The sequence below is a fragment of the Sciurus vulgaris genome (genome assembly GCF_902686455.1).
Source record: "Sciurus vulgaris genome assembly, chromosome: 9".
Lineage (NCBI taxonomy): Eukaryota > Metazoa > Chordata > Mammalia > Rodentia > Sciuridae > Sciurus > Sciurus vulgaris.
In genome coordinates this window covers 88,476,615-88,620,793 of record NC_136469.1, presented here as the reverse complement: position 1 = coordinate 88,620,793, position 144,179 = coordinate 88,476,615, and the positions used below count along the sequence as shown (strand labels likewise).

The 144,179-nt window shown below is 36.0% G+C and overlaps 3 protein-coding genes, 1 long non-coding RNA gene and 1 pseudogene across 10 annotated transcripts in view; 2 read left to right on the top strand and 3 right to left on the bottom strand.

Annotated features, from left to right (window-relative positions):
• Positions 1–10,789, bottom strand: part of GRSF1 (G-rich RNA sequence binding factor 1) — a 21,713-nt gene extending 10,924 nt beyond the window's left edge. The window contains exons 1-8 of one of the 3 annotated variants that reach the window (XM_079153017.1): positions 10,327–10,789; positions 8,094–8,247; positions 6,940–7,095; positions 6,415–6,558; positions 5,481–5,616; positions 3,072–3,256; positions 2,166–2,287; positions 113–248 (exon numbers count right to left, since the gene is read on the bottom strand). In XM_079153017.1, coding sequence (XP_079009143.1) covers positions 113–248; positions 2,166–2,287; positions 3,072–3,256; positions 5,481–5,616; positions 6,415–6,558; positions 6,940–7,095; positions 8,094–8,247; positions 10,327–10,680 — 1,387 coding nt within the window. In that variant the 5' untranslated portion in view covers positions 10,681–10,789. Of the gene's footprint in view, positions 1–112; positions 249–2,165; positions 2,288–3,071; positions 3,257–5,480; positions 5,617–6,414; positions 6,559–6,939; positions 7,096–8,093; positions 8,251–10,039; positions 10,307–10,326 lie in introns of those variants that run through there. The other 2 variants (XM_079153015.1, XM_079153016.1) reach the window with 2 other exon arrangements.
• Positions 10,790–55,940: 45,151 nt separating this feature from the next.
• Positions 55,941–113,030, top strand: MOB1B (MOB kinase activator 1B). Of its 4 annotated transcripts, XM_079153032.1 has the most exons (8): positions 55,942–56,862; positions 93,698–93,864; positions 97,988–98,023; positions 98,378–98,471; positions 103,645–103,778; positions 106,878–107,041; positions 108,619–108,678; positions 109,966–113,030. In XM_079153032.1, exons 1-7 carry the CDS (start codon positions 56,849–56,851, stop codon positions 108,649–108,651), a joined length of 642 nt encoding a protein of 213 aa, XP_079009158.1. In that variant the 5' UTR covers positions 55,942–56,848; the 3' UTR covers positions 108,652–108,678; positions 109,966–113,030. The 4 variants fall into 4 exon arrangements, with proteins under 4 accessions (XP_079009156.1, XP_079009158.1, XP_079009155.1 ...); XM_079153030.1 differs by having other exon boundaries at positions 55,941–56,862; positions 108,398–113,030; XM_079153029.1 differs by lacking the exon at positions 108,619–108,678 and having other exon boundaries at positions 55,948–56,862.
• Positions 73,577–75,812, bottom strand: LOC306669159. The gene is made up of 2 exons (XR_013766043.1): positions 74,761–75,812; positions 73,577–74,284 (listed from the first exon to the last, which is right to left on the bottom strand). It is a non-coding gene; the product is annotated as an uncharacterized lncRNA (long non-coding RNA).
• LOC306669150 (small ribosomal subunit protein eS26-like) lies at positions 74,334–74,751 on the bottom strand (annotated as a pseudogene). Its single transcript has one exon. The product of its transcript is annotated as a small ribosomal subunit protein eS26-like (transcript).
• Positions 113,031–119,829: 6,799 nt separating the features above from the next.
• On the top strand, positions 119,830–143,052 carry DCK (deoxycytidine kinase). The gene is made up of 7 exons (XM_079154030.1): positions 119,830–120,160; positions 125,340–125,455; positions 132,674–132,867; positions 133,884–134,031; positions 136,052–136,167; positions 138,915–139,005; positions 140,642–143,052. The coding sequence occupies exons 1-7, from the start codon at positions 120,070–120,072 to the stop codon at positions 140,666–140,668; spliced, it is 783 nt and encodes a 260-aa protein (XP_079010156.1). The 5' UTR covers positions 119,830–120,069; the 3' UTR covers positions 140,669–143,052.
• The last annotated feature ends 1,127 nt before the right edge of the window (positions 143,053–144,179 follow it).

Genomic DNA, 144,179 nt, shown 5'->3' with positions numbered 1-144,179 from the left:
CATTTAAGTGCAATTTTCCCTAGGAAAAATTCTACACCAATCCCTAAATATAGAAAGATATTTGTAAGCAAAGACAAGCATTGAAAACAAGGAAACCAGGAGCAATACTTACGAACATGGGACCGATCCTTGAGCATAGCTGCAACAGCATCCTCATGGGTATCGAAGTGCACATCAGCTTCTCCAGTAGCCTTTCCACTGGAACTGTATTCCATGGTGATTCTCACAGGCTTCAGTGGAGCAAAAAACTAAACAAAGGCAAACAAAAAGAACATAATTGAACTAGGCCCAAGGTTTAGAAGTACGGTGGCTCTACCTTTTTTTTTTTTTTTTTTTTTTTTTCTTGCTGCACTAGGGATCAAACCCAGGGCCTCATGTGTGCCAGACCTTGGCACTATACCCATGAGCCACATCCCCAGCCCAGGTAGTGGTGGCTGTGCTTTTGCTTTCAGACACTTAATTCACACACCTGACATACTGGTTTTAAGAAAATCTTTTAGTTAAAAATCTACCATCTGTCTTCTGGTCTTTCTGAGTTTTCTCAGACTCAAAGTTGCATTTCAAATATCTGTTATTGAAAAATCAAAAAATACAAATCCTTATACAAACTGTTCTCACATAATTTTTTAAACCAATAAGGATCATTTTTATATTACTTCTCCAACACACATCTGTATTTCTAATGAATATCAAATACACTTCATTCCTTAATAATACATTTAATCAGATATTTACTTGATTATCAGATTTTTTTCAGAAATACATAAACAGGGCTACCACACTAAGTGGTTATCATTCCAAACCAAAGCAACAACATGTTTCACTGAAAACATGCAACCTTCAATTGGGTAAAGATATGATTCTTAGTATGCTTTTGTTCTGTACTGGAGACTGAACCCAGGGGTGCTTTATCACTAAGTTACAACTTCAGTTCTTTATTTTTTGAGATAAGGTCTCACTAAGTTGCTTAGGACCTCGCTAAATTGCTGAGACTGGCCTTGAACTTGTGATTCTCCTGCATCGGCCTTCCAAGTCACTGGGATTACAGACGAGTTACTGCATCCAGTTCTTAGTATGCTTTTTTAAATAATGACAACTTTGAGGCTTCACTAGCAACCAAAGACTCCAGTTCAGATCTATCTTTCATACATGTTCTTAAGTTCATAAGGTAGAGAGTTTTGTTGTTTTATGTTTTCATTTCATATGGTATATATTACAAAATTAAAAAGTGTATTTTAAATTCATTTTCTCAAAAATTAGGGAGTCCCATTGCATGAAGGCTACATGTGTCTAATAAAAACTCAAGTCCTGGATTTTTGTCTAGAACAGAAGGTACCTGACTTTATAATGGTTGGATGGTTCCAGTTACGATTTTTCAACTTCAAAATGGTGTAAAAGCAATCCAAATTAAGTAGAAACCATACTCTGAATTTTTAAACTTTCCCTAGCTAGCAATACACACTAAGATACTCTGTTGAGAGGCTGGGCAGTGGCATCAAACATCTCCCAGTCAACCACAAGTTCACATAGATAAACCACCACACCCTACAATGTGCTGTGTTGCTATATTTAGTAGGTTAGGCATACTAAATGCATTTTCAAATTATGATAGTTTGAATTTATGTTGAGATACTGGAATATCTATATACAACTGCTGTTCAAAAAAAAAAAAAAAAAAAATCCTCTGTAACTACATGCCTTAGTGTCAGTTTCCCAAAGTGAAAAATGAATAAGTTGAAGTCATTTATTCTAAAACCAAATTTTCCTACTTTATTACTAAATCTACACTATATTACTGTGTATTTATAAAATCCTCTTATCTGATTTTCATTTTAAATGTAATAAAAAGCCACCACCCCTTTTTTAAGAGATCTATTCCACCTACAACCTACAAGTTGATCTCAAACTCCTAGATTCAAGGCAATTCTCCTGCCTCATCCTTGAAGTAACTGAGACTATAGGCACAGACAACCACACCCAGCTATCCTACACTTTTCAGCTACAAAAAAATTAAACAAGTCTCTACAACAAGAGACCTTATCTAACTGTCCAAAGATACTCCAGAAATACAGCAGTTTCCTCTGTACCTTCCCCAAATTAATACAAATTCAATTTCAGAGCATCACTTCAAACCTATTGAGAATGGATATCTTAGTGGCACACACATTTATAATGTCCTGGGCATTAGCTTGAAAAGGTAATCCTCTCATGTGGACAAAATGCAATGAAGGCGTGGTTCCAAAATCAACAGCCTCTGGAAGCTTTTCTGAGATCTCCTTAGGCAGTTCTGAAGGTGGAACAAAAAACATTGTCAAGGACATAAAGCATCAAGAGCTATTAACAGATTATAATTAGATATGACCTTTATATCAAAATCCTCAATTCAATCTGAACCAATAAGGAAGGGGTTTAAAAGCTAAAATGATTTGAATTTCTGCTACTTAACAAATATCACCTGAACACCCACAAGCATCTAATACCTCAAACCATTACTAAATTAAGAACTTAATTTTCTGTTAAAACAGAAAGAAGGTAAAACAGTCATAAATTAAACTGTAAAGGAAGAGAAACTTTCTGGGTTCCAGAAGGAAAGGAAAGGAAAGGAAGATAGAAAAATATGGTGACAGGATAACTCCAAGGCACCAGTTGGAAAATACTTGACAAATTTCAAAGACTCCAAAATGTTGCTTTGAGGTTAGGAATCAAAGAAATAATTAAATCCAGAGGCAAACAAAAATCCTTACTTTGCTCAATATCCCTGCTTTCTATACAAATCTTTCCCTTAGTTTAAATGCTGACATTTTACTTCCTTTCCTTACATTTTTAGTGCCCAGTTTTTAACAGACTACAAAATTATTAAGTTAAAAAACATAATCAAATAACCAAGCCCTTTGGTATATGTTCAAAGTACATACAAAAGAGACAATAAATTTTAACTCAATTTCCTTGTCCTGCAATCTCACAATACAATTAAGAAAAATATTTTCTTAAGTTATTAAGAAAAATATTTTAACAAAAACCAAAACATACAAGATAGACCCAATGAGTCTCAAGAGGAGACAGGACCTTACCTATCTCCTTCTCACTTTCAAAACCTGTCATGGGTCGAATGTCCTCATTTACTTCATGTTCTTCAAAGACCACTTCTGGTTCAGTTATATACTTAGCAGTAGGCGAAGATACCATTTTCTTTCCCTTATGAGAGCCAACATGGGTTCGAACTTCATTCCTTCTGCTTGGAAATATCTCTATATACCTAAGTCAAAACAAAAATGAATAGGTACAAATGATGCAAAGTAAATTTACACTGAACTCATTTATAATAGGTTTTAAGATATTTCCAACAGCTTATGAAATACATGTATCCAAAGATAACAGGTAGGGGGAAATTTAACAGTGAATATAGATATTAGTCCATGGAAAAATACTCTGAACAGATCAGGAATTTAATCATTTTACCTCAAAATTTGTGCCTCTAAATAGTTTTCCTCATACACATTTTAATAATATTTTTTACTGTTTTGCTTCATGTGAATAACTATCCTACATGTAATTGTGGGTACAGAAAAGAAAGTTGTTTTTTTTTTTTTGTAATGCAAAAGGTTTGACAGATTTTTCTTTCTCTTTTTTTAAAGAATCTTTATAAGAAGGTTACTGTGGCTTGGATATCTTTCCCCCAAAGTTTCCTTTTAGGAACCCAGTAACTGGGGTGATAGTACTGGGAGATGCTGTGGAACCTTTAGAAGATGGGACCTAGTACAAGGTTCTCTGGTCATTTGGGGCACTGCCCTAGGAAGGGAACACTGGTCTTGTGAAGCCAATTCTCAGAAGAGTAAGTTGTTATAAAAGCCTGAGTTTAGCCCTGCAGTCACTCTCTAACTTGTGAGAGATGCAGTATCTTCTTCCCACAGGTGAGCACTCACACTACTCACAGCAGGGGGAACCTCAACAACGTACCACACTGTGTGGACTTTCACCATCTAAAACTGTAGGCTAAATAAACTTCTTTTTGTTATAAAGTTTATTGTGCCTCAAGTATTTCATTCTAGTAATGAAAAACAAACCAAAACAAAGGGGTTTTTTGGTTTTCTTTCCACAGTTGCTTATCAACCTGTCAAAGTCCTGCAATTTAATTCTGTGAAAACTAGACACATCTGTACAAGACAGTCCCAGTGTAGCCAGATGCAGTAGCACACACCTATAATCCCAGCAACTCAGAAGGCTGAGGCAGAAGGATCACAACTTCAAGGCCAGCCTCATCAACTAAGGGAAACCCTCAGCAATTTAGCGAAACTGTCTCAAAATAAAAAATAAAAAGGACTGGAGAGATAGTTCAGTGGTAAAGTACTCAAGTTCAAATAAAAAAGTACGTCACAGTGTAAGAAGAGCTAACTTCTCCAGGATTTCAATAGAAGATAAATGAGAAGTCAAGAATTCTGACTTGCCATTATAGTGACAGTGGACTATTTATTAAATTCAAGCTGTTTTTTTCTCAATACTGTTTCTCCAAACTAGCTTATTAAATGTGAGCTATAAAAATTATTTGTATTTACAGACATACAACAATTACATGAGGGACTAGGGGTATAGCTCAGTGGTACAGTATTTTGCCTAGTATAAATGAGGCCCTGGGTTTGATTCCCAAATCCCTAAGAGGGGAAAAAAATAATTAAATGAAAACACTTTTTTGAGACAAGTCTTGCTACGTTGCCTAACTTGGCCTCAAACTCGCATCCTCCTGCTATAGCATCTCAGGCACGTCACTGTGCCCAACTCAAGAACCTTTTTTTTTTAAAAAGACCTATGAATCCATTCTATAAGTAGATTCTGAAATATATGGCTATGGAATGGCACTTTCTTTTTTTAAGCTTCAAAAGAACTGAATAAAAAGGCCAGAAAACAGCAAAACAGAGATTTAAAATTTGACAATTTACTATGCCTCCAAAATTGAATTTAAACACAAATCACCTATATCATCATGTGCATCCTGATAATGCACAGAAGACACTGTACAACTGACCCAATTTCTTCAAAAGTCAACTACATTTTTAAAAGGGGAAAAGAATAAAAAATAAAAGAGGAGGGATTTACTCTATTTTAAGAGAATCAGAGATGTATCAAAAGCAAGGTATGGATTTTTCTGGATTCTGGTTCAAACAAACCAACTACAAAAAGGTATTTTGGATTTAACTATGAAAATGTCATCATGGGCTATTACTGGATAATAAATTATTGCTAATTTTGTTGGATGTGACAATACTGTGACTATGTAAGAAAATGTCTTCTTTAAAAGACAAATAATGAAAATAAACAGATGAAATGCCAATAATTTGTTAATTGAAAACAATGGATATCTGGTAGCTCCTCATACTATCCTACTTTTCTGTATCTGGAAACCGTTTCGGAGTCATATTAGAACACATTCATCAAAATGACTTGAAATGTGATGCTGCTGCATCACTAGTATCTGGCTCACTCACCGGTTACCAATTTCTTCCCTGTGTTTCAACAGGGCTTGGTTGGCCATTTCAGGTTCTTCAAACTGCACATACGCTTCCCCTGTTTTTCTTCTCCCTCGATAGTCCATCACAAAAGTAATGTCCACTATATTCAGTCCTAGGATACCAAAATATTATTGCAAATTAGTGTTGCTACCAGGAGCTTTTTATAATCTTTATAGTTTACAAATGCACTAATAAAACTTGTATGTGGTTTGCCAATCCCAAAGCTGGATACATGCTTAATGGGTAGAAATTATTATGCAGCCAGAAGTTATTAATAAATATATACTTTATTTTCAGAATGTTCGTGGTCCAAATAACCAATCTTTTTGCAATACTAGAGACTGAACTAAGTAGCACTCTACTACAGAGTACATTCCCAGCCCCAACCCCATCCCCCACCTTTTTTTTTTTTTTTTTTAATTTTGAGACAAGATCTTAATAAGTTGTCCAAGCTGGCCTTGAACTTGAGATCCTCATTCCTCAGTCTCCCAGGTACCTGGGAATATGTGTGCAAGACCATGCTCAGGTCCAAGTAGCCTATCTTAAACACACCTCTCCATCAAGGTTTTTTATCTGTCTCTTTTTTTCTTTTTTTGTCATTAATTATATTTTAAGAGACAACAGAGATTTAGACTAACATTATTACTAATGGCACATATTTTATAGCTAAGAATTAGGTAATGTTTTGAAATCACATGAATTGTTATTGTCTTAGACAAACATAGCCACTATTTAGAGCAGATATTTTCTTCTACAGTAAGACAAACCCTCATGAAATTCTGAAATGTGATATCACCCAAAGATCTGCCTGTTAGATCAAAACACATCTAAGGTACAGAACAAGACAAGCAGATGGAGTGTGAGGGGAGAAAAGATACAAGGACCCAAACGTGATATAACTACACAGCACCTGCAAAGAAGTCTACGATGTCTTTCTCATTGCAACTATAAGGAAGTCCTCTTAAACGAACCACACCATCATTCACCACAGGTGAAGACTTGACCTGCAGGCTCTTCATTAAGGCATCCACATCTTCATTATTTATCTCATATACTACAAAGAAAAAGCACAAAATGGATGCACAATTTACATAACAAAGGATCCCATTTTAAAAAAAATAAATCAAATACACTAACACTTGGTGGATTACCCAAGAATTAAAACACCAATAGCTTTAATCTTTATGCACTTCTCTCAAGAACACTTATTGAATATCTACTATGTGCCAGTCATAACCTATTTAATACTCACAACTTTAAACTTGGTCAACATTTTCATTTTATGAAACACTGAGATGATCTCTCTAATGCTCCATTTTTACAAGTTGTAAAATAATGCATTCACAATATTTAACTACTGCACTATTGTTAAAGAGTCTTGCAAAATTTAAAATCTAAAGCAAGATCATAAAAAACCAGAATCTGATGAACATACCTTCCACATATCGCTGACCCATGTACATGCGGTGCTTTTCTAAGGCTTTCTGCACATCCTGCTCTGACTCCATTTCAATTAAGGCATCACCCCTTCGTTTCCCATCTCTATTTAAAAGGAAATGTATTCCATTCTCACTATTGCGGATTCTGCAGTCTAAAAGTATATGAGTAAAGTCAATTAAAAATAGAAATCAAACTTCAAGCTCAATTAGACAAGTCATTAGAATGCAATTTTCCTACAACAAAGGAGGAACCAAAATGCCTATCAGGTTCTTTACACAAATCCCCATCACTGAAGTCGTCCAAACACTAATGAGGTAGTAGTGTCTAAAATGTTCCAAGTAGAAAAGATAAGCAAATCTTGGCTCAGAAGCTTAATATGTTCTAAACATTAAATGGCAAGTCGGGCTGGGTGCAACTCAAAATGCATTATGTCCATTCCAAAGTTTATATAATCGGTTTCAAATCACTTAAGCAATTAAAATATGGTTAGGTTTAATTCCTATGAATAAAATATCTCCTATAAAAGTAATTCTGCTATGATAATTTAACTTTCCCCACTTTTCTTTACTAAGGAAAGGCATCTATAGTGCGTATTTCCTACAATGCAAGTCAAAGAAATAAGTGGCAATTGGCTTTATAAAATGCATGACTCACACAATGTTAACATTAATACATTCAGTCACATCCTTTTACCACATTTTAAAGAGAAATCTACTAAAAGCCTCTTGAAAGGAAAATTTTAAACTACAGTCAGATACAGAAACTAAAAAACTAACTGAAGATTAGTAAATCTTCCAAACATGTTATTAAAGGAACTTTATGCAAGTGATCTTGTATTCGAAATGCATTTACTACATAAGCAGTTACTTTCAATCCCACATTTCCACTAATAGGTTTGGCTTTTTGTTATATACATATTAAAACTTGAGAAAACTGGCTTTACATCATGTCATTTTAAAATTATTTTTGTTGAATTCAATCTTTAACCATGTTATATTCCAAACAGTACCATGATGTCACTTAATGAGTGTGTAACCAGCCACAATTCCCAATCATCAGAGGATGTCTCCAGCATAGCTAGACTGGGATTCTGTAGGTCTACCTTTTACTCAGACAATAATCACGTATTTAAATACACATAAGATATACCTGAGAAAAAGTTAAGCACATCTTCCACAGTGCACGACCAAGGCAATCCTTGAGCTCGAATGAGATAAACATCATCCACTTCCTCTCCTAACTTGGATGGGGCCAATTCATACTCAGGGAGTTGTGGAAGGTCCTCCAGGTAGGTAGTTTTGGACTCCTTTCAAGAGAAATGAAGAAATGACAACCTATTTAGAAAGCGCTTATTTCTTCGAACAGATGCTCTAGATGTTAGACTATTTCAGAGGTGAGAAGTAAATTTCACAAATCTAACTCATCCTGTTTTGGCTTATTGTACATCCACAAGCAATAAGCAAATACATCTTAGTCATTTAGCAAGGCACAAATTTTATTTTTAAATTCATCAACTGCAAATTATAACTAATAATAATGTTTTAATTAAGACAGTACAAAAATGATTCCTTCACTGTGACAAATATTTGGGAGTCCCCTACACAGAATGCACCATATTAGACCCTCTCCAAATAAGACAAATACAGAAGATGATTCAAGTGCTATAATTAAGATACAAAATACTATAGAAATTCAAAAGAGTCTAACAGAAAAAGAATCAGGACATGATAAGAGATGGGCCTTGCAGGAAATATAAAAAGATGGGGCATTCCAGTTTGAGAGGTGAGGGGAAGCAGCAGTCCAAAGGTGCATTTGAAAAATAGCAATTAATCTCATTTGTCTTGCAAGGTAAAAATAGAGCCAAAGAAGATGAGCTGGCAAAAGAAACTTGGTAATATACAGCAGAAGGCCTTCAGAGTTGGGCTCAACGTGTGTCCTTCACTTGGTGAAGTTAATAAAAGACACTGAGGAGTGGGTAAAACAAGACAGCAGACCTTGGAAAGATTAATCTATCAGACCAACTGAATAAGAGAAAGATCTTAAAAGGCAACAGCACAAGTGTGAGGTAACAGGAGCCTCAGAAATACCTGAAGTAGACTGTAACACTGAGCCCAAACTGAAATGAGAATCCAACAAAGCACTATACCCATAAACTGAGAACGTAAGTCGGGCTTTAAGACTTGCAATTTACTAAGCGAAGGACAGATATCTGTGTTTCTGTCACGTTTTCATGAACACTTAATGTCCAATTTTAAGGAGTCAATAATAAATGTAAGCACAATGTCTAACACATAACAGATTTTACAAGAAACCAGCTCACAACGCTATTTTTTTAAGACAACTTTTTTCCATTTTCCCAGAATTCCATAAGCATCATAAGCTTTTACAGAAAAAAGCAGGATAAAGTATTGGGCCAGCATTCAAATAAATTGGCTCAGCCACGGGCAGACAGCAGCTTCCCAAATTCCATAAATTCAAGGAGAAGCACAAATTGAATTATGATAGATAAGACCCAAAGCATTAGCGCGGAAGGTAGTGAAAAAGTGAGCAGGCTCTTCTCGGAGACCACGTAATAAGCAGAAGAAAAAGCTCCATATACAATGCATAGAATATTTGCAATCTGGGTTCTTCAAATACACACTTTAAGAGATAAGAATGGGAAAAAAGTAAAGGAAAACATTCCCAACTGGCCCCCAAATCGTAGCCCCCTAGACGCTCCTACTCTACTCATCCCCTCCCCCAACATCCGACTGTTCTCCCAGTGGACGGCGACCCACAGTCCTAAAGGACCTTCTGTCAAAGGAACTAGAGTTGCAGAGGTGACCTTCAGTAAAGTGGGGCAGCCCGCCTTTCCCCAGGGACACGAGAGGGGCGCGCTGGGGATGCGGCTCTTTCCCAAGCCAGCTCACGCAGCTGTGTCGCGAACCTTCGTATCGGTGGCTACCGTGAGGCGCCGAGGGCCGCCCGGGCCTAGTGCTCTGGCTGCACTGAAACTCCCAACCCTCCGCGGGGACCGGCCTCCCAACTTCACGACCAGCGGGCGGAGAGCTAGAGGGATGCGGGGTTGGGGGCGTCAGCAGCCTCACAAAACCTACCATGGGCCCGGCGGGAAACAAGGCCTCAACATTCACCCCAGCCACACTTACACTGCCCAACCGACCAGAGACTCGAGGGGAGAACAAAACAAGGAGAAAACCCAAGGCCTGGGAGAGCGTCCCTTGTTCCCGTGCCCAATAGGAGGACGGAGCGGGAGGGGGGCGGGTGTGCGGCGCCTGCCGCGGATACCCGGGCGCGCACGCGAGGCGCACGCGGAGAGGCGCGGGGACGCGTGCGCGCGTCCGGTGAGGGGTCCTGCGCGCAGCCCCTCGAGGCATCCACATACCTGGCTGTAGCCCCGCGCGGAGCCCGCGGCCGCCGCCAGCGACTGCGGCAACAGAGGAGCGCGCAGAGCCGGGTAGGAGGCGGCGGCCGCGGCCGCCGCGGAGGTGGCCGCAGGGGGAAGGCCCGCCAGCCTCCCGGCGGGCGCAGGCCCGATCTGGAGGCCCCGCGTCTGGGAGGCGGCGGCCGCAGCGGCCCCGAGTAACAGGAGCAAGCGGCGGCGGCCTGAAACGCCCGAGGGGAAGGAGCCAGGGGCGGAATAAAATGGCAAACAGGCGGCGCCGGTGCGCCGGCAGCTGCTGCAGTTACAGCCGCAGCCCCGGAGCAGCGCCCCGAGTACCCAGCGCGTCCCGGCCATGGACTCCGGAGGCGGCGCGGGGCCTGGAGGCGGCTGCCGCTGCAGCTCGAGCGGAGGGGAAGTGGAATCCAGGGCCGGGGAGGGGGCGCCGGGCACATGCGCCGCGGGCGCCGGGGGCAGTGGTGAGTCGGGAGGAGGCGGAGGAGAGCGCGCCGCTCCGCCCGGTCTCCGCCCTCGGGGCGGGGCAGCCCGCAGGCGGGTGTGAGCCACGGGACGCGCAGCCAGACGCGGGTAAGACCTCCGCGCTGCTGGGTCCCGAAGAGACCCAGTGAGGGCCTTCCAGCTCTGGATTGGGCCCTGACCTCGCCGCCCCACATTGTGCCTCCGAGGCGTGTGACGTGAGCAGCGAAAGAACAATTTCTGGAAAGAATTGTGATTCTTGATTATAAAAAGATTCTGATATAATATCAGAGGCTTGTTACTTCTACACTTGAGATATGCAGGAAGCCAACTTTCTTTGTTTTAATGTGAAATACTTATTATATGCTGAGAACGTACATTACAAAGATAAAGCCTCCCCTAATGAAACAGTGTAGTCGTCACAAGTGACTTGCAGAGATTTGCAAATAAAAAATAATCGGTTGTGTAGTGTTCCTCCTGTGTCCAGTATTTGTCAAAGAAGATAAGGATAAATGGGAATTCTTAGAGTTAAAAATAGAACAAAGCTAATATCTCAAAACTTTAAAGCATGGAGATGTGGCTAAGTGGTAAAGTGCTTGCCTAGCATGTAGGAGACCCAAGGGTCAATCCCCAGTACCATGAAGGGGGGGGGGGGGTATTGTTGTTGTTGTTGTTATTATTATTATTATTATTATTGAAAATCTCAAACTTAGAAGAATATAGTGAGCTTCAGAACTAAAGAAATTATCAACATTTTTAGATATTTCATCCATCCCTGCTGCCATCCCAAGTTTGGTTTGGTTTTAAGACAGGGCCTGCCTAAGTTGCCCAAGCTTACCTGTATCCTCCTGCCTGAGCCTCCCAAGAGGCTGAAATCATAGGCATTTGCCATCACTCCCAGCCTAACATTTTTTTTTTTAATATTTTTTACTTGTCAGCCAAACATTTTCTTTTAAAGCAAAGTGTGATCTTGTCAGTCACCCTTTCAGATAAGATTCATATCCTAAACTGGTAAGTTTAAGATAAGATTCGTATCTTAAACTGGTAAGGACTTTTTTGTTTTACTGACATTCTAGTCAGTTATTTTCTAGATACTTAAGATTTTTGTCTGAAGTTTGACTTGCTTATCCTAAACTACTTTTAGGTAAGGAAAGCTCAGTACTTCCCAGAAAATTCCCTGCCCCAAAAACAAAGAACAGGGAAAAAAGTCTTTGTAGCTTGGCTCTATAAACCTAAACATCAAAAACAGGGGTTTTGTTCTTCATTTATAGTACTTGAAAATCCTACAGGCAGGTTTTGCTTTTTTTTTTTTTTTTTTTTTTTGGTTTTGGGGATTGAACCCAGGGGCCTTCTACCACTGTGCTACATCACCAGCCGTCTTACATTTTAATTTTGAAACAGGGTCTCCTTAAGTTGCCAAAGAAGTCCTGGAACTTGCCCTACTCCTGCCTCAGTCTCCAGAGTCACTGGGATTATAGGTAGGTGCCACTGCACTCAACTCTTTATTCCTTTTTTTCTTTTTTCTTTTCCTCAGCTCTTATTTTCTTAAACTTCTCTTTCAAGGAAAAAAAAATGTGTTAGCCCTTCATAACAGATTATCAAAATAAAATACAAATTGGCCAGGCACAGTGGTACACCCCTGTAATTCTAGCAACTCTGGAGGCTGAGGCAAGAGGATCACAAGTTTGAGGTCAGTCTCAGTAATTTAGTGAGACCTTCACAATTTAGCAAGACCTATCTCAAATCAAAAAGTAAAGAGCACTGGGCATGTAGCTTAGTGGTGAAGAGCCCCTGGGTTCAATTCCCAGTACCAAAATAAAGCACAATTTATATGCCGGAGACTTACAGCATATGTATGTTGGAGACTTACACATATTTATTCCTGCCTTGATTTCCTTAATAGGAGCAGCCATCATCAATATAGTATAAATCTGAATGGATTAGAAACCTAAATAGGTAAAAGGAAGAAACCTTGTAGTTTATAATCAGGAATAACATAAGTGTTCAAATGGAAAACTTTAATCTTTACCTAAAAGAAGCTGAGACTATAAGAAATATAAGAAACTGGAGCTGGGACTGTAGCTCAGTGGTAGAGCACTTGCCTGGAAGTGTGAAGCAGTGGGTTGGATTCTCAGCACCACATAGAAGTAAATAAATAAAGGTCCATCAAAAACTAAAAGAAATACAAGAAACTGAATAAGTATTCATCTAACAAATATGCATTAAATGCTTTTTCTGTTCCAGGTACTGTGCTCTGTACCCTGTACATTTGGGGATATAATAGGCTTACAGCTTAAATATAGAAATGATTTGTAAGTATATGTATATCTGGATATAAAGAGAGAATAGCAAATAAAACTAATCATTTGTGGAACATCTGGCTTTAAAAGTTGAAGTGTTGGGAGACACAATACCAAAAGGAAAATCATCATTTGGAAAACATGGCAATAAGATGAACAGTGCCACTACTGTAGTTCTGTGGTCTACCACCTGCAGTTAACCCATGGCAAATGTGGTGCCCTGCCAAGCAAAAGCAGAAATATAACTATAGTGCCAAGGTTAAAAGATGAAATACTACCAGGACTGGTTGAATGAGGTACCTAAAAATTGTACAATGCACCGGAGATTCAAGAATGGATTCCATGAAGAAACAATATCTAAACACAAGGAAGGCAGCTATTACAGGGTCCATCCAGTTCATCTTAAGAATTTCAATGCTTTATTCTCATTTTAAAAAAATAAAATCATAGGCCTATAATCCCAGCAGCTCGGGAGACTGAAATAGGAGGATCACAAGTTCAAAGCCACCCTCAGCAAAAACAAGGCACTAAGTAACTCAGTCTCTAAATAAAACACAAAATAGGGCTGGGGATGTAAGCTCAGTAATCAAGTGCTCCTGAGTTCAACCCCCAGTACCCCCCCAAAAAATAAATAAAATTATAGTATTAATAAGTAGTATTCTAAACCTAAATAACTATATTTAGATTTCTTAAATTCTAGTTATTTAACTTTTTATTATGGAAGTACAAAGATACATTGAGTCTGTTTTTGACTAGGATGATATCAATGGAGATAAAGAAAAAAGGGAAAGTTTAAGAGATTTTCTTCAGAGGTAGAATCAACAGGACTTGAGGCCTGATTGAGGGAGTAGTGTTTTCTGTTTGGAATTGAGTGGAAAGAGCTGATTTTTCACCCCTGAAAAGGTTTAAATTGAATATAGCTATATTAGACATAAACAAGTGTTAAATCCACTTTGTGTTAAGGCAGTGGAATTTGACCTCAAACTATTAATTTGAGAGTTGTCTGTATAAATGAAGTTGCTAATTTGGTTGAGATTGCCTAGGAACAAATTTAGAGTGAGAAGAGAAGAAAATTGAGAAACCAGATTTGAGGTGTTTGAACGTGTAATGCTCTATAGAGAAAAATGTACCTGAAGGAAGAGAAGAGAAAAATTAAAAGGCACCAACACAGTGTTATTGGAAGATCACAGTGTTTCTAGAAGGGGGAGCATTCACAAGTGTCACGTCCTTATCAAGATCAATACTTACTCACCAAGTGAAATGAGGACAAGAAAATAATGTCTTGGATTTAGTGATGTGGAAGGCTGTCTAACATTATCCACATTGTTTGGGTTCCTAATAGCAGAGACCAGAACAAAGCAGAGGTAAAGAAATAGAGATGTAAGTGCAAAACAACTGATTTTGTAGGTGAAGAAAAGAATAAAGCAGTTAAGGAAGTATAGGTCAAAATGGTTTTGTTTTCTTTGCATTAAATTTGTTGGGATTAAAGCATGTTGAAGTGATATTGGGAAGGATTTAGTTGCTCAGGACTAAGTAACCAGGAGAAGATGGGCACAGTTGATGTGTGGAAAGAAAGTGGAAGAGAAAGCTAGAAAAGGATAGGTATCAAAGCTCAAGTGCAAAGATTGACTTGGTTTGTTTTTTTTTTTTCACCAAGAATTTAAACCAAAGGTGTGCTGTCACTAAACTATATCTTCAGCCCCTTTTTAAATTTTATTTTGAAACAGGGTCTCCCTAAATTGCAGAGGCTCTCCTCAGACTTGCCATCCTCCTGCCTCAGCCTCCCGAGTAGCTAGGATTGCCCATGTGCACTACCACACCAGCTCAGAGATTAGCTTTAAGTGGAGAGAGTTCCACCCACTTTTCTATAAATTGGTCTTAAATTGTTCTAGTATGGTCATTTAGCTTGTATTATAGTCTTACATACAGTAAGACTGTACTGACAAGTTGTCAGCTGACTTCTTTGACAGTTTCTGAGATAGAGCTAGTCTAAATTGGTTTAAAAAAAAAAAAAGCACTCTAGGGAAGAGTAAGGAGAAGGAAGGAGAAAGCCAATCACCTCCCATTCCTAGTGAAGAATGTTAAAAGAAGTCCTCATAGTTCTAAAGAACACATTGTTGTGAGTTAGGAGAGGAACTGGAATTGGATCCCTGTTCTGATCACTAATGAATAAGCGAAGGCACTTGTTTTATTGTCCGTGCTCTTCAACTCTTACAGTTGAACATACTTCTGATATGCAATGAAGCTGGGTTATTCTCAAAGGATCCCACCCCACAGCCTTTTTTGCATTTGAAAGAAACTAAAAATCATGAGTCATCGATGTAAACAAGCCGAGGGTGGCAAAAGGAAAAGGAATTGAAATCAAGTACCATAAAGAAATGGTGCCCATTTGTGTAACCTGTGAATAAGGTGCTATTCATCATCCAAGATTAAAGGAAGAAGTTTATTAGGTTGAGTAGATGCAGGAGAGCTGCAGGAATTGAGGCTACCAGTTATTTCCAAGGAAAGACAAAGAAACGCATTTTATCACCACTATCACTGCCTCCTTCTTTTATCTGACAAGAAAAACTGAACCATGGGCTGGGGTTGTGACTCAGTGGTAAAGCACTTGCTTAGCATGTGTCGGGCACTGGCTTTGATTCTCAGCACCACATAAAAAAATGAATAAATAAAATAAAGGTATTGTGTCCGTCTACAACTAAAAAAGAATTTTTTTGGGGGGGTGCTGGGGATCGAACCCAGGGCCTTGTGCTTACAAGGCAAGCACTCTACCAACTGAGCTATCTCCCCAGCCCCTAAAAAAATTTTTTAAAAGAAGGAAAAAAAGAAAAACTGATCCACTACTGTCACAAACTCAAAGATTGTTTTTGCTTCGGAGATGTATTTCTTCAGTTAGCTTTGTCAGTTGGCCTATATTCACTATTAAGTGCATGCTAAATAGTTTTTATGTCTCTAACATAGATTCCTCCTGTGAAGGAATAAAATGTATCTGTATGATTGACACATGACAGAACAATATAGTTCCAAATACTGTAGCTTCTTGTTAAAATTAAAATAGATCTCTGGAAAAGAGAGTAGCTGATTAGTTATTTAAATTAAATGTTTAGCCAAGAAATAGTAATTTTAAGGCCAGTTGTGGTGTCACACACCTGTAATCCCAGTGACTCAGTAGTCCTGAGGCAGTAGTATCACAAATTTGAGGCCAGCCTTGGGCAATTTAGCAACATCCTATCTCAAAATAGAATTTAGAAAGAACTGGGGATGTAACTCAGTGGTAGAGCACTTGCCTAGCATGTGCACGGCCCTGGGTTCAATCTCCACTACCATAAAAAAATGAAAGAAAAATGAAATAGTAATTTCAATAAAAATTAAAAGAATCTCGTATGAGGAGAGTTTGTTTCTTCTTGAGACAGGGTCGTGTTATGTTGCGCAGGCTGACCTTGAACTCCTGGGCTCAAGCAACCCTCCTTCCTCAGCTTCCTGAGTAACTGGGACTGCAAACAAATGCCACCATGTCCTGCTAAAGATTTATATTAATAGTACATTTGCCTCCCTCCCCCCACACAAAATGATGATTTAAAGATGAACAAGATGAGAAAGAAGAGAGGTGGGAAAGAGGAAGTACTGGGTCCTGAAATGGAGCAAATTATATTCTGTGCATTAGAACCCACCCCAGTGTTATGTATAACTATAATGGGCTAATAAAAATAGTTTTAAAATGAACAAGACTGAAAATGTAAACTGCATTCCTGAGGGATTTCTCAGAATACAATGTCAACGTGATTATTCTAAGGAAATAGTTTACTCAAGATACATGAAGCAAACAGAAAATTGAATTATCTATGAATGATGAGTCAGAACTACTATGTGAAACTCAGTCTGAGGATATTTAGAAAGTGGAATGATGGAGTATGGCATCTTCTAGCCATATTTACAAAGGTAAGGTGGTAGTTTGTTCATTTGTTTTGCTATCCAGCTACTGAAGAGTTATATCAATCAACTAGTTTTGTGTAGAAAGACAAAAGCTAAGGTGCAATCAGAACCCAATGCTCAGAGCATCAACTGACACAAGGTACAAAATAGTCATAATTCTTGTTAATAGACATCATTCTCAACAAGCATTTCTTTACAATAAGTAATACATAAACATAGTGCTAAAAAGGTCAAGCCATGCAAAATTATATCTAAACACATGTACGCAGATGCCAGTGAGTTCCCACACAAAGTAGCATTTGCCTTTAAACACTGTATTCTAGTCATTCCATTCTCCATGTAATTGTTACCTGTTTCTTCTTCATCAATGCAGAGATGGTCCATGTAGTGTTTTATCACTTTTAATTTTGATAATTCTGCTGTAACTTGGAATTTTGACAAGTTTTCCACCTGCTCTGGAAGGATATTCTGATGCTAGTGGGTTCCTAAATTGAAAGGAAAAGGGAAAGGAAGAAAATTAGACATAAGAAGTCCTGTGTCATAAGAAAGAAAAAAAAAAAAAAAAGACATGAAAAGGTAAATCCGTGAAAATATTTTGAAGACTCTGATTCCCTCTCCGTTTTAATAACATAGCTAAGTTAAAGTTGGACTGTAAGCTTGGTACTCTTTTTTTTTTTTTTTTTTTTTTTTTTTTTTTTTAAGAAACTTCCTAAATTCCCTTTAGAGCCAAGATAGATTATAAACAAATGAATATTGAAATGGAATTGGAGAGAAGAAACATATAAATACAATAAAAGACTTCATAAAGTCCTGGCTGTGTCATGACAAGCTGTGTGATCTTTGTCCACATTATTTATCTCTGAACTTTATTTCCCTAAATTATAAAAATGGAGATAATATTAACTACCACATAGGGTTGTGAGATATCTGGCAATACCTGCCACATAAAAAGAACTTAGTAAGTGTTGATTATTATTATTTTCTTAGCTATTGTTTAAAGGGGTAAATGGTAATTGCTGCATTTATATCTGTTTCTTTCCCCTAATTTCACCTTAATACTTAATTTTTATGATCTGTTTTGATCCTAAAAAGATATATGGCAGTTTCCTCCCCAAGGAAAATAAGTTCCTTGGAAGCAGATTCTATGGAAAAGAAAGAAAATCAAGTTTAACTTAAGCTCTAAAAGGCCTTTTAAGCATATCGCAGGGTCTAGGGCAGGAATATATCCTGCTGGTATGAAAGACATCAAAGGAATGCTGGATTGTAACTAATCCCTCTATTTAGCCAAAAAGCAATAAAAAGAAAAAAAAAAAAAAGCCAGTGGCAAATTAGACATTGGATAAGAGTATTCTAGTGAATATCAAAATCTATAATTTTAATCTGCATATATGTTTTTAATTTTATTTGTAGGCTCCATTTATAACAAACACTTCTTAGAGGCTGCTAAAGTACAAAAATGACATCTAATTTACATTGAGTTCATTTAACTAAGAACAATCCATTATCATTTATAGGATAGCTTTGGAATTGATTCAACTGATATATAATTCCATTATGATAACTGGTTATAATTAACATGCACCACATTAACTAATTATTCTACATGGGGAGAGTGCTGAGGATCAAACCCAGATCCTTCAGTATGCTAGGCAAGTACTCTATCACTGAATTACACATTCAGCCCTTCTACCTACTATTATAATCACAAATTAATCTTCAAGATTTTCAGTGAGGAAAAGGTCAATTCTAATTCATGAGACCTGCTTTTTAAGTTCCCTTCTTTGTCTTCCCCTCCTATTCTTCCTTCTCCAAGTAAGAGAATGGAGCCATGATTGGTGGCTCATGCCTGAAATCCCAGCTGTTGGGAAGTTGAGTCAGGAAGATTGAAAATTCAAGGCCAACCCAAGTAATTAAGCAGTTCCTGTCTGAAAATAATACAAGAGAAGGAGCTGGCTCAGTGATGAGTACTTGCCTGGTATTCATGAGGCCCTGCGTTCAATCCCTGACACCACAAAAATATAAAATAAAAAGGGTGGGAGATGTGGCTCAGTGGTAGAGTGAGCCAAGGTTCAATCCCAGAACCATGGGAACAAAACGAAAGAATATCATGCTAAGTGAAATAGGCCAAGCCCAAAAAACCAAAGGCCAAATGTTTTCTCTGATAAGTGAATGATGATACATAATGGGGGTGGGGAGGGGATGAAGGAACTTTGGATGGTGTAGAGGAAAATGGGGCAGGAGGAGGTGGGGGAAGAAAAGATAGTAGACTGAGACAGTATTACCCTATGTACATGTATGATTACATGGATGGTGTGAATCTACCTCATGTAACACCATAGAAGGGAAAAGTTGTATCCCATTTGAGTACAATGAATCAAAATGCAGTATGGAAAAAATAAAAAAAAAAATTAAATAAATAGGCAGCATGGCATAGTTGGGGGATTTAAGCTATCACAAGAACTATTTCCAAAAAACTTAAAGAAAATAATTGCATTCCCCATTATTATCACCCACTATGCTTTCATTCCATTCCATTCCGTACACTTCATGGATATCACCATAGGTTCTGGGTCTTTCCCAGATGATGTTGCCCATGCTGGTTAGAACTCTCAATCCTTCTGCCTCAACTTCCCAAGTAACTAGATTACAGGCATGCACCATCATGCCCAGCAGAACTGTATTTCAAAACTAGGTCCTCCCTCATGTGATCTGGCCCCTTGGGATATTCCCTGCACAGGTTTTGGTTTTTTTCCATTCATTACATTCTGTTGTTGACTGTTAGCTGACTACGAATTAGAATGTAATCAAGTTAGTATTCATCTATTCTAAAGGTCATTAACTCCAGAGATATTTTTATGTGCATTTTCTGTGTGTTAAACAAATTTATAAATGATATCTGTCCTTACTTTTAAGGTTCTTACAGTCTAGTATGGAAAACATATGAAAATCAGTTGCAGTACATTGCAATTACTGTTATAATGAAGGTTTATCAGGATATCATCAGACTTCAAAAGAGGAACACTGCACATTTTTATGGAATGAAAGATGACAAAAAGTTGACTTCAAAGCTGGATCATAAATCAAAAAGATTAGGGGAAAAAAATGAAAGAAGTACTCCTATCCCAGGCAGAAGGAACAGTTTTTGCAAAACTCCAGAAGCTTAAGAAAACCTGGAAAATTCAAGGAATTACAAATGATTTGTAGCAGGAACACTGTCATAATGAGAATTTTTTAAAGTGTAATGGGTATCAGATCATTAAAAAACCTTATGCATGCATTTTTAAAAATATTTTTTATTCTAATTAGCTATACATGACAGTAGATGCATTTTAACACATCATACATAAATGGAGTATGACTTCTTATTCATTGCTTGTACTTATGCATGCATTTTAACACATTTGAACTTTTTCTGGGTAAAGATGGGCTGCCCACTACAATGGGGTATGTAAGCAGATTGACATTTAGAAATTCCATTCTGGCAATAGTTTGAGAGAGGGATTGCAGAAAGACAAGAGACTAGGGTTAGGGAGATAGATCAACTGTAGAGCGCTTACCTAGTGTGCACTATACCTTGTGGTCAACCCACAGTGTTACACACACAAAAAAAGGACAAGAGACCAGAGGTAGTTAGAGAACTGATGAAGTTATTCCAAGAAGAAAAGAGCAGGACCTGGACCAGTAGAGTGATTTCAAGAACTGTCCAAACTATCTGTGGAAACGTTTCCATCCTGAAAGGGCCCTTTCTAAGTATGGCAACCTGGACAAGGGTTCCCAGGTAAAGATCAAACTAAAAGCTTCTAACAAACACATGTCAAAAGTAAATAATTTAATCCTACTTGTCATAAACTGGGGAAATACCTGACCAAGAAGAATAATTATAGCTATGTCGAGGGAATAGAAAAAAATATTAAAGATTATTGAAAAATTCTAATCCAGTGTAATCCCCTTTACAATCTCCCTGCCAAATGGAGAGCCTGAGTATGTTGAATAATTCCAGTGAAAGTAATCTTCTGTTCCCTAAGAGAACTCTCTTACATTTTCTATAATTAAAAGAAGAAAATAAAATGGTGAAGTTTTGTTCAATAGATACTAGCAAATAAAGGCTTCAGGTCCTATCTAGATTTTCCATTGGCTTCTTTTGCACCATCCTCCTGAAATTTATCTCTCTAGAGTGAGGCATAATTTATATGTATGGCTGACTTTATGGATAGGTAAAAGGAAGCTATTCCCTAAATAGTCATTTATGGGGCCAGGAAACAAACCTTTTCCTCTCCCAACCACCCCATCCCAGTCTATCATACAGTCTCGAATCCCACCATTAGCATTTCTGAAGAAATAGCACATTAAACTAAGTCACATTAGGGTGTCAATGACATATCAGATAGACTTCATCCTGACATTGGGGACCCTGGGAAGTACAGAACCACTAGCAAAAGAAAGAACACTAAAAGTGAAGAGGGAAATAATACTAAGGCAAGGTGAACCAGAGGTTCCCAGTGGCCACAAACAGAGGACTTAATTGGCTGCATTAGAAGAACCTGAAATTTGTTCAAATATTGTTGCTGAGGATTCCTCCTTGATTTTTTTTTTTCTTTTTCTGGTACTAGTGATTGAACCCAGGGGCTCTCTACCACTGAGCTATACCCTAGTCCCTTTTTTTTTTTTTTTTTTTTTTTTTTTTTTTTTTTTTAATTGTGAGACAGGGTCTTGATAAGTTGCCAAGCCTGGCCTCAACTTTGATCCTCCTGTCTCAGTCTCCCTAGTAGCTGGGATTACAGGTGTGTACCATTCTGCTGGGTGGAGGGGTTCCTTCTTATATTATTTTGTCTCTGTTGGGCTGGGTTGGATTCCTGGAAGATTATGATATGCAGCTAAGTTTAGGAACTGTTAACTGTGAAGCGACATCAGAAAAATAACAAAAAACTCATGACCCTACTTCACATAAACACATAAAGTCAATGTCCCTAATCTGCCCAGGGCCATCTTAGCTTGTTCATGCAAAGGGATGTCATGCTGAACTCTGAGGGAAAGGTCATGGGAAAAATTAGTGGTGATTAGGTTCCTGATCAAGCATGTCACTGATTATTTGAAAGTTTCTATCTACTTGAGCCAACAGTAGATTTTCAATGAGCAAAAATATGCTAATCAGTATAGAGGGATAGTTAACACTTTGCCTTTAAAACTTTTGGCAGTTGGAATATCTATGTTCCCCAGGATCAGTTTTATGAATGTCTAACATTAGGTCATCAGGTCTCATATAAATTTAAGAAATAAATGACTGTGATTTTTCTTTAGAAAATGTGCAAGGATGGACTATGGGCATAGCTCAGTGGTAGAATGCTCATCCAATAAGTCAAAGCCTTGGGTTCAATCCCCAGCAATGCACAAAATAAAAGAAAATGTACAAGAAGGTAAAACTGGGCTACGGTTATAGTTCAGTGGTAGAGCACTTGTTTAGTGTGTGTGGAGGCACTGGGTTAGAGTCTCAGCCTGGCATATAAATGAATAAAATAAAGAACCATTGACAACTTAAAAAAATACATATATAATTATATGGTAAAACTGCATAATAGTACAGTGATTTTAATTGGAGGGGGTGCAGGGTTGGGCATCAAATCCAGGGCTTCACACATACCAAGTGAGCTGTACCCCAAGCCCAATACTTTTACATTCAATTGCAGTTGAAGCACTCAAAGTATAAATATAAAACTAACAGGCATTTTTTAACACTTTATAGTTTTCTAAACTCATGTGCATATTTGATTCTTTTGTCTTTTTTTTTCCCCCTTTTTGTAGGGGGGTAATGGCGATTGAGTGCTTTATCACTAAGCTACATCTGCAGCCCTTTTTATTTTTTTATTTTGAGACAGGGTCTCACTAAGTTGCTTAGGGCCTTGCTAAATTGCTGAGGCTGACCTAAACTTGTGATACTCCTGCCTCTGCATCCCAAGTTGCTGGAATTACAGGCATGTGCCACCATACCCAGCTATTGGCTAGGTTTTGAGCTAGTCATTTTATAGGTGAGGACTTCTCAAGTGTCAAATTTTGAGGACCTTGCTTAACCGTCTATAAGCACATTTGAAGTTTTTCATTTTGTTTTTGTTTTTATAAAACCAGTTATGGGCTGGGCACAGTGTCACAAGTCTGTAATCCCAGCAATTTGTGAGACCAGGACAGGAAGATTACAAATTTGAGGCCAGCGGGGCAGTTTAGCAAGACCCTGTCTCCAAATAAAAAATGAAAAGGGCTGGGGATGGAGCTCAATGGTAGACAGAGGGTCCCTGGGTTCCATTTCCAAAACTGTTAAGTAAATAAATAAATAATAAAAATCCAACTCTGAGCCAGAGTGTCATACATTGCTTTCTGTTTTCTTAATAATTATAATAAGCAATACAGAAATTGTAATAATTAACTCAAAGGCTTGTTTAATTACTCCTGGACATACATAGTATATAATAAATCTTTTATTGAGCTCCTATTCTAAGTCAAGCACTGTGTCAGTTGTCTCAATCCTCATAATAAAACTATGAAAAGTTATCTCATTTTGCAAAAAAGGTCATTGAGACTGTGAGAGGCTAAATCATGCACCTAAAGCTCAATAACTAATAAGCTGCAAAGTCAGTTTTCAAAGTCTCTATTCTGATTCTAAATTATTTTTGTTAATGGCATTGTTAAATGACCATAAGGATGTTTACCTACAGTCATCATTTTTCTTTTTACTGCAGTGCTGGAGATTGTAGCATACACTCCTTAATGTATGCTAGGCAAGCACTCTATCACTAAGCTACATCCTCCACTTTTCTTTTTAAGTTTTTTTTTATTTTGAGACAGGATCTCATTAAGTTGCCTAAGCTGATTAGAGCTTGTGATCCTCCTGCCTCAGCCTTCTGGATATCTGGGATTACAGGTGTGCACCACTATGCCCCGCTAAAATCACTAATTTAGTAATCACCCATTTATATTCATGCATTCATTTATACTTACACAACCATATACACTGAAAAAAGCTTACTTTTTTCCAAGATAAAATATTTCTAAAAATCTGGACATTAGCTGAGCACTGGATAAAGAAAAAAAGGGAAAGAGGGGTTTGTAGTCTAGCCTGAGAACTATATTAGTGAACTGTAATATAAGGTAATGAGTACTACATTAAAGACATTTACAAAGGGCTATGATAACTAATATGAAGCCATTAGTGCCTCAGCTATACTTCAGTGTGCTAATTTTGAATGTATATACAATATTAAATCCAAAATTTTATCCAGGTACAGTGGCCCACACCTGTAATCCCAGCGACTCAGATGTCTGAGGCAGGATGATTGCCAAGTTCAAGGCCAGCTTCAGCAATTTAGTGAGGCCATAAGCAACTTAGTGAGATACTGTCTCAAATTTTAGAATAAAAAGGGCTGGGTTTAGAAGGTATAACTCAGTGGTAAAGCACCCCTGTCTTCAATCCCCAGTACGAAAACAAACAAACCTCTAGTAGACAACATTTAATTGGTTTATTTTAATTTTATGTAATGTGCTTAAAGGTGATAAGAGTAGATTTTAAAACGTTATTCCTTAGAGGAAGGGGATCAGGAAGAACGAGAAAGGGAGGAAAAGAGGAAGTACTAGGAATTGAAATGGAGCAAACTATGTTATATGCATTTACAACTATGTCCAAATGAACCCCCCTATTATGTATAATTTAGATGCACTAATAAAAAAATGTAAAGCATTTTTCCTTTTGGAAATGGAAATTCAAGAATAAACCTCAGATCCTTGCCAACATTCATTGTTGTTTGTATTCATTTTTTTTTTTTGCTCCTTTTTTTTATGTAAACAAATGGAATACATGTTGTTTCTCTGTTTGTACACGGAGTAAAGGCGTACCATTTGTGTAATCATAAATTTACATAGGGTAATGTTGTTTGATTCATTCTGTTATTTTTTCCCTTCCTCCCACCCCTCCCACCCCTCTTTTCCCTCTATACATTTCTTCCCTCCTCCATTCTTGCCCCCCTCCCTAACCCTAACTCTAACCCTAACACTAACCCCTCCAACCCCCCATTATGTGTTGTCATCCATTTATCAGCGAGATCATTCATCCTTTGGTTTTTTGAGATTGGCTTATCTCACTTAGCATAATATTCTCCAATTTCATCCATAATTGCCATTCTGACTGGGGTAAGATGAAATCTTAGAGTAGTTTTAATTTGCATTTCTCTAATTGCTAAGGATGTTGAACATTTTTCTTATATTTGTTGATCTATTTATTGTTTTTCTTCTTCTGTTAAGTGTCTGTTCAGTTCCTTAGCCCATTTATTGATTGGGTTATTTGTTTTTTTTGTGTTAAGTTTTTTGAGTTCTTTATATATCCTGGAGATTAATGCTCTAAGTGAAATAAACCAATCCCAAAAAAACCAAAAGCCAAATGTTTTCTCTGTTATTTGAATGCTAATTCACAATGAGGGAGGGGCTAGGGAAGAATAGAGTTACTTTAGATTAGGTAGAGGGGATTTAAGGGATGGGAGGGTTTATGGGGATAGAAGGATGGTAGAAAGAATCAGACATTATTATCATATGTGCATATGTAACTATACAACCGGTGGGATTATACATCATGTACAACCAGAAGAATGAGAAAGTATACTCCGTTTTATAATGATGTATCAAAGTGCATTCTTTTGTCATATATAACTAATTAAAACAAAAAATATTTTAAGAAGAATAAATCTCAGAAGTAGTTAAATTCTATAAAACATTCATAGGTTCATGTAATCACTAATAGGTCCAGAGCAGTTTTCTCAGTTTAATACTGATGACTACCATAGTCTTCACTTTTATGAATGGTCACCTGTTACAGCAGACAAAACTGCTGACCATGTCATAGTCCCTTTGTCTCCAGCAAGCACTTATCTGGTCATAGTTCCTTGACTGGAAGGGTGACCCAAACCTTCCTTTCTGAAGGGTCTGGGTCATTAGCAGTCCTGTCAGAATTGTGCCGTCCTAGTCTCAACCTAGACTTTAATCACAGGACATGAGAGCACTAACAACATTCCAGGGATCCTCTACACTTCAGACATACATTTTCTTAACCCCTTTGTGTAGTAGCAACCCAATGCCCCCCTTGTAGTCAAGATCAATCATTCCAGCAAGTACAGTAACCCCCGGTTGACTCATAGGCATGCAGTACTGAAAATGATCAGGTGGTAGTCTCAGCTTCCAGCCTAATGGAATCATTATTGTGTCCTCTGGAGGAAGCATCTCTCCCTTTGGAACGCAGACTTCTACACTAACAGAACCCAAAGTCTCAGGAATAGGAAGCAGGAAGTTTACTAGTGGATCACTGGGGATAATAATGAATGAGGTCACCCTTATTTTCACCCCTTAATCCCCAGACCCATGAATCCAGGCTATAGAATAAAGTGTATGATCTATATCATTGTCAGATTTAGAGTATATACTGAGTTGTGGAGGACACTGCCTCAGCCTCACAAGGATACCATATGCCATATGCCGCCTAGTGCCATACATGAATCTTCAAAAGACCATTCTACTATTTTATCAGACCAGTGTCTTTTGTATGAGGGGACAAGGTAAAACTTGTGAATTCTAGGAACATAGTCTTATTGCTGCATTTCATTTCTTTTTCTTCCTTTTAAGACAGGGTCTCACTATATAGCCCAGGCTAGCCTTAAACTTGTGACCCTCCTGCCTGAGCCTCCCAAGTAGCTAGGATTACCAGTGTGCTGATGCACCCAGATCACTGTGCCTCATTTCTATACAAAGACTTCATTGGAATGAGCAAGGATATTTTGGACAAGATCACAAAAGTAAAACTAGACAACTTGAATTATATTAAGCTTAAAAGTTCCTACATAGCAAAAGAAATAATAAAATAAAAATAAAGAAACAACCTATAGAATAGCAGAAAATCTATAATCTATAAAGCTCAAAAGATGGATACCCTGACTATGTAAGGAACTACAAAAACCTAACAACAAAAGACACCCCCCCAAAAAACTTGCTTTTTAAAATGGTCTATTAATGGGAAATAGACCTAAGTAGATACTTCTAAAGAGAAGGTATATGAAGTACATGAAATAATGTTCAATATTACTAATCATCAGGGAAATGCAAATCAAATCCACAATATGATATCACTGCAAGCCAGTAAGAATGGCTTCTCTCAAGTTGAGTATACATGCTAGTAATTCCAGCAGCTCTGGAGGCTGAAGCAGGAAGATTGCAAGTTCACCAATTTAGTGAGACTCTTAGCAACCTAGCAAGATCCTCAAAATAAAAAATAAAAAGGTCTGAGGATATATCTCAGTGGTAAAGTGCCCCTGAGTTCAATCTCCAGTACTTAAAAAAAAAAAAAAAAAAGATAAATGTTTGAATAGATAAATACATTGAACTTAATTTGAACATTATGTGTACATGGGATCAAAACATTACATGGAACAACATTAATATGTATAATTTTTATATGCAGCAGTTAAATAAATAATCTATATATTTATCTTTAAATGCGGTTAGCTCTTTGTGTATATATTTGTGTATAATGCTAGGGATCAAACCCAGAACCTCATACATGCATTTTTCCACTGAGCTAGACCCTTTGCCCCTTAAATAAATAATTTTTAAAAATTATTACAAAGCTACTGTAACCAATACAGTGTGATATTGGCAGGAGGGACAAATGGACCAGTGGAATAGAATTAAAAGTTCAGAAATAGATGTATTCTCAATTGGTATTGACAAGAGGTCCAGTTAGGACTGGGGATGTAGCTCAGTGGTAGCATGCTTACCTAGTATGAGTGAGGCCCTGGGTTGAATACCCAGCCCTTGAAAAAAAAAAAAAAAAAAAAAAGTGCCATACTATTCAATGGGGATAGAGTGGACCTCAACAGATGATGCTGGTAATTAAGTTAAAAAGAGGCCACTATAGGGTAGGCCCTAATCCAGTCTAATGACTATCAGATTAGGACACACAAAGAAATACCAGTGAGGTGCTGGCAAAGGAAAACCCAGGTCAAAAGCCAAAGAGATGGCCATCTGCAAGCCAAGGAGAGAGGCCTTAGAAGAAACCAAACCTCCTAGAATCTTGGACTTTCTCCAGAAATGTGAGAAACTTAATATTTTTTTTTTCACACCATTCAAGCTGTGGTGTTTTGTCATGGCATCTACAGTCATCTGAAACACTATGGGTTATCTTTTCACTTTTTGATAGTGTCCTTAGAAGAGGGAGTTTCTAAATTTTGATGAAATATATTTTGTATTGTGCTTTTGGTACCATATCTAATAAGTCTTTTCCCTAACCTAGGTCATAGAGACCAACTTATTTTATCTATGTTTTCTTCTTTAAATGATTTCTAGTTTTAGGGGCTGGGGATGTAGCTCAGTGGTAGAATGCTTGCCTTACATGTACAAGTCCCTGGGTTGCATCCGCAGCACTGCAAAAAGAGAAAAGAGAGTTTGAAATCTTCTGGTTTTAGCTCTTACATCTAAGTTTTTAATTTATTTTTAGTTAATTTTGTGTAAGATATTAGGAAAGCATCACAGTCTTTTTTTTTTTTTTTTTTTTTTTTTTTTTTCTGGAACTGGGGATAGAACTAAGAGGTATTCTAACCCTGAGCTTCAACCCCGGTCCTTTTAATTCTTATTTTAAGACAGGGTTTCACTAAGTGACTGAGGCTGGCCTCAAACTTGCAATCCTTCTGCCTCAGCCTCCAGGGTCTCTGGGATTATAAGCATGTACAAAATTCACTCCTTTTGCATGTTTACATCCAGTTGTTCCAGGACCATTTGTTGCAGATACTATTCTTTCTCCCATTAAATGGTCTTGACATCCCTGTTAAAATTCAATTGACCATAGAAGTAAAAGTTTACTCCAGTTTTTCTGGAGTCTCAAGAAAATGAAAGAAAAACAAAGCCAGGCATGGTGGTACATGAGCGCCCCTGAGTTCAATCACTAGTACTGCAAAACCAAAGCAAAACAACTTCCTTTTTCAGAAGTGATGCTATGCATGAAATATCATGAGACTGAATAAGTCATTCTGTAAGTGCCTAGATGGTGGTCTTGGCAAAAGCTTTACATACTGGGAAGGAAAATCCATATACACACTATCCATTCCACACCTTCCATGATAAAAATTGTCCAGCATAATATATCTGCCCCCAACTAGGTGTCAGATACCACAGAGAACAATTTTATGTAGGGATCTTAGTTGTGATTTGCTCTAACTACAAAAAGATATGAAATAGAAGCTCCAGCAGAAATCATTATTTGCTGACATTTATGATAACCAACTGTCATTATCCAAGATCTATTTGTCTTCTACAAAGACCAAATTAGGTAAGGTGAGTGGAGATGTGATCCACTCGCCGCACTTACATCTTTCAAGTCTTTGAGGGTGGCACTAATTGCTGTACTCCCTCCAGGGATGCAGTATACATTTTATTTACTGTATTTACAAGTAAATGTGATTCTAGTACGTACCACTTGGATTTTTCTACCGTAATAGCTTTTACTCAATGGGTCAATAAACCCATAAACTCTGTCAGTTGTTGGGTACATCTATTCCAACTATACATTCTGGAAATGGTAAAATAACCCACAAGATAGGTAGGATAACTCCCTGATCCCAATGTGAAATAAATCAGAACCTAACTTCCATTGATCACCTGACCTCATTAGCTCTGACTGTGACAGGTGGACTACAGGGAGTCTGGTTATAGGTCTACAAACAATAAGGCACTGAGAGCAGGTCCTGAGGATGCTTAGTAGTCTCTTAAAATGCAGCTACCTCATGAGAATCCCTTATAGTTCTTCAGGCAATAGGAAACTAGCCATCTCAGACAAAGTTGGAAAAACTGTCTCTACTAGCACAGAAGGTTTGGCAGAATTTGAAAGTTCAAAGGGCTCCAGCTTGGGGCTATAGTTGTGGAGCAGCGGTGGACCGCTTGCTTAGCATGTGGGAGGCATGGGGTTCGGACACTCGGCACCACATAAAAATAAATAAATAAAATAAAGATTTTAAAATAAAACTATTGTGACTATCTACAGCTAAAAAAAAATGATTTTTAAAAAAGGTCTCCAGCTTCATTGGACTTTGTTTAAATGTACTTACCCTAATTTTTAGGATCTCATTCCTTTCTCATCAATGTCTTAATTTTAACACAAGAGACTTTGGGACTGGGGGTGTAATTCAGTGGTAGAGTGCTTGCTTAGCAGGCACAATGCTCCGGATTTGATCTTCAGCATGAGAGAAAGAGAAAGAGAGAGAAAGAGAGAGAGAGAGAGAGAGAGAGAGAGAGAGAAAGCCGCTGAGATTCTAGATGGTTGGGAATTGCAATTCCAACCATGCACATAATTAGATTTGGATTTGACTTCAGAAATGTTGGCCTTGGGCTATGGTGGAAAAGGGTTTCTTTTAAGGAGTTTCTTTTAGGGAAGTGTCTTAAGTCTGTTCAGCTTGCTATAATAAAATATGTGAGACTGAATGATTTATAAAGACAGAATTTTCTTAATTTCTCTCTTTTTTCCCTCACAATACTGGTATTGAATCCAGGGCCTTGATCATGCTAGGCAAAAGCTCTACAATTGAGCTACATCCCCAGACCAGAATTTTATTTGTTATAGTACCAGAGTCTAGCAAATCCAAGATCAAGGCACCAGCATATCACCAGTGTCTGGTCAAGGACTGGTCTCTACTTTCAATATGGTGCCTGACTGTTCATACAGCAGAGGCAGGAAAAGGGCAAAAAGTATCAAATTCTCTTCCTCACGATCTTTAATTTATGATGACGATGACGATAATTGTTACTATACTGGGGATTGAACTCAGGGAATCTCTACCAGTGAGCTCCATCCCCAGCCTGTTTTATTTTAAGACAGGGTCTCACTATATTGCCCTGACTGGTCTGTAACTTGTGATCCTCCTGCTTCAGCCTTCCAAGTGGTTGGGAGGTATGCATCACTGCCCCCAATATATCTTGGAGTTTGAAGTCACAGGGCAAGCAGTCAAGAGGAAAGGAAGCTATAAAGTGAGGGAAAACAAGGGAGAGAAATGGAATTCACAAACATAAGAGGGAATCTACCAAGAGAGAATAGAATCTATTATTCCATCTCCTCACTTCCTATTTTATTTTATTTTATTTTGGTACTGGGATTGAACCCAGAGAAACTCTACCACTGAATTAAATTCCCATCACTATTTATTTTTTATTTTGAGACAGAATCTTACTGAACTGTCCAGACTGACCTCAAACTTATTATCCTCCTGCCTCAGTCACCCCAGTCACTGGAATTATAGGTGTGCACCACCACACCCAGCCTGACCTCAAACTTTAATAAGGTAAGTATCCTACAGGTGCAGCTGGTACCCCTCATCCAGAAGATATGCACCAGACCAGGAATTAGAGAAATTGAAGGAAGTAGTGGGGAGACACAGCAACTTCTGCCACAGTCCAAGGAAGAACAGAAGACAGAGTGACACATGTATAAAGTGCAGCAACTTTTAATGCACCTGCTTTGACCATCTGAGACTGAAAACCATGTGGCTGCTGCTTCCCTCTGCCTTCCAGATCTCAGCAAAATCTCTCTTGTGGGCCATTCTAAGAACATACAGAGAAGAGAATTTTGGGAAATGTGATTCAGTCAAGCCAAGTTGACATATTAATATTAGATGTCATCAGAGATGACAAGAGTTATAAAGAGAGGAAATAGTGCAGAGTAAGACAGACAAGCACCAGAGGAAAAGGAAAATTTCAGTTTTTAGTGGCGACATAAACATTTACAAGAAGGTAATATTGAACAAAAGTTGGAAGGAAGAGAGGAGATAGCCTTGTGGATATGTGGGAAAAGAGCATTGGACGTAGAGAGAAAAATCTTTGTTCCACGTTCACCATTTGTAAAAGGTGAAAAATAATAGTACCCATATCATAGGGTGTTATGAAGATAAAAGGAGTTACTACATGTCAAGCCTATAATATAAAACAATAATTTGAAATGCCTATAATATAAAAATTATTAAATGCTTGTTGATATTCAGCGCTTATGAAGCACTATTATTAGCTGCCTATATAAAATGCTATTATGGGGCTAGGGTTGTGGCTCAGTGGTAGAGCACTTGCCTAGCATGTGTGAGGCACTTGGTTTGATTCTCAGCACCACATATAAATAAATGAATAAAATAAAGGTCCATCAACAACTAAATATATATATATATATATATATATATATATATATATATATACAATTTAAAAAAAAAAAAGAGTTCAGGTGTGAATCCAGGAAAATGATCATGATCATGTCATTATTGTCATGTCATTATCACTAGGTCCAAGCTAGCCAATGGTTATCTAGAATCATTCAAATCTACCAGATTAGTGAGCCTTAGATCTTCAAAGTAAACTTTATATTCTTACCAGGTGTGGTGATGCACACCCATAATCCCCAAAACTCAGGAGGCAGGAGGATCTCAAATTCAAGGCCAGCCTGGTAAACTCAGTGAGACCCTGTCTCAACCTAAAAAAAATTTAAAAAGGACTGGGGATGTAGCTTAGTGTTAAAGCACCCAAAGATTCAATCCCCAGTATCAAATAAATAAATAAATAACACCGCCCCCCCCCAAAAAAAAAAAAAACCTATACGGTTCTTTAGCTGCAGTTCCTTTAATTTAATTTAAATATTTACTCTATTTTCAGATTATATATTAAAACACGTTGCTGGATGTGGTGGTGCACACCTGTAATCCCAGTGGCTTGGGAGTCTAAGGCAGGAGGTTCGTGAGTTCAAAGCCAACCTCAGCAACTTAGCGAGGCCCTAAGTAACTCAGTGAGAACTTGTCTCTAAATAAAATACAAAAAAGGGCTGGGGATGTGGCTCAGTGAGTAACCACCCCTGGATTTGCTGCCCAGTATCAAGAATAATAAAATAAAATAAAATAAAACATTTTTATTATAGGATTACAAAGTGATACCTTAATCCAGTGGTCAATTTTGGTCTCACTTTAGTGGAACAAGATAATGTGTTTCCTACTGTGAAATGAAATAAATCATACACTATCATTCATTGTATTCTATACAAAAATGTTCAACTTGCATCTATGCAAGTCTTTATCTTGAACTTCCAGTTTACAGAAAATCACAGGGGTAGAAAATGACTAAAATGACTAAATGACTTCGTGAGGAAGTTGTTGGACAAATTCTAAACGGGGCACATTCTGTAGGACTGTTGATCTCATCAGTGACATGGAAAAAGAAAGGGGACTGATTCTAGATTTAAAGATCATACCAAACATCTTTCTTTCTGTCTCATGACCTTTGGCAACTTGTTCTCACTCAGAATAAGAGGAGAGCTGTCTAGATTGTAGACAGCAACTCCATGTGACACATACATCAGGACCACCTCATGTGGATCCCACCTGACCACAGTTTGTCATGCTCGTGCTTCTCAACTTGTCTCCTGTCCAGAACTTTCCTGTGATAACGAGGCATGAGATGCTTGGTCTGTTGGGCATCCATGCATTTGTAACCCAGAAACCAAGGGTGGTAGTACCTCAAGTTACAAATCTTTGACCAATCGGAAATAAGGAATTGGCAGATACATTTCTCCTTGTTCCTTGATGGACTTTCTTGAAACACATTTGTTTATGCAACCTCCCAGAAGATGGCCCCATAGGAACAAGTAATCAGTCACTTTGGTAAAAGTGATGGTCCCTCTGGCAAATTCACTTCCCAGTTTCCTTGCCTTTGGCTTCCCTCTTCCCTCACTCCTGCTGCCCTGGATTGAACTTATCTTACAAGGTGGCAACAAATAAAGCTTAGCTTTCAGTTCTGCTTTCTGGTTAAGGGAAAGGGATATATAGACATAATGGCCAGATGCAAAGCATGGTCCTATAAAAACCATTTTGGGTGATAACTGGAAAATTTTGTTCTAAAATTTACAGACTAGGTTTGAGATTGTCCTAAGGATTTTTTTTTTTTAAATTATGTGATCATTTTATTTTGGTATACAGGAAGTATTTTTCTTGGAGATGTATATGAAACAGTGGAATAATATGCTCTAATTCACTTTAAAATACTTCAGCATTAAAAAATAATGAATTCAGAAGAAAAATATTACAAGATATTTCTCTCTATATGGTTTGTGGTTCATGGATTGTCTCTCTATATGGGTTAATGATTTTTAATTTTAAAAAAGGCAACCCAATAGCTGGGTGTGGTGGCATGCGCCTACAGTCCCAGATACTTTCGAGGCAGCATCAGGAAGATCATTTGAGCCCAAGAGTTTGAGACCAGACTTGGGCAACATAATGAAACTTTGTCTCTCTCTCTCTCTCTCTCTCTCTCTCTCTCTCTCTCTCTCACACACACACATACACACACAAAAGTAGGATAAATTAATTCAATGCAAACTGTTATATGTTTTGGAGCCATATATCATAACTCATAAATTTATGACAATTTTTAAAAGAAGACTTTATTATTATCATATATGTATATATAAGTGAAATATAAAAATTCACAGAATATTAAAGTAACATCCAATTTTACATAGTAAATCAATAAGAACATTAGTAATAAAGTGATAGTCATGTAGGGTTTTGTTTTTATTTTGGGGGTACTAAGGATTGAACCCAGGGCCTCAAGTTTTGCTAAGCAAGCTCTGTACCACTGACCTACATCCCTAGCCCTCATTCAGTTTTCCACAGGACCAAACTTTCTTTTTTTCAGGCATTATCATTATAGAAACTATAAACAAATTCTAAAAAGAGAATAGAACTAAACTAAGCATATTATTCATCTCTCCTTTCATATAATTATACTGCCAGTTAGTAAAGTTATAATATTCTTTTAAAGTTATAATCTTAACAATATTAAATTATTTTGTTCTTTATAAATATTTCAGCAGAAAACAAGTTTAGGCAAAACAAAATGAAGAGGTTTTGGTTTCCTTGGGGGAAACTAAAGTAAACCTAGGATAGAGGTTTATTCTTGCCCTAATTTTGTCTGACCAGTGTTTAGTTATTTCATCTTTATTTTTATCAGGATGGAAAGTGATAACTGGCTCGTTGTCTAAGGAACAGAGATTTTAACATGATTACGGAACATGAAACAGTATTTTTTTTCTTACTAAAATGTATTTTTCCAGGTGGGGATATGGCTCAGTTATAGAGCATTTGCCTGGCATGCATGAAGCTGTAGGTTCAACAACAACAAAACAAAACAAAACAAAATAATCATGATTGTGTATGTTTTATTTATATAAATACATGAAAGTATAATTATAATCATACACTCTTGGATTCAGTAATAAGAGTATGCATTTTAAGACTTACTGTAGAAAAATAGTGGCATATCCTGGAAATGAAGTAGGTGGGTCTCCCTAAACCTTATTTTACTAAAAAACAGATGAATCCCCTCCCCCCCTTTTAATGTTAGCACAAGTATAGTTTTAGATTTGTATACTTTTAGAATTCTCTTAAAACTAGAAGGGGAGGGGAATGGGATGCGGGACAAAAACCTAAAAGGAAAATGGAAAACTTGGAGATTGTTTTTCTTTAACGCACTACCTAGGGAACCTCAGCCATAAAGAAGAAAGGAAAGAGATCTAATTACTTATTTATAATGATGATTAGCGTTTCTTATGTACCTATTCTCACAATAGATATACAAGTTAAGTATTAACCCCATTTGTTAAATTGGAAAACTGAGATTCAGTGGCATGCCCAAAGTCCCAATGCCACTAGAATAGAGCAAGAACTGAAGCCAGGTTTCTCACTACAAACCTTATCTTTACACCACATTAGTGTTTCAGTACTAATGTTCAGTCGTTATATTTGGCCCCTTACTTTTTGAGGAAATATATTTGGGAAGTTTCATTTGTTATACTGATTTCACAATGTTTTCATGATGACCTTGGGTTATAAGTTAAAAATAAAATAATAAATAATGATGCTACATGCCAATAGACATGATTTCAACGAGGGTAGAAAACATTTCGGACTAGTTCATTAATATATGTTTACTACCTATAAAGTATGAGGTACATGATAAGTACTCAGGAAATACGCATGGAATGAACTGAATGAGTGAAGTTTATTTATTTATTTATTTATTTATTTATTTATTTATTTATTTATTTATTTATTTATTGGTGGGGGGGATTGAACTCTACCACTAAGCCACATCCCCAGCCCTTTTTATTTTTTATTTTGAGACAGGGTTTCTTTAAGTTGCCAAGGCTGGCCTGGAATTTGCACTCCTCCTGAGTTACTGGGATTACAAGTTTCTGCCACTTCACCCAGCTAAAGTCAAATTCTTAAACATTCTCCTGACATTACAGGAACACCCATGCACTGTAATTATTGTGCTGTTTTGATTAGTGAGCAGGCTAAAAGGGAGCTTTTCTCTGCTGTCAAAGATGTAGGCAAACTCGAGCTTTCTAGCCTTTTGTGTGATACACACCTATACATGAATAAATGTTAAAAAGAATACAGGTTGTAGTAAAGAAAGAAATACACATCAATAGAAGAAGCCCTTCAACAGGATAATTACTAACAAGTACTCTAGAGTTCAGCAGTTTTTCTGAAACTGTGAGTTCTGTTTCTTTGGCAAAAGGCCTATTCATTTATAGTTTGAACCATTTAATACTGTGAAAGCGTTTTATAGTGTGGACATTCCATGGAAGTCTCATGGAACCAGTTAGTATCTTTGTTTCTCTTCTGCTGCAGATGAGCTCAACTGCTGAACTCAAGCAAAGAAAAGTGACTTCCAAATTATTAGCATACATAGGACACTCCAATGCTTCATTGACAACTTAATCTTGTTTTTTGATAAATTGCTTTAGTTACCTCAAATTAACTTGAATCAATTTATTAAAGAAGAGGCTTATTTATGCAACAGAATATGAAAATCAAGAAGTGAAAAAAGTCTTTTCCCATGAAAGATGTTACTGAACCCATGGATATGCATTAATTTCCTCCTAATCTTGACAAATACCAATAAATTTACTTCACTTCCATCCAGCATCGATAAGAAATAGTGAATTGCAGCAGTAAGAAGGTACTGCCCACTAACAAGAAAAGAGCATGGAAAGAAGCCACAAAAAGCCATTGAAAATGGCCATTAAGAGTCAGTAAGAGGTGGCCACATGTGGTGGCAAACATCTCTAATACCAGCAACTGGGGAAGGCTGAGGCAAGAGGATCCTAAGTTTGAAGCCAGTCTCAGCAACTTAGTGAGATCCTATCTCAAAATTTAAAAATTAAATTAAAAGGGCAGAGGGTTTATTTCTGTGGTAGAGTGCCCCTGGGTTTGATCCCTAGGAGTACAAACAAACAAAAAGAACCAGAAAGAGGTTATGGTACATTTATGAGTGCATCATAATGATTTGGGACACTGATTTCATTCCAACAGATCTTGTTCAAATCTCAGTTTTATCATTTACTGACTAGTGATCTCAGTTCCCCCGCTCTGCAAAATGGAGATAATAACAGTATTTACCACATAGTGGTAAATCAATCCAGCAAGGTAAAAACAAAACAAAACCATGCTTGGATATATTAAATCTTAGATAACTGATAGATTAAAGTTAAATAACTGCTAAATTAAAGTCATTCAATCTTTCTGAAACTCATTACCCTAGTTTAGCATGTGTGAGAACAACAATAATCAGCCAAGAAAATATATGAGAAATTATTTTTCAAGCTGCCAGTGTTTTTTTTGTAGCGGGGATTAAACCCAGCACCTCACACATGCCGGGCCAGTGCTCTATCACCAAGATATATCCCCAGTCCTCTACCTCCTGCCTTTCCCTTCATTTTATTTTAACAAAGGGGCTCACTAAGTTGTCCAGGTTGGCCTGGAACTTGTGATCCTGTTCCCTTGTCCTCCTGAGTAGCTGGGGTTATAAGCATGTGCCACCATGCTTATGATTGTTTTAAAGGAATAAATCACTCTAAAGAGCTATTTTGAAGTAGACAAAAAGTAGGGGGTGTTCATGATAATCTTTTTTTTTTTTTGTACTGGGGATTGAACTCAGGGGTACTTACCACTGAGTTACATCCCCAGCCCTTTTTATTTTATTTTTTTTTAATTTTGATATAGGGCCTCAGTAAATTGTTGAGGCTGGCCTCAAACTTGTGATCCTCCTGCCTTAGCCTCCCTAGATAATGGGATTACAGTTGTGTGCCACCATACCCAGCAATAACTCTTTTTTTGTTTATTTGGTTTTAGTGGGTATTGAACTTAAGGTTTCTCACATGCTAGGCGAGTGCTGTATCACCAAGCTATATCCTCAGTCCCAAAATAATCCTGAATCATCAAAAATACATTTAACTAACTTTATTTATTTAGTTTACAAATATTTCCTAAGAAAACTTACTATGCTGTAAGACCAGACCCTGTTGGTCTGATATCTCCAAGGACTTGTCAGTTTGATACGGAATATTTCAAATATTTAAAACATAATATTAGAATTATTGTAATACTTGATAGAGGAAGAGAAAGTACTATGAGTGTATGATTCACAGACATTATAATTGAATTAAGTGGTTATTTACAGTTCAAAAATAACTTGCCTCTTTATATGAGTAAGAAAGCATTCTAGATGGGTATGAAGGACTAAAAAGGTATAATATGTCTTACTTCATTTTCTGCTGCTATAACAGAATATGACAGACTGGGTAATACATAAACAATAGGAGTTTATTTGGCTTACAGTTAAGGCTCAGAAATTAAAGAGCACAGTACCAGCTTGTGGTGAGGGCCTTCCTATTGCATCATTACATGGCAGAAGGGCAAGTAAGCACATACAAAACAGGAAATCTGGCTGAACTCACCCTTTTAATCAGTAACCACTCCCAGAGTAATGGCATTAATCTATTCATGAGGCAGAATTATCATCATATAATTACTTCTTAAAGGTTCCACATCTTAATATTGTCACAGTGGCAATGAAATTTCAACATGAGTTTTGGAGGGGGCATTCAACCACATCAGTATGTTTGTGAAACTATGAAAAATCCAGGTATGTACTAAGGATGAGGTGGACAAGAGAGAGTCCTAAGAAAATAAGGTGGAGCCTTACTTGACTTGCTAAGAGGTTTGACTGCTATCTGAAGTAAGAACTTATTGTTGCAAGAAAAGGCGGGGCAGGGGCACATCCTTGGATAGCCTCATGAGACTCACAGGATCAGCAGGAATCTGAGAGAATGACTTGGAAAATAGAAAGAAAGAAATCAAAGAAATTCTTCCACTCAAAAAACACAAAGTGGGCTGGGGAGATAGCTCAGTCGGTAGAGTGCTTGCCTTGCATGCACAAGGCCCTGGGTTCGATCCCCAGCACCGCAAAAACAAACAAACAAACAAAACAAAAACAAAAAACCGCAAAGTGTAATAGACATCATTTAATTAGAGCAGAATGGTCTCCCCCATTGAGGGATTCTTCTGTAGGTTCTGCAAATAGATCCAAGTGTTCATCTTCAGTGGAACTGCCTCCAGAGTCAAAGCCCTGGGCAGGAGGAACCGGTTTCTTCCCCCTTTAATTTCCATACTAAAAGATGGATCATACTTAATCCTACCAAGACATTATGCAATAGCAGATTTCCCTAAAATAGGAAAGGGGAGTTGGATAATTGATAATTTAAAAAAAACTAAAACGAAACAAAATGACCTATATAGAATATTAAACAGGAAGTGACAAGATTATAGACAAAACTGGTGATCTCAGTTACACTATCTATAAAATGGAGATGAATCATAATATTTAGCACAAACTGGAAATGACCACATTAGATACAGTATTTTGATGTATAGGTGAGAGAATATGAAATGACTTAAATGATACCAAAGGATATATTAGAAAATAATTATCCTGTGTAATTCTTTTTTTAACTAAAAAAGTTTTTATTTTCTCATGAATGACATCCTACAATCCCAACAAAATCAATGAGGTAGTAAAACAAAATGCACAGTGTGAGGCACTGGGTTCAATTCTAAGCACCACATAGAAAGAAATAAGATAAAGGTCTGTCGACAACTAAAGAATAATTTTTTTAAAAAAATGAAATGCACAGTAACCTCTATAACCTGGTAGATGACTAAAAAATGGGATGCCAATACAGAGAGCCACAGGGCTTTCTTATGCCAGTGTGAGGTATCCTGTGCACTTCTGATCTTCAAGTTGCTATCTTCCTTTCCCAAAAATATTTTTCCCGTTTTCTTGCATAAACAATAACATATATATTTTTATGTAGCTTATCATTTTGGTTGCTCAATGATTAGCATATTGCTTTTTGTGTATTTATTTTATACCCAGCAACTCTTAATAAATTATCCCATTGCTTACAATAGTTTTTAAGTTGACTCTGGTTCATCAGTTTGCCTTGGTGTGGTAGGTAGAATAATGATCCCCTAAAGGTGTCCATATCCTGATCTTTGGAACCTATCACTATTATTACTTTATATAGCAAAAGTGATTTTGTGAATGTTATCAAATTAAGGCTCTTTAATACATATATATATATATATATTTTTTTTTTTTTTTTTTTTTTGGTGCTGGGGATCAAACCCAGGGCCTTGTGCTTACAAAGCAAGCACTCTACAGACTGAGCTATCTCCCCAGCCCCAAATTAAGGCTCTTTAGATGGTGAGATCATCCTGGATTGTCTGGGTAGGCCCAAAGTAATTACAAGAGTTCTTTTTTTTTTTTTTTTTAGTTGTCAATGAACCTTTATTTTACTTATTTATTTATATGTGGCGCTGAGGATGGAATCCAGGGCCTCACATATGCCAAGCAAGTACTCTATCACTGAGCTACAACCCCAGCCCCAAGAGTTCTTAAAACACAAGAAAGGGACAGAAGAGTTGGAGAAGAGGAGTGATTATAGAAACAAAGGTTAGAATGATGTGGGACCATAAGCCAAGGATTGCAGGCAGCCTGTAGAAGCTACAGAAAGCCAGAAAAACCATTCTCCCCAAAAGCCTCCAAAGTGCATTCCTTACAACACCTTGATTTTAGCCCCATGAAATCCATTTCAGATGTCTAGTCTCTAGAACCGTAGGACAACAAATTTGTTGTTGTAAATTTGTGGAAATTTGTTGTTGGCAGCAATAGGAAATTAATAGACTTGGTCTTTTGAATACTTCCCTTTCCTTATTTTTTTAAACAAGTAATAAACTGCTGTATTATTTTTCTATTTTGCTTTTTTCTTACTCATGTATCTGAAAGATCATTTAAAATCAATTTTTATAGATTTCATTTATTTTATAGCTACAGACTATTCTCTTTATATACTTTTCCTTTTAAAAATTGTATTGCAGTCTTTTTTCTTATTGAATTATAAGAGTTGTTTATATAGTAAAGAAAGCACTACATATGTAACATATTACAAATATTTTTCCAAATTTGTAGACAAAAATTTTGTTATTAATTTTTTTATTATCAATCATATTGTTTTCATGTATAAAACTTATCAGTGTCTGGTATATATATGTGCATGAATTTTGGATTTTGGAGTTAGCATAAGCTTGGAAAGACTTTCTAATAAGATTATTAAAAATTCTTCTAGCTGAGCCTGGTGGCAGATGCCTGTAATCCCAGGGATTAGGGAGGCTAAGGCAGGAAGATCTCAAGTTCCAGGTAAGTCTGGGCAATTTAGCAAGATTCTGTTTCAAAATAAAAAATGAAAAGGGCTGGAAATGTAGTTCAGTGGTAGAGCGTCCCTAGGTTCAGTCCACAGTACCACAAAACAACAACAAAAATTCTAGGACTGGGGTGAGACGGGGTGGGGGCAGAAAAGATAGTAGAATGAAATGTACAGTATTACTGTATGTATATTTATCATTACATGAATGGTGTGAATCTACATTGTGAACAACCATAGAAATGAAAAGTTGTACCCCATTTGTGTACAATGAATCAAAATGCAGTCTGTAAAAATAAAAAAAATTTTAATTAAAAAAAAAAATTCTAAGACTGGGAATGTCGCTTGCCTCTGATGTAAGAGGCCCTAGGTTCAATCCCAGAACCATGCAAAAGAAAAACAACAGAATTTTTTTTTCTATAGTTCCGTCTGATAGAAGAAATTAAAGCAGGGAACTAAAATCTTTCAGGTAGTTATTCAGTTGTCCCAATACCATTTATTTAATAATCAGTTTTTTCTTGCATTGACTGTATTTTTTGTCTATTATTCTCCTTTGTTTTCTTTCCATTGATCTTGCTTTCTTTTCAACCTTTCGAATACTTTAACTAAGTAATGTTTTTTTATCTCATGTGGTCTTCCCTCCCTCACTCCCCTTACTTTTTGGAATTTTCCTGACTGAATCTGTATATTTTAGCTTTTTTGGAAATTTGGTCATTTGTTTTTTGAAATTCCCATCCTAGGGGTACCTTTGTTGTTAGGGGATTGCATTGAATTTCTAGTTTAATAGGCAGCACAGATATTTTTATATAATAGTAATGTCTTTCCATTTATTTAAAATATCAACTGTGATTTGTTCAAGAATAGTTTGTAGCATGAAATGCTATTCAGTTAGGGTTTCAAGACATTATTAATGAAGACCAAGTGCAGTCTCCTCACAAACTGACCACTGGTCTCTGATGCAACCTGGGTAAAGGACTCATCCCTCTAGATGATGAATCATTAACCAAGTCACTCAACTTCTCCATCCAGGCAATTTAGATTACAAATGCAAAAATAACTGTGGTTGGGGGCGATCCAGAAGAAAATAGGAACACCTCTTCAAACAGTATCAATGCAGAGTACAAGAGTACAACTCTGTACTGCCTGACTGTTCCAGAGCAGACTTGAGTCTAGAATCACTCACCAGACCTTTTTAAGATATTTTTGACTCTATTAAGGAACAAGTTTTTGCTGGCCTGGACCTTGTGATCCACCTGCTTTAGCCTCCCAAGTCATTGGGATTATAGGCATGCACCATGGTACTTGGTCCTGGCTCCTTTTTAAGTTGTTAGAATACTTTTAGTTTTAAAAGAAAACTTAGGGTATATTCATAAACCAACAAATAAAAATAGTGAATTCAGATTTTTAGCATTAATTTTCAAATAGCGTTGATTTAGAGGAGTGTTTTTCAAAACTGCATTTTTCCCCCATAATACCTTTGGATATTTGTCATCTTTAAGTATGACATGTGCCCGCCCCCTTTACTAGCATTGAACCCTGAGGTGCTTTCCATTGAGCTACATATCCTTTTTATTTTTTATTTTGAGATAGGGTCTAGCTAAATTGTGATCCTCCTGCCTCAGCCTTCTGAGTCTCTGAAATTACAGATGTGTACCACCACATTCAGTTTTGAGTACAATATAAACATAATATTTTCCTTTAAATCATTAATTCTCAATCTCGGATCATGTTGCTTCCTAGGAACATTTGACAATATTAGAAATATTTGTGTTTGTTGTAATTGGGAAAGGGAGCAAGATAAGCATGTATCAGATAGAGATCAGAGATGTTAAACATACTCTGATAAATAGTACAGCCCCTACAACAGTTATCTGGTCCATAATATCAGCAGTGCAAGGCTAAGAAACGCTGATTGAAGACAATTCATTTTCTTTTAAATTTCATAATAACTAAAGCTTCTGAGCAAACAGATATTTTAAATATTGTTCTAAGTGCTTGAAATAAAGTGCAATATCTCTTGAAATCTACACATTTAGTAGATAACTACCATCAAACTTATATTACAAGTGTGAAAACCAAGGATTAATTAACTTTGTTTAAGTTCAAATAGCTAGTAAATAGCTGAACCTGGATAGTAGGAAATTAGAGATTTGAGCTTAATTTATCTGCTATACTTTATAGTACTACTATAAGTGGAAACTAGTATCACATGTGTAATGTAGCAGGAAAACATAGGAGTAAATTCAACAAGAGTAAATATTATTGAGCTCTCGCTAGATATTCTTGACTGCTGCAGTCTTTGGGTCTCAAGCATTTGTGCTATTAAAAAAAGGAAATTATGAGAGAGGATTTATTTTTGGTTCCGGGGATTGAACCCAGGAGCACTTAACCACTGAAACACATTCCCAGCCCTTTTTAATATTTTATTTAGAGACAGGGTCTTTCTGAGTTGCTTAGGGCATCACTAAGTTGCTGAGGCTGCCTTCCAATAGGCTGTCATAAGGGGATTCTTTTTTTTTTTTTTTTTTTAAAGCGGTGCTGGGGATATGAACCCAGGGCCTTGTACTTGCAAGGCAAGCACTCTACCAATTGAGCTATCTCCCCAGCCTGCTAAAAGGGGATCTTTACTGAGACAAATTTCTTATACATTTCCTAAAAAGAAATGTTTAATTATATCCCCAGCTCTTTTTATATTTTATTTTGACACAGTGTCTCACTAAGTTCCTCAGGGTCTCACTAAATTGCTGAGGCTGACTTTGAAATCCTCCTGCCTCAGGCTCCCAAGCTTCTAGGATTACAGGCGTGCATCATTGTGCCCAGCCTATCAGAGAGGATTTAAAGACATACCAGCAGGGTCTCTGGTCTGATTTCGAGGTCCTTGATCCATTGTGAATTGAGTTTTGTGCAGGGTGAGAGATAGGGGTTTAATTTCATTCTGTTGCATATGGTTTTCCAGTTTTCCCAGCACCATTTGTTGAAGAGGCTATCTTTTCTCCATTGCATATTTTTGGCACCTTTGTCTAGTATGAGAAAATTGTATTTATTTGGGTTTATGTCTGTGTCCTCTATTCTGTACCATTGATCTACCTGTCTATTTTGGTGCCAATACCATGCCATTTTTGTTACTATTGCTTTGTAATAGAGTTGAAGATCTGGTATTGCAATACCCCCTGCTTCGCTCTTTCTACTGAGGATTGCTTTAGCTATTCTGGGTTTCTTATTCTTCCAGATGAATTTCATGATTGCTTGCTCTATTTCTGTAAGGTACATCATTGGGATTTTAATTGGAATTGCATTGAATCTATATAGCACTTTTGGTAGTATGGCCATTTTGACAATATTAATTCTTCCTATCCATGAACATGGGAGATCTTTCCATCTTCTAAGGTTTTCTTTAATTTCTTTCTTTAGTGTTCTGTAGTTCTCATTGTAGAGGTCTTTCACCTCTTTTGTGAGATTGATTCCCAAGTATTTTATTTTTTCCGATGCTATTGTGAATGGGGTAGTTTTCCTAATTTCTCTTTCTGAAGATTCATCACTTACGTATGGAAATGCATTGGATTTATGAGCATTGATCTTGTAACCTGCTACTTTACTGAATTCACTTATGAGTTCTAAGAGTTTTCTGGTGGTCCAAACCTTCAACTTGTTGGCTTAGGAGCAGACTTCCTTAACAGGACTCCCATAGCACAAGAAATAAAAGCAAGAATCAACAACTGGGATAGATTCAAACTAAAAAGCTTTCTCTCAGCAAAGGAAACTATCAGTAATGTGAAGAGAGAGCCTACAGAGTGGGAGAATATCTTTGCCACTCATACTTCAGATAGAGCGCTAATATCCCGAATCTATAAAGAACTCAAAAAGCTCTACACCAAGAATACAAATAATCCAATCAACAAATGGGCTAAGGAAATGAACAGACACTTCACAGAAGAAGATGTACAAGCAATCAACAGATATATGAAAAAATGTTCAACATCTCTAGTAATAAGAGAAATGCAAATCAAAACTACCCTAAGATTTCATCTCACCCCAATTAGAATGACGATTATCAAGAACATAAGCAACAATAGGTGTTGGCGAGGATGTGGGGAAAAAGGTACACTCATACATTGCTGGTGGGGTTGCAAACTAGTGCAGCCACTCTGGAAAGCTGTATGGAGATTCCTCAGAAAGCTTGGAATGGAACCACCATTTGACCCAGCTATCCCACTCCTTGGCCTATACCCAAAGGACTTAAAATCAGCATACTACAGAGATACAGCCACATCAATGTTCATAGCTGCTCAATTCACTATAGCCAGATTGTGGAACCAACCCAGATGCACTTCAGTTGATGAATGGACAAAGAAACTGTGGCATATATATACAATGGAATATTACTCCGCCATGAGGAATGACAAAATTATGGCATTCGCAGGTAAATGGATGAAATTGGAGGATATCATGCTAAGTGAGATAAGCCAATCTCAAAAAACTAAAGGAGGAATGATCTCGCTGATAAGCGGATGAGGATATATGGAGGGGTAGGAGGGGTTAGTGTTAGGGTTAGGGGTAGGTTTAGGGTTAGGGATAAGGAGGGTGGTAAGAATGGAGGAAGAAAGGAATGTATAGAGGGAAAAGAGGGGTGGGAGGGGAGGGGAGAAGGGAAAAAAATAACAGAATGAATCAAACAACATTGCCCTATGTAAATTTATGATTTTTAACTAAAATAAAAAATATATATATATTTTAAAATTTAAAAAAAATCACTTCAAGATGGGCAAGTTATCTAAAACAGGACACAAAAAGCAATAGCCTTTAAAGACAACTCAATAAATTTGACTTCTTTAAAAAAAAAAAAAAAAAGACATACCAGCATCAAACCAAGACCTTCTCCTTCATGTTAAGGAAATTAAGCCAGATACTGAAAGACAACATGATCTCACTCTTACGAGAAAACTAAAAAGTCAATCACCTAGAAGAACAGAGTGGTGTAGTAGTCAGTAGAGACGGGAGAAAAAGTGGAGGAACAGAAAGAAGTAAGATAAATGGCAGCAGACACAGAGAGGAAGAATTAGTTCAGGTTATCTACAGCTGGGTAGGATAACTATCAGTTATAATGATTCACAATGATATATTTCAAAATAGCTACAATAGTATGAAACTTCTCAACACAAAGAAATGATCAATGTTGGAAGAGATGGTACTATTTATTACCCTAATTTGATCATTACACATTAAAAACATGCACCAGCTGGGGTTGCGGCTCAATGATAGAGCACTTGTCTAGAACATGTGAGGCACTGGGTTCGATACTCAGCACCACATAAAAATAAATAAGTAAATAAAGTATTGTGTCCATCTACAACTAAAAATATTAAAAATAAATAAATACATGCACCAAATAAATTATTGTATGGTACTCAATAAAGATGTATAAATATTATGTTTCAATGAAAAAAAACAAGACTTTCTTCTTGATATGGTCAGAAGAAATGAATATAAGTTTAAAAGGAAAGAATTTTCCTAAATTATGATTTAATATTATATACTGCTGTGTTTTTGTACCACTTAAAATCCAAATTCTTGGACTGGGGTTGTGGCTCAGTGGTAGAGTTCTTGCTTAGCACATGTGAGGCACTGGGTTTGATCTTCAGTACTACATAAAAAATATATATATAAAATAAAGGTATTGTGTCCATCTACAACTAATTTTTTTTTTTTTTACATCTAAATTTTTCAAAAATAAAATACTCTGAGATAGTTTGATTCTACATTAATGAGATAGACCTGAGTTCAAATTCTGGATCTACTATTTACTATAGGTCTCATATTAGATGTAATTAAATTTCCTCATTTATGGAACTGGGACAATAATAACTGTGTCACAGGGTGAAAATTAAATGAGATATAAAGAGTCTTGCAAGACTCTTAGAAAATTATGTACACAGTAAAATATAAATATTAGTTCCTTTCATTTCCTGAAGGTCTCTTTCCAGCATTGGCTTAGATTCTCATGTGCTTCCATGATTATGTAAGCTCTCCATGCGCCCTGGCAGGACAGGCAGCCACAGTTGGCCCCAGGATATCAGCAAACAAAGAGCTGCTTTCAGTCCTACCCAGAGTAACCACATAAGGTCTCCTGGGAGGAACTGGCTTTTTGAGCCGTGTTGTGTTGTGGCCCTGTGAGAGACATTGATGATCCAGGGAAGATTTATGGAAATTACAAGCGTGACAGCCCTGTGACAGTGACTCTGATAGATGATACAGGTCCCTGGAGGTTGCCAAAGGGAGGCAGCAAGCAAGGGAGAAGGGGAAGGCTTTGTTCTTAGAGACAGAGTCGTGGAACCATCTTCATTGTACGCATGCATATATATACCTGCTCCAATTTTAGACCTGCCATGCAGTCTTTGAGTTAACAGCTAAAGGTTGTATTTTAGCTGTATTCCCAGTACCTCTCATAGGACTGGATTTGTGATTTTTTTGTTATCAGCAAAAGTGAGTTCAAATGAACATTGAAATTATCATCTGCATAGTGGTTAAAAGGTCTTTTATTTCTACTTCATCCACTTTGTTTCTAAAACTTTAAAAAATACTTATTAAAAAAATACTTATATGTGTATGGGCATACACACACACACACACACACATATATATCTTCCCCCACACACTGCTAGGCAAGTAGGTAAGTGCTCTACCACTGATCTATGCTCGCTCTCTTTCTTTCTTCTTTCTTTCTTTCTTTCTTTCTTTCTTTCTTTCTTTCTTTCTTTCTTTCTTTCTTTCTTTCTTTCTTTCTTTCTTTCTTTTCTTTCTTTCTTTCTTTTTCTTGACAGTCTCACTAAGTTGCCCAGACTAGCCTTGAACTTGTGATCCTCCTGCTTCAACCTCGAGAATAGCTGGTATTACAGGTGTGCACCACTGCGCCCAGTTTAATTTTTAAAAATATTCCTTTAATAACGCTTGGTATTTTCACGCCATAATTAGTGATAATTAAAATGTAAATGCAACTAGGGAGTTTATACATTGACTTAAATTCAGAAAATCTTCTCCCCACAAGAATGTAAACTTCTTAGGGGCAGAGACTGTTTTGTACTATATTAAATGTCCTTAGTGTTTACCTAAGTAATTGGCATATAGTTAGTGCTTGAGAAATATTTGTTGAACGAGTGAAGGTGTGTGTGATTGTGGCAGTCAATATTTACTTTGTCTATACTTTTTTGTTGGGAGGTGGGACACTGGTGATGGAATCTAGGGGCACTCAATCATCACATTTTTTCCACAGCCTTTTCATTTTTTAATTTGAGACAGTATTACTAAGTTGTTGAGGCTAGCCTTGAACTTATGATCCTCCTACTTCAGCTTCCTGAGTATGTGGTTACAGGAATGTACTACTATGCTTGGTTTATACATGTATTTTTATGCCTCTGAGCTTTACACTGTTGCATTCTTTCTGCAATGCCTTCTCTTTGCCTTTGTTTTCCATCATCCCTTCTTCACCTGGAGAAGATCTACTAACCTCTTATGACAGCTTTTTAGGTAAAACTCTCCTTAATCCTTATTTTTCTCAAAGTAGCCTCTTTCACAAGCTAGTGTCCTGTAGCCCTTTGCATATAATCCTGTTATATTAGGAATTATTTTGTTCTGTAAGATTTCTACCTCAGTCTCTGCTGCTAAAAATGAATTCCTTGAGGTTGTGATGTGAATTTCTTTTAATTTCTTTTGTGTTCTCGCTCTTAGCATAAAAACTGGTTTATGGCAGGTGTTTATTAAATATCACTGACTGATGGGCTGACTGAATCTCACAGGAGATTCTCCAGGATGGTCTCAGAGAATCAGGTCTCTGTTATAAAAAGCACACCATAAGAGCTGGTTGCCAACGTGTGTGCCTGTAATAGCAGTGGTTTGGAAGCCTGAGGCAGAATTCTGAGTTCAAAGCCAGACTCAGCAACTTAGTGAGGCCCTGTCTCAAAATAAAATACAAAAAAAGGCTGGGGAATGTGGTTCAATGGTTAAGTGCCCCCAGTACCCAAAAAAAAAAAAAAAAAAAAAAAAAAAAAAAAAAAAAAAATTAGTGCATACGAGATCCCTTCCTTAAAAAGCTAGCTCAATTTTGGATAAGAAATCTTCCTTCCTATTAAAGTTTTCTTTTGCAAAATCCCTTTATTCTGTATTCAAATAAAATGATTCATGTGAAACCAGAGTTCAGCCTATAAATAAGGGATTTGAAAGTTGGTTAAATTTCAAGGTGGTATTGAGTTCTTTGTTTTTTTGCCCTGTGGTGCTTCCTGGTTGCTTTGATGCCTTATCAAGGATAGTGATATTTGGGTAGGGCTGGACTATTTCTTCTAAGGCAAAACAAATGGTTTGACTATCTGGGACCAGATTCTTGTTGGTGCAGGACAGGGTAATTATGTTGTATAAAGCAGTATCTTGTGTCTCCAGCTATAAGAGGATTGTGGCCTGCTCAGGTTGCTATGGTTATAACTATGACAACTATGGAAAACATGAAAGAGATGCCAAGAAGCGGGTGTGGTAATGGCTCCAGGCAAGAGAGAACAAATAGCAAAGACTAGAGATAGCTAGGGGTCTTTGGATTCCAGCAGTCTCATAGGCAGGGATTCAAAACCACATAGAAAGATCTGACTTCCGCATTTCATTATTTACATTGATGCAACACTGAAGTGTTTATAACTGATCCTTTCATTCCTCTACTGTGTCTTTTGTTTTCTGAGGAAGGCAGTGGAGTAGGGGATGCAGCATGTAAGTACCTGGGGTAGAACTCAAAGGGCTGCAGCTCTTGAGAACTATTTAATTAAGCCAACTGTGAATTTGTGTGGGTGAAAATAACAGCTGCTGATTCCTAGGATATTTTTAAGTTGCACCCAGTTGGGATACTCTTTATGTCTATATATGGTCCTTCAAGTTGAAGGACCTTGTGGAGATGGGTGGGCTAAAAGCACAGGCTCCCTAAAACGACATCATCATCATCTCTTGATCTTTGACAGCACATCAGCAGCCTGCTCTCTGGGAAACTTCAGCAAGGTTAAAAGTTAAGCTGCTCATCTGACAAACTGAGCAGTGACTCCTTCAGTCCCCTACATCATTACTAAGCTTTTATGAGATTCAAGGAGTGACTTGTTTGTTTAGTCTCCAATATACTTTCAAGCTGCTTAGTTATCATGTCTTGTGCATAACATGCACTACAAGCAAACAAACTTTTTAAGAGCACAGAGGTTTGAAGCAGTAAGCAAGCCTAGCAGATTGAGCTCCCTGAGCCCATGAAGTATATGAAGCAAACCAAAACACAGCTGGTGGAGTTAATTTTAGACTTTCTGACCTTGGCAATGTCCTATCAATTTGAGAAAAGCAGCTTTGAATAGGCCCCAGAAGGACCCTCCTTCCTTCATCTCCCCATGCAACTTACCAAGAAGTAGCTATGTTGTTTTAAATTTAGTGGAGAAAACGATTCACTGTGGGCAATGCAAAACTTGACAGATCAAGAAATATAATTCATTATTTATTGAACAGGTATGAGGTCCATGTAAGAAGCCTTTTATAATTTTTGCCCTATGAACTAAAATCCTCACAATTATACTAAACGTAGCACTTTCTAAAAAGTTTTTATTGGCTCCCCCCACCAAAAAAAACAAAAAACAAAAATCAATTTCCATGCTATTCTGATCACAAAATAGGTGAAGTGCTTACCATATATACTCACATAGAACATGGACCTTTCCTTCATGATACTTAAACAATTTCTAATTTTGCTTTTATTTATTTGATTATCTGTATTTCCTAATGATATATATAGGATTTATGAGACAAGGACTATATATCCCCCATATCACAGCACCCCCTTCTTTCCTCACAGAGATCCATAGTAGCCACTCAGCAAATGGATAAATGAATGGTTTGTGTCTTTATCATTCCCTAAAATCGAGCCATTCTACTGCACAAATCCCATCTTCAAAGAACAAACAGCTTGAAGGGAGAGGGTATTGGGTTAGCTTTGTGGTCAATGGAAAATTCTTTCTTCCATTTTAAACAAACAATTATTTTAAACAAGAAGTTTTTTATTTTGGTGCTTTATGAGTTTTAGTGACAAAGTAATGTACTGAGAGACCAAGTTGCCTGAACCAAACATTAGTGCTTCCATTATTTTCTAAGACAAATTAATCTGTCCTTGAGAAACATAACTCCCCTTTCCTATACTGAGGATTGAACCCAAGGGTCCATGCCCAGAGCTACATTCCCAGGTTTTTTTTTTTTAAACATTGTTTTCAGAGATGATTTTTTTGACTTTATTTTTTTATGTGGTGCTGAAGATTGAACCCAGTGCCTCAAACATGCTAGGCAAGTATTCTACCACTGAGTCACAACCCCAGTCACATTCCCAGCCCTCTTTTAAAATTTTGTTTTGAGACAGAGACTTGCTTAAGTTGTTCAGGTTAGCCTCAAACTTGCGATGTTCCTGCCTCAGTCTCCTTGTAGCTGGGATTACAAGTATGTACCACTGTGCACAGTTTGAGAAGCATTTTTAATTGACATTTGTTTGTCTTTGATGAAGCAAGATATAGAATTAAATCTGAAGAGCATTAATAGGGATCAGGTTGAATTTCTTATTTATATGAAGTGAGACTGTGTAGCAAGCCCCAAATCATTTGGAATATATTCATTACAATTCAGTCTATCTGAGATGAGGAGACAGAAGAGAAACGGAGTTCACTAAATTCAGATTGCACTTATTAGCTGTGAACTTGAGCAAGTTATATAATATCTCAGCACCACTTTCCTTATCTATAAAATAGGGAAAACACCACCTAATATCAACCTCATAGGACAATATAAGAAATAAACAAAATTGAGACAAAATATACAAATTCTTAAGGTTATTGGCCCATAACAATATTCCATAAATGGTAGCTGGAAAAACAATCTTATGTAATGAACTCATTAGGTGAAATAATTACCACATCATTCTAAATTATGCAATCAAAACACTCCTGTACAATATAATGCGTTTCATCAGGTTACCCAGGATTTGTCACCCAGGTATACCTTTTCAGGTATTTGTTGTTCAGGTGTCTGTTCTATGAAAGCCAGATCACATTTCCAAATCAGAAGATAACAGCTACTCAAGAACTTCTGAGGTGAATTTATTTGCAGGATTTGAGTGAGTATTTCTTCCCTCTGACATTAATAGTATTTGCTTTTGGTTTATTTATTTATTTTTGTTACCCAGGGGTGCTCTGCCTCTTGAGCTACATCCCCAGACTCCACTCTGCCCACTTAAAAAAACAAAACAAAACAAAACAAAAAACATATATATATATATATATATATATATATATATATATATATATATATATGTATTGGGGTGCCTAGGTTGAACACAGGGGCACTCAACCACTGAGCTGCATCCTCAGTCCTATTTTGTATTTTATTTCGAGACAGGGTTTCACTGAGTACTTAGCGCCTTACTTTTGCTGAGGTTGGCTTTGAACTCCCAATCCTCTGCCTCAGCCTCCTGAGCCTCTGGGATTACAGGCCACTACACCCAGTTTAAAAATATTTTTTGAGACAGGGTTTTGCTTAATTGCCAAAGCTAGCCTCAGACTTGCACTCCTACCTCAGGCGTGTACCACCAGGCCTGGCTGCTTTTAGTTCTATGGGTAAATGAATATCTTTACATATAAATGAATATCTTTACATATAAACAGAAAAAAAAAACTGGGTATCATGAGAGCAAAGAAACTAGTTCATAAAAATTTTTCTTCATTTTCAGCATATTTTAAAATTCTCAATTACTAACAAAAGTTTTGTTTTTTTCAAAAAAGGGCCTATTGTTTGTTTTTCTTTTTCTTTAAAAAATTTTTTTTAGTTGTAGATGGACACAATGTCTTTATTTTATTTATTTATGTGGTGCTCACAATTGAATCCAGTGCCCCACACATGCTAGGCGAGCACTGTACCAACGAGTCACAACCCCAGCCCTGTTTTTCTTTTTGTTATTGAAAAATTTAAAACTAAACAAAAGTAGACAACACCATACAATGATGCCAATTACTGATTATCTGCCTTCAACAGTTATCAACCCATGGCAATCTTACTTCATCTATACTCTCACTTTTGCTTCTTATATTATTCTGTGGTAAATTCTTGGCATATTATTTCATCTGTAAATATTTCAGTACATACTTCTAAAAGATAAAGACTCAAAAATCATAACTACAGCATCATTATCACAAAAATATCCAGTGTCTACATTTCAACCATCTCATAAATGATAAGCATTTGCTTGTCTGATTGCTTATTTGAATCAGGATGCAAACGAGTCTACACATAGCAATTGGCTGATTTTTTTTCTTTACGAGTCTTTTGATCTCTATGTTTCTGCTATTGTTTGGATCTGGAATATCCCCCAAAGGCCCATGTGTTAAAGGCTTGGCCTCATCTTGGTGCTACTGGGAGGTGGCAAACCTTCAGGAGGCCTAGTGGGAGGGAGTTAGGTCTTCAGGAACATGCTCTTGAAGGGTGAAATAGGACTCCAGTTCTTTCCTGTTTCTCTCTTTGATTCCTGGCTGCAATGAGGTGAGCATCTTGCTCTAGCACATGCTCCCTATGATGTACTATTTACGACAGACCCAAAGGCAATCTGGCCAAGTGACCTTGGACTGTAATCTCTGAAATCATGAGTCAAAATACTCCTTACTTCCTTTTTAGTTGATTATCAGGTATTTGTCAAAGTCATAGAAAGTAGACTAACAGCATTATTCCTTCAGCTCCATTTTTCTTTTTATTTGTTGAATTAGTTCTGTACAGTATTCCCATAGTTTAGATTTTGCTGACTGCATCCATGTGGCATAATTGTAATATGTTCTTTACTACCTTCTTTTGTCCCCTGTATTTCCAGTAAATTGGTAAATTGGATCTAGAGGCTCTATTTGATTTAGGTTTTATTCTGGGAAAAGAAATAAAGAAAAAAGAAACAGAGGTTTGCGTCATCTATTTTTATCAGACATAAATTCCTATTTAAAACCTTTCTTTGTGGGGAGAGACGAGCACTGGTGATTGCACTCAAGATCTCGAGCACACTAGGCAAGTTCTCTGCCACTGAAGTACATCCCCAGTCCCTTTTTAAAATTTTTTAAATTTATTTTTTTATTTTTTTTTTGCAGTGCTGAGGATCGAACCCAGGGCCTTGTGCTTGCAAGGCAAGCACTCTACCAACTGAGCTATCTCTACCCAGTCCCTTTATTAAAAAAATAAAATAAAAATAAAAAATTATTTTGAGGCAGAGTCTTGCTATGTTGCCCAGACTGGCCTTGAACTTGCTATCCTCACACATAGCCTCCTGAGTAGCTGGGATTAACAGTATGTACCACTACATGTGGCCTGATATCACTTTACTGATGTCTAAAAAATATCTCAAAGTGAGACAAAATGGAACTTTTGGTTCTATCCCAAACTTGTGACTCATTTTTCCTATCACAATAATGGGCAGCAACCATTCACCACTTGGTAAAGCCAAAAACAGGAGTCATCTTGGATATCTTCCTTTTCCCAACCCTCACAGCCGATTACAAGTATTGTTAGTTTTGTATCTTGAGATTATAAATCCCTTCTGATTGATGACACAACTCTAAACAAAATCATAATTGTTGAGAAACATTTGGACTACTGCTTTGGTTTCTGGCTTCCCTTCTGATATGTTGTCTGCCTCCAGTCCATTCTCCACAAGAAGTGTAAGGGTAATCAATCTGCAATGTTAATCAGGGGTCAAGAGCTGATAATTGCTGAACTGTTTGATGGATGTACTAACCTTTGCCCCTTTGTATATGTCCAAAATTTTCCAAATTAAAAAGTATTATTCAGATAATTTAATTTTAAACTCCTATTATCTTATATCTTTGCTGAATTCTCAATGCTCTTAGAATAAAACAATGTCTCATGTAGGTCTGTGCTCTGTCTACAAATTCAGCCTTTCTGATGCCACTCTTCTTGCTCACTCTGCCCAGTCTCTAATCTTCATGTGTAAGAACCCTTCAAGCCTCCTGTTATATTTTGAGCCTATAAATCTTCTCCAATTATTCCAGTGATCTCTGCTTTTCCAGAAATAGCAGATTTTTTTGTTTAATAAAATGAGTGTAATTTAGCGTACCAATAGAATATAAATCTTTGTTCTGGGCCATTTAACCATGTGAGAATGAAAGTCCCTCTATAAAGGGAACTGAATAATTTCTACATCCTAGGATGTTTTGTGTTATCACTGCTTATAATGGGCCCTATAAATTAATCAGTCTGGCCACTGATGACTACACTACCAGGCTGGGGTCAAAGGGTGACCTGACCTCAGCTCCCCTTGGCTAACTCAGCTTCCCCAGCTGCTGATGACAGCCTAGCTGTCCTGTTCAGCGACTGACCCTAACCTTCTCCTAGTTCAGGGTCTTAAAATGTGTCTATAAAAATAACAGATACCTTGAAAACCCATTTAGTTCCTTTCTTTTATTCTGGCAGGACCACACCCAAACCATTCCAACCTGCCAAAACTTCCTCTTATTTTTAAATATCAGCAGAGAAAGCGATTCCATTACTTTTTGTCCTTTGTTGGGCACTCACTTTGGGAAAAACTCTGGTGGTAATTCCATTCCTCACTACAGGACCCTGACATCCTGGAGTTGAAGCCCGCTTTCTCCCCGACTGCTGAAGAGCAGCTGAGAGGTTGGACGCATTCTGCCCCGACTTTTAACCTAGCTGACAGGCTAACCCAGTGGCCCCACGTGGCCCGAGTTGCAGAGGTGACCAGAAGGTGAGGGACCGCTGGCCGCAACTCCGGGGAGGAGGTGGGCGCCGCCGCTCTCGCGAGAGCTCGCGGGGTTGGGGTGGCGGGGGGCTGGGGAGGGCGCGGGACAGCAGCTCCGCGGCGGCTCTTGGAGGAGTCGGCTGGCGGCCCTTTCCCCGCCTCCCTTTTCTTCCCCTCCCATTAAGTGATTCAAGCCCTGCGCTTCCCACTTCCGCCCCCTCTGCCTGCCGCTGGAACTGGCAAAGCCGAACAAGTTGCGGCCGCCAAACAGCCGGCACTCCCCTTCTCGCCTCGTCTTCCTCTCGCCTTTTTTTCCCCCTCCTGTGGCCGCCACCACCGTGAGGCCTCGCGACCGCCGAGCCCGCAGCTCACGCCGCGGCCGACATGAGCTTCTTGTTGTAAGTAGCCAGGCCCCTGCGCCCGCTTTGTTCCGGCGCGACCTGGGCGGCGGGCCCCCGGCCGCCACTCGCGCTCGGCCGGCCCGGCCGGCCTGGCCCCGCGCCGCCCCCGCCCCCGCCCGGGCGTTCCCGCCGAGCCCGGCTCGCGGACTGCCTGACCGCCGCCAGCCCGCCTGCCTCCAGCGTGCCGGGGCCCTCCTGCCCTAAGGAGCCTCTTTCCCCAGTGTCTGCGCCGGATTTCCCCGTCACCCCAATCTCTGCCTTGGCTGTTTCCCTTGGTTGGTTTGCACTCTCTTCTCGATACCTCCTACTCTCCCGCGTGACCCGGGCCCCACGCGTGCGGGGTTGCCTCTCCCGGTCTCTGCTGCCCACGGCTCTTTTCTGGGTCCCAGGCATAGAAGATGGATCGCTCTTTCCCCCCTCACCAGGACCCTTTTAACTTCTCTCTTAGATCTTAGGGGTGGGAACTCGGGGTGACACGAGTCCTGTGGAGGTAACACCGAAACAGGCTGCTTGCCGACGGCTTGGGGACATGGAAGGCCGTCTGGAGTAGCCCCTTGTTTCCCTGAGGCACCCCTCCTCCTCCCCTCATGGGTACAGGTTTTATCTTTTTAGACAGCCACCAAATAGGGCCTGGGTAGTGTGCCCTGGGTTGATTAGGCCCAATAGGGTGTTGTTTTGCACATCATTTGCTAATGCAAGTTTTAGCGTTACATTTGGTGCTGGTATCACTTATCTTTTATTCCAGAGTTTGGGGTAAGGGTAGGGGTCCGGGGTCGGGAGGGAGGAGCAGAAAGACGGGATGGTCAGATGTGGGTATGGAAGCCACAGACAAATCTCAGGTCCTTGAAAATCAGGGATTACACCCTGAAGAATAACTCCTTTGAAACTTGTGATTAACCCACGTGTTTAGAAAACTAGTAAAAATTTGGAAGTTGTAAACCCATATCAAACGCTCCTTAACTGTTGTAAAAATAGCATTTAAAGAATATTTTCTGTTTGGATCACTCTTCTTTTCTCACTCCCCCTAATTTTTAGTTATTACCTTGATATCTGAATCCTAAGTACTTTATTCACCCTATTTTCATATGATTATATTTAGAACATTAATTCTTTTTTAGGGTGTTTAAGCAGAAGTGAGCTGCCACAAAAAGCTAAGTGCCCTGCAGACTTACTCTTTATTTCCAGTATGCACAGTGGGTCTGTTTTGTGTCATTCTGCCTGATACATTTGAACTTGTGATTCTAAGGTTCATCCTAGAAGTAGATTGAGTTTGTCAGATTGAGGTAATGCTAGCTCAGAGTACTGGGTGACTTTTATTCTTTGTTTCTTATTTTAATTCTAATCAGTATAACCAGACATCCCAGCTTGAAGATTCTAATCTTGAATGTAATCTTACATTGCTTATGTTCTACTCTCAAAAATTTAAAAACTGTATTCAAAATAACAATGTAGATAATGTCCATGAATGCTGCCTATGGTCTTATGTCTCTTGGACCTCATAAACTAAATTGGTTGAAGCAGGAAAGAGCCACATTTGGCTGAAACTGGGGAATGGAGAAGGTTGTGGTGCTACTTTATGATTATAAATACAATAATATCCTACTTATACATGACTTGGTATTTAATAGATTCAGGAACATGTTGGGTTAGTTAATTTCTCCTGAAGGCTATTAGCTACATTAGAAAAATCTTGCTGTAACTAATGTGTGCAACGCCATAGAGGGTTTGCACTGATTTGGGGCACAATTTTTCAGACAGGTCACGTGTAGCAGTTAATGTAATTTCAGTGTATTAGCCTATGTGCTTGACAGTCAAACAAACATAAATCTATTACTGTTAGTTTTGCTCTTTGTCTGCCAGTAGTTTTAAATCCAAAGTGAAGACCACATAGAGATTATTGGAGGCAAAAGAACAAAGTTTTGTCTATTTGTCTATTTATTATTTGGTGTAGTTTCTTTAATGTTATGTCTGTACCAACAGATAAGCAAAGAGAGTGAGTTTAGGAGTTAAGTACAAAATTTTTCCTCCAGTTCTTAGAAGCTTACTGGGAAGGCTACTGTCAGTGGCTACAGCAGAGGAAATAGGTCAGTGAGAGATAGGGTTATAGAGGTGATGAGTCATGACTCTTGAAGGCTCTAAGATAAAAGGAAAGAATTATTGATTCAAAAAAAAAAAAAAGCTTTCACTGTGTTAGGTACTGATGCCAACAGTGGGTATCATGACAAGACAGACAAAAATTCCTCTTTTAGTGGAGCTTCTATTCTGGAAAGTGACTGTTAGTAATTATAGTGTGGAAGAAGGTTTTAAGGACCATGAAACAGCAGGGTGAAGAGGTTTTTGGGTAGGAAGTTAAGGTAGCATAGGGTAATAATCCTCAAGGGTGCCCAGATATCTGCAAGAATGATTTCCTTTGTGTAGCTTTTGTACAAATGCTCAGGAGAGGTTTGCATTGCATATGTGCACTGCAAAGCTTTGGTTTTGCGGCACATTGGCCTCTGTGTATCTTCAAATTAAGCTAAAATCCCAGATGGTGGATACAAAAACATCACAGAAATTTAGCTTGACTTTGTAGATTTAAATCTTCAAACACATCCCCAGCACTTGCTGCGAGCCAGACATTGTGTAAGATGTGGGGGCTCCAGAGACAGTATATATCAAAGTCATCTATAATTGATGTAACATAATCAGGAGACCCAAAATGTGGGGAGCAATTTTGTTCTGTTTAGGTTGTAGGAAGGTTTTATGGAAGAAGTGGGTGGTATTTAGTGGAAGGTGAATAGTCCTCTAAGAGAGCCAGGGGAAATGGGAGGTTTCTGTCAGAGAAGATGTCACTGAGGCATGAAATTGCCTGTGAATTGTCCATTTTCCAGTTTGTACAAGAAGCTGTGGAATTTTGGAGCTAGATGGTGTCTACCAGTAGCATAGCTTATTTACCTCTTTCTGCTAATGAGACACAACTATCAATTTAAAATTACTAGCCTAAACATTGGTTTGGAAATTAACATCTTAAAGAGTTTTCCTCTCCTGACATTTTATGCATATAAAATGCCGGGAAATTTAGGATAAAAGTGAATTTTTAGTAACCATTCAAAAAAATATATTAAGTGTTCTCTTTGTTTCTGGCATTGTCTTTTCTGAATGATGGAATTTCACAAAAATGGTTGACTTGGAAGAGACCAAGGTGTGATATCCTAGTGTAACACTACTTGTTTAGAATATAGTTAAAATGAATACTTTTAAATCAAAGTCTATAGAAAAGGTTAGGGTTAGGGATGTGAATAAATATAAACCACGCCTATTTCTATACAGGAAGAAACACAAATGTGTTGGGAAAGGAAGGAAGGAAGGAAATATTTATTGAACACTTCCATTTGTCTTTCATTACAATAGCAATTTAGGAAAGGAGACCCAGGATTTTAACCTAGTTTATACGGTCTATTTGTCTACTTTTCCTCCCTCTATCCCTTTTTCTTTTCTCCCCCTTTCCCCACCTGCAAACAACAACAAAAACCAAAGCAATATCTTAAATGATTTAACTGATTTTAGTGCTTTAGAATCCTCACTTGTAAAATAAGTTGATAATAAATAATAACTGCTGAATGCCAGGTACTAAGTGCGTTAAATAAATAATGAACTCAGTTCAATAACTAGCAGGAATCCTATTTTACGGATGGGGAAACTGGTACAGAGAAATTGCATCATTTGCTCAAATCATGTAGCCATTAAGTGATATAACTTATTAGAATCTTAGAACTCTAGATCCATAGATCTTGCCTTATGATAATGCAAGTAGGCCTTGTTCCCCCCACCCCTCCTAGGCCTTATTTTTAAAAAGCATTCTATGTTTTAGTGTGCATTGTTCTCATACTACTGGGATCTTTCTCTGAGATTTACCAATTCAGTAGTAGCAGAGAAAGTAGAAACTTAAATAATTAAGTAATACTTTACAATTATTTTAAATTTCTTTCTTTCTTTCTTTCTTTTTTTTTTTTTTTAAGTGATGAGGATTGAATTCAGGGCCTTGTGTATGTTGGGCAAGCACTCTATCACTGCGACCCACCCCAGCCCTTAACTTATATTTTTAATGTAAAAAAGTAAAATGTATGTTGAAGAAATCACAAAATATTGACAGAAAAGAAGAAAATACAAATAATTCATAATCATACCTTCAGAGGTAACTATAGTTCATATTTTAGGATACAACTTTTCTTAATCTTGTCACATTATACACATGAATAATTTGTCACAAATATACAAGGACATCCCTATTGTATCTAGAACATGTTTCTCACTTGTAACTTTCTTACAGGAGTACATGCACTTTTCATTATTTTGAGTGTCTGTGACCAAATGTTAGCTTTCTATTTTCTTATCTGACAAAATGATTTAATATGTTTTATTGGGGAGGGTACAGTAGAAATAAGTATAGTCACCTTTTCAGAACTGTAGTTTTGGGAATTGCAGATACTTGGCTGGACTTAATTTACTTTTCTCATGTAGTATAAGATTGTTTCTGTTTCATGTTCCTGAGTGCAAAATCACCATGTAATTACTACTAACATTATTGACTTTTTCCCTTAACTGCAGTTGAAGGGTTTTTGTATTCTGTAATTTCCAATATATAAAAGCACATGTGGTACTGCTCTTCAATTGTATATTTGATTAGGAGGTAGTGGGGCAAAAGGACTGTATGTTACTTTTTATTTTCTTTTTTCTTCCTCTCTTATTTGGTACGGGAGTTTGAATGTAGAGGTGCTCTACCACTGAGCTATATTCACAGCCCTTTTTAATTCTTGAGACAGGGTAATGCTGTTACTTGGGGCCTTAATAAATTACTGAGACTGGCTTTTTGTTTTTCTTTTGTAATATTTTGTTTTAGTTGTAGATGAACACGGTACCCAGTTTTATTTCTATGTGGTGCTGAGGATCGAACCCAGGGCCTTGCATATGCTAGGCAAGCGCTCTACGCTGAGCCACAACCTCCCCTTTGAACTTGGTGATTCTCCTGCTCCAGCTTCCCTAGTTGCTGGGATTATAGGTGTGTACCACCTGGTTTATATGTTACTTCTCTCTCTCTCTCTTTTTTTTTTTTTTTTTTTTTTTTTGATACTAGGGATTGAATTTAGTGGTCGAGTGCCACTGAACCATATTCCCAGCCCTATTTTGTATTTTATTTAGAAATAGGGTCTCACTGAGTTGCTTAGCACCTCGCTTTTGCTGAAGCTGGCTTTGAATTTTCCATCCTCCCTCAGCCTCCCAAGCTGCTGGGATTTCAGGCATGTGCCACCAGGCCCGGCTAAATGTTACTTCCTGAAAAATATAAAATAATGGAACCAGTTAACTTAATGCCAAATTAAGTCCTATAGAGAGCTTTTAAAAACCTCTTTTGTCTCACATTTCTATTTTTGTTTTGTATTAACTTTGTCTTACTATAAGGTAATATCTGAGGCAACTTACTTATAAAGAGAAAAGGTTTATTACTTTACAGTTTTGGAGATTCAAAAGTATGGCATCTGAATGGGCTTAGTTTTGGTGAAGGCAGCAGATGGCAGTAGTAGGGGGCACATACATGACCAAAGTTCACATCTCAAGACAGGAAACACAGAGAAGGAGCAGGTGGGGTCCAATAATCCCTTTTAAGGGTACACCCACAATGATGTAAGGACTTCCCAATTGCCTTTCTACTACCTCCCAATGGTACCACCCAGGGGGATTAGTCCTTTAGCATGTGGACCTTTGAATGACACTTCCCATGTTCAGAATATAGCACTAACCTAAGACCATTTTTTATAGTACATATAATTAAGTATAAGTGTAGCTGTAAAATCTGTCCATTTGCAGATAAGAAAAATTTTGAGTTTTCTAACTTCAGTAGAGAATAGCACAAAGAATCTCCATATATTCCTTATTTAGAGACCCCATCTGTTAAACTAACAATGTTATCCTCAACAAAATGATTCAGTTATGAATCATTTTGTACTCACTTATGTGTCTGTATTATCCCCTCCCCTGCCCTCTTCATTTCTGGAGATGGAATGCAGGTCCTTACACATGCCATGCAAGTGCTGTACCACTGAGCTGCCATTCCCAGCCCTGCACTATTCTTCAGATTGAAATATTTCCTCAGTCTTTCCTTGACTTTAATGACCTTTAATGCTTTGAGGATTACTGGTCAGTTTTTTAAAATTAATATATATATATATATATATGTATGTATGTATATATTTAGATGTTGATAGATCTTTATTTTATTCATTTTTTTATATGTGGTGCTGAGACACAAACTCAGTGCCTCGCACATTCTAGGCAAGTGTTCTACCACTGAGCTACAATCCTATCCCTTGGTCAGTTGTTTTGTAGACTGTCAGTTCAGTTTGAATTTATCTGATGCTTCCTTGTGCATTAGGTTATGTAGGAATATCATGGAAGTGATGCATGTTTTCCTTATTGGACCTTATCAGATACACATAGTGCCTACTTGTCCACTATTACTGATGTCAACTTTGACACTTTGATTAAGGTATCAAGATTCTGCCCTGTAAAGTTATTTTATCTTTGTAATTAGTATTTTGTGAGGTATTTTGATTCTGTGTAACTGTACTATGTAACAGTCCTCATTCCATTTTCACCAGCACTAGTTTTTGTCTCCAGTGAGGCTTCTTGTCCGAAATTATTGCTATAATGATCACTAATTTTGTCATTGCTTCTAAATTTATTAGTACTTTTACTGTAAGAAAATTTTTTCTTTCTATTAATTTACTTGCAATATCAGTTTATGATCTGAATGCTTTTTGCTCTAAAATTGATACATTAAAATTTAATCACCACCCCAATGAGAAAACCAATTCTGTTATTATTTTTTTTAATTATTATTATTGCACAAACAGTTCTGAAACATTGGAGAAAGTTTGGAAAATAAAACAGAAATAATTATATTTTCACCACCAGAAAAGTCATCTGTATAAACTGTTTCCATTTTTTTCCCAACATTATTAACAGTTATAAAAAAAAATTTAATCACCAAATTATGTACAGAATTTTGGAGGTGATTAGTGCCCTTATAAAAGAGGGCTGGGGGAGCTGGTTAGCCTCTTTGCCCTTCTGCCACTTGAGGTCACATAGAATGTACCATATTTAAGAAATGGGCCCTTACCAGACATTAAATCTGCTGATAACTTAATCCTTTTTTTTTTTTTAAATTTTTTTTTTGTTGTTGTTTTAGATGGACACAATATCTTTATATTATTTATTTATTTATTTTTAATGGGGTGCTAAGGATTGAACCCAGGGCCTCACATGTACTAGGCAAGTTCTGTACCACTGAGCCACAACCCCCACCTGATAACTTAATCTTGTACTGCTTAGCCTCCAGAACTGTGAGTAATAAGTTTTGGTTGTAAATTTCACAGCCTAAGATGTTTGGTTCTGTCAAAGACAATGCGGACACATAATTCTTGTTATTCAGTGAGTTAGAATCTAACTACCTTTATGTATTTTGATGCTCAAAATTGTTGCAGTTCTGGCTAGTGGAAACCCTGTTCATACCGAGTCGGTGTCCTTTTGACTTATTTCCTTCTTTTTCTTTCTCTTTTTCAGTATTAGGGTCAAACCAAGGGCACTTTACTACTGAGCTACATCTCCAGTCCCATTTTTTTTTTCTTTTTAATTTCCCATTTAATTTTTGTTGTGAGACACTGTCTTACGAAATCACTGAGACTGACCTCAAACTTGGAATCCTCCTGCCTTAGCCTCCTGAGTAGCTAGGATTACAGACATACTCCACTGTGCCCAGCTTGTTCCCCTTTTTCTAAGAGTATATTCTTAACTTTCTGGCACAAGATATTTCATGTTTAACTGATACTTTATCTGCCTTATCCCAGGGTATATTCTAGTATTAAGTATTAGGAGTATTTTTTATGTATGTGTTCCTTCATTGAAGTAGGTGATGGTATAACATACAATATAAGTCAGGGCAAATGAAGAATAAGTAGAAATAGTAAGGGGGAAAGTAAGGCAATTTTTCTGGCATCTCTGTGTTGCAGCTCGTGTTCTAGACAAATAGCAGCACTATGACCCTCTTGCTCTTCAGAGAATCCATTTGTTTGCTAGAGCCCTGTGGCATTGGATTTAACTATTGAAATAGTTTTTTGTTTAAAAATTCCCTGTGTTTTTCACTCATATATGGTTGGTTCCATTTCCACTATCTCTTACCCTCACCCTACCAAATATTCAGTTAGCTGTCTTATTTTGAACTCTTGGGTTAATGAATATTTGGAGATTTGCTGCTTGTATCACTTACTGTTATGGACTCCCAGGAATGGGTTTTATCAGTCAAGACTTTTCAGCCTTTTAATCAGTCCTTTCAACCTTATTGTGTGTGTGTGTGTGCGCACGCATGCACATTTGCACTTTTGAGACTGGATCTTCCTTTGTTGCCTGGTTGACCCTGGTCTCCTGGGCTCAAGTGATCTTCTTGCCTCAGTCTCCCAGGTAGCTGGAATTAAAGACGTCTGCCACCATGCCTGACTAACCTTTTCAATTTATTTTGAAAATGGTAAGCCATCCAGAATGAAATTAGAAAAAATTTCTAACTATAGTTAGAAATCAGTCTTTACCAAAATCTGTATTTCTAAATGGCTAGATATTTGGAACCAAAATGTGTCTTGAGTTGTCAATGTTTAGCTTTCTCTCAAATGGGAACATAAGTATTAGGTGTTAAGACTAAATTGTCTAGTGGTAACTATAGTTGTTAGAGATATCTTTACTTTTTTTTTTATGTCATTTGACAATTAGAAAAAAAGTATTGTCATTTTATGTAGCAGAAAACTGCTCTTGACCCCATGATGACAGAAGATAACCCCAGACTTAAGGGAATCAATATCTATACATAACTATAATCCTTGAAAAGTGTGCTTTAGACCCTTTAGAGCTTCAGCACTCCCTAGGAGCATGCAAGAAATGCAAGATTTTAAGTCCCCATCCTTGATTAGAATGTGTTTTTTTAAAATTTATTTTTATTGTAAACAAATGTGTATGTTGTTTCTGTTTGTACATGAAGTAGAGGCATACCATTTGTGTAATCATACATCTACATAGGGTAATGGTGTTTGATTCATTCTGTTAGTTTTTCCTTCCCCCCCACCCCTCCCACCCCTCCCACCCCTCTTTTCCCTCTATACAATCCCCCTTCCTCCATTCTTGCCCCCCTCCAACTCCCTATTATGTGTCATCATCCTCTTATCAGCAAGATCATTTGTCCTTTGGTTTTCTGAGATTGGCTTATCTCACTTAGCATGATATTCTCCAATTTAATCCATTTGCCTGCAAATGCCATAATTTTATTATTCTTTATGGCGGAGTAATATTCCATTATATATATATACCACAGTTTCTTTATCCTTTCATCAATTGAGGGGCATCTAGGTTGGTTCCACAATCTGGCTATTGTGAATTGAGCAGCTATGAACATTGATGTGGCTGTATCTCTGTAGTATGCTGATTTTAAGTCCTTTGGGTATAGGCTGAGGAGTGGGATAACTGGGTCAAATGGTGATTCCATTCCAAGCTTTCTGAGGAATCTCCACACTGCTTTCCAGAGTGGCTGCGCTAATTTGCAACCCCACCAGCAACGTATGAGTGTACATTTTTCCCTACATCCTCGCCAACACCTATTGTTAGAATGTGTTTTAATGTGATCCTAAGTGATTTGAAAGATTTTTAGTTACACAACAGTAAAATGGTGGGTACCTGAATATTGATTTAAATGATTCATTAACAATTATGAGAAATTTGTTCATAAAATTTTTTTGTTCTTATTGTATACAGACAGAATACCTTTATTTTATTTGTTTATTTTTATGCAGTGCTGAGAATTGAACCCATATGGGCTAGGCAAATTCTCTGCCACTGAGCTTCAGCCCTAGCCCCCTATGTAGAAATTCTTTAAAAATGTTTTTTGTTAACTATTATTGCTAATTTCTAATTGTGTTGATATGTGTTCAGGGTATGTAGCCTTAATGTTTTCTGCTTTTCAGAATTTATTGATTGTTTCATAACTTTATACACAATTATAGTCAAAATTTGGGCATATCCTTTATGTTTGCTTGTTGGATATATTCATATACAAACCTATTGTATAAAACTTATCCTGTTGTCTAAATGTTCTCTACCTTTAAAAAAAATTGAAAAAAAAAATTGAAATAAAGAGGAGGGACTGGGGTTGTGGCTCAGTGATACAGTGCTTGCCTAGCATGTGTGAGGCCCTGGGTTCGATCCTCAGCGCTGCATATAAATAAATGAATAAAGTAAAGGTTCATCAAATCCAATATTAAAAAAATAAAGAGAAAAATCCTTGGAATTGGCATTCTTTTTTTTTTTTTTTTTTTTTCTTTTTGGTACTAGGGATTGAACTTAAGGGTGCTTAACCACTGAACCATATCCCCAGTCTTTTTTATTTTTTATTTAAGGCAGGGTCTCACTAAGTTGCTTAGGGCTTCATTAAGTTGCTGAGGCTTGCTTTAAACTTGTGATCCTCCTGCCTTAGCATCCCTAGTCACTGGAATTACAGGTGTGAGCCACCACCCCCAATGAATCTTTGGGATTCAATATAAACTTACCTTTGTCCTGGACAGGAGTCTTTGAGTCTTAGTGGGCCATATAGGTCCTCTATTGCCTTTGCGTACTTGTAATTATAATTTCACCTTCTAGACTGTTTTGTGAGAGTTTTTTCATGGTTTTATTTTATAGCATGTTAGTAGATTTCTTGGTAAATTTATTTACTTTTTTTTTTTTTTTTTTTTTTTTGGTATCAGGGATTGAACTCAGGTGCACTCAACCACATCCCTAGCCCTGTTTTGTATTTTATTTAGAGACATGGTTTCACTGAGTTGCTTAGTGCCGAGCCATTGCTGAGGCTGACTTTGAACTCTCGATCCTCCTGCCTCAGCCTTCTGAGCTGCTGGGTTTACACAGTATGCCGCTGTGCCCTGCTTATTAACTTTTTAATTTAATTTTAATTTGAGGTACAAGGGATTGAACTCAGGGGCACTTAACCATTGAGCTCCATCCCCAGCCCCTCTTTTTATTTTGACAGGGACCTTGTTAAGTTGGTGAGGCTGGCCATGAACTTAAATTCTTCTTCCTCAGGCCCCTGAGTCCCTGGGTATACTACACACATGTGCCACAATGCCCAGCTTATTTATGTACTTTTTCATTAACTAAAGGTTGTCATAGAAGAGTGTCCTATGAGTGTGTGGAGTTTTAGTGTCTTTGGTTTGTCTGGGTTTTAGTGTCTTTGGTTTGTCTCTAACCATGTGACCTTGGGTAGATAATATAATTCCTTAGCTTGTTTCCTGTGACTACTGGTTTAAAGGAAATGCTTACTCTTTTAGATTAATGTGATCATTGAATGACAGAATGTATATGAAAGCTTTTAATAAACCAGAGAGTCCTGTATAAACAGTCATTATCCTTGCTTGTGAAATTCCCAAGCCTAGTTTATGAACTTTTTCCACATTCTAAATTTTGTTTAGCTATCTTATGAACACATGGCATAATTGCATAATGCATGAAACATTTTTGGACACCTCCTGTGTGTAAAGCCAAGTGCTAGGTACTAGTGGTGGTGGTGTGGGTGGGGGGTAGAAAAGTAGAGCTTCAGAAATAGGGATGTGATCTCAGTGCTTAAGAATCTTAAAATTGAAGACCAAGACCAGTGTGTTATGTGGACATACTTTTTAATAGTTGTTTTTAATTCACTAGTTCCAAGTCCACCTTTGGTGGTTAAAGATCTTTGATATTACACTCAAATGTACAAACTTCTGAATTGGATATATGTGTTCAATAGTTGAAGCCAATATTGATAAAATGTATGTAGTACATTCATTCATTCAAAATGGGGATTTTTGCAGATTTGTACTTCTGTATTTTTAGGTAGAGACAGTTTTTATTGGGTAGATTCAAGGGCCTACTTTGCTTGTTCTTGGTGCTACTGCCATTGCAGCTTATCTCTATACTGAGTTTTTTTTTTTTTTTTTTTTTCTTTTTTAAATAAAGAAAGGAAGTGGCTGGAATCCTTTGACCCACTCCCTTTTTCCAGTTCATTTGGGCTTTTCAGTACAGACTGGAATGGGCTGGAAGTGTTTGGTCAAAGTCCAGAGTGGAGGGCCTCCATGAGATGTTGTTTGCCTACCATTCCAGCCTCAATCTGTGCCTTTATTCTATGACTTCCCTCCTTGACAGTACTCAGCTATTTTATTTACATTTCTTTTGATTTTGATTTCTCCAAAGTCAGCCTGTCTTTGTAAATGCTGTTCTAGCTATACTGCTCTTCTCCTCACACCGGTTTTCTTTAGTTCAGGTTCCAACTCTTTTTCCCTGACCTGCATCCCATTTTAATTTATTAGATTCCATTTCCATGCTCTTCATAATCCTTATTACATCCTTTTCTGAAAAGATGACTGTGTTCCTTGTTATGTGACTCCTTTGAATATGGAGCAGTTGCAAAAACTATTTGTTTTTTACTTAAAATTTTTTTTTTTTTTTTTTTTGTGCTGGGATGGAAGCCAGGGCCTCACACATGCTAGGCAAATGCTCTACTACTGAGCAACCTTCCCAGCCCTTACTGCTATTTGATTTTAATCACTTTCTTGTAGCATAGTGGCTAGTATAAATTACATAGTATCAAAAAGCAGTTTTTTAAACAAATCAATAATATTTTCAAGTTTTTTCATGGTGGAAGGTGGGTGTGTAAGTGATTTTTCTCATCCTGACTTAATTTTCCCTTATAAATATTTTAGGGAAATTATTAAAAGGTGGCTACTGAGCATAGAAAGATTTGGAACATCTACCTTATAGAGAACTTTATTTCCTTCCTTTTGTACTGTGTACTAGGAATTGAACACAGGAGTGTTAGGTAGAGTTCAGGGACACTAAGATAGTGGAAGCAGGGTATAAGAAGGATGCCACTGGAGGATATGTCCCTGTTTAGGATAAATTCTCAGTGGTGGGTGCCATAATTACCATGATGGCACCCGCCACTGAGAATTTATCACCATGACAATTCTTGCCCACAGCTGCAGCATTTTAAGATGACCAGTGGGGGTAAATTGGACATTATTCTAATTAGGTTTTCTAAAGTAATCAGTGGGGGAAAATTGAAAGTAATCTAATCAGGTATCATAAGGTAACCAGTAAGGGCAAATGGGGTAAAGTCTTTAATCAGGTCTGTACAGGAAAGAAACTGCCTCACAGCTCCACATATAAGACACTAATTTCCAGACCGGAGCCTTGAGCCTCTCTCCTGCTTGGCCCACTCCACTCTACCTTATGGAGTGCTACTTCCACTTGCACCTTCAATAAATCTGTACTTTGCCCATTACTTGTATGTGTCTTGCTCAATTCTTTGGGACACCAAGGGCTTGGGACCTCAACTAGACACCCCTATGATAACGGGGGCAATTTACCACTCAGCTACATCCCTAGCCATTTGTATTTTTCATTTTGAGATGGGGTCATGCCTGGCCCAGAGACTTTGTTTCAAGAATTGGCATGTGTCAGGTGTATGTTTACTCTGTACCCCATAAATTGTGTTCCCAATACCAGCGAAAGAGTGCTCATTTCCCTGAGTCCCTACCAGCATTGTACCACTAAGAAAAAGAATCATAAAACCTTCTTGGACTTTTTTTTTTTTTTTTTTTTTTTTTTTTTTTTTTTTTTTCGTGGTGCTAATGATTGAACCCAGGGCCTTGCAGATACAAGGCAAGTGCCCTACCACTGAGCTATACATCTGCAGCCCTGGACTTTCTATATTAATATCCAGTAAACAGTTTGATACAAGCTTTTCCAAGGACTCTGTCTCCCCTCCTCCCCCCTTCTCCTTAGGATGGAATCCAGAGTGTTCTACCACTGAGCTATATACCCAGCCCTTTTTTTTATTTTTTATTTTTTTTATTTTTATTGTAAACAAGTGGGATACATTTTGTTTCTGTTTGTACATGGAGTAACAGCATACCGTTTGCATAATCATACATTTACATAGGGTAATGATGTTTGATTCATTCTGTTATTTCCCCCCCAACCCCTCCCACCTCTCTTTTCCCTCTATACAGTCCCTCCTTCCTCCATTCTTGTCCCCCTCCCACCCCCCATTATGTGTCATCATCCGCTTATCAGTGAGATCATTCGTCTTCTGGATTTTTAAGATTAGCTTATCTCACTTAGCATGATATTCTCCAATTTCATCCATTTGCCTGCAAATGCCATAATTTTATTATTCTTTATAGCTAATATTCCATTGTATATATATACCATAGTTTCTTTATCCATTCATCAATTGAAGGACATCTAGGTTGGTTCCACAGTCTGGTTATTGTGAATTGAGCAGCTATGAACATTGATGTGGCTGTATCTCTGTAGTATGCTGATTTTAAGTCCTTTGGGTATAGGCCAAGGAGTAGGATAGCTGGGTCAAATGGTGGTTCCATTCCAAGTTTTCTAAGGAATCTCCACACTGCTTTCCAGAGTGGCTGCACTAATTTGCAGCCCCACCAGCAATGTATGAGTGTACCTTTTCCCCCACATCTTCTCCAACACCTGTTGCTTGTATTCTTGATAATCGCCATTTTAATTGGGGTGAGATGGAATCTTAGTGTAGTTTTGATTTGCATTTCTCTTATTACTAAAGATGGTGAACATTTTTTCATATGTTTGTTGATTGCTTGTAGATCTTCTGTGAAGCGTCTGTTCATATCTTTAGCCCATTTGTTGACTGGGTTATTTGTATTCTTCGCGTAGAGTTTTTTGAGTTCTTTATTCTGGAAATTAGTGCTCTATCTGAAGTCTGAGTGGCAAAGATATTCTCCCACTCTGTAGGCTCTCTCTTCACATTGCTGATAGTTTCCTTTGCTGAGAGAAAGCTATTTAGTTTGAATCTATCCCAGTTATTGATTCTTGCTTTTATTTCTTGAGCTATGGGAGTCCTGTTAAGGAAGTCTGATCCTAGACCAACAAGGTGAAGATTTGGACCTACTTTTTCTTGAGTAAGGTGCAGGGTCTCTGGTCTGATTTCAAGGTCCTTGATCCATTGTGAGTTGATATTTGTGCAGGGTGAGAGATAGGGGTTTAGTTTCATTCTGTTGCATGTGGATTTCCAGTTTTCCCAGCACTATTTGTTGAAGAGGCTATCTTTTCTCCATTGCATATTTTTGGCCCCTTTGTCTAGTATTAGAAAACTGTATTTATTTGGGTTTGTGTCCATGTCCTCTATTCTGTACCATTGATCTACCTGTCTATTTTGGTGCCAATACCATGCTGTTTTTGTTACTATTGCTTTGTAGTATAGTTGAAGTTCTGGTGTTGCGATACCCCCTGTTTCATTCTTCCTGCTAAGGATTTCTTTAGCTATTTTGGGTTTCTTATTCTTCCAGATGATACCCAGCCCTTTTTATTTTTTATTTTGAGACAGGGTTTCCCTAAGTTGCTGAGGTGAGGCTGGCCTCATACTTGGGATCCTCTTGCTTCAGCCTCCCTGATGGATCCTGGGTTTACAGGCAAATGCCACTATTCTCAACTTGTCCCCTTATATTTCTAATGGCATAGTTAGGGTAGTTGCAGCCTTTGTCATTACTCCCTCCTTCTTCCTTCCCTTCCTCTTTATGCATGCTAGGTAATTGCTGTACCCCTTAGCTGCATTCCCAGCCCCCTCTTCTATTTTAAAAGGAGAAAATATATGTTAACATTTGAAATGAAGCTCTGTAATAAATGAAATAAAAAATAAAGTCATGTGAAAGGTAGAGGATAGAATATAATTAGAAAATCCTTTGTCTATAAATGTTTTACAGTTAACAAAAAGAAGTTTAAATTAAGAACTTGCTAGGAAAAATTTTCTCTTTTCCAAGATTGGCAAGTAATATGAATTAGTAAAATGGAATTTTTTTACAAAGTCAGATATTTGATTCAAATTGGATATCTTTTCTTTCTTTTTTTGGGGGGCGGGGAGTGTTGAGGGTTGAACCCAGGGCCTCGAGCATGCTATGCATGTGATTGACCGCTGAGCTACTTCCCCTGCAGCCTTCAATTGAATTTCTTATTTCTTATCTTTCTGGTATTTTAATTTAGAAAATAAACTGATAATTTAATGCAAATAATAATAAACATGTTTAGGACATAATTGAAACTACAAACCTGATGTATAGATTTCATAATGAGTGTAGTTTTTTTTTTTTTTTTTTTTTTTCCCCCTCCGTATTCTAATTTTATTATGTATCTTTGGGTGGATGGAATTGAACCTAGGGCCTCACACATGCTAGGCAAGCTTTCTATCACTGAGCTACATCCCAGTCTTGGTGTAGGAGTTAAAACTTTTTTTTTTTTTTTCCCCACTTATTGCCCTTGTGTTTATTGCTTTTCTCATAGCGTATGATTAGAAAGCTATGCCAGGATTTTTTCTTTCTGGATTATTTTAAGGTGGAAAGTTTTTCCTTTCAGTAACTCCCTATGGTGTGAGTAAATTGTAGAGTCCAATTGCTGTTGCTTGTGAAGAGTATGCATTTATGATATGTTTGTTGTTTTTGAGCGTTTATTGTTAGAGCAACTCAGAATACTCTTTATCAGTAAATATATGCAAAACCCTGCTAGCCTCACGAATTTGTTCCTTTAAAAAATTTAAAAAATTTTTATTTTTTAATTTTTTTTTTTTTTAGTTGTAGATACCTTTATTTATTTTTTATGTGGTGCTGAGGATCGAAGCCAGTGCCTCACATGTGCTAGGTGAGTGCTCTACCAGAGTCACAACCCCAGCCCCAAATTTTTAAAATTTATGTACACATTATATGTGTATTGAGCATTGAACACAGGACTTCGAGTATCTAAAGTACACTGTCACTGAGCTACACCTTCAGCCCCTGTTCCTTTATAAAAAACATTTTTTAAAATTTATTTATTTTGCAGTACTGGGGCTTAAGCTCTTGGGTGCTCTATCACTTGAGAGCTTTTTATTTTTCATTTTGAGACAGGATCTCCCTAAATTGTGATCCAACTTGTGATTCTCCTGACTTGACCTCATGAGTCGCTGGAATTACAGGTGTGAGTCACCTTGCCCAACTCAAGTACTCTGATTGTTTGCAGTTGTTCTCATGTCAGGAACCTGGGTAGGCTCTTATAAGTCAGGGTTAAAAAAAAATAGAGCTTAGAATTTAGGTAGTGTTAGTATAGATTTTATTGCAAAGTCATTGTACTTTGGTGCTTGTTTTTCTCATTCATAAAAGAAAGGTTATAATTTGGCAAACTGTAGTCTTTTTGATATTTAGGTGTTTGAGATTTGTAGTGACTTGTGGAATTGGTAAGAATGTGATCCAATGTCTAGATAAATTGTTTACTTTTATTTAGTCATTTTTGGAGTTCCAAAAGATTGTAGTCCAACCTTGTTTTTATTTTATTTATTTATTTATTTTTTTGAATTATAATTCCCATTTTATTTTTTTCCAGAAGATAGCTTTTCTTCATTCATTAAGGACCCAGCTCCTTACAAAGGCTTTGGTGGAGGTCGTGGGGCAGCACCAGCAGGTCTAAAACGGGGTGGGGGTGTTCGGTCCTTCCTGGCTTCACGAGATCGATTCCTGACCACCTTGCTGTGAATGGCACAAATCACAGTAATGCAGCTTCACATAGAGCTTGGGAAGTACATAAGCGTCGAAAACACTTGCTTCGGAAATGTCCCTGACGGCTGCGGCCTCTACAATGTTTTGAATGACGAACTTCTTAATGGCCTTGTCCTTGGGCACGCACCTAGCACAGTTCGTGCAACAAATAGGCTGCACGTGGCCGCGGCCCTTTTTGGCACGACCATTATTCCTTCTTTTTTTGGTCATCTTGGAAGCGAGGACCAGAGAGCCCAACCTTGTTTTTAGATCAATCATTTGAGGCTCTGGGATCCTGTGATTTTTCAAGGCCACATTTTGTCAATTATAGAAACAAATTTTAAGAAGCTAACATGGATCATCAAGAAATTTCACGTGTCTTTTTTTTTAAGTTGTATTTTGTGACTTTAGATGTTTTCTATTCTTTTTGCGGTTGCTTATTTAAAATGTACAGTACATAGATACAACTTAGTACGTAGATACAGTACATAGATACAACATAGATAGAACAAGCTTGTCTGTGGAACAGGTTGCTAGTTACCAAAAGATACAGTATAGGACTGGGGCTGTAGCTCAGTGGCAGAGCACTTGTCTAGCATGTGTTAGGCACTGGGTTCAATCCTTAGCACCGCATAAAAAGAAACATACAAAATAAAGGCATGCTGTCCACTTATAACTACAAAAAAAAAAAAAAAGATTACAGTACAAATATATTTAACTGATATTAGTTATTGAGCACTGACAGTGTATCCTTGGAGTTCTGTATTTTTCTATATGTCATTTAATTTTCAAAACCATATGCATGGTAGATGATATGATTTCTTTGCAATCAGAACAATTAAATAGCTTACCTAAAGTCAGTAACTTATACTAGACAGATCAGTGATTCTAATCTAACTTACCAAACTACAAAAATCAACCTTTTGGTGGGGAAGGGGGGTCATATATGAAATAAATAATACTTGAGCTAAATAGTAACAATGCATGGACTTCCTGACACCTGCCCCCCCCCCCCCATGCTAGGGATAGAACTACTGGGTTACACTTCCAGCCCTTTTAATTTTACTTTGAGTCAGGATTTCTCTAAGTTGCCCAGGCTGTCTTTGAACTTTCAGTTCTCCTGCTTCAGCTGCCTAAGTAGCTGGGAGTATAGGTGTATGCCACCATATTTTGGTACCATCTTTTGATTAAACATTCAAATTTTTTAAAATTAAATTTTCAAATTTTAAAAATTATTCTTATTTTGTCAGTGTTACACATTACATAGTTTAATTTAGAATTAAATAGTTCTGTAAGACTTTTGATAAAAGTAACCCCTCTTTTTCTATTTTCTAGATTCAACCTCTTTGAACTCTTTTGCTTGATTGTTTTGATGTTTAATTTCATATGTAAAAATAACATGTTTACACTGTTACTTCTTGATTTCCTCATTTTGGGGGATTAACATTGATTTTTTTTTTTTTTTTTTTTTGCGATGCTAGGGATTGAACCCAGGGCCTTGTGCTTGCAAGGCAAGCACTCTACCAACTGAGCTATATCCCCAGTCCACAATGTTGAATTTTTATTGTGCATTCATAATATGTCCCATCCTACCATTTTCTCGGTATACTTAGTATTAAATAAACACCATGGATAGTTGAGCTAAGTTCTATGTCATAATTTTATTTTTCCTTTTCTGAAAAACTTTATGTTGTCTGTGGAATTGTTTTTTAATTTTTTTAATGTACTCATTCCCACACACTTGCCCCAGTTAACCTTCAATTACATTGAGATTCTTTCACTTTGGTTTTTTTTTTTGGTACCAGGGATTGAACCCAGGGACATTTAACCACTGAGCCACATCTCTAACCCTTTTTATTTTTTATTTAGAGACAGGGCCTTGCTGAGTTGATTAGGGCCCTGATAAGTTGTTGAGGTTGGCTTTGAATTTGAAATCCCCCTGCCTTAGCCTCCCAGCTGCTGGGATTACAAGTGTGTGCCACCATGCTGCTCTACTTTGTCTTCTTGAACAAATTTCTGTGGAGCTCTCTGGTCTGCTCCAGTCTATATTGGTTGATATTATCTAGTCCTGCTGCATTGCTGTTAGTTTTGAAATTTCTCTTTACCTTCATTCTGGAATTCCCCTTGCATAGTTTTTGGGTTAAGTTTCTTGTCTCTTAGATCTCATGTCCGTGTCGTCTTCCTTGATTTACTCCCTTTGGTGGAACAGATCCTCTAAAAGCTCTCTAGAAATAAAAAATGTAGGGGCTGAAATTGTGGCTCAGTGGTAGAGCACTTTCATGGCAAGTGCGAGGCCCTGGGTGCCAGACCCTGGGTTCGATCCTCAGCACCACATATAAATAAATAAATAAAGATCCACTCACAACTAAAAAATTAAAAAAAAAAAAAAGAAAGAAAAAAGTAACTATTTTGAAACTTTATGTATCTAAAAGTATATTCTCTGTTCATACTTGATTGGTATTGTCAAAGGCCATTAGAATTCTAGACTGGATCTGATTTTCCCATAGAATTTAGTCATCTTTTGTCTGAAGTTCAAGTTCTTTTTATTGTTAAGAACTCTAAATGCCTTTCTGATTCCTGATCCTGTATGAAACTTTTTTTTTAAAATTTTTTAATTTTAAGGCTTTTACATTCATTTCTTGAAATTTCGTAGTGGCATTTTCTGGTATGAGCTTATTTTCATCCACTGTGTCTGGTGGGTTCTCTTTGAGGCTAAAGGATATTTTTATTTCTAGGAAAATTCCTGATTCATTCCTCCCTCCTGCCATCCCTCCCTCCCTTCCTTCCTTCCTTCCACTTGAATACTGGGCCACATCCCCAGCCCTATTTTGTTATTTTATTTAGAAACAGAGTCTCACTGAGTTGCTTATTAGCACCTCGCTGTTGCTGAAGCTGGCTCTGAACTTGCTATCCTCCTGTCTCAGCTTCTTGAGCAGCTGGGATTATGGAGGTGTGCCTTCGTGCCTGATTTTATTTCTCTAATATCAAAAAATATTTTCTTTTTTCTCTATTATATCTTTGTGAATATCTTAACTTACATATTGGATTTCCTAGATTGGTCCTTCATTTTCTATCTTTTTGACCACCAGTATTCTGGTAGACTACTTCAGTTTTTCCCTTTACTTTTCATTTCTACTACTTTTAAAAATTTGGAGAGTCCTAAATAGGATTCTTTTTTCTCTTATTTCATGTAATGTCCTATTCTTATTTCTTGAAGCAAAAATACTTTTTTATTACTGAGAATATTATTGTTTTTTTTTTTGACATTTTAACTTTGTATATTTTGTCATCCAAGTTGCTTTGTTCTGTCAATTTTGGTGTCATCTTTCATGTTAGAGGCTTCCTTCAGGTGTCTGGCAATCTTTTTGCTTTCTGCTTTTATTTATAAGCAGGATAACTAAAAAATGAGTTGAATCTCTGCATTAATGTGTATGGAAGGCATGTCAATGTCGGCTTTGCTGAAGGTCAATATGGCTATGCTGTTTCCTTGCAGAACTCCTGATATAAATATCTTCCCAGGTTTTTACATCTGGTATGGTCACATTTGCTAGGAAAAGCTTTTCTGGTCTTCATTTGGAGGTTGTTTTCCAGGTTTCAAAGTTTTTGGGGTCCTGATTGGGGGAGAAGGATAGGGGTCTCTTAAACTTGCTTTTTAGTGTTATGTGTGATGTGTGTACCTTGCCTGCAACTTTACCTGTATCTCCCAAGTCAGAGACACTGTGTTTTGACCTCTGCACAAAAATAAATCTTCAACTTCTAGTCTTTATCTCAGAATAAGGTTAGTATAGAACCCTTTTATGTGGGTATCAGTGAGTGTCTGGGGATGTACTGCTGCTGCTTTTTTTTTTTTTTTTTTTTTTTGGTTGTACTGGCATTTGCATGGTAGGCAAGTGCTCTACCACTGAGCTACATATGCAGACCTCTTTATTTTATTTTGAGATAGGGTCTTGCTAAGTTGCCTACGCTGGTTCCAAACTTGTGATCCTCCTGCTTTAGCCTCCTGTGTACCTTGGATTATAGACATGCATCACCACGCCTAGTTTTAACTGCTTCCTTAAACAGGCTGTTGAAAATCTTATTTCCTCTTGACTTTTAATTCTGGAGTATTCTCCAGCTATAGGTACCACTAATTCCTGAACATTTTATGGGAGCTATGATGTAAATTATGTTGCTTCTAACTTTAGCATTAGAGTTAGGTATTCTTAGATACATTTTTCAGTTATTCATCTTTATAATTTCCAAGATTTTTTTATTGTCTCCTCTTTTGTTCTTTATTTTTAGGGGATTATGATTTAAACTTTTTTTTTTTTTTTTTTACTGGGTATTGAACCCAGGGATGATTAATCACTAAGCCACATCCCTATTTCTTTTTAAAATTTGTTCCTTTTAGTTATATGTGACAGTAGAACATATTTTGATATGTTTATACAAACATTGAATGTATTTTTTTCTAATTAGGTTTCCAATCTTGTGGATGTACATGATGGGGAGATTCACTGTGGTGTATTCATCTGTATATACATAGGAAAGTTATGTATATGTCAGATTCATTCCACTGTCTTTCCTTTCCCTTCATTCCCCTTTGTCTACTCTACTGAATTTATATTCTTCCCCTCCTCCCTCTTTGTTGTAGGTTAGCATCCACACATCAGAAAGAATATTTGATCTTTGGTTTTTTTGGGTTGACTTATTTCACTTAGCATGATAGTCTCCAGATCCATCCACTTACTGGCAAATGTTATAAGTAATTCTTCCTTAGGACTGAGTAATATTCCATTGTGTATAAAAACCACATTTGCTTTATCCATTCATCTGTTGGTGGGCATCTAGGTTTGCTCCATAGCTTAGCTATTATGAATTGCTGTAAACATTGATATGACCATATCACTGTAGTGTGCTGATTTTAACTCCATTGGTTATAGGCCAAGGAGTGAGATAGCTGGGTCAAATGGTGGTTCCATTCCAAGTTTTCTGAGGACTCACCATACTGCTTTCCATGGTGGTTACACCAGTTTGCAGTTCCACCAGCAGTGCATGAGTGTACCCTTTCTCCCACATCCTTGCCAACATTTATTGTTATTTGTATTTTTGATAATTGCCCTTATTCCTTTTTGTTTTTTTATTTTGAGATAGGGTCTTGCTAAGTTGCTTAAGGCCTTGTTAAGTTGCTGAGGCTGGCTTTGAACTTGTGATCCTCCTGCCTCAAACTCCCAAATCCCTGCAATTGTAGGTATGCACCACCATACCTGGCGGATTATAATTTTTTAAAAATTCACTTTATTGGCTACTTTTAGTAGGGAGTGGGAGGCTAATATATATTTCAGCCCAACATCTTTAATTTTTTAAAAAATATTTTTACTGGTTGTTGATGAACCTTTATTTATTTATTTGTATGTGTTGCTGTGAATCGAACCCAGTGCCTCATACATGCTAGGCAGGTGCTCTACCACTGAGCCACAATCCCAGTCCACATTTTTAACTTTTTAACCCATCTCTCTTTGAAAGTTTTCTTATAAGTACTAATCTATTTTTATTTTATCGCCATGTTCTGTTAAGTATCCACAAATGTGTCATATCTAAATGCAAAGAAACTGTGTCATTGTGTTGACCTACTTTGTTTTTTGAATTGTCTTTGCTGCTGTGGTGTGTTACTAGTGAGTCCAAAAACCTTTTTTTCAACTAACATTTTCATAGTTCAAGAATTCTTTTAACAAGAAAATCCAAATTTGAACTTCAGGGAACTATGTTTTATGCATCTTCATAGTTTGTCAGTGTTTAACATGGCAATATTTGATAACCTAGAGGATTAAAGATGAATCTATCCATTGTATCAACATTGTTATCAGATAAATGTCTCTGAAGTCTGATTTAAGGTAAGTGAATAGTTTTCCTTTTGTTTTTATTTCCAGATTAATAATAAAACTTATTAGAGCATTAAAATGTTAACTAACTTTCAAAATAATGGAGCTTTGCATCTGAATTTGGTTATTTGTATATTGAACTGTAATATTTTGTCTGACTTTAACTCAAGTAGTAGATATTTATTGCTACATGTATGTTATCTAGCTTTCTCTTAATTTGTTCCTGGTTATCAAATCTCTTCCTGGCTACTTTGTTTCTTAACTGACTATTTTGCTCTTCCACATGCTCTTTTAAATATGAAATGTCTCAGTACTATGGTTTAATTTCTAGTTACCTTTCTATCATTATTGTCTGCTGTGACTTATGGAATTCCTCCATCCCCTTTTTCCTCCCTTCTGTCCTTTTTAAGATTATAGCATTTCTTTTTGGTATGTCTTTCTTTTGTTTAGAAGATAATTTAGTCCCTTTAATGCAACACTAACTGCTGAGATCACAGACTGCTTGGTATTTTCCGTTTTATCATTATGGCGAAGCTAGACTGATATAATTAATCTCACAAGAAGAATAGATAATTTGAAATTAGTCCTATAATAAGAATTTTGTTTCTGAATTTTTTAAAGCTCTTGATTAGAATGTTTTAATAATTGTATAAAGCTTTGGTAAATTTTATAACTTAATTATTACTTATCAGTCTTCAGTGATGTTTCATATTTGATCTGGTTATGTTTCAGAAGATTTGCTATAGCAAATTTAATTTAACTATTTTAATATCTTTCACCTTTATCAGTTGGAACTCCAAATCAGGAATGACCTCTATATTATTTATTTTTTAAATCACTGGAAAAAAAAAAAAAAAAAAAAAAAACCAGTTGCATTTGAAATCTAATCAGCTGCTTTTGAATTAGATTTGTAGGAGAAAATGATTTTGACTTTTATATTCACATTGCCAATACTTTTAATGTAATTGCCATTTAATAAAAGAAATAAGAATATCTTAGGCTGGGTTGTGACTCAGTTGTAGAGTGCTTACCTCGCATATTGTGGGACACTGGCTTCAATTCTCAGCACCACATATAAATAAATGAATAAAATAAAGGTCCATTAACTATTAAAAAGTATGAAAATGGAAGTAAAAATATCTTCTGGGATAGTTTATCTGTTTTTATTGGCATCAGCATATATTTCTTTATTTTCTTAAAAATATATAATCCAGTGAATTTATTATAAATGTAGATAATACAAATTATTTAATGAATATGATCAAAGCTTCCTACTATCATTGTTTAATAGAAAATAGAAAAACTTTTAAAAAGAATAAACTATAGAATATAAGCTACTGTTTTTTCTTTTTTTATTAAAATTTTTTAAATTTTTATTGACTGCATTTTGATTCATTGTACACAAATGGGGTACAACTTTTCTTTTCTATGATTGTGCACAATGTAGATTCACACCATTCATGTAATCATACATGTACATAGGTTAATACTGTCTGTTTCATTCTACGATCTTGAGTTTTTTCATTGAATGACAAACCCTGAATTTATTCATCCTGAATGTAAGTATGGTTTTATCTGAAACATATGTCTATAGGATTAGAAAGAAATGTGGAACTAAGAATATTTAGGGAGAAAATTAATGTTTTCATGATAGCCTTAGAGAGAAAGGATGCAGACTAGGGAAGGGATTCTTTAGCTACATTTGTGAATGGTTTCAGCACCTCCCTGAATTCCTGTATGCAAAATATTGTGTGTTTTATGTCTCTAAAGAGAAAGTCTATACTGTCTTTCACATTATCAAAGGCTCAAGCAGTCTAAGAATCAGAGACCAAGAGGTTAGTAATGAAAAATTATTGTATAAATGTTTACGAGCATTGTGGAACTTCCATATTACGTAGCTTAGAGGTGTGTCTCAGTAGGTTTAAGGAGTTTACTGCTTTAAGTTATTTTTTTAAATGAATTGAACTTTTATGTATGTATGTATGTGGTGCTGAGGATCGAACCCAGGGCCTCACTCATGCTAGGCAAGTGCTCTACCAGTGAGCCACAACCGCAGCCCCTGCTTCAAGTTATTTTTAATTTTATTATACTCAGATATGATTTACGTACAGTGAAATGCACAGATCTTAAGTATATAATTTGATTGGTTGAAACAAACATATACCCTTGGGTAACCCACAGGTGTTTCAAGGTCTAGAATATTTCAGTCACCTCAGAAAGTACTTTTAACTTAAAAATAAACCCAAGGGGCATTTCTTTGGGTCTTTGTATAATGTAAATATACATTTCTACTTCACAAAGTTCTCAACATTCCATTAACTAAATTAGTAGTTTAGCTTTTGTGGAGGAGGAACAAGTAGTCCACTAGTTCCTGCTGCTTGCACTTGTTGCTAGTTTTTCTTCCTCCCTCCCTCCCTCCCTCCCTCCCTCCCTCCCTCCCACCCATTGAACCCAGGGACTTTCTACCTCTAAATCCCCAGCTTTTAAAATTGTTTGAGACATTGTCTCACTTTAAGTTTCTGAAATTGACTTTGTAACTTGTGATTTTCCTGCCTCAGCCTCTCTAGTAGCTGGGATTATAGGTATGTACCACAGTGCCCAGCTACAATGATCTTTTAGATGAGTAAGGCATTGGGATGGTACTTACTACCTCAACTCCTACGTCCTTAAAGAGAATAGTTCACATAAATTTCATGTCAATTTTTTTTTTTTTTTAAATTTTATTTATGTTTTTGGCCTTACTCAAGATTGAATGCTGGGTGTTGTGCATGCCACATCCCAGCTCTTTTTTATTTTTAAGACAAGGTCTTGCTAAGCATCCCAGGCTGGCTTTAAACTTGTTTTGGTCTCCCAAATGACTGGAATTACAGGAGTGCGCCTCTGTGTCTGGCTCCTATCCAAAAATACTCAAATAGACAGATAGGACCTGCCCCTAAATAATAGATAGTAATGTGAGAGACAGTTGAGGTTAACACACACAATTCTCATTGTTTGGTAAATATAGTAATAGAAGACTGTTCAGAGTATAACAGTGTGTAATAGAGGAAGGTATGGTTATTTCTTTAGTGAATGGCCAAAGGCATTTTCTCTGAGAATGTATCTAAGCAGGTTTATGTGATGAAAATTGAGAGAATCAGTTATATCAAGCTCTAGCTTCTAAGTTTCCTTCTCTTAGTACCAGTAGTGAGCCTTCAAATTAATAGAAACTAACCCAGATTTGGGGGGCCTTCTTTGAGAAAATGAATAAAAAATATAAATACAAAATTAGGAAAGTGAATATTTATGAGAAAATCACGTTTCAAATTTAATAAAGCTGACAAAGTCTCTGATCTTTCCTCACCCTTATTGTTTTAGTTTTGTTTTGCAGAATTGAGGATTGAACCCAAAGCTGCTCTACCACCAAGCTACATGCCCAGGCCTCTTTTTTTTTTTTTTTTTTTCCTTCCTTTTATTTTGAGGCAGGGTCTTGCTAAGTTGTACAGGCTGGCCTTGAATTTATGATCTTCCTGCTTCAGCTTCCCAAGTTGTTGGGTTTACAGTTTTGTGCCACCATGCCTGGCTATAACTTTTTATTTACTCATTTATCAGTTGATGAAAACTTGAGTTGTACAAGGTTGTTTTTTTTTTTTTTTTCTTCTCTATTATTTTCTCTTTTCTACTTTCTTTGGCTTTATTCTTTTACAGAGAAGCTCCCAATATTGATCAGGTCTTTTTTTTTTTTTTTTTTAATTTATTTTTATTGTAAACAAATGGGATACATGTTGTTTCTGTTTGTACATGGAATAACAGCATACCATTTGCGTAATCATACATTTACATAGGGTAATGATGTTTGATTCATTGTTATTGTTTCCTTTCCCCCCACCCCTCACACCCCTCTTTTCCCTCTATACAGTCCCTCCTTCCTCCATTCTTGCCCCCCTCCCACCCCCCATTATGTGTCATCATCCACTTATCAGTGAGATCATTAGTCCTTTGGTTTTTTGAGATTGGCTTATCTCACTTAGCATGATATTCTCCAATTGATGAATGTAGTCTTTGATTACAGGAGCTTGCCTTTTGTAATAGGAAGGAGTATGAATAGCTGGCTGCCTCTGTAGTGGTATGCCAGTAGGTTCTCCTTTGATTGCAGGAGTCCCTTACCCTGATGTGGTAATGGTAATCTTCCCAGTCCCTTACATTCTGAACTTTAGCCTAATGTTATTCCTGCTGCCGCTTGCTTGCTTCTCAGTAAAAGGACAGGAGAGGAGAATATTGGGATTCACTTGCACAAAGACTCAAGGTATAATTTCCTGAAGGGCCCTTAGGACTTCTCTTCTATAATCCAGATTTGGGGTTTTGAGCATAGTGGGAATCAATCTTACCTTCATAGCAACCTGTACCCTGTACGGGCATGATCTAGACCAGGTTTTTGAAGACTCCTGCTGTCATTGTATCTCATCAACTTTTTAATTTTACCAGCATTTCTCAATTTCTGATCTGGTGATAGTCTTCTTTCTTGTTTTTCATCCTGTTAAAGATTTCTTACTTTCCTGAAAGTAACAATAACAGCAATACCACACCAACCAATAATAATAATAGCGATTTAAAAGGGGTTTTAGCAGGAATGTTAATAGATATATTTGTTCATACTGCTTTTTAGGATGATCTTTTCAATACTCATAGTTTTTAACCTTATTTATAGAACACCTTATATTTTGACATTGAATATAAGCCTTTCTGAAAACATGGATGTGTTTGGCAAACTTGTGGAGGAAATTATAATTGTATGGAATTTTTTTTTTAAAGTACTAGGGTAGGGATTGAAACTAGGTGCACTTAACAATTGAACCACATCCGCAGTCCTTTTTTATATTTTACTTAGAGACACGTTCTTCTTAAGTTGCTTAGGGCCTTGCCAAGTTGCTGGAGGCTTGCTTTGAACTCATGATCCTCTTGCCTCACTCAGCCTTCTGAGCTGCTGGGATTACAGGCATGTACCATCAAGCCCAGCTGTTATATGGAATTTTAATTTTTAAGACAGAATATGTGTGAAATATTCATATAAATTTGAATAGGTGTGAGAAGAAATGGAATTAGGTAGTTGGAATATTGTTTTTTAAATGTGCTTATACTGTCTCAGTATGAATTAGCCTTTTGTTTTCATGAGTGACTTAATAAAATGTGTAGTATAAGAAGAAAATTGTTAGAAATAATTGGTTAGAAAATAGAGGTAAAGTATTGTGTAGTGTTAGGAAGTAGGTAAGAGAATGGGCTGTATTTATTTATTTAGGTTTTGGGGATAGAACCCAGGGCCTTGCACATGATAAACACATGTTCTGCCACTGAGCTTCACCCCTAGTCCCAAGAATGGGCTTTAGAGATTTAAATCTTGTCTCCTTAATGTACCACTTTTATAATCTTGGGCAAATGATGTAAGTATGTGAAGCCTCAGCTTTTTCATCCATAAGAAAAGAAAATAATAGTTTGTATGTCATAGTTGAGGATTAAATGATATATTGCATGTAAAGTGCAGGTTGGTTAATATGTTGGTTAATATTTTTCATCATCATACTATTCTGAGATAGGAGTTCTCAGTCTGAATTTGACTGAAATGATCAATTTACAAGTTATCAAGTACCTCATCTCTAATGTTAGATTTAGACCTATGGAAGGAGATATTGATGTGAACGTCAGGTTGGTACCTGGAGATAGAACAAAGAGAACTAATATTAGTGGAGTTCTTACCACATAGTTAATAGTAAGGTAGATGTCGTTATTCCCGTTTTATATGAGAAAACTGAGGTCAGTAATGTTAAGTAACTTCTTTAAGATAATGGATATTTTTCCCCCCAAGTGAGGTAATAAAGAAATTTATTGTAATTCTGATAGTGATGCAGAATCTCAACAATTTAAACTTGGCAATTAAAAAGTGTGAAGAGGACTATCAATGCAATGAAGCAGATTGAAAAAAATGGCATAATATGAAAGCTACATTACAATAAAAATAATTTTAACCAAGGGCTTGAGGGGAAGTCAGTTCATAAGGCGTGTCCAGATCCATTTGGAATCTGTTAACTATAATGTTCCCAAGTCTTTTTTTTTTTTTATTAAAATATTTTTTTATTTTTACAGACACATTTTGATTCATTGTACACAAATGGGGTACAACTTTTCCTTTCTATGGTTGTGCACAATGTAGACTCACACCATTCATGCAATTATACATATATATACAGGGTAATACTGTCTGTTTCATTCTACTGTTTTTCCATCCCCACTCCTTCCCACCCCTTTTTCCTCTACACCATCCCAAGTTCCTTCATTCTTTTCTTTCCCCCATCACCCCCATCCTTATGTATTGTCATGCACTTATCAGAGAAAACATTCAGCCTTTGGTTTTTTGGGCTTGGCCTATTTCACTTAGCATGATATTTTCCAGCTTCATCCATTTACCAGCAAATGCCATAATTTTATTCTTCTTTGTGGCTGAGTAATATTCCATTGTGTATATATACCACAGTTTCTTTATCCATTCTTCAATTGAAGGGCATCTATGTTGGTTCCACAATCTAGCTGTTGTGAATTGAGCTGCTGTAAACATTGATGTGAATGCATCACTATAGTATGCTGATTTTAAGTTCTTTGGGTATAAACTGAGGAGTGGGATAACTGGGTCAAATGGTGGGTCCATTTCAAGTTTTCTGAGGAATCTCCATACCACTTTCCAGAGTGGCTGCACCAATTTGCAACTCCACCAGCAATATGAGTGTGCCTTTTTCCCCACATCCTTGCCAACAGCTACTATTGCTTGTATTCTTGATAATAGCCATTCTAATTGGTGTGAGATGAAATCTTAGGGTGGTTTTGATTTGCATTTCTTCTAATTACCAGAGATGTTGAACACTTTTTCATATATTTGTTGATCACTTGTATATTCTCTTCTGTGAAGTGTCTGCCCATTTCCTTAGCCCATTTATTGATTGGGTTCTTTGTATTTTGGGTGTAAAGTTTTTTAAGTTCTTTATAAACTTTGGAGGTTAGTGCTGTCACAAGTGTGTGTGGAAAAGATTTTCTCCCACTCTGTAGGCTCTCTTCACATTGTTGTTTCCTGTGCTGAGAAAAAACTTTTTAGTTTGAATCTATCCCATTTATTGATTCTTGCTTTTATTTCTTGTGCTACGGGGGTCTTGTTAAGGAAGTCTGGTCCTAAGTTAACGCGATGGAGATTCAGGCCTACTTTTTCTTCTATTTGGTGAAGGGTCCCAGGTCTAATTCCTAGAACCTTTATCCATTTTGAGTTGAGTTTTGTACAGGATGAGAGATAGGGGTTTAGTTTCATTTTACTGCATATGGATTTCCAGTTTTCCCAGCACCATTTGTTAAACAGGCTATCTTTTCTCCATTGTAAGCTTTTGGCACTCTTGTCTAGTATGAGGTTACTGTACTTATGTGGGTATGTCTCCATGTCTTCTATTTTGTACCATTGATCTACCTGTCTATTTTGGTGCCAGTACCATGCTGTTTTTGTTACTGTTGCTTTATAGTAGAGTTTAAGCTCTGGTATAGTGATACCTCCTGCATCACTCTTCCTGCCCAGGATCGCTTTGGCTATTCTGGGTCTTTTGTTCTTCCAGATGAATTTCATGATTGCTTTTTTCTGTTGCTAGGAGAAATGTCATAGGGATTTTAATTGGAATTGTGATCAATCTGTGTAGCACTTTTGGAAGTATGGCCATTTTGATAATATTAATTCTGCCTATCCAAGAACATGGGAGATCTTTCCATATTTTAAGGTCTTCCTCAGTTTCTTTCTTCAGTGTTTTGTAGTTTTCATTGTAGAGATCTTTCACCTCTTTGGTTAGATTGATTCCCAAGTATTTTATTTTTTTTGAGGCTATTGCGAATGGAGTTGTTTTCCTCATTTCCCTTTCAGATGTTTCATCGCTTATGTATAAAAATGCTTTAGATTTATGCGTGTTGATTTTATAACCTGCTATTTTGCTGAATTCGTTGATGAGGTCTAGAAGTTTTCTGGAGTTTTTTGAATCCTCTAAATAGAGAATCATGTCATCAGCAAGTAGTGACAGCTTAAGTTCCTCTTTTTCTATTTGTATTCCTTTAATTTCTTTAGTCTGTCTAATTACTCTGGCTAGTATTTGGATGATGTTCAATAGAAGTAGTGAAAGAGGGCATCCCTGTCTAGTTCCTGTTTTTATTTTTTATTTATTTTTTTATTTTTTTGGGTGCTGGGGATCGAACCCGGGCCTTGTGCTTACAAGGCAAGCGCTCTACCGACTGAGCTATTTCCCCAGCCCCTAGTTCCTGTTTTTAAAGTGAGTGTTTTCAGTTTTTCTCTATTAAGAATGATGTGGGCCATGGGCTTAGCATAAATAGCCTTTACAATGTTCAGGTTATGTTCCTGTTATCCCTGTTTTTTCTAGTGTTCTGAGTATGAAGGGGTGTTGTATTTTGTTGAATGCTTTTTTCTGCGTCAGTTGAAATAACCATATGATTCTTACCCTCAAGTCTGTTGACATGATGGATTACATTTATTGATTTACAGATGTTGAACCAACCTTGCATTCCTGGGATGAATCCCACTTGATTTTGGTGCACTATCTTCTTAATATGTTTTTGGATACGGTTTGCCAGTATTTTGTTAAGGATCTTTACATCTATATTCATCAAGGATATTGTTCTAAAATTTTCTTCCCTTGATGTGTCTTTGCCTGGTTTGGGTATGAGGGTGATTTTAGCTTCATAGCTCCTTTTCTATTGTCAAACTCTTCAGTATTAGAATATATTAGTATATATTCTTTTAACTGTATCTACTTTACTAATGCCCGTTTTTAGTTCTCTGTAAGTTTCCTCTCCTTACCCCTTGTTCTCCAGTCCAACTTAGAATAGATCAACTTTGTCAATGATTACATTGAACAATAAATAAGTTAAAATTAAGGATGGTGATGGAGGACATAGGAAATAATTTAAGGGTAATAATGTTAGATGCCATTTTGGGACCTAATATAGTCTTGTACATGCTAAACATCAGGGGTGCTTAACCACTGAGTCACATCCCCATCCCCCCCCTTTTTTTTTAAATTAGGGTCTCACTAGGTTGCTTACAGTTTGAGTAAATTGCTGAGGCTGGCTTTGAACGTGTGATTCTCCTGCTTCAGTGTTCTCAGCCACTGGGATTACAGGCGTGCACTACCTCGCCTGGCAGGTTTATTTAAGTTATTTACTAGATGAACCACCCCGTCTTAATCCCAAAATTGTTTTGCTTTCAAATAGGAGTAAGAGGGCCAGGGGAAACAAACCTGAGTGTACAGGGTGTTTATTTAGAAGACGATGGCCTTAGAATAATTTGCAAACTATTAATATGACACTCCTTATATGTAATGATTGCAGTATTCACATTCCATTCAGAAAGCTCTAAGTTCTTTATAATTATGATGCTGTGTTGGGAACTTAAAAGAGAAATTAGCAATCTCATTCCTTTTCCCTCCAAACCAGATGCTCTAGGACTTGTTATTGGGATTTGAAAAGAGTATAATGTATTTGGAGGAAGAATAAGCACAATAGAAAGTTTAAAAGTGTACATGCCTTTTAGTGCAACAGGTTTATGAATTTATCTTGCATCTGTCTATAATGATACTTACTGCAGAATTGTTTGTAGTAGCAAGTGACTAGAAACAACATAGATGTTTATTATTCTGGGACTGATTAAACCATGATATATCCACATAAGAAATACTATAAAATCTGAAGGAATTTAGAAAGAATATGGTAGATTTACTTATACCTTAGTATACAACAATCTTCTGGATATATTAAGTAAAAAACACTATTAAGTATATATACTACAGTATGCTACTATTGTGTAATAGCAAGCTGAAGTAGGCACAAACATTCTTATGTTTGTCTAGACATCAACTCTGCAAAGACATACAAGATACTGGAAACTGTGACTTCTTCTAAGAGTGGAGTGAGAGGCCAATTTTTGTTTTTGAAAATTTATTTGAAGGTTTGCATTCATATATCTTAAAATGCTATGTGAGATATATGGGTTTGGCCATATGTTTTTACTATAGGAACTTGTATTCATTGATGGATTTTTTTTTGTCCATACTTTAGTGCTTGTGCTTTTGAACTTAGTCTTTCATCACTTGGTCTTTTGAGGTAGGAATAGGAGCAATATTGATCACCCCTTCCCATGTAGGGCAGATACTGGTAGGAGAAGTTCCAGGTAAAAATTGAGTAAAATGCCTACTAACAGTTTTATAAAAGTGTATTTTTTTAAAAAAAAGTATTGAGTAGATAGGAATTAATCAGAAAAGTAAGATTTCCCTCCTACATAGAAGGGAATTAGGTAGAGGACTTATTTTGGAGGTATAAATATATGTATAAATGAAGAACAGAGAAAAGAAAGAATTAAGAGTCTATAGGGAACTAAAAACGTTTTATAAATATCTCTATACTGTTTTGTACAAACTCATTTTCCAAACTTTGAAAAAACAAAAAAAATTGAAGAGCAGGTGATAATTTGTGGTTTCCTAAGTAACATAAGAAGAAAATAGCAAAATGAGGGAATAAAACCTTGTTTTCTTGATTTCCCAGGCTTATCCCAAGATCACCTGAATCTTGATGCAGGTGAGCATAAGGAAGAGTGTACACACATATACACAAAACAGAAAAAATTTAAAAAATCTGCTTTGAACTTGATGTATGAAAACATTTGTTTCCATATTATGGTTATACTTTTCCCCATCTAGTCTTAGGGGGTAGGGGTGAAATTGGGTGCTGAATCTAGCTTTGGGCATTGTCCTACTAGTTTTCTTTCTCTTTTTCTTTCTTTTTTTGAATTATGGATTCCAGAAAAGGGAAGATAATGAAAATACTAACAGTTGCATAGTATTTTACAATTTTAAAAGCTTTTCATGTGTTATTTTTTCACTTTTGCTACTGTTCTATGATGTAGGTATTGGTGATGTTTTGTTATTTTTATTAGGCTTTCACTGTTAAAGAAAAAAAATGGTTCTGGACAGTTAGGTAATTTGCCAGAGATAACAGCCTTATATATGTCAATGCTGGGCTTCATAAAATCAGTCTTTTTTTTCTCCTTTCTTTCTGTCAAAATATAAGATCTTGTGAGGTAGACTTAGTTTGGTAAAATATTGACTCCAAGAGAAAGGCATTGATCAAGAAAATATTCTGAAGCCTAAAACTTCAGGGCAGAGAGGTTCAGGGTATAGAGTTTTAGGGACAGGTGAGCCTCTGACCTACCTGATACTGCATAACTGGCATCCTTGAGGTTCTCACATACTATCTCTAACAACCCTTTTCAGAGTTGCTTGTCACATCCTTAGTTGTTGCATCCTAGCCAAGTGGTGGGTTAATTAAAGGGAGTGCACTTAACACCCTGCCTGAAGGTTTGTATCACATTAGTCATAGGAAAGCTATTTTTTTGTAATTAATCACACATAAATTAGTAAGATATGTTTTGTAAGGTGAACTGGTGAAGTACATTTATTTTCATAAATTAAAAAGTACATAAATTTAGTGTTTTTCATACTAGATTTTGATAAAAGGCAAGAAGGAGGAGGAAAGTGAAATAAGCACAAGCTTGGAAGGTGTCATTATATTTATATAAGTAAATTTATATTTTTGCAATTACACTTTAGAGAAACTTAGAATTTGGTGTCCGTTGCTTTACATGATTAAACTGAAGAAAAATTTCCACACTTACATGATTAAACTGAAGAAAATTTTCCACATTCTAGTGTAGATCTTTAAATTGAATCTAATATTTGACCTTTGGATTTACTCTGCACATTAAACATCACTGATTGTTTCAAAGCAGAGGATTAATATCTGATTAGTGTTTTAAAAGAGATCCCTTTGATGCCATTTATAATGGTAAGTACTCATCATTTGAGTTGGATTCTTAGGTTCACTATTAGATTCTTATTTTATCTCAGGATCCTCAGTCATTTTGGAAAGCTTTCAGGTAGTCATAATGTACAACCAGGATTGAGACCTACCACTTCATCTTGGGGAAAGAGAAAGGAATTTGACTTTGGAGAAGGGGTAGTGAATGAAAGCTATGGAGAGCTTGGAAAGTATAACCATTGTTTTTGTGTGCTCTTTTGAATTCTTTTATATTCATATTTTTGAATTACTGAATATTTTGATGGTATGAATTAAGTAATATGTAAGTAGAGTTTCTACTTACCTAGCCTCTTCTAATTCTTTCTAATCTGTTCCTTTTCATATGAAGAGAAGAAAGAATATCGACAGTACTTTTGGTACAATTTAATAAAAATTTGCCAGCATTAACAAAAGAGTCATTTCTTAAGAACTCTTAAAACCATTTCTAAGCTTATTGCTCTATTATCAGTTGATCTATTATCTTTCTGTCTGTCTCCCTCCATCCCTTGGTATCCATGAGGATCTCACACATAACAAAGCTGCAGATGATTTTCTTTTATTAAAATGGTATGCATATAACCTGTCTATATCCACATATATATTTTAATTTCTAGATTATTTATGATGTCTGATACAATGTAAGTGCTGTGTAAATAATTGTTATGCTGTATTTTAGACAATAATGACAAGAAAAAAGAGTCTTTTTCAAAGAGTCTGTTCAATACAGATGCAAATTTTCTCAGGTATTTTCAGTTCTTGTTTGGTTAAATCCACAGATGCAGAACCCAAGGATTTGGTGGGTCAACTCTATGTATGTGTATACATACATGCACTATGTGTCTAGATAAACATTCAGAAATTTGAGCAAATAAGTCATGCTAATATCTAGTTAACTTTTTTTAAAAAAAATTATTTTTTAGTTATAGTTGTACACTATCTTTATTTACTTATTTATTTTATGTGGTGCTGAAGATTGAACCCAGTGCCTCACACATGCAAGGCAAGTGCTGTACCACTGAGCTATAACCCCAGCCCTAGTTACTTAACTCTTTAGCCAGAGTTCTGGATTAAGATGGTGGCTGATGTTTTCTATAATTGGGTAGAAAAACATTCAGCTTTTTTCCTAGCTGTAGAATTTTTGTGTTTTATTGATATAAAATTGCATCTTTATGCTTCTTAGAAGAAGGAAACACTTTGTATTAGAATGAGAGAATTGGCAGTTTTATTGCCATTATTTAATATAGCTGATAGTTTAGGTCAGATTGCTGGGGTGGTGGGAGGAGCTAAAAATATATTTGCTGTTAATTTGTGGATGTTTAAGATCATCTCTGCTATTTTTGTCCAGTAATGTAGGGTAGTAGACTGCGTGGAAGGTCTTGCCTTGAATATTGAGGTGCTTTCTTTTCTTTTCTTTTTTTTTCATAGTGGTAGTCGCTCTTCTAAAACATTTAAACCAAAGAAGAACATCCCAGAGGGATCTCACCAGTATGAGCTCTTAAAGCATGCAGAAGCCACACTTGGCAGTGGCAACCTCAGGATGGCTGTCATGCTTCCTGAGGGGGAAGATCTAAATGAGTGGGTTGCAGTGAACAGTAAGTAACCTTTCTGTTTCTCAGTAGACTCTGGGCTTTTCTGTTTTTTTTTTTTTTTTTTTTTTTTTTGCAGTGCTGGGTACCAACTGAGCTATATCCTCAGCCTCTCAGTAGACTGAATTAGATTTTAAGCCTCACTGCAGGTGAATGTTGAGGTACTATCTATTCTAGGCTTTAGTTAGCAATCTAATATCACAATACAGTGATGTCACAATCCATGTTTAGTCTTTATGCTATTTTATTTCTGAATATAAAGTTTTATGAAATTCTTGTTTGCTATTATATCACAAAATAGATATACTGTTTTCAGTGTATCATACTATTTGTTAAACAAGTATATGTCTGGCACTATGTGGTCTTTCTGCATGATTGGTTTTATTTCATTTTTATAACACAGTTTAATAGATAAAGAAGCAAGCTAGGACAGAAGAATTAGTAACTTGACTATCTATTAAATGGTAGAATTAAAATGTATAGTTAGAGAATTTCAGAGCCTGTACTTTAATTATTATACTAAATTGCTTCTCTCAGTAGCATACTGTTGTCTTGACTAAGTTCTGCTTATTTTTTCCCTCTTCTTCCTTCCTTTCTTTCTTTTTTGGTTGGTGGTTTTGAGGATTAAACCAGGTTGCTGTGTCACTGAACTACACCCCCAGCATTTTTAAAAGTATTTATTGATTTTTGGTATCAGGAATTGAACCCAGCTTAACCACTGAGCTACACCCCCAGCCCTTTTTATTTTTTATTAAGTTACTTAGGGCCTTGCTAAGTTGCTGAGGCTGTCCTCAAACTTGTGATCCTCCTGCCTCAGCCTCCTGAGCCACTGGGATTTCAGGCGTGAGCAACTATACCAGCACCTTTTTTATTTTTTATTTTGAGACAGAAATGCTAAGTTGCTGATGCTAACCTTGAATTTGCAATCTTTCAACTTCAGCCTCTGGAATTGTTGGAATTATAGGCATGTGACCTGTACTTATTTTGAAGGTATTCCAGTAAGTGATATGAAATTAGTAAAATATATTTATGAGATAAGAAATTCTTAACTTCTACAGAGAAAAAAATACGTAAATAAAAATAAATATATTTGTGGGAATTAGGCCAGAGAGAATTGGGTATTAAGAGGTCCAGAGTTTTACAACATTAGTGAAAACATTTTTATAACTGAAGAAAATTTATGTGAATTGAGAATATAAAATGAGATTTTGTTAAAAGCATACACTGAATGTTTAGAATTTATTTATTTTTATTTACTTTTTTTGGTTTCAGTGCTGGAGTATTGAACTCAGGACTAGTGCTCTTCCCTGAGCCACCCCCCAGCCAATATCCAGGCTTTAATTAAGGAAAAGTAAAACACTTATTTTTCTTACAATAATTGATGGTATCTTACTATAATTTAAATTGTCATGTTATTTATAAATTATGTTGCCACTTCTTAATAATATACAGGAAACAAGGATTTTATTGGCATGTGTTAAAACATTATTGCAACAGCATTTGCACAAGAACTATATTATTATAATATGATCAAAGATGATATTCAGAATAAATTTCCAGCATATGTGTATGTTCCTTTTTTGTACATTTGTGCCTTTGTACCATTTATTTGAGAGTTCATTTACTAATTTTTAAAATGTAAGGATAGTTGCATTGAGCTTCTGTGGAAGAGATTCCCACTTTTAAAGATAAAAGGAAATAATTATTTTCTGTCTATGTTGTCTCTCTGTCTCAGTTGTCACAATTATCTATAATACTGAAATGTCTAGAACTTTTGAGTCAAACTTTTAAAATTTCACAGGTATTCCACAATTCTGTTCTAGCTGGACAAAAATTACTTTGGACTAATGCATTAGAACATCTGCTTAAAACATAATTCTGTTTTGAAAATACAGCATTTTACTGAAATATCGGACTCTAAAATTTTCCTTATTAATAGTAGTCATCTGAAATTAAACTTAATGAAGTGACTAGGGTTTGAGACTAAACAGGTATTTCCCCTCATTGGCAGTGATTAAGTAAATGTTTTGAGAGCATAAAGTAAAGGAATTTGTTGACAAGATTGACATCTTAATGGCCTTTTGGCTTCAGTGTATTTGCCAAATGAAGATAAATGATAAGAGATGGGAAATCCTTACAAATTTAATAGCTAGTCTAAGAGCCAGAAACCAGAACCTGATTTCGAACATTCTGCTAGTAGAAAGAAAGAGAGTGATAACTTTTAAAGAAGATAGGAAGAAGGTTCAGTGTTCTGGGAAAAGCACAGTGCATAGATTATAGATAAATTATGTGTCACAGGTAGGTAATTGAGATTCAGGGTGATTAAGTAACTCAACTGTAAGTATAGGAGTTAGGACTCAAACCTGTCTGTTTTATTTCAGAAGCCATGAATTGTCCATTGTCCTCTATTCATGTGGAGGACAATTTAAGAATTATTATTACAGAGTCATTACTTAGTAAGTCTTGGCTCGTGGAGGTAAGAGCAGGGAAAAAAACTCTTAGGGTTAATTTTAGTATAATAGTCCTGCTCTACTTTCTTCAGTAATTAAGTTTGATTTCTTTTGATGTCACTTTTTTCTTTGGCTGCTCTAGAAGGTCTGGGTTTAAAAAGCATGGTGCTGTTCATGTGTAAGTAATAATATGACAAAGATCTTAGAATTATATAAATAAGAGGGAACAGAGGCTGAGTTGAGTCACTATATGCAGTATTTGTCCTTAAACATATGAATAAATGCTCCCTTTCTGCCTGAGAAATTTGAAAAGGTATATTATCCTAGGAGTATAGGCAATAGGTTATTTTTATTATTTTTTAATTATTATTTTTTTTAGTTGTTGATGGACCATTATTTTTCTTTTATTTATACGCAGTGCTGCGAATCAAACCTCCTGTCTCACACATGCTAGATGAGTGCTCTCTCACTGAGCCACAACCCCAGACCTAGGCAATGGGTTATTAAGGTCTGACTGGAGAAGATGTTAGTTATTGGAACACTATTTATGTTTTCCTAAAGTTAAATTGCAGCAAGTCTTTACTGACTTCTTCATATCAAATAAGGGATACACTTTTTTCATTCATAGCCATTGTGAATATATGTTGAAAAAAGTGATTGTTAGTACTATACCATGGTTGTTATTACTAACAGGTGAATTTAATAAGGTTGTTTGCTCTGAGGTAAATATAAAAATGATCAATAGCATCAAAAATATGAAAAATCTAGGAATCAGTCTACTGAAACTATGAAAACTATGATTGTAAAAATGATTCCTTTGTGATTTACTTGTTGCCCTTCAATATGTTCATGTCATAGCTGGGTATGGTGGTACACATCTAATCCCAGCAACTTGGGATGCTGAGGTGGGACAATTGAAAGTTTAAGGCCAGCCTCAGCAATTTAGCAGAGACCCTAATAAATAAAAGGGCTGAGGACATAGCTTAGCAGTAGAACATACCTGGCTTTAGTTTCCAGTACTACAGAAGATTAGAAAAAAAAAAAGTACATGCCAAAGATCATGGACATATTTTTTTTTATCTCTTTTTTACTCTTTTATGAACTTCATTGTCTTGCCTTTCACATTGAGAGTTATAGTCCACTAGGAACTACTTTTGGGGTATATTGTGAATGAAGAGTGAAGTTTTAATTAAAAAAATTTTCCATAGCAATAACTAATTGGCTGAGAAATATTTATGAAAAGATTATCTTTGCCTACTGTTCCGCAGTTGATGACTTTGTTGTAAAGCAAAGTGTTTCATCTGTGCTTGCATCTGTTTCTGATCTCTATTCTGTTTACTCACCTTGCTAAGATCATACTGTTCATTGTGTTTTGTAAGTCTTCATATACACCTTATTCTTCTTTAGGAATGTGTTGGATGATCTTGGCTATTTGCATTTTCAAATACATTTTAAGCTTTTGGGAATCTGTTGAACATTCTACTCTCATTTAAATTTGTAATTTTTATGATTGCCAGCATTCTTTTCATAAGATTTGAACTTATAGAAATTTCTTTAGTGAAGTGACAGTTTAGGCTGTTTCACATTTTCTTGTATGTTGTCTCTTTCCTTCTTTCCTTCCTTCCTTCCTTCCTTCCTTTCTCTTTCTTTCTTCTTCTTCTTTTTTTTTTTTTTTGCAGTGCTGGGGATTGAACCCAAGGCCTCACACGTGCCAGGCAAGTGCTCTACCCCTGAGCCATGTCCCCAGCCCTGTTTTCTTTATCTTACTGATCTATAGAAGTTCTTTGTATATTCTGGATAAAAGATTTTTGTTGTTTGTATGTGTTGCAAAGAATTTTTCCCATTCTTTGCTTGCCCTTTTGCTCTTTCTTAAATAGAATCACTTGATGAACACAAGCTCCTGATTTCAGCACAGCCAGATATTGAAGCTTCTGTGTGTGCTTTGTGTTACTTGTTCTTTTTGGGGAAAAGAGCACAAATAAAGTTAAGATTCTGCTTAAAATAGCAATTAAATAAAAAATTTAATTGTGACTATTGTGTTTTACTTATAATTGGTATATGCTTTGCAGCTGTGGATTTCTTCAATCAGATCAACATGCTGTACGGAACCATCACAGACTTCTGTACAGAGGAGAGTTGTCCGGTGATGTCAGCTGGACCAAAGTAAGACATGGTTAATGATTAGTTTTCTTTCTTTCTTTCTTCTTCTTTTTTTTTTTTTTTTTTTGGTGGGGCTGGGGATTGAACCCAGGGCCTTGTGCTTGACAGACAGGCACTTTACCAACTGAGCTATCTCCCCAGCTCTAGTTCTCATTTTTATTTTTAGTTCTTAGTTAAGAACAAAGTTTCTGATTATATATTTTCTCAACTTAGCACCTCCTTCAGTGGTTTGCCAGTGACTGTTTTATCAAACTGATTTCATAGCTTGAGCTTATGACCCTCCCTGTATTGTCTTCCATCTGTCTTCCCTGTGTTTGCTGATGTATCTTCTTTATAGTCTTTCCAAATGAGATTACTGGAAACACTTGCTGTTCTCTCCATCACTCATGTTTTTTGAAAACCTGCTTATTCTGTTTTTCTCTTGGATTTTTTTTTCTCTTTAATTTTCCTCCTGTCATCGTCTATTAATATTTAAAACAATCTTACCCATCTTCAAGGCCCATATCAAATGACACATCTCCAAAAAGCCTTCTGATTTCTTCAGGCTTACTGTGATTTTTTTTCTATTTAACATTTTTACCTTTATTTATTTTTTGTGATACTGAGGATTCAACCTATGGGTGCTTTGCTACATCCCCAACCTTTTTTTGTTTTTGTTTTTTTTTTTGAATGTTGAGGCAGGCTCTCACTAAATTGCCAAGGTTGCCTTGAACTTTGTAATCTTCCTGCTTTAGCCTTTTGAGTTGCTGGGATTATAGGCGTCCACCACCTCACATGGTAGTACTTTCACATGTCTTCATTACATTATACTTACTATACTTCTTAGATTATTTATCTCCCCCCCCCCCCCCCCCCCCGGGGGATTGAACCCATGGCCTCACATAGGCAAGGCAAGTATTCTACCACTGAGCCATATCCCCAGCCCTTTTTAATTTTTATTTAGAGACAAGGTCTCACTAAGTTGCTGAGGCTAGCTTTGAACTTGAGATCCTCCTGTCTTAGCCTCCCAGGCTGCTGGGATTATCGATGTGCACCACTCTGCCCAGCTTAGCCTTGTTCTTTATATTATCTTTTTTAAAAATGATTTTTAATTATAGATGGACACAATACCTTTATTTTATTTATTTACTTTTAGGTGGTGCTGAGGATTAAACCCAGTGCCTCACATGCACTAACAAGTGCTCTACCACTGAGCTATAACCCCAGCCCCTTACCCTTGTTATTTTAAATCCCTTTTGGTGTATGGACAGTACCTGCCACCTAGTTAGCACTTAATAAATGTTGGTTGGATATGTGTGTGTGTGTGTGTGCACACACACACACATATATGCACACATACATATATATAGATAATATATAATTTTTTTTTATTTTTTGGGGTACTGGGAATTTAACTCAGGGGCACTTGACCACTGAGCCACATCCCTAGCCCTATTTTGTATTTTATTTAGAGACAGGGTCTCACTGAGTTGCTTAGTGCCTCACTTTTTTTGAGGCTGACTGTGGGCTTGTGATTCTCCTGTCTCAGCTTCCCGAGCTTGGACCAGTATATTTTTGAAGCTGGTCTTTATTAGTACTAATAATAACAATGGCAGCTACTATTTAGTGATACCTAAATGTTAAGGCCTTTCATACATTATATGTTTTACTTTATACCACAATATTCACCACAGGAACATTGCCCTACACATTGTCATTAGTGTACAGAATTTAATTAGATGATTGAAGTGTAATAGAGATAGAAGAGCTCAGGAAAGAAATTGTGATACCATATAAGAAGGTTGAACACAAGCTAAGTTTGTAGTAAAGAGAAAGGAAGACCACACTGGAAAGGGCACAAAGCTGTGTCTGAACATTTACTTCTTTCTAGCACAGAGGTAAACAGCTTCAGAGTTATTAAAAATTCAGTGCCGGGCTGGGGATATAGCTCATTTGGTAGAGTGCTTGCCTGTCAAGCACAAGGCCTTGGGTTCAATCCCCAGCACCACCCAAAAAAAAAAAAAAAAAAAAAAAAAATCCAGTGCCTCTCAATCCCTTTCTTCCTATAGACCTCTCTTTCTATAGAGTTTTGTTCCATGGTTTTCACCCCTCTGAACTGTTAACTTTGGAGAATTGTGGTCTGTGGACTTTGTACTTGCAGGTGTCTCTTTTGGTCTTCCATCACCATATTTGAATTTATGTGAATTATGTAGTTCTTTGTTTTTAAATACTGTGGTTCAGAGATACAGGTGTTTCCTAGTTTCATCAAACACAAAATGAATTTCTGTTACTTGTTATTTTGGGAAGTTTTCTTAAAGGAAAAGTGGTGTTTAAAAAATGAAATCCCTTTTAGTACTTCTTAATTCTGGTTAGTATTACTGGTGTTTACTTAGTATGTTTTAAGTTTTACTTATAAAAACATTTTAAATTATATTATTATGTAGTTAGCTGTGCATTGAAAACAGCATGTTCCTTTGAGAGCTGTGTTTATCTCTGCTTGTGAGTATGTAGCTGCCTGCCTTTCCTCATTATCAGTCTGCCTACCTCTCTCTCTTCCTTTTTGTTTCTTTTTTGAAGACTAGACTTTTGACTAGCAATAATGCTAAGAAGATCTAGTTGTTGTCAAGGTTCTTTGTTGACAGAGGCAAGACTGTAGCAAGAAGAGGCAGTTGTTAATATAGGTTAAATATCACTTACCTGAAATGCTTGGAACCAGAGGACTTTGGGATTTTTATTTTTTTAATTTTGGGATATTTGCATGTACATAGAGATATTTCAGGGTTAGAACTCAAGTTCAGGGTTAGAACTCAAGTTCAGGGTTAGAACTCAAGTTTGTGTTTTACGTATACCTGATATACATAACCTCAAAGTAATTTTAGGCAATATTTTTTGTGCATCTACGTTTTAACTGTAACTTGTCACATGAAGTCAGGTGTGGAATTTTCTTCTTGTGACATCTTACTGGCACTCCAACGATTTCTAATTTTGTAGCTTTATAGGTTTTGGATTAGGTATGCTCAATCTGTACTTAGCAGTGGCCTCTTCCAAAGTAGTATTGAACAATGCCTCATAGGACTTGGTTCTCAGTTTGTTTATTATTTAAAAAAAAAATGGTATAGTTTTTATGTTTGTATAGTGATAACAGATTTAAAAGAAAATTGTCAAAGGCAGAATAAAAAAATAGATGGGGTTAAGATAGCTACAAAATAAAGATAGTCATCTTAAGTATAAGCATAACAAAAGAAAAAGAGAAGATAAAGGAATCATAATTGTAAACTCTAGAAGTATAAGTAACAGAGTTGTTTTATTTTTCAAAAAGCCTAAGGATATTGAAAGTTTTAATTTTTTAAAAACAAAGCTTTAAGGGCTGGGATTGTAGCTCAGTGGTGGAGCATTTGCCCTAGCATGTGTAAGTCACTGGGTTTGATTCTCAACACTGCATATAAATAAATAAAATAAGGGTCCATTGACAACTAAAAATACGTTTAAAAAATAAAGCTTTAAGATACTAAATATTATTCTTTGATTTGCTTTTTTTTTAAAAATATTTTTTTAGTTGTAGGTGGACATAATACCTTTATTTTTTATGGGGTGCTGAGGATGAAACCCAGGGCCCCATACATGCTTGTAGGCGAGCGCTGTACCACTGAACCACAATCCCAGCCTTTCTTTGATTTACTAAGTGTTCTTTTAATTTTTACATTTAAAAGTGAACACAAAATACCTGAAAACCATTAAAAAGATTTAAAAAAATGTTGTGAAGGAATAATAAAGATGTTATGGTATCTTAAAGGAGAAAACATGGATAAAGTCCCTTCTCTAAGTGTTAAAGAGTAAGGATGGTTTAAAGTTCTACCATTCATGGTCTGTCTCCTTAGAGGATCAAAGAAGACATAAACTTAAATCACACTAAGGACTTTAGTTTTATAATAGCAAGACTTTCTTAACTGTCAAAGTGATTAATTACAACATGATCCCAAGAAGTGTTGGGAAATCTCTTCCTTGAAGACCTTCCAAATAGACTTGACAGTCATTTTTGTTGCCTAATTTTGGCAGTAGATACTCCAAAAGAGTGTGTTCAGACGCATCTTATTTTGGACTGTTTACTTACAAAGTAGTTGTAATTAGATAGAAAGTATTCTAATTTATTCTCTTTCAAGATAATTTTTATCACTTAAAAATACCCTGTAGTATTCTATTGCCTTTTTTTTTTTTTTTTTTTTTTGCTAGACTTTCTGACCTATTAGTCAATCCAAACTCTGGGGACAAGGTTGGAAAACACAGTGTTGTTTCACAGATTGAAGCAGTAGAGGTAACTTTTTAGAAACTAAAAATCTAAATACCAGTTCAGTTTAGAAATATTTATATTTGTAGTTTTGGCTGTATACTTATTTTTTATCTTAAAATTCAGGTCGTGTGAGTGCGCGCGCGCACGCGCGCGCCTGTGTCTGTAAAAGACAGACACACACACATTGTTAGGGTTCATACCATATTGTTTTTACTTGTTCATTTACAGGTCTGTCTTTTCTAGTAAACTGTTCTCCTTGAAAGTAAGAAAAAAATTTTTTAGTGTTTCTTGTTCTTGATGTTGTATCTTTTCGCACAACAGATACACATTAAATGTTAAATTGGAGGATAATGTTCTGTTAATACCCAAAACCTATGAACAAACAGCTTTCTTTGAGTTGCTAGTTTTCTTTAAAAGCGTATTTAACTTTTTAGCCAAAGGTACTCAAATATCAAGTCATTCTCATTATCATTAATCTTACTTTGGAGTTCTGTGTCTCTTTATTTTTAACCCAAAATTTAAAGTCCCAAATTAAAAAGAATTATACTATGTAAGGAGAAATGTTTTTTAAGGAAAAAAACCATAAAATTCAAAGATGGTCATCTTAACAGTTTTTCTACTGTAATGTACAATTCTCTATATAAAGGAAAGCCGTGTAAGAAAATTTAGACATGTGAGGAAAGTGTCTAAATACAGAGAGTGAGTTTGATGTGCTCCACTTAGTTTGAACTGTGGTAAATGCAAAATAGTCCACAAGCAATTTAAAAATGCACTGTATTTGGAGAAACAGATTGCTTAAAACATGTTTATGCATATATTCATAATACACACATATATATAATTTAAAAATATGTGCTTTATGTATAGGTATTGCTGATATTCTATGTGTTTTTTATCTTTCCATCACAGATATGAGTACCATTGGGCAGATGGAACAAATATAAAGAAACCTATTAAATGCTCTGCACCAAAGTATATTGATTACCTGATGACTTGGGTCCAGGACCAGTTGGATGATGAGACATTATTTCCATCAAAAATTGGTATAATTATTTTATGTAATCGGGATCCATTATGGTTTATCTAATTGTATGTTTCTAATATTGACCTCACTCTTCCTACACTATTCAGTTGGACAGTTCTGTGGGGCTTTGTTGATGCATATGTATGTTATTTAATTCCCAAGAGGAGGCACAGAAGTTTGTTAACCCAGTCATAACATAAGCAACCTATCCTGTGTAAATTGATTTTTTTCACCCTTTAACTTAGCATTTTAAAATACATATTAGTTGAAAGAGGATAGGTATATAGGTTCATTTTATTTGATACATTTTTGGTGGTACTCCAGATTAAAATATGATTGAACTTACTTTCAATCAAAGAGGGCTTTTCGGGATGGTGGTATAAGTTATTTTCTTGAGAATTATGAAGATCAAATACCCTTTCAGTAGAAAGTGGTAAAGGCTTAATTCTATTCTAGGAACCACATTAGTTTCCATACCTACAAAAATAGTTCTAATCTCCTGCATTTAAGAACACCCTTTTCACACCATGTTTGTTATGAACATTGAGGTAATATAAGCCTTCCTCTAATTTTAAGTGATGAGAAGATGAGTAATTGGTTTCTGTCCAATTTTACATTTTGTTTGTGGCAAAGAGGGAGTTTCACTTTATGATGCACAAACAGATTTTGAAATCAAGCTGAGAAGAAAATAAGATTTGAGGGGTTGACTTATTACCAATTTGAGTAACTTTTGCTTTTTCATATTTGCTTTAAAGGGCAGACTTTTCAAGTGGAAATAGTTCACATCTAGATAGCTCATATGTATTTACCTTCTCAAACTTCTTAGAAATGTTTTTCTGAAAAAAAGTTAAGAATTTGCTCTTTTAATATTGTTAGAATAACTATTTGACTATATTTTGCTTTCAATTTTTGGAAGAAGAGTGTGGTAGAGAAGACACCCATGTAGATTGTTACTGTTATAGAGTGTTGTAAATATTTTTCAAATGTGTTAGCCATCTTGGAGTTTTTATAATAAAACTATTTCTAAAGGATGAACCAATACCTTTATTTTATTTATTTATTTATTTATTTATTCATTCATTCATTCATTCATTCATTCATTCATTTATTTTTATGCGGTGCTGAGGATGGACCCAGTGCCTCACACATGGTAGGCAAGCACTCCTCCACTGAGCCACAACAGCAGCCCCTCTGTCTTATCTTTTACCTCTCATATTTTAAAAACTTTATCCAATTTTAGATGTTTAGGAGAATTGCAAGAATGGAATAAAGAATTCCTTAGTCTAGATTTTTAGTTTTTAATATTTTACCACTTTGTCTTTATTTTCCCCTTGCCTCCATATTTATTCATTTTATTGAACCATTTAAGAGTAAGTTGTATGTATGATGCCCTTCTACTCATAAATAACTCAATGTATATTTCCTTAGAAAATCCTGGTATACCTGTCAAAATCAGGATATTAACAATGATACAATACTGTTCTCTTATCTATAGATCCTGTTCAGGTTTTCCATCTTTTCCCAGTAATATCCTTTTAGCTGAAGAAAATCTTAGATACTCATTTTTATTTTAGCTGTTGTATCTCTTTAGTCTTCTTTAATATGGAATATGTGTAATTTAGTTCTCTTTGGTCTTTTATAACATTGCTATTTTTGAAGCGTGCTTATTATTTTATAGATTGTCCTTTCATTTTGGTTTGTCTTTTTCTTTCTGACTAAAAAATAAGCAATGGGCAGTGTTTGACACTAAACCCCAATAGTATTACTATTTAGCTGCTTTGCCAGTCTGGATCAGTTAGCTAGTTTAACAAAGAATATAGGATTTTATATTTTTTTAAAAGTAAAACTTATTGTGTGTATTTAAGATATATAAATGAGACAAATGTATGTGTGTGTGTGTGTGTGTGTATTTAGTTATTATAGTGAAACAATTAACTTACCTATCATTTCACATAGTTGCCCATTATCCTTCTACCCTGCCACAGCATGGCAAGAGCGGTATAATCTACTTAATAAAAATCTTAAAAACAGTACACCATTATTAATCGTTGACTTTGTGTTGTACCTTAGCTCTTTAGACTTGCTCAGCCTATATATCTGCTTATTCCTATATTTTAACTTATGTCTCCTCATGTGCTACCCTCCACTCCGGTAAACACAGTTTTATTCTCTTGTATATCTTACCTCCCTACTCTACCCCAAATACAAGTGAGATCATGGAATATTTTTCTTTTGTTTCTAGTTTACATTTAGCATAATGTCCTCCAAGTTCATCCATGTTGTTGGATGTACGAGGCGGGATCTCCTCTTTTGTTTAGGCTGAATAATGTTCTTGGGTATGTGTATCTCACAGCTGCTTTATCCATTCATCCATTGACAGACACTTAGGTTGTTTCCATATCTTAGTTTTTATGAATAATGCTGCAGTGAACATAGAAGTGCAAATATCTTTATAATATGGTGATTTTATTTCCTTTGGGTATGTACCCAGAAGTGGGATTACTGAGGCATATGGTAATTTTAATTTTTTTAGGAATCTCCTTACTGTTTTCCATAATGGCTGAACCAATTAACATTTCTACCAACAGTACATAAGGAATGGTTCCCTTTTCTTTTCAGGGATTTTGTATCTTTCTTGTTTCATATCTGTTTAATGCTGTAAATTACTTTAACCCACAAAATAAGGAGTCTAATTGAACAGAGATTAACTAATTTTAGAACCAATACGAACCTGGAGTAGTAATGAAGTAATTTCTATAGAAAAAAGTATGAAATATAAGCTTAAATAGAACTGAATTTGGTAAAAACATTTGTTTTCAGCACATATTTCTGTTGAGGCTTAATGTTAAGAAAATAAAAAATATGAGTTTTAGCTTCACTACCATCTTAAGAGTTTGCTTTGTTTTGGTAAAGTGGTGGTATGTTAGAGGCATAACAGGCCAAAATGAATATTAATTCTTATTCCATAGAAGCTGTGGAACTAATTTTCATTCATGATATGTTGAGAACTTCTGAAAAGTATAATGGGTATATAAAATATTAGTTAATAAATTCTAATTCTTTTAACCCTTGTCTTGGTAATTTATGTTGCCATTTACTTTGTTCTCACCTTTATTAGGTGTTCCATTTCCAAAGAATTTTATGTCTGTGGCAAAGACTATACTCAAACGTCTCTTTAGGGTTTATGCTCATATTTATCACCAACATTTTGATCCTGTGATACAGCTTCAGGAGGAAGCACATCTTAATACATCTTTCAAGCACTTTATTTTTTTTGTCCAGGTAAGTTGAATTAGGATGCTTTACTGCTTAGTGTAATCATTTATTTTTAGAGTTCTGTGATGAATACTGCATACACACTGTCAGAATAGAATTTGCCCTATCTCCATAATCTGCATCTTTATATTTTTAATGACAATTATGGACTGGCTTTTTGTTTTTGAATTTCATTAGTCTCCAAGTTCATGGCAAGTAAATCCAAAATGGATCTGAGAGGCTTTGCCTTCAATTACCATGCCATATGGAGGGGCAGAATAAGAAGCCTGACTAGTTGGGCAGAATTTATAGATGAATTTGGTCTTTTGAGTATATTGGCACTCCTTTAGTTCCTAACACTCCACTTTTGTTTGCCCTGGGTATTTATTAGTGGACTCTGTCCTGGAAATACACTTTGAATATCTTACCCTTCCTCACTCCCCTTCTTTTTAAGGCCACATTCTAAATAATTTTTAAGTTAAGGACTATCATGTATGAGGGAAAAAATATTCCACAGAGAGTGTTTCTGTTCATTAGTCTTTGATCTGACCTGCTAGTTGAACCCCCCCCCCCTTTTTTTTTTAGTCCTCAAAGAACTAGACTTAGAATTATAAGTCTAAAAGCATTGAACAAATAATTTTTTGTTGTTGTCGTTTTGGTGCTATTGATTGATTCCAGAACTGCTTTACTACTAAGCTATATCCATAGCCTTTTTTATTTTTTATTTCAAGACAGGGTCTTGCTAAGTTGTTGAGGGTCTTGCAAAGTTGCTGAGTCTGTCCTCAAACTTGTGATCCTCCTCCTCCCAAGTTTCTAGGATTATAGGTGCATGCTGCTGTGTCCAACTAAGAATATTCTTACCTAATTCTGTAATTAGAGAAATAATAAGCAGAAGTCAAAAAAGTTTTGGAAATGGAAGAGCTAACCAGTTTTATTATTTATTTTTGTAGAGGTTGAGAGAGGGACAGTGGTGGTCAGAACATGCCCAAGTTTTGTGGGTTTTTTTGGCAGTGCTGGGGATTGAACCCAGGCATAATGCTTGCTTGGCAAGTGCTCTATCACTGAGCCACACCCCAGCCCCCAAGATTTGAATTTTTGTTGTTTTTGTACATCTGTGGGCATGTTTATAAATGCCATCTCTACATTCCTTTTCTCTTAAAGAAAAATGTGTCCCTTTTCCTTCTGTACATGCTCCTCACACTGAAGACACCATTTTATATTCAATTTCACCTATATAAACACATTTTAGAAGGTTGTAGTTTGCTAAAACTGTTGCTATGGTATCCCTTCTGCAGACCCAAAGAAAATAAAATCCTAAATTTTACATCTGTGCTTTTGATTTAGACAGACACGACTGCTAAAGTTGTGGTTTTGGTGTTTTAGGAGAATGCTGCTGCTTGTAATAGATTTAACTTTACTCTTAATCTTCAAATACAGTTTCCTAAATTCTAGCAAATAGTGGGGGTTCAATATATTGTATTTACTGCATCTGATCCTACTTACATCTCAGGACACTGTGAGCTTCTTATTAGTTACACAGTATCAGCCTTTGATTAAGGGGATGCTTTTATTGGGCCCCACAATTTAGAGAATCTTGTTTTGAGCCTTTTCCAGCTGTGGCTTTCCCCACAATATGAGAAATCCACAAGGCCATTATCCCTAAGGTAGGTTCTTGGGTTCCTGATACTTTAGAATTCCCTGCCAATATGGTCCAAAATGTATTGCCAGATGACAGCAGTTTGTAAGGGTATGTGGACATTAGTCATATGTACCAGCCAAGATGTTCACTCTCATTTGAGTGAGGCATCTTGAGGTGCAAGATGAATGGGGGATTGGAAGTGCATAGAGGTTTGCTGAGGACCAGGGGCCTGGAGCTGACTCTGCCCATGATTTCTAGTGTAAAATCCTGAGAAGTCTGAATTTTCTTTCCTGGTCATTGTGAAGGTACATTTGTTAAGATAGGAGGATAGAACATGTTTTTATTTAAGGATTTTAGTTGCATAATATATATTCATTTGTGTTCCCAGACCACACAAATCTTAGGGGCAGTTCTGCTATTGAATGCCCCCAAATGCTTCTCCGAAGTTCTAACTGTAGTGTTCAGCATCTGATGGGTGCTAATAAATTGGGAATTGAGAATGCCCCACTCTGGAAAAAGATTTGGAGTGTAGAGAGCCTTTATTTATTAGCCATATGATTTGTAGTTCAGGGGAAATCTATATAGTAATGACTTTCAGAATGACGAGGGTGGAACTACTACTATTTTTTTTTTTTAAATACTGGGGATTGAATATGTACTGTGCACATGCTTGAGCATGTGCTATGCCACTGAGCAACACCCCTGGCCTGGAGAAGAAAGCCCAGATTAGGAGCTGGGAGTGTAACTCATTGGTGGTATATTTAGGAAGCCCTGGATTCAATCCCCAGCATCTTAAGGAAAACAAAAAACAAAAACAGCAATAACACAGATTAAATCCAAGTACTCTCATTTGTCCTTTGCAGGATTTTAATTTATCCTTGTGTATACCACCTTATTCATGTTATTCACATACCATTTTATGATAACCTGCACATCTGTCAGTTTATAATAAGCTTTACTCTTTATATGATGCCCAAGTTTGCCTAATATGCTAAGATTTTTTATTTCTATTTATTGATTACATATTTTAAATGGTGTCCAGTTTATTCCTTTGAATAGGAAGAAATGATTCCCATTTATTGACTGTCACTTTGTGCCAGACATTGTATAAAATGGTTAACATCCATTGTTACATTTAGTTTCCTGCAATAATTTCATGAGATAGAGGAATTTATTCTATGATATAAAAACATAACATTAGACCTAAGACACAGCCAGTGAATAGGGAAAAAAAATCTATATTTAATGGTAATATGCTTTGGAATGGGATGCAATAATATGTTTTTGCTATTCTTTCTTTCTTTCTGTATAGGAGTTCAACCTTATTGATAGAAGAGAACTTGCACCACTCCAAGAACTGATTGAAAAACTCACTTCGAAGGACAGATAAAAAGGATGCAGAGCTGTGCAAATTGTTCCTCAATTGAAGCTGTGTGGAGTGTATTTGGATTTTGTTATATTTTGTTTCTATCTGGATTGTTTTTGTCTTAGGTTTGGGGGAGCTTGTTTGGGTTCTCTTTTCTTTATTGTGAATACATGAAACCATATTATATTGCTAGAGGAAACCAAGAACCATTCTCTACATTTGAAAAGGAGTAAATTTTGTCTTAGCAGCATACAGTACTTTTTTTTTAAACCTGGTTTTGGTTACTTGAGTTTTTTAATAATACTGTATGTGCTGAAAGAAAATGCTTACCCACTGAACTGCTGATGGATGGGGTTCTGTGTTTGTAAATTGTGGCCCATTTTGAAGTCCCCAAAAGACATATTTTTAAAGTGCCTTGGCAGGCCCACTTATGAGGTGCAAAGCACAGACATAGGACTGAGCAGGGCTCAAAATAATATTAGGATCACTACCCAGGGCACTTACTGGTGCATGTTGTAAAATAATCTATGATAAAAGCCATAGTTGACCTAAGTTGGTGATCTCCAGCTTTTACTACATCGAAGAAACATAATTTGTAAAGGTGTGCATGTAGAACATAAAAATTAGTATTTCTTAATTATTTTTGATATTGATGGTAATATATTTCTGTTCAACAAACACTTAAAGTTCGAGCAGATCTTTTTCCATCTTTTAATATCTGTGATATTGAAACTTGAGGATGTTGAAATGTAATACCCATTGCATTTTGACTTCTTTCTACATGTTAACTGTACTGTAGATGTAAAACTTCAGGTTATATTAGGATTGCCATCTTCAGAGGTGATGCTGAACAGTGAGGTTTCTTAGCAATTGCCAAATGAGCCATGTCTGCAGAATCCCGTTCTGTTTCAAAGAGGAGGGGATCAAAGAGTGTATTTGGTTGGGAGGGAAGTTAATTTCTGTGGGCAGTTAGGGATAGGATTAAGTGTAGGGAGTCAAGTTCTGGAAAGTCCTGTTTTAAAAACCTTTGAATAGAAAGTTGTGAAGATTTTAATCAATTATTTGTAAACAGAGTCTATTAAGAGATTTCCTTTTGGAATCAACTTCCATGAGAAATTAAAAATAAATTATTAATTTTAGGTACAGGCATTAAACATGGAATTTAAGGACTTTGGGGGAAATTGATTGCTTTGTAGCATTTCCATTCAGTGAATGGAGCAGGTGTTTGCTTATCATTTTAAAATGATACAGTACCTTTGCTTATTACAGGCCCAGATTGAAGCATTCTGACTTCTGATTTTTCTACTGTGAAAGAAATCATTTTCTTTACAGTAATATCAAACAACAAAAATGCTCATTCAGTAGTTATTTTTAAATTTTATTTGCCATGACTTTTTAGTGAATTATTACCATCAGTAAGTTTAGAAACTTAGTTTTTAGAATAAATATTAATTTGCTTCACTTCAGATTTGTTCTTGAGATTGAGAAATAATACCCTTTTCAGACTTCCAGTTTTAATTTTGATGTATTTGGTAAATCTGCTTTCTTCAATTAGAACTATATACTCTTCCCTTGATTAGAAACATACTTTTTTCCTAAAATAGAATAGAATAGAAATGCTTGTTCTGGAATTATATGGATTACAAAGGCTTTGTGAACAAAAATCTAAAATGAAATAAGTTTGTGTTATTAACAAGTAGAATGGTGATATAGTTTAATGTTCTTTTAATTATGATCACTAGGAAACTGCCTTTCTCTCCATTTCATTTCTAGCAATTATCCACCAAGTACCAACAGTGGAAGTAATGGAAGATCCTGGCAGGGGTAAATATATTAGACATTTATAAATTGTACTGAAAGCTAGCTGATTTCCTTAAAACAAATATTTTCAGTGTCCAAATAGATAATATCAACCACTATGAGGCGATTCAGAAATAAAATTGGGTGTCGTGATTTTTGAGTCATATCTATGTAGGCTATGGAAGACACAATTACTCAAATTGTCTTCCATAGTGCATTTTACTTCTTATCAACCTAGTTACAAAAGGGTTGCAGTAGTCAAGTATAGAGGAAATAGTAGAAAATAAAATTCTAGTTCTTTTAAGCCTTATATAGTAGTATACTGTAAAGATGGAAATATATTACTCTAGTATTTGATAGTAGGATTTACCTTTCCACTATATATGTAGGTAAGAGTTTGTTTTCACTGTGCCAGAATCTCAGGTACCTGTGTCTGAGTGTTCACTTAAGTTACTGGGAAATAGGGAGATATGTGTGTATATATATGATAACGAAGTATAAAGTTTTCCCAGAGAGAAGTCTGGCATTCTACCAGGTGTTAGATGGTTACAAGTAAGGAAACACCAGAGCCAGTGAGAAAGAACTGATTTGATTAAAAAGTTGCTTTGATTTGGTTGATTCCTATGGGAGTTAGAAAGACGCCCTTTATAAAATAAGGATCAAAGCTTGATTTTTGGAGCAGACTTGCTTACAAATGTCTATTTTATTTTTTCAAATTTCTTTATTTAATTAAAAATAACTAAGATAATTTTCCCCCTTGCTTTTTATACAAAGCTATAAAGTTGTTTTTTTCTTACCCTTTGATAAAAGCATCCTATAAAATGTAAAGTGGTAAGCTAACATGGTATTGTTGTCACTTATGATTTTTGGTTAAATGTTGACATGAAGCACATTTTAGGAATTATGTTAAATGATGGAGCAGTGGTGGACATAAATCAGTAATAGAAGGAGTTAAAAAGATTTTAGTTAGCAGTAGATGGTGCTACTGGCTTTCATTTGCTGACTTTATAATTCCATTTTCAGTAAAAACCATGGCATTGGACTACACTAAAATAGTAAGTATGTATTAGTTAGCTGGTGACTTCGGAGGTCAATATACCTTAAAAGGAAAGATTTAGATTTTCTGTCTCTTTCTACCTTCCCTATGTTAGTCATTTGTAAATTCTAAATGGTCAGCATAAAACATATTAAATAACTGAAGATAAGTATAATATATTTCAGACTGAGTTATTACCTCCATTATCAGGATGGATAAAGCACTGCAATCTCTTATCAGGAAATAGAGATGATGTGGATATTTATATTTTACATATGTAATCTCCAGACTTCATTTTATGTATTAGTATTTTCCTTACTTGTGGGAAAATAGAAAAATGACATTTCTTTTACAGCTTTGTCTACACCCTCTCTGAGAGAGGTTTTGATAACCACTGAAATGGTAGAATATGTGTGATACAATATTATGTTGCAGAATTTCCTTTTAAAATGGTCATGTCATACCTTAACATCCAATGAAAGTTGATCTTCAGAGTAGTTCCCTTGGGAGCACTACTTATTCCAGCTGTGCTACGAAAGTGTAGTGTTTTGGAATTCTTTTAAAGATACCACAAGAACTGGCTTGTAACTATGCAAGAAAATCAATTTCATCATCTTAGTTACACAAAATCTTTTTTGGCAGCTTAATATTCACCCTAATCACCAAACCAAGCCTAACAACTTGGCTGTTCTCTGAGAACTAAGCCAATAGGGAAATTCAAAAGAATGCATCATATGCTCTGAATCTGCTGAAGAGAATGTTTCAAGCATCAGTTGTATCACTTAATAAAGGAATGATTTCCTAATGTTACTATTTTGAAGTGGACAGTATAGTTTGGATGTATAGATTTAATTTTCTAAATTTAGTTGACTTACAGTGTAGTTAAATATAATACTATTTTTTAAAAATGCCAGAGCTTCCTCTAGAATTTACTATTTTTTGTTAATTTTCCTGAAAACTTTTCAATTCCATCTTGACTATTGTGGGATAGTTTTGATTGAATGGATACTATGGGAAAAATAATCCAATATTTAAAATAGCAGTATTTTAAGGAAATAGAGTCTTTACCTCTATCCTTTTTTTAAAATGTGTTTTCGTTCAAGTTAAAAATTTGACTTTAATTAAAGACTAGAGGTTGTGTACAAAGAAATTGTAATGTCTTATGTATTATGCTGGATTTTAAGCCTGTCAGAAATAATATATTTAGAATTTTATAACTACTTCATTTATCATTTATAATTTAAAGTTTGACTTTGTTTTAGAAAGATGGGGGCCAAAAATATATTTATAATTTTGAAATGTGACTGCATACAATCTTATTTTGAAACTAATCTAGAATATTAGAGAATATACCAATTCTTAGAAACACAGATATACACTTTACGGACCATTCCTAAAATAATTAAAATGACATTTTTGTTATGATGTTAGGATTTACTGAGGAATCACTGTTGTTCAGCTATCAGCTTAATTGTGTATGAGATAATATATGGCTAGAGGTAAAGCTATATGAAGATTTAATAAACAAGTTTAATTAGAACATGTAACAAAATTCTGACTGTAGATTATTTGAATTTTTAAAACTTTCCTAATAAGTTAAAGCAAATTTATTTTGAAGGTGTAACACTGTGCTCCATGTCTGTCACTCATAGCTGAACTCATTTAGACAAAAGAGAAAAAATAGATTAAAATATTGAGTACTCAGTTTTACAAATGTAATGCAAGTCTGTCTGTTTGCAAATAGTGCTATATAATAGAAAACTTTGGACTATAATTCTCAAAGACAAATAGTGAAATCACTGGCCTTTTTCTAACTATATGTTTTCCTATCCTTTATCTTCTGTTTGAGACACACACACACACACACGAAAACGAAGCAGTTAGGTTGATTTTGAGGTCTTCATTGTTAGTGATTCTTTAGTACTTTTAGAATATAGGTTTCTATTTGTTTTGGTTGACAGCTTTCTTTATGTCACTGAAACTGATATTAGTTGTATAAAATTAAACATTTAATATTTAATTTTCTTATTATATTCTTACAGGTGGATGTTTCTTTTAGGTTTTCATTTTTATTTTTCTGAAATACTTGTGCAGATTGTAAAAACAGATTTGTGTATTTTCGTTTAAGAACACTTTCCTCCTTAAATTGTTCTGCAGAAATGACTATTTTTAGGGAAAATAGTTTTTTATAGCCACTAAATTGTATTTGTTATTTTTGTACATGCACAACCAGGGTGGTGAGGAAGTAATATTTTATGGAATACTTTTGTTCTATTTAAATTTTTCCTATACATTTATTACTTAAAATTACCACTAGGAATAGTGTCATGAAATCTAGGTTGAGAGTGAATACAGTAAATATGAGAACATGAAGTTTGAATAGGTATTATTTCTGAAGACAAAAGGAGAGGAATACTGCCACTGCCAAGTAATGGAAGTACAAAGGCAGTGTTCACATTTTGCAAGTATTTAAGAGAATGCATAAAGACAAAGATCCTACTTTCATGGCTATAGTTTCTCTATTAAAGTGGCTGGAAGGGTAAAAATGATCTAAAATATGAAATGCAGCATGGATGCCATATTGTAAGCTGTGCCAAAATTACACAAATTGTACTTGTTATTGATCAGAGTTTATGTCATCATTTTACTTCAATAGGGGATAATGAATGTCAGAAAATCTGTGATAATGTTTTATTTGAAAGATGTAAATAATGTATACAGACTTGTATGTGATGGGATGGGAGGTATTTAAATTTTAGGGTTTTTTTTGTTTTTAAGAAAAAAATTAATAAATAGTTACTATGTTTGGCCATGACCTGACTTTGCATTGTTGTTTATTTTTACTATAGGTATTCCCACACTGAACACATTCCAAGGGAAACTGCAGATACATGGAGTATGTTGAACATTTCAAATTTTAGGCATTATTTTCTGTAATGTTCACAACCCTAGAAGTTAATAAATCTCAAGTTTTTTATATACTAGGAAACTAAAGCTCAGAAATTGGTCTATGGTTTAAAAACTCTTATATGCCTGAACTTAAAGCTAATGTTTATATTTGTTTTTTTTTCTTTAATAGATAACAATTACAGTGACAACAGTTTGCAAAACAGTGAATTACTTGTGGACCTTTCCATTAATCTAAGATAATATCTAATATTTTGTCTTCATTTTCGATCATTAGGGAATATTAATAAATAATATCAGAGAATCATTTACCCTGATATTCAGATTTCAAAAGAAATGTGTATTTTAGAGTAATATGCATATTATTATAGAGAGGCATTTATGTTAGAGGCATTCGTGCTTGGATCTTCAGGTTGGTAGTGGTCACAGTTGTCTGAAGTCACTAATGGTATTTGTGGAGAAGACTAGGAGTCAAAATGCTAGTCCATGCTGATGGGGACTGTGTCTGCATGCTTTAAAAACATTTTATACTGCAGAACAGTAAAGTATTTATAAAGCATCTACTGTGTGTAAAGAAATATACACATACAGTAAAATTAACTACATTTTGATAGTTATGTTAATTTACCTCCACTGTACTAAATGCAAGTTATTAACTCCTCATATAACATTGTCTGGAATAATGCTTTTGGCAACACAGAGTTTCTACATAATTATTCCTTTAAGGCTTAAATAGCTATGTTTAATAGAAATCTAAACAAAAGATCATACATGCTTTATTTTAAAACAGTTATCAGTTCAGTGTCAACGTTTTCCTGATGACCTCAGTTCACCTTTATAAGCATGCAGCAAATAAGCTTCCTTTCCTTAAACTATATACATCTGGTGGCACCTATATTCTTGTATAGTATTTTGCTTTCACATGTCAGATTTTCTAGAAGAACCCTGACTGGCCTGGTCTTGTTTTTAATGATGGCTTCTGTAACCCTCTGTTTTCTAGCCAATCAAGAAGGTTGCAGGTGAAATTTATAACCAAGCTTAGTTGAAAAACATTATTTTATAGAAGGAGTTGGGTTGGTATGGACAAATCCATGGGTTCTCTAGCCACTACTTAACATCAATATTCAGGACCTTTTATTTTTTCTGCCTTTGTTCTCATTTTCTAAGTTATCTGAATGATTATCAGTTAAATCCTGTCTCCTTTTCCTTTTTTTTTTTTTTTTTAAAGACAGGGTCTCACTATGTTACCCAGACTAGCCCTTAACTCCTGAGCTCAAGTGATACTCCTGCTTAAACCTCCTGAGTAGCTGGGACTATAGGCACACACTAAAATTCCCAGAAGAGAAACAAATTCCCAAACTGAAGGAGTAGTAAATTTCTGGCAAGTTCAGGGATTGGTCAATAGTATATTCCTGACTGGTTTCATGCTCAGTATTCTACCTCTTTGAAGTTCCAAAATCTCCAAAACTCTGAAAATGGAAAGTATTTTCTTGAAGTAGGGAAAAAAAAAGTTTCCTCAGAGTGCAGAGTGCAAATTATTATTAGTGTTTTTGATTTAACTTCTCTACAGTGGGGTGGGGTAGTTACGTATATACAAAATATGTGCTTTTTTGGTCATTTTTTAAATTTATTTTTACAGACTTTTGATTCATTGTACACAAATGGGGTACAACTTTTCATTTCTATGGTTGTACACAATGTAGATTCACACCATTCCTGTAATCATACATATACATGGGGTAATACTGTTTCATTCTCCTATCTTCCCTCCCCCCCACCCCATTTTCCTCTGCACCATCCAAAGTTCCTTCATTCTTCTGTTCCCACCCCACCACCCTCCCTCGTTATATAACGTCATCCACTTATCAAAGAAAATGTTTGGCCTTTGGTTTTTTGGGCTTGGCCTATTTCACTTAGCATGATATTTTCCAGTTTCATTTACCAGCAAATGCTGTAATTTTGTTCTTCTTTATTACTAATATTCCATTGTATATATATACCAGTTTCTTTATCCATTCGTCAATTGAAGGGCATCTTGGTTGGTTCCACAATCTAGCTACTGTGAATTGAGCTGTTATGAACATTGATGTGGCTGCATCACTGTACTATGCTGATTTTAAGTTCTTTGGATATAAACTGAGGAGTGGGATAGCTAGGTCAAATGGTGGGTCCATTCCAAGTTTTCTGAGGAATCTCCATACCACTTTCCAGAGTGACTGCACCAATTTGCAACTGTACCAACAGTGTATGAGTGTGCCTTTTTCCCCACATCCACGACTTGTGTTCTTGATAATACACATTCTGATTGGAGTTAGATGAAATCTTAGGGTGGTTTTACTTATATGGTTACTGATATACGAAATGTGTGCATTTCTTTTGTAAAATTTTGAATTTGGAAATTTTCAATTTTGAAACATCGGGTTTCTAGTAAGGGATTGTGAACTAGTATCAGGAAAGTGCTTTTCTCAGGTCTCTGCCATCCATAGGATATTTAAGAAAATGGGAAATTATGCTGAACTTAATGCCGAGAAGTTCCCTTTTTCCTCCATTCGTTTTTATTTTTGAAGTATACTTTTAAATTACAGGAACTTAAATTCTCACTGCCAGAAGCTAGCAAAGCTAGAATCTGAAGCCAGTTTATTTTATTTTATTTTATTATTATTTTTATTTTCCAGTGCTTAACCTTAAATACTGCACCATAATGCTTTTGTGTGGAACCACACTGAGGGCTCAACCCTGAATCTCTCCATCTGATCCATATGGAACTTAGGTGGTTTTCTCCTGTTAGAAGGTCTTGGAGGCTCACCTTGCCTTACTTTTTTCTCAGTAGCTGTGAATACTCATTGTTTCATGGGTTCCCCCCAAGTTTGGGTGTGGAATATGACACTTAGTAGCTTCCCCACAATCTTTTCACTGCCATACTTGATGATAGCTACTTAGGTCTTTTCAGCTTCAAGGGTCTAGCTGCTGATCATTGTGGGGATAAATAAAAGTAAAATAATAGCATAACAAAATTATACAAGAAAGTTACAAAGAATAATTTTTGCTGTTTTCAGCAGAGTTCCTCCATGGACTCGTTTTAATTTCTGCTCTTTAGTTTTGAGAATGGAGTTACTATTACTCTCCCCTTGTTCTAGCTCCGCTTTTTAGGGTGCATTTTAAGTCTGATGGCAGCTGCAAGGTAAAAATTAACCCTTTTGATTTCTGTAGACAATTTTGAATTTGGTTACTTCCAGGATGGGTAATAACCTGGTATAATCCATCCTAAAAATGAACTCCTCTGGACATTTCTACATCGTATTTGTCCCCAGCTTGATTCGTCTTCGGCAGAGTACGAGGCACACAAATAGACATCCCAAAGTTAAAAATACATGTCTTAACTGTACCAGATGATGGGCGTGAAAAGTTAATTATGCCACTGTCATGCTTGAAAGAAACCTACCTAGTCTTGTAGTTCCCTACACAGCACAGAAGGGCATCCAGTTCAGATGGAGAGGGGTATGGAACAATAAGAAAGGCTCCTGGGGATGGAGTCTGACCCCAAATTCTCACCTCAGTTTCATTTACCCACTTCAAGACAGGAAACAGCATCTTGGTGCCTGTTTTCTCAGTGACAAATGGGGATAACGCCCTGCACTGGCTCACTAAACTCGAAAAGCGCTTAGACTCAACCAACATATTTTTATAATAACTCATGTATATATGCCTATAAAGTTTTAAAATAAGTACACAACAAAAATTCAACTTCTGGGGAGGAAAAATATAAGGGAAAAGCGCGTAGAACAGTGTCAGTAAGGGCAATGCATTTCCTGAAAGCCTTTGCTGATGGGTCTTCCAGTATAACAGGGTAATCCATTTGATTTTGCACCACAAATTTTTCTCCCCTAACGAGTTCAAAATTTCAAGTATAATTTTGTCGGGACGCTTCAGTTTATTCCCGCAAGCCACTCGGAGAGACAGGGAATTCTGCAGCTACCGGCCCGCCCTCACCCGCTCGTGGCCGGGCGTACTGGCCAACCGGGTTTTGGAACCGCCTCCGCAAGACGCCGCACACGCGGGCCCGCGTGACCCGACGTGACGTGCGCAGGGGCCCGCGCGGGAGGTGAGAGGGCCGAGAGGCCGAGGAGGGCTGCGGGGGGCGGAGCCACCCTACAGGTCCGCCTCCGTCCGCAGCTGCCTCGGCGCGCCAAAGTCAAACCCAGGGACCCGCCGGCCGGGGAGCCAAGCAGAGTCAGGTCTGGACCCATTCCGCGGTGCGCGCGCATCTGTGCTGCCCTCCTTGCCCGAAGATTTGGGCAGCCAAAAGAATGGCCACCCCGCCTAAGAGAAACTGCCCATCTCCCGCGACCAGCTCCGAGATTACTCGCATCAAGAAAATCTCCATCGAAGGGAACATCGGTAAGGACCCCCAGCGAATGTTAGGCTCAAAGCAGGGGCAGTCACGGCGGTGGCTGAAGGTCCCTTTCGCTGTCTCTCTGCTACTGGGTGAGGGCTTTGCCTCCAGCCTGGCGGCGCGGACGCGGCCCGGTTTCCTTTCCCGCCCAATGCATCCTTGCCTGCCCTTCCCAGCTATCCTCCCACGCCGGAGGGTGGCGGCCGCGGGTCAGGCTGAGCGCGGGGCGGGCGGGTTTCGTGGGGCGCGCTTTGGACCGCTGCGCGGTCTTTGTTGGGCACTAGCAGAGGGAAGGGTTTTTTTTTTTTTTTTTTTTTTTTTGACGCGGGAGGGGAGGTCAGGTACATCAGATTTCTTGAGGTGTGATTTAGGTAAGTTACATTCACCTTTTTAAGGTGTACTGTTCTGTGAGGTCTCTCAAACATAATGCCTTTTTACACTAAGAGAAAACATTTTCCTCACCCCCAAAAGTTCCTTTGTGCTTCTTTGTAGTCAACATCCTCTCCCTCTCTTTCTTTCTCTTTCTATTTTTCTCTCTCTTTATGGCAATTGCTGACCTGATTTTTTTTTTTTTTTTTTTTTTTAATTCCTTGCAAGTTTCGCTTTTTCTAGAATGTCATTTAAACAGACTCAGTTCCTATCTTCGTTCGTGTCTTGTTTCTTTTAGCATAATGCTTTTGAGTTTCATTCATGTTATTTCTGCAGTGCCTTTTTATTGCCGAGCAATGATGAAACTGTTATACACTTTCAAGTTCAAAGAAAGAGGCTTTTAATGATGTAAATAGCATGGAACTCCTCAAGGATACTTCACATCCAAGTAATAACTGGAGTTATGATTCAAAGACCACTATGGTTTTTTTTTTTTTTTCTTTTTTCATTTTTCTTTTTTCTTTTTGAAGTATCAGGAATTGAACCCAGAAGCCCTCTACCACTGAGCCACATCCTCAGTCCTTTTTCTTTTATTTTGAGACAGAATCTCCCTAGGTTGCACTGGGTGTGGGTGGCTGACCTCTAACTTGTAATCCTCTTGCTTCACCTGCCATTTCCTTGGGCAGATTTCTGTTCTTAAGTCCGATGGGGGCAAACCACTCCATGCATGTCACTGTGCAAGATGAACATGAATTTCTGATTCTTCTATATTTCCTACCACAGGAAATCTACTCCTGACACTTCCTGTTTTGATAGAATTTTTTGGTTGCAGGTTGGGTACTGGCCATTCATGCATATAGTATGGTTTTCATTACATTCAAAGCACTTTCTATAAAAAGGCAAGGCTAGTAGATGCTTTACCCATTCAAAAGAATAGAAGAAAACTGAACACACCCTCAAGAAGGTCTTATTGCTATAGTTTTAAGGCACCAGTGGAAAGACTCTTATTTCCCGTTAGCAGTATAAGTTCTGTGACAATATTTGTTTACTAGTATGATTCCTTATGCCCTCTTTGTGGAGGAAGATCATCTGTAAAGGCAAGAAAAAATAGTTAACAATGCCATCATAAAAATATTTTTGAACGGACAGCCAGCCCCTCAGATAGTACTTCAATGGACTAGTCATCTTTCCTCTTCTTAAATTCAGTTAGGCAACATATCATATCTAGAAGTCTACTTTCCCTGCAAGCATCATCTTAGCACCTGAAATAATTTCCTAGTGTGTTACTCCATCTCCAATTTCTCTTAATTACTTCCAGAGCATTCATTCTGTATACAGATAGCATTATGTTATATATTCAGCTTAAAATTCCTGACTTCTCTATACTGAAAGGATGGCTTGCATTTGTGTGTGTGGGGCGGAATTAGTTACTAGAAGTGAAAAAATTTGAGATTTCCCATAAACATCTAGATTCTTGTCTTATAAAAAAATTTAAAGATCTACTAACACTGGGCCTGTGTTTCTGTTGAAAACAGTTGCTGTTTAGATGGAGTATGTTCCTCACCATTTATTGTCTTCCTTACACTAAGGCTTTGTCAATTGATATTTATTATTACTCTTGCACTGTTGTTCATGTCTCTTCCACCTTATTTGCCAGCTTCAAACAAGCTATTGCTGTACAAATTTGTGGCTGGGTGCAGTGGCACATGCCTGTAATCCCAGTGACTTGGGAAGTTGAGGCAGGAGAATCTCAAGTTTGAGGCCAGCCAACCTCAACAACTTAACAAGATTGTGACTCCAAAAAAAAAAAAAAAAAAACCAGATTTGATCCTCAATACTGCAAAATAATAAAGATTATTTCTATTTTATGATACCGTTTCTAGAATTTGAACTTTTCATTTTTTTGCGGTACTGGGAATCAGAGTCTGCTTGCATACTATGCAAGTGCTTTACTAACAGAGAGCTATACCCCAACCCTACAATGTAAACTTTACCAGGTTATTTTAGTTTTGTACTAATGTAGCACATTATCTCATGTTCTGTGTTACTAAAGTACTCCCTTATGTTAGATTTATGGAGGCCTTAGCCAGAAGTGGTGGCAGATGCCTATAATCCCAGCAACTCGGGAGGCTGAGATAGGAGGTTCACGAGTTCAAAGCCAGCTTCAGCAGTGTAGCAAGGCCGTAAGCAACTTAGCAAGACCCTGCCTCAAATTATAAAGGGCTCAGGATGTGACTCAGTGGTTAAGCCCCTCTGGGTTCAATCCCTGGTACAAAAACAACAACAAAAAAGATATATGGAGGGCTTGTTTGCTTCTTACCTCAGTACTTTGTTCAGAATGACTTTTAGCATAATGCTTGTTTGACAATTCACTTAGTTCCCAGCATTTTAAAAAGAGGATTAATGTGAATGTCTATAGTTCTCCTTTGCCTTTGTCCTTTGTTGAATATTCACTTATTAATTAGCTTATTTTCCAGCTCCAACTTCCCCCCAAAAATTAAGGAACTGAATTAGGACTAAGTATAGTTACTCTGTGTGAACTAAATGTAGCTATTATTACACTTAAACTTTAAAAATAGACTACATGATTCTGCTTGTAGGCAGGATCAGAAGGAAGTTGAAAGCACTAGCCTTCAGTGCTTTTAGACTCTGAACTGATGCCTTATATTTTAATGTATTCCTTGGGTGCTCTTTTCCCTCTTTTGCCTTGTTCAGGGAATGTTTGGTGATCATTTTAAACCATTCTTCTAAATGCCTTTCAGTCCCTAAGTTGGTCACCAGTGCTCTTCCTAAGATTAAATCTAATCGTCACCCAGTTTAGCCTTAGAAAGTTTTTCCTCTCTCCTGGAGAAAATAGGGCTTTTGTATTTTATTTGTCTCATTTATTCTCTCTGTGTCAGCTTCTTATTTAACCCCTCCCTTTTTGCTTTGTGTGATCCTTTAAAGCTCTTATTTGTGTGTGTGTGTGTGTGTGTGTGTGTGTGTGTGTGTGTGTGTATATATATATTTTTTTTTTTTTCTTTGTTTCTTTGTGGTAATGGGGATTCAACCTAGGGCCTTGTGCATGCCAGGCAAGTGCTCTGCCACTCAGCTACAACCTCATCCCTTTTGTTCTTTTCTGTTGCCTACATAATGTCAGAAGCTTTGAATATAGTTCTGCAAGTCAAAGGTAAGTTCATATTTGCCTATCTTAGAATCAATTTATAATGAAGAGGAAGCTTTGCTTGAAAATATATTAAAGTTACATATTCATCTGTGTGTGGGTTTGTATGTGGAGAGAGAGAGAACATTATGCTAAACAGCAATGTCTAATATAACCACATTTGGTGCCTTTAGATAGAAAGGGTGTGGTGATCATTAGATATATTGCTCTGCCCCGTTAGGTTCTAGGTCAAGACTGTCCCTACTATTAAATATAATATATTCCTGGATAATTTTAGCATAGTAAACATTGTATACTCTGATCACACATGAGCTGTACCTGTGTCCCCCCAACGCTGCATATCTCAGAAACTAATGTATGGTCACAGAAAAGTAAAGAACATCTTTTTTTTTTCTTTTTTTAAAGGTTTGATAGAGAACACAGAACCATGATAATTACCATTTTTAGAAAGTACTTTGCAGAAAGGTTTTATAATATCTATAAGCTATAGTTTTTATTAGTGTTAGTAATTATCATTAGTCTTTAAAACCCTAGTCATTGGATGTATCTTCATATTGATATTATAGTTACTTATTTGTCCTTTATTGGTTTTAATTATTTATTTATTTATAAAATATTTTTATTTGTAGATGGATACAATACCTTTATTTTTGTTTTTATGTGATGCTGAAGATTGAATCCAGTGCCTCACACATGTGAGGCAAGTGCTCCACTGCTCAGCCCCAGCACTAGCCCCTTAATTGGTTTTAGATAGGAGAAAACTAAGCTTCTTTGTAGACCTGAGAGAGTGGACCTGGTTCTAAAAATGCAAGAGCATGGAATGATTGTCACTGTAGTGATAGTTTATTTGCTATCACAAGCTTCCATGAAGAAAGTACTATTACCATTCTTGAGGAAACAGGCTCAGAGAGGTTTAGGGATTTACCCAATTTCACACAACTAGTTTTGTTTTTCTTTTAAAATTTTTTAAAGATGTTGATAGATCTTTATTTTATTCATTTATTTATATGTGGTGCTGAGAATCAAACCCAGTGCCTCACACATGCTAGGCAAGCACTCTACCACTGAGCCACAACCCCAGGCCCCTCACACTGGTTTAAGCAGGAGAATAAATAGCCTTAACTGCTTTCCAGAATTGCTTGTAAGGAAAACATGTCTTGGAGGTTTTTTTTTTTTTTTTTTTTTTTTCCTGCTATAACATCTTACCTAAAATTTCACTAGGTTCTTAATTCCTCTTTTGCCTGGCTGATCTAAAAACAGTAACAAGTGTGCTCAGCACAGTTGGACAGGAACCTTTTCAGTTTTTGTTGGGGAGGGATACTGGGCATTGAACTCAGGTGCACTCAACCACTGAGCACATTCCCAGCCCTGTTTTGTACTTTATTTAGAGACAGGGTATCACTGAGTTGCTGGGTGCCTTACTTTCACTGAGACTGGCTTTGAACTCATGATCCTCCTGTCTCAGCCTCCCAAGCCCCTGGGATTACACAGGGCATGCACCACTGCGCCTGGCCTATTTTCATGTTTTAAAAAAAGGAAGTTTAAGAAATTGCATTTGTGGACTGTTATAAATCTTGTAAAAGCTGGTGATTATTTGTTTTGTTTTTTCCTGACAAGTTTCCTTCTCAATTTTACTTTTCCTTTCATCACAGCTGCAGGGAAGTCAACATTTGTGAATATCCTTAAACAAGTCTGTGAGGAATGGGAAGTGGTTCCTGAACCTGTTGCTAGATGGTGCAATGTTCATAGTACTCAAGATGAATTTGAGGTATGAAAATTAAGTGAATAAAATAAAAATCTTTTGAATTAGAGCAGCAGTGTTTTTTACTTTTCCAATAAAATTTTCAAATCTAGCTTTAATAAATCTATATCTTGCAACATGGAGGTACTACATAAATGTTTAAATAAATATATACATAAAGTTTTGTTGACCTGTGCAGTTGAGATTTATTATTGCATCTAAGCAAAGTTAAGTGTTTAAAGAGTCTAAAAATTAATGAAGTTTTAAAAAATTGAATTGCAAGTTAAATTTCTCAAGGGGCTTTTTATATTTTGATTAAAAACAAGCAAACAAAATCAGAAACAAACAATTGTTAGTTTACCTTTCAAGCCTTTTGTCATAGAGAAAGCAGTTTATTTCAGATTTCTTTATATTGTTACTATCATTCTTAGAGACTTTTATTGGGCACAAGTTTCATTTTCATTGCCTTGCAAATGAGAAAGGAAGGGAATAACTTACATTTCCTTTTTTTAGGAAGAATTTTTGGTTGTTTATGTAGGAGGAGAGAATGATTGCTAAGATTTTCATTTCTGGAGAATTGGGAATTGAAATTGAAAAAGGGAGTGTGAAATGTGTGCTGAAACTAAACTGAGCAGATCAGAAAAGTGAAAAAATGGTTTTAGAAGTTTAACTGTTGGTATGAGGATTTCTGTGAATAATTGAATATTAAAAAGGCAAATCACATACACAAGGGGAATTACTAGCAGGAGACTCTGTAGACTTTGAATATATATGATTTTAAATTAGTAAAAATATTTTACTAACATTACCTTCTACTTGCCAAGCATAGTTACTTTAGACCTAGGGCCAATTAAATACATCCCATCTTTAGAACTAAATTTAAAGGACTTCCTCTCCAGATGGACCCTATTTTTTTAAAGAAATTGATGTTTCTGATCTTTGGGGAAAGGCAGGGTTAGCCTTAAGAAGAACTTTAAAGTGGGTAAATATATTTATTTCTTTAACCCTTTCTAAGTGACATGATGTAACTATAGAAAAATATATAAAATCTATGTATAGTCTGAAGAACAATTGCAAAGCAGATCATCCAGGTCAAAAAGTAGAACATTATTATCATTTCAGAAATCCCTGTTTGTCCAGTCATATCTCTGAACAAGAGTTCAAATATGTGAGATAACTCCTAGTTGCAAGTTATTTTCTTGTTAATATTCAGAATATATTTAACCCTTTAGTAATGTTGCAGAGGAGAGGTTGAAAACATTGTATTAATATACTTGGGAAGATAATTTATAATAAGAAGATTGTCTTTGAACTTGGAATCAGTTCAGAGATTAGTTAGATTAATTAGTGACTGACATCATTAGATTATGACACATTGATGTATCTGCATTTAAAAACTTTATGGCTTCATGAATCTGGTACTTACATTTATGGGCTGGGACATTTTCTTTCCATATTCTAGTCAGAATGCTAAGCTGGCAATTTTAAAGTAATTAGTATACTGTTATCATTAGCAGGGGTGGTTACTGGGAGTGGAACCCAGGGCCTCTCTACCACTCTACATCCCCAGCCCTTTTTATTTTTTATTTGAGACAGGTTTTGCTAAGTTGCTGAGCCCGACCTTGAACTTGGAATCTTTCTACCTCATCTTCCTGAATCACTGGGATTATAGGCACATGCCACCACACCTGGCTTGATTGCCTTTATTGAAATTTGATGAATACTCTTGGAGGGTAGCCTTAATTTTGTGTGTGTGTGTGTTGAGGGCTGTTATATTATTAGTCTAATGTACTTCTAGGCAGAGTTTCAAACAATGTAAGAACAGTATTTTGGGGATAAGATTGTAGAACGTTTAGGAGCAGGTAGCAGGGTGGCATCCCTCTATCTTTGGATATTTTCTTTCTTTTTTTTTTTTTTTTTTTCCTGGACATCCATTATACTCAAGAAGTGGGCTTTTCTTCATCTTAAAACAATTTTTTGCCAAACCCATCCCTGATCTATTCTTTGGACACCAACTGTACAAATCTTAGCTTTATTAGAATACTGTCAACAATGGGAAATGGACTGTTTTCATTCCCAATCCTGGCCAGCCCTACTTTTTATGTTATCCATTTGATTGTACTGCTTGGAAGTTGTAGAATTAGAAGAGTTAGGCTATTAGTAAATCTTATCTTTTCCTCTAGTATATAAATATGCACCTGCATATGTGGCTTGGTTTGGATTTTTAGCTGTGTGTTTTGTTTTTTTTTTTTTTTTACTTGCCACCTAGTGGCTGAAATGTTGCTGTACTGTTAATAGACTACACTAATTTTGACTCAGTTAAGAGATGAAGTAATTAAATGATTACATAGTCTCCTTTCCTCATGTGATAAAGATGATCATTAAAACTTATTACCACCCAGATGATTATCAATTTTTGTATTAGTTTATTTCCAAATAATAATGATTTGATTTAATTGCCTCCTTTAGCTTTTTTTTTAAAGATATACAGACTTAAGGAGATCTCTCTGTTCTTTTTCACTGAGTTGAATTTTTTACATTTATAAATCATTGAGCTGAATTTTTTAAATTTATAAGTCATTTAATATACAAAGTTAAAAACTATCTAGAAGCTGGGTGTAGTGGCGCACGCCTATAATCCCGGCGACACAAGAGACTGAGGCAGGAGGATTGAAAGTTCAAAGCCAGCCTCAGCAAGGCCCTAAACAATTTATTGAGACCCTGTCTTAAAATAAAACAAGAACTGGGAATGTGACTCAGTGTTAAAGCATCTCTGGTTCAATCTTTAGTACCAAAACAAAACCAAAAATAAACAATTTAGAATTTCACATTTTTAAAAGAATGTCTTCTAAATTATTCATCAGAAGTCGGAGATCTGTATTCCTTTGTCTGAAACCCTGGGGACCAGATGTTCAGAATTAAGAAATTTTCAGAATTCAGAAAGGTAATTCGGTGTGTATACCATACTGCTACCATAACACACACACACACACTCACATACTCTCTCTGTATCTATCTGTTTTTTTTTTTTTTTGGCACTGGAGATTAAACCAGGGATGCTTAACCACTGAGCCACATCCCCAGCCTTTTTTTGTATTTTATTTACAAACAGGGTCACGGTGAATTTCTTGGGACCTCGCTAAGTTCCTGAGGTGGGTTTTGAACTTGAGATCCTCTTGCCTCAGTCTCGAGCTGCTGGGATTACAGGCATATGCCTCTGTGCCCCACTAAAACCCTCAATATTAACCCCTCAGTGTATATACCTTCTACATGAACCTTCAATCAATCATGTATCATTACATGTATACAGTTCAGATTAGATTTGTAAGCAAATGAATTTTGTCACCAAGTTTATGAAAACCTTGTTTGCAGAGCTTCTTGGATTTTGAAATTACGGATGCCGATAAGGGAATGGGGACCTTTTTGAGTTTGTATGACAAGACATGAAAGATTTGAAAAAAGTGTAGGCTTTCATATACATTATAAATTAGCAGGCACCTTCTCTTTGATTTTGTTAAATGTAAATCTTAAATACAGGTACACATAGCACACAATATAATGTATGGTAGTTGGTATTCAAAGGTGCAGGTGCACAATCCTGTCTGTAAGAAGGGGATATTATTGAATGTGCAGTAAAATTAAAAATGAGATTAAACCTATCATCTGATAACATGCATGCATGATCCCTAACCTTCTCATGGCTGATAAATGGCTGTTGGTGATGCAAAAAAGGCTTATTCTGGTAATACATTCAAATACCATTGTCCTAAAGCTCCAATAATTATCAATAGCTGTATAAGGTTTATTCTTAAAAGATCTCTGGGGTCAGATAGTGTTCCCACAAGAGTTGTACCAAAATTTCTACCAATATACTGAAGAATTGTATTTTTAGGTTTTAAATTTTGAGGTATAATTGTTTTTTGTGCAAATATCAAATCCCAGATTCTTTTATCACTCAGTAAAGAAATCATCTTGCTTTCTTTAAGTCTATAACAGTTTTCTGGTTTGTTGAGTAGCTTCTGAAGATCTCCACTACGATATTCCATTGCTCGAAAAGGCATATCATTAATTAGAAAATTCAGTTCTTCAGCAGCATCATAGGCTTTACAACATTGGCATGATTCAACTTCATGCTGATTTCGTGTCACCACAGTTCTGTTTGTACTTAGCTCTAGGTGACAAGATTTAATTGCTATTTTGAGATCAAGTTCCCCATGCTGCTACAGATAGACATTCCCAAAGCTGTCAGTGCCAAGCTGCTCCAAATCTCCCGAGGTCCACCTACACCTGGCCACATTTCAGGGGTCTGCTTTATTGGGTGGAAGGGCAGCAGCTTCAGGCTCTGCCACTGTTCCTGAGCTGATTTTTTTTTTTTTGAGATCATTACTATTAATTGTAAAGTATTATATGACTTAAATTTGTTTTGTTAAAATTAAGTTGACCAATAAAACATTTATAGTAATTTGTTTACAATAAAAATAAAATAAAAACAACAACAACGAAAAAACATTTATAGTATTCAAAATGATGTTTTGAAATATGTATACATTGTGGAATGGCTGTCAAGATAATTAGGTGTCAAGATTTTATCAGCTATTTTACTTTTATCTGAAAGTTATTACTACTAAAACCAGTGAGAAATTAATAACTGAGAAAGGAGGTATATACATTTGTCTTTGAAACAATTTATTTTTTCTTTTTTTATACCTTGAAATTTGTTTCTCACTTTGCAATAATCTATACTTCCTATAAAATAGTGAAATATTCTGTCATGAAGTGACAATAGATATGAATCAGAACAGAATAAAAACTACTATAATCCCACCATGCTATATGTTTCATTTATATAGTTGAGGTAACAAATTACTAAATCCATTTTGTGTAGGGGGAAATACAATTTTTATTTTATAAAATAATACCTCCTCATAGTTAAGAAAATGTCAGATTATCAAAAGAGGGAAATGAAACTTATCGATAACCTTATCACCCAGAGATAAGTACAGATCCTGTTTGATAAAACAGTATAAGATTTTGTACTTTGTTTTCTTTAGCTATAATGGTTATAACTAAGCAATCTAAAATTTCATTAAAAATTTTCTGTAAATGATTTTTAAAAGCAGCTTAATTTATTGTATGTATGTACCATTATTTACTTAATATGAATACTTAATAATAATGGAATGATAACCTCCTGTTTGCCTAGCACTGTGATAAACATCTTTTCAGTTAAATCTGTATTCTAAATTACTTAAAATAAAATTCTATAAGTGGACTTAACTGGACCAAAAGGTATAGTTTTTTTTTTTAAAAGTAGCTGAACTGCTCTCTATAAGTATTATATCTATAAAATTCTATTACAAAGTTTTGCTTTAGTTTTAGATTATGCATTTGTACTTTTAGAACTAGCTGATGATTATTTTTTTAACTAATGAGCCAGGATCTATCCTCTAAATTCTTTTAATATAGTAGACTTTTTAAATTACTTTGGGCTAGAGAGATTACATTTACTGGGAAATTCAATAAAAGATATTTTTTTGGAGGGTGAGGGGTAACAGGAATTGAACTCAGGAGCACTTGGCCACTGAGCCACATCCCCAGCCCTATTTTGTATTTTACTTGGAGACAGAGTCTAATTGAGTTCCTTAGTACCTTGCTTTTACGGAGGCTGGCTTTGAACTCTCGGTCCTCCTGCCTCAGCCTCCTGAGCCATTGGGTGGCGTGGCATGCACCACCACACCCGGTAAAAGATGTATTTTTTCTTTTGTTATTTTTTAAAAAAATAGTTGTAGATGGACACAATGCCTTCATTTTATTCATTTGTTTTTATGTGGTGGTGAGGATTGACCCCAGTGCCTCACACATGCTGGCCAAGCACTTTACCACTGAACTACAACCCTAGCCCTGTTATTAATATTTTATTGTTATTAAAACATAAAATTTACCATCTTACATGGCTTTTTAGGTGTCCTGCTTAATAGTCTAAAGTACATATTACAGTGTTGTAAGACAAATCTTCAGAATTTTTGCATCTTTGAAAATGTTTTACTCTATACGTATTAAACAACCACTCTCTTTGCCCCCTCTTCCCAGCTCCTGGTGAATGACATTCTACTTGTATATCTAAGAATCTGACAGATTTAGATACCTCTTAGAAGTGGAATCATATAACATTTGTCCTTATGCTTATTTCACTTAGTGTAATGTCTTATGTTGTGGTCTTTTAAAAAATATAAATACTTATTTAGAAATGAAAGAAGTACCTATTTTAGTGGACATAAAGAGATGGAGAACTCACATTTTTAAAACAGAAATTGTCATTATAAAAGGAAATATACATACATAGTTACAATAAAAAAACAATAAAAGAGATGTTTTAAAAAATACAGCTAATATGATGCTGGACACAGTGGGGCATATGCCTGTAATTTCAGCTGAGGGAGGAGGATCACAAGTTTGAAGCTGTCCTTGGCAGTTTAGTGAGACCCTATCTCAAAATAAAATTTCAAGAAAGCGGCCGGAGGTGTGTAGCTTAGTAGTAGAGCGCCGCTGGGTTCAATCTCCAGAACCAAAACACCCCAAACAAACAAAACGCGGTATTATACTCTCTATGGTGCTGGGTGGCAGCAGTGACTCACAGCTCCCAGCCAGACATGATTGTGAGGGTATACAACCTGTCCTCTATAATATACTGTGTGCTAAGCTCTTATCTTTGTTTCAGTACATTTTCAATTTACAGTATTTTGAACTTATAATTGGTTTATCAGGACATAATCCCATCTGAAATGAGGAGCATCTATTAATTAGGTCTATTTGAAAATCATCTGGGAATAGTGGAGGCTGATAAACTGGAGAGTACGTGTCCCAGTTTATTTTGCCAAGAGGAAATAAAAGGATAATATTTCTTGACTTTCCATTTTAAAAAGAAAATATAAATCCAGATAGTTTCTTTTAGCTTTTAAATATTAACAACTAATTTAAAATTTTAAAAAGTCCCATTTTAGCTAAATAAATAATTTCTTTCATAGGTTGTTAGTTTGTGACTTCTTGTGAAAAAGAGTCGAAGATTCTTTCAGACTTTAGGTAAACTGAAAAATATACTAGGAAAGAGTACAAGGAAGGGGACTTAACTTGGTTTTACTAATCATGATGCACTTATTTGTATTGCTTCTTTTGAACATTTAAAAAGTTCAAATAGCTCATTAGTCATTAATGTTGCTTTTTTTTCCTTTTGCATATTCAAAATAGGAACTGACAACGTCTCAGAAAAGTGGTGGGAATGTTCTTCAGATGATGTATGAGAAACCTGAACGATGGTCTTTTACCTTCCAATCCTATGCCTGTCTCAGTCGAATACGAGCTCAGCTCGCCTCTCTCAATGGCAAGCTCAAAGATGCAGAGAAACCTGTACTATTTTTTGAACGGTCTGTGTATAGTGACAGGTATAAATGACTTATACTGGGTTATTTGGAAACTTGGCTTAGAATTAGGCATCTTTTTTTTTCTTTTTCCCTCCTGTTTCCTGGGAATTAAAGTAATATTAGAGACTGAGTTGAGGATTTGAGATACAAAACGGCATTTAATCTCCTCAGCATTCTGGTATTAATGGCATTGAGAAGTCCTAGCATTTATAACTTCTGGCTTCTCTGGAAAGGGTAGGGAATAAATGGCTATTTAATCCAAATTTGCAGAGCAGTTTTTTTGTTTTGGTTTCCCCCCCCCAACCCTTTTAAAATTCTCATCTGCTCTGGTTAAATCTGGTTCTATATCCTTGACTCTCACCTAAAACAAGGAGATTAAAATTTCTAAAAGGGCCTTAGAATTTTCCAGCTTATGTCAGAATTCTTTGAATTCTCAAATTAGTTCAGAATAGAGTTTCTCAGACTTTTTGGTTTCAGGACACCTTTCTATCCTTAATAATTATTCATGCATCCAAAGCACTTTGTATCTCACTGATGTGTATGTCTTATTAGAAATTTAGATTGAAAAATATTTAAAAATTTATTTACTTAAAATTAGTAATACACCCTTTTCATACTACCATAGATAACATACTTTTGATAAAAAGTTATATTTTTCTAAACAAAAGTGATAAGAATAGCAATACTTTATACTTTTGCTTATGTTTTTGTCTGATTCAATAGAAGAAGCTAGATCTTAATTTATGCTTCTGTATTCAATGTCATATCTTCTTTTTGTTGAAATGTAGTATGTGAGGCACCCTGGCCTCTCATAGGACTTCTGGAAGAATCTTTGAGACTTCCAGGGATCCTCACATGACTTTGGGAGAACTACTGACCAAGAATATATTTCCCATAGTTGAAGAAACTCTTGTTTTTTTCTGTATTCTTGCCACAGGATTTAGGAGAATATTTCATATTCATTTAATAGATTTATTTTCTTTTTTCTATTTCTTTTTTTTTTTTTAATATGTGTATTGATGAAGGCTCTCTTTCAGGTATATTTTTGCATCTAATTTGTATGAATCTGACTGCATGAATGAAACAGAATGGACAATATATCAAGACTGGCATGATTGGATGAATAACCAGTTTGGCCAAAGCCTTGAATTGGATGGAATCATTTATCTTCGAGCTACTCCAGAGGTGAGAACCAATAAAAATTAGTTTGCTCCGTTGAAAATTTAAAGTCATATTTAGAAATCTTTTCAATGGTGTGTGGTGAAGTCAGTATAACTTAACTCTAGCCCTCTGTGCCTCCATCTCCAAATTCACAATTTTATTGATAGAAACATTCTGTTTTCTTGACAGATTAGAAGCAAGACTTGGCAGATTGTTCTTTTAGAATCTGTTCAGTTCTATTTTATTTTTCATCTTTATTTCTTCCTAATTTTCAGACTTTCTTATCCCATTGTATTCAAGCAAATTCTACAATATAGACTGCATAAGGTAGGACTTAGGATATTATTAATTATTGTAGAATTTCCAGTGCCTGGGACACGGTCTAGGTATGCTGTAGGAGATAAGTAAATATTAGCTGAATGAATGGCAAAGTTGGAGGTTCATTTCAAAAAAATCTTTTATGATTGTTTGTGACTTGAATGAGTGGATAGTAACCGCCAAGTTGAGAAGAGACTTAGTTAAGGGAGCTCCCTTGAAAATATGCCTTTCATGATAGGTCATAACAGCAACAGCTCTTCTGTTTACACCATAATATGTAATGATTCCAGAAAGATCAAGTGGATGTTTTTCATGAAACTAACTTAAATAATAGGATCTTACATTTAACAGGAAGGTTTCTGAGTTTAATGCTTGCATCCCCATTGTTTCTCTGTTTTTTAAATTTCTACTTCTTGGGTAAGACAATGGATCTAGGTTTCTGATTCCAATAGATTTTTTTTTCCTTTTTTAATGTCAGATAAGCCAGAATTTAGCAGTTATAATAATATTGAAATTCACTTTTATTTTTGAGAAGAATCTTTTTGAATGCAAATGTTAAAAATGAACATAAAGAATACTAATGATTTTATTCTGCTGGACAGACTAACACAAAACTATAATTTTATTTCATCAGTGTGGTTTATGATATGTTTTGACTGAATGTTTAATTTTTTTTTCTTTTTGCGGTACTGGGGATCAAACTCAGGGCCTTGTGCTTGCGAGGCAAGCACTCTACCAGCTGAGCTATCTCCCCAGCCCTAAATGTTTAATTATTGAAAAGAGAATTTATAATAGACTTTGAAGGACAGTTTATATGCTGCTAGTCTTTATATGCTGCTAGTCTTTATATGCTGCTAGTCTTTATATGCTGCTAGTCTTACGCATGTTATTTAGGTTGAAGTTTCCCCTTCCTTCCTTCCTTCCTTTTTGTGGTGCTAGGGATCAAACCCGGGACCTTTGCAAGCTGCATAGATGATTTACCACTGGGGTAGGGAAGTTGGAGGTTCTTATGTCTTTGGATACATAAATACATTTCTGAGGATCTATGAATCCCCACAAATTATGTGAAATTTTGTATTTATGTATATTTTCAGGGGAAAATGATTTAGAGCCATACTTACAATGTGACTATTTAAATTATGGCTATTAAAATTAAATAAAAATTTAAAATTCAGTTCTTTAGTCACTACACTGCCATGTTTCAAGTGCTTAAAAGTCATAGGTGGCTTGTAGCTGCTTTATTCAATAATGCAGGTGTGGAACAGGCATAAGACATCCCAGTGTTCTTTTTGGTGGTGGTGGTCTAGAGTTATCATCACATTGAGAACCACTGCCTTTAGTGATTTTATATTAACTAAACAAATACTTCATAATCAAATTTGATTAGGAATGATAGATTGCCATACTTTTTAGCTGTCCTATAAAAATTTTAAGTAGATGTTTAAGGAACTTTTTCTCCCTCTTTTTACCAAACTTACATTGGTTAGTGTATTTCATGTACAAATAGTGAAAATTAAAGTTATTTTGACTTATTTTTGAAAGTACTGTTTAGTGTAGAGCTACCAAATGACTGAAAAAACCACATGGAAGGAAAAGTGAACTACTTCAACTTCTAGGATAATTTGACTAGCATAACTTAAGAGGCACTAGAAAAGAAAATTTTAATGGAAACAGAAAAAAATAATCGTTCCCCTTTTTTTTTTCTTTTGTTATTGCTCGCTTTTAGAAATGCTTAAGTAGAATATATTTGCGAGGAAGAACTGAAGAGCAAGGCATTCCTCTTGAATATTTAGAGAAGCTTCACTATAAACATGAAAGTTGGCTCCTGCATAGAACATTGAAGTAAGACTTCATTATTATTTACTATTCATTTTGAATACCTAAATCAAATTTAATCTAAAATTTGGAATATATGAATAGAAACTTGTGAAGTTTTTCATTTTTAATCATTTATTTATTATATCTTCTAGAATTAGTTGTGGATTTTGATTCTCTGGTTTGTAATGAGATCTCATTTCCTTGACGTTTTAATAACTAGTGTCTCCTAGTTTTTATAAAATTGCATTTATTTCAGTTGATAAGTAAGAATCTATCTATTTGTGCCTTATGTAGGTACTCTCTTTCAGAAATAATTTAGGATGCAGTATTCCCTTCCTTATCTGTGATTTTGCTTTCCTTAGTTTTAGTTATTTACCACATTAAATGGAAAATTTCAAGTTTTAAATTGCTCACCACTCCAGGTGTGCAAGTAAGTTCCAGTTACTTGGAGTCTGAGGCAGGAGAATTGTTTGAGCCCAGGCGTTTGACACCAGTCTGAGCAACATGGTGAAACCTGTCTCAAAAATTAAAATATTGTTTATCATACTGCATAGTGTTAGGAAATCTTAGTGCTGTCTTGTCCTATCCCATCTCATGTGGTATAGCATGGGACATGAGTCATCCCTTTGGTTCACCATATCTCATAATACCATAGTACTTGTGATCAAGTTGCCCTTGTTTTACTTACTAATGGCCCTAGACTACATGAGTTATGAATGATACTTGCTTATCAGATATGCCAAAAAAAAAAAGCCAGAAATAGCTTCCTTTAAGTGTGAAAATGAAAGTTTTCAACTTAATAAAGGGGTTTAAAAAAATAATCCCCACTTTTAAGAGAGAAAAAGCAGGGACTGCAGTTGTAGCTCAGTGGTAGAGTACTTGGTTAGCATGTGTGAGACGCTAGGTTCGATCCTCAGCATCAGTATAAAAATAAATAAAATAAAGGTATTTAAAAAATAGAAAAAGCATTAGATTTATATATGCATGTATAAGGAAAAACAGTATATTGGATTTGTATATCTGTGTTTTTAGGAATTTACTGGGAGACTTGGAATGTGTCCTGAATAGAATGGGGGGACTACTGTAATATATTTCAATTTTGTTTCTTAGAACATGACTTAGGAGGTAATAAAGCATAGTTGTTAATATTTTGTCCTTAGTCAGCTTTTGGCTCAAGTCCAGTCTCACTTTTTGGTACAAAACTACAAAACCTTAGATAGTCTCTGAATCTCAGAAAGATTTGTATGAGTTTTCCTTTTTTTTTTTTTGGGCAGTTCTGAGGATCAAACCAAGGGTGTCACATATGCTATGCAAGTGCTCTACCACTAATCTATATCCCCAGCCCTCCTTATCTTTAAAATGCAAAACTAACTTTTTTTCTTCCTTCCTTCCTTTCTTGTCTTTCTCCCTTCCCTCCTTCTCTTCCTCCCCCTTCCCTTCCTCCCTCCCTCCCTCCCTCCCTCCCTTCTTTTCTTCCTCCCTTCCTTCCTTCTGTCCTTCCTTCCTTCCGTCCTTCCTTCCTTCTGTCCCTCCTTCCTTCCTTCCTTCCTTCCCAGGGATTGAACCCAGGGACACTTAGTCATTGAGCCACATCCCCAGCCCTTTTTAAATTTTGAGACAGGATCTCACTAACTTGCTTAGATCCTTGCTAAGTTGCTGAGGCTGGCTCTGAACTTGTGATCCTCTGGCCTCAGCCTCCCAAGCCACTGGGATTACTGGTGTGTGCCACTACATCCAGCTTAAAATGCTAATTTATCATGTTTATTTATTTTTTAATTTGTTCTAATTAGTTATACATGACAGTAGAATGCATTTTCACATATTGTACACAAATGGAGCACAACTTCTCATTCCTCTGGCAGTACATGGTGCAGAGTCACACCAGTAGTGTAATCATACATGTATAATGGGTAATAATGTCCATCTCATTCCACTGTCCTTCCCACCCCCACACCTCCTCCCCTCATCTCACTCCCCTCTGCCCATTCCAAAGTTCCTTCATTCTTTCCTACTCACCCACCCCCATTATGGATCAGTATCCCCTTATCAGAGAAAACAATTTGGCCTTTGGTTTTTTGGGACTGGCTTATTTTGTTTAGCATGATATTCTCCAGCTGCATCCATTTACCTGCAAATGCCATAATTTCATTCTTCTTTAAGATTAATATTATATTGTGTATATATAACACATTTTCTTTATCCATTCATCTGTTGAAGGGTATCTAGGTTGGTTCCACAGTTTAGCTATTGTGAATTGAGCTGCTGTAAACATTGATGTGGCTGCATCACTGTAGTATGCTGATTTTAATTCCTTTAGGTATAAACTTTGGAGTGGGATAACTGGGTCAAATGATGGTTCTATTCCAAGTTTTCTGAGAAATCTCCATACTGCTTTCCAGAGTGGTTGCACCAATTTATAGTCCCACCAGCAATGCATGAATGTATTATCATGTTTTTTGTTTGAGAATCATATATCACAGGCCTGGTTCTATATATTCTTATATGTTAATTCTTTACATACAATAATCTACATGAGAAGAAAGAAGCTGCTGGTTTTATTACTTGCAGGATAATTTTAGTGTAAAATGTTTGATACCATTTTGGTTTTCCAGTGATAAAGGCCTGTAGATGTAGCTCAGAGGTAGAGCGTGCCTAGCATGTGCAAAGCCTTAGTTTGGTACTACCAACACCCGCCTCCCCCCAAAAAAATCTTTTTGTAAATTTTCTTTTATTACATTTCTAATTTTGTTCATGTTTCTCATTTTAAACAGAACGAACTTTGATTATCTACAAGAGGTGCCTATCTTAACACTGGATGTTAATGAAGATTTTAAAGACAAACATGAAAGTCTAGTTGAAAAGGTAGTTTTAGACAAAGTCTAAACTAGTATTTGTTTGCCTTGCCTAAAACAGTAGTAACTTCAGAAACTTTTCTAATAGGAAAGCTTATATAAAGTTGCCTTAAGAGACACCTTTAGAGGACTTTAGACTGTTTAGATTTAAATCCTGACTAAATTCTAGTTTTGTGGCCTGAAAAATCTCCTTTATCATTTTCTTTCTTTATAAAACAGGGATAATAGCAGTGATATGTTCTTTCTCACCCCCTTCCTTGCATCTTCCCTTTTTATTCATCCACACCACCAATATTTAGATAATTTAATATTAAACTGCTTGTAAAATTTAACTTTTTTCAACTAAATTCAATATGGAGGATATTTACAATTGTGGGCTATGAACTTCATTTTTACCTGTAGTCTTGGGATTAAGATATTATTTTGAGTTTTGATGGAACCATGTTAAGGGTGAATTGACATTACCTAATTGTTTATTATCTTATTCAAAATTAATTTTTTCTTTGATAATCGGAAATTGATTATATTCTAAGTGTTAGTGGTGCCATATCGATAAAGGAATAGGCACAGAATCTGTCAACAAACATTTGAGACAACAGTAGGGGGAATTATATAAGAAATGTTCCTGTACCCACATGAATAAACCTACTGATCTCAGGTCTAAAGAGGAATCACAATTTTTTTATTGTTTAGTTTTGGGAGCAACTTTGACTTTTTCTTTCTCCTGTCACAGAATGCCAGCTCTTTACTATAATAGGGACTTGATATTTTTAAGGGCTATACCTCAAGAATTTTGAAAAGCTCAGCAGTTTCATTACTACAGTATATAGTTGTCATATGATGTTTTCCTCATCATATAAAGTAAAACATCTGTAAAATTGAAGTGATTTTTTTCTTACTATTAGTGATGTCAAAAATATAGGATAAAATTAATTTATGATACTGTTAAAATGGTCATTGTACTAACAGCTAATCATCAATTTAAGTGAGTCTGTAAATCTTATTAATTTTATCTTACTCTCTGTTTTGCCTAGAATCATTTTATATTATTATTTATCTTTACTTTTATTAATAACACTAACAATTGTCTTTCTTATTTTAGGTATGTTTATAAGGCAATACCTACTGTCTTCTCAGGAGAATTTTTGTGTATTCTAGAAATGTAGAGAATGAGTCCTGCATTATGATATTGGTCAGTTGGTTAGATTCAACTCACATCTTATAAACTTCCCCAGTATACTGACATTGCATAGTGTGTGACAGAAATGTGTGCTTCAGAAACATTACAAATCTACTACCTATCTGATCTTCAAAGCTTGTTTCAACTATTGTGATTATTATTAAAGCTGCACACATTGCTATTCTTTGGTATTGATCAAAGATTATAAAACTAGTGTTATGGCTGATAAAGAACCACATCTATCTTAGATATAAATTAGGTGATTCCTATGATGACCTTTTAGCTCACTGATCTTTTACTATGGAAGTATTTAACAATATTTCTTTGGAAAATAAATGCTGTGGTGTTGTGATAGAGTTACTAATTTATTTGGGGTCTTCAACTATTACATACACTTTAATAAAGACAAATATTAGATATATCAAATTAGTTAAAGAATTATATTAATATTCTTTTCTTTCCTCAGGTCAAAGAATTTTTGAGTACTTTGTGATATTGCTGAAGACTCCAGGCAGCCCAGTGCTTCCAAATACTTCAGTTTTGTGTATCTTCATAGCTCAAGTATTCATAAGACTCAAGTTTTTAATCATTTTTTTCCCAAGGAAAAAAAGGTGTTTTTGTTTGTTTATGAATCCTATGTAAAACTTTCTCTTTCTCCCTCCCTCTCTTCCTTTCTTTTATGGTTTTAAAAACAAAAATGTTTAATTATCTCTTACAACAGGAAGTCTGGAGGTAGATGGTTCCAATGTCTGAATAGTGGTTAAACTATATTATAAAAGACCCAGCCTCCTTCTGTCTTTTCCCTCTATCTTTTTCTGCAGGTTAACATTTTTCCATAGTGCTTCTCACCTCAGGGTTGACCAGTTTTTTAATTGGAAACATTAATGTTGCAGAGTAAAGGATGTGTAAATGAGTGTACTTATTAAAAGTTGAGAAATAGAATTTAAGAATTCCTGGAATAAGGATTCTGAAGTGGGGTTTATTTTGTTCTGTTCCGTTTTGTAAAATTTCTGTTTGTTTTATTTTCTTTCTAGAGGTGCTGGGGGGTCAAACTAAGGACTTCCTGCATTTTAAGCAAGTGCTCTATTGAACTGTACCTCCTGCCCCTGAAGTTTTATTTGGAATGTTTTTGATCAGGTGCCTCTCTTTCCATCCTAATTTATGTTGAAGTTAAGACCAAGTTTAGTATTTAATCACTTGATACTTATCAATGTGTCTATAACACATTTATAGAGGAGTAGGTTAGACTTAATTGCCGATTTGGTAGTAACATAACCTATTTTACAAGTAATTTCATCTTTTACCTTTGTTTCTTCATCTGTGTTATAAGTGATATTTCCTTCATTTTTTTACATGGGATTTTGGAGGATTAGGGAGAAAATTTTTATGTATTTAAAGGATTAGCTAAAAAGTTACTACCTGAGTATAAAGATTAGTTTACCTGGAGCTTAAAATAGCTACCTGCTTTTCCCTTCTCAGACTTTTGTTTTAGAAAGGAATATTCTTATTACAGTTAAAAGATTTATTAAAACTATGATTTTCCTTAAATCATTTTAGGTGGAAGTGTAGTTTTTCTTAAATTTCTTTTAATTTTGTATCTTTTGTTGTATGTATGTGTATGTGGTGCTAGGGATTGAACCCAGGGCCTCACGTGCACTAGGCAAGTATCTTACTAGTGGGCTACAGCCCTCTTTTCATTTTTATAGGAAATACTAGTAGAACATAGTGAGTGATAAGTTTTTTCCATTTTATTTTCTATTGTTCCTACAGTGGAAATGAGCAGTCTTTGCCTTTCTGCTTGGTGAATATTTCAAAAGAGAAACTAAAGCCAAAGTGGAGTATCTTAGCAGTTTTGTCTGTTTAGTCTCACCTCTTATTTTTTTCCTCATTCTTATTTTTCCTACTCTGAATTAATTAGGCAGTATGCTAGTTTCAAATTCAAATGCCACATATTTCTTTGAAAACATTATGATCACTTTTTGCTTCATAGTTTGCTTTGCTTTGTAAGTTTTTCTTAACTTTCAGAGAAATCACAAATAAAAATTATTTTGCTTTATATGTAATGAAAGCATTATCATTTTTTATTGAACTGGAAATAAAACTAACAAATATGGGGAAGGGTTGAAAGCTTCCTTAACAAGGCACATTTCTCTGTAAACTACTTATGGGAGTAGTTATAAAACTTTGCATATATTCATCTTAGGTCTTTATATAAATAAGAGGTTTTTTCCCTCCTAGTTATTTAAGTTAAGGTGCGCAGTGTCTTTTCCATGTAATTAACCTTTCTATTTTATACTTTAGAAAATTTGTACATTTTTTAAAAAATGGGAGGCAGTTACTTTTTTTGAAACTAACTTTTCTTTTATGTCATCTTTTGCTTTTGGTTTCTTATTCCAAGATGACAATTTTGTGGATTAACCAATCTTGATGCACTGATCTTTGAAAAGGGGACTTGATTTCAAATCAGTAATAACCATAAATACTTAAATGGTATCATGATATGTGTGAGCTTTTTGGTTGTTTGGTATAAATGAATTTGTCTACTTAATTATTTGTCATTAAATAAGTTTGAATTTCATAAACTATGCTGAAGGTAAACTCATTGCTATTATTACATCTTTTTTAGAATTCAAATTCTACTTTTGAATACAAAATTATGAATTTAAAAAGTTAAAAATGATCTGTAAATTACATTGATTATATTATGGAGGTTTGTAATTCAGTGATCTTCATTGACCTTTAAAAATGTTTATAGTTTAATGACTTTTAATCTGTAGAATTAAAAAAAGCTAATAAAAATTTATTATTTATTTGTCATGACTAAAAAATTGTACTAGTGTGATAGGCTTATAAGAATTAAACCTAAATAAAGATAATATCCGTTAAAAAAAAAAAGCCTAGTGGTCTGAATTATTTATTGTATTTTATTTCCCATATTTTATCTTCCATTAGAGTATATGTATTACTTTTTAAAGAAAATACATTTTTAGTTGTAGGTGGACACAATAACTATTTTATTTCTTCATTTTTTTTAAACGTGGTACTGAGGATCAAACCCAGTGCCTCACACGTGCTAGGCAAGTGCTCTACCACCGAGCCCCAGCCCCAGCCCATGTATTTCTTTTAATAACTTATTCTTCTATGAAGGTAAGGTATAAGACATTTTTGTCTTCCAGAATTTTCTCTTTACTATGCCTGAAGGTTAGAACATTATATCCTGAGCCTCCTAGATATTGTAGGTCTGTCATATTTTAAAGGACAGGGTTCCAAAATGTTTCTAAAATGGAGATATAAATTTTATTACCTCCAGAAAATTGCTAGATAAATTAAAACATTAAAGTGTTTACAAATTTGGGGGACTAAAGATGTAACATAGTGGTAGATCACGTGCTTAGCATGTGTGAGGCCCCAAATGCAATCCTCAGCACCAAAAAGAAAAGTTGACAAATCTTGGTAAATAATAATCTTCAAGGAGTTGGGGGATATAGCTCAGTGGGTAGAGTGCTTGTCTTGCAAGCATAAGGCCCTGGATTCAATCCCCAGCACCACAAAAATATATAATAATAATAATAATAATAATAATAATAATAATCTTCATTTGACAAAACTTTCTGTCCTTTAAAAATTTCTTAAAAGATTTTAGGGGCTGGGGAGATAGCTCAGTCGGTAAAGTGCTTGCCTTACAATCACAAGGCCGTGGGTTGGATTCCCAGCACCACAAAAAAAAAAAAAAGATTTTAGACTCATAAAAGTTGCAGAAATATTAGTTTCTTTGTACCAATCACAGCTTCCCCCAATGATAACACTTTATTTAACTGTAGTATATTAAAAAGACTAATTTTGGTGCAGTATAAACTACAAACCTAGTTTGGATTTTACCAGTTTTACCTTTTTTTTTTTAAAATTAGTAGATATTAAAAAATAAAAATTTTAAAGAACAATTTTAGGTTCATAGCAAAATTGAGGGGAAAATGAGAGTTCTTAAATACCCCCTATACTCTTTA

Coding starts and splice junctions, on each gene's coding strand:
- MOB1B (XM_079153029.1), top strand. Junction 93,865..97,987: donor TGAGTGGGTTGCAGTGAACA/GTAAGTAACCTT, acceptor TTTTTTTTGCAG/TGCTGGGGATTGAACCCAAG. Junction 98,024..98,377: donor CAAGGCCTCACACGTGCCAG/GCAAGTGCTCTA, acceptor TATGCTTTGCAG/CTGTGGATTTCTTCAATCAG.
- DCK (XM_079154030.1), top strand. CDS start 120,070: ATGGCCACCCCGCCTAAGAGAAACTGCCCATCTCCCGCGACCAGCTCC. Junction 120,161..125,339: donor CTCCATCGAAGGGAACATCG/GTAAGGACCCCC, acceptor CTTTCATCACAG/CTGCAGGGAAGTCAACATTT. Junction 136,168..138,914: donor CTCCTGCATAGAACATTGAA/GTAAGACTTCAT, acceptor CATTTTAAACAG/AACGAACTTTGATTATCTAC.